We start from the raw sequence: 104,900 nt of genomic DNA on the forward strand, positions 1-104,900 counted from the left end.
CCGGAGGGGGCCGTGCTGCCCAGAGTCAGTTCTGGCGGCTTCCCGGGGGGGAAGACGAGCTTTGCGAGCTCTGGCAGCGCTCGGCCGCCATCGCTGTGAGGCGGCTGCCCGCGACAGCTCCTCCTCCGCCCGCCAAGTCTCGCGATAGCAGCTGCCCGGCGGCGGGCCGGCGGCCTGAATGCTGCCAGATCTCGCGAAGCTCGTCTTCCCTCCCGGGAAGCCGCCAGAACTGACTCTGGGCAGCACGGCCCCCTCCGGCTGCCCCAAGTCCTTGCGGAAAACTTTATTGACACAGCTGCCGGAGAATGGACAGCGGCGCCGTGAGGGGCTGGAGCTGGGCTGGGTCCGGCAGACGGGCCCCCAGCTTGCAGCGAGGCCTTGCTTTGTAAAGCAGTGGCCCTTGGGTGCATCCTTCCGACACTTCACCCCGACCCCCCCTTTGAGCCGCCCCTCTTTCAGATCACTGCCGATTCCTCTTCTCATTTTATCCCGTCACTTGAACAAACAAAAGCGTACGTGAAAGTTTCCTTCGGGAAGGTGGAGCGCAAGAGTAAGCCCTCCGAGACCTGAGCCTTGAACGGGCGCTCGGCCCTCGGCTCCCATTGCAAAGACTAACACCTGCAGCCCCGCAAACATGCATAGAACACCTGCTGTCTTCCAGCCCCACGCCTGGACTCGGGAGATGCCGGGACGAGCAATCCAGACACTGCCCCGCCCTCACAAAGCTTAGATGGCTTCTGGGGTAAGGTCCCACAGGGACGAGCGGCCATTCTCTCACGTTTCTGCCTTGGAAAGGTCACCTTGGATCTGATTGCTTTCTTAACCTTAAACCTAGGCCAAAAAGCACAGTGTCTGGGGGTCTGTGTAAATTGTAGTAGGAACATAAACTCCCTTCCACCTCCATCTCCTGGTTCCAGCCACCAACGTTTTTTCTGTTCCTGAAATCACCTAAGCTGGTCTTTCTCCTGCTGTCCCCTCCTTGGGACACTCCTTATTTCCCATGAGGTCACAGCTCAAATGTCATCTTGGCAAACAGGTTTCTCTCCTCAAACTGACTTATTGATTAGGCTCTTTATTATCTGTTACCCCGATAGAACAAGCTCCTCGAGAGCAGAGACCTTGCCTGTCACCTTGTCTTCTATGTCTGTCTGTGCCTAGAATAGTGCTTGGCTAAAAACAGGTGCTCAACAAATATTGAATGGATAAATGTAGAAATTCCATTTCTTTTCTGGGTATCCCAACCTAGTCCAAGCACCCTTTGATGTACAGACCCACTCTTTACCCTCTGCTTTCCCTAGCTTCAAGCTCCTACACATCCCATGTGCCTGGACCACACGCTTACCTTTATGCTCAGCTGCACCCCCACCTTCAGAAAGGATGATGACGTCCTCCGCCAGTGCTTTTTCTGTCGGCAGATTCAGCAGGGCGGGGCCTGCCCCTTTAATCTGGGCCCCACCTGCTCTGGTCAGACAGGTTTGGAGACACAGGTAAAGGGAGAGAGACTGAGTGGAATACTTGCAGAGCCAGCAGGGAGCCGGGCAGCTCCTTCCCAGACGTTGGGGACCCTCCGCCTCTCCAGATGGAAAGTAAGAGGGTGTCATGGGTCCACATGGCAAGGGGCAGAAGATCCTTGAGGAGGTGGAGGGAAGGGACTCAGCCCCATCCAGCAGCAGGGAGATGGAGGAAACAGGGAGGGGAGAAAGGCAGGAGAGGAGGCATGGGGAACAGCCATGACCAGATCTAGAAGTCAGAAGAGACAGCCCCAGGCCCCCTGGAGCTGGAGGATAGAGGACAGGTGCTGGTGACGAGTGTGGAGGCTGCCCAGGTGCCCACCTTGGAGACAAATGAGCAGGGCGCGCTATAACCGCCAGATCCTTGGGACAGATTTGTTGGCAGATCGTTGGTGTCAGTTACCGGGAGAGCTCCAAGCAGGGAGCTACAAGGAGAAGGGGTGGTTTGAAAATGAAGAGGCAGCTTCTCTGCACGCAAGGAGGCCCCTGGTGGGAAGGGAGCTCCTGGCAAAGCTCTAGACACCCCCTCTTCCTCCTATTTCTGCATTAAGGTGGCCATGACCCCAGGGGTTTTGGTGGAGGGGGTAGAAGGCATGGGTGGGAGCTGGCCAAGGCCACAGCTGCCCGCGCCTGCGCCCCCTGACTCACCCTCTCCTACTGGATGACATTTGACGTCGAAAGGGTGTCTCCATTTCAGCTGCTCACTTCCCTCCCACCTCCTTCTGGTTCAACACCTTCCTGGGTACCTTGTTCTCCCTAAGGTCCCAGAAGGGGCTAAAGCCCATGAGACCAGCTGCCCCAGACAGTTCCAATCCTATAAACCTGTCCTGAGGGCCAGAAGCCAGGAACTTCTGACAGAGCTTTCTTTTCTCTCCAGGGTGATAGGACCTCATGGTAGACCCCAGAACTGAGGCCCCAGGATGACAGAACCCGAGACTCTGGCCCTGCTGGAAGTGAAGGGGTCTGAGGCCCTGGAAAAGAGCCCACCCCAGGCCTTGGTCCCCAGTGGCCAGCAGCCAGAAGGGGAAGGTGAGGCTGAGTCCCATGGCGCTGAGTCCTCCAAGGTGGGGTCTTCAGCTGGGTCTACCACTGCCGGAGAGGGGGCTGAGGATGGTCTCGACAGCACAGTGAGTGAGGCTGCCACCTTGCCCTGGGGGACTGGCCCCCAGCCCAGTGCCCCATTCCCAGACCCCCCCGGGTGGCGGGACATTGAGCCCGAACCCCTCCAGTCAGAGCCACCCACCAAGCTAGAGGAGTTGTCCGAAGATGATGCCAACCTGCTGCCCGAGAAGGCGGCCCGAGCCTTCGTGCCCATCGACCTCCAGTGCATTGAGCGGCGGCCCCAGGAGGACCCGGCTGTGCGCTGTGAGGCGGGCGAGGGCGAGCGCCGCCGGGACTGCCTGCCGGCCCGGGCCACCCACCCCGAGCCCTGTGAGCGCAAGTGGGCCGAGGCCGTGGTGAGGCCACCTGGCCACTCCTGCGGGGGCTGTGGGAGCTGCGGAGGCCGTGAGGGGCTGAAGGCCGTGGCCTCGGTGGGAGCCGCCCTCATTCTCTTCCCCTGCCTGCTATATGGGGCCTACGCCTTCCTGCCCTTCGACGCCCCACGGCTGCCTACCATGAGCTCCCGCCTCATCTACACGCTGCGCTGCGGGGTCTTTGCCACCTTCCCCATCATACTGGGTGAGCCGGGCCGGGAGAAGGGAGCAGGGCTGGGGGCGGGAGCTCCCCTCCCCTGGGCCCCGTGCGCCCGGCCCTCGCCGGGGTGGGAGCCCCACCGCGAGCCCTCCCTGGCTTCCCGCCTGCTGCTCCCAGGCTGACCCTGCGTGCTCTCCAACCCCGCCAGGGCTGCTGGTGTATGGGCTGAGCCTCTTGTGCTTCTCGGCCCTGCGGCCCTTTGGGGAGCCACGGCGGGAGGTGGAGATCCACCGGCGCTACGTGGCCCAGTCGGTCCAGCTCTTCATCCTGTACTTCTTCAACCTGGCTGTGCTCTCCACCTACCTGCCCCAAGAGACCCTGAAACTGCTCCCTCTGCTCACTGGTCTCTTTGCCATCTCCCGGTGAGTTGGCTGGGGGTGGGGCTCAGGGGCGGGGACGGTGCTGGAGGGACCCCGGCATCTTGTCTGGGGAGACAGGGATAGAGAGCCTTCTGGATTCTGCATTAGCCCAGATTGCACCCTGGATCCATGAGTCCACTTTCTCCCTTGCACCATACCTCACCTGGTAGCAGGTGATCAGCTCTATGTCTTCCCAAAGGAAGTTGATTTCAGGGAGCCATAGACCAACCCAAAACTGGAAGGGCTGCCGGGGGTCACCTAGATCAACCTCCCACCCATTGCTGGCACTCCCCTGTGACACTCTGGTCAGGTGGCCATTGGCCTCTAGTTGGACACCCCCTGTGACCAATGTTCAGTTCTGTGTAAGACGGTGTGTTTCATTTTTCAAAGGTCCCAGTTACTAGAGAGTCTTTCTTTGTGTTGTGCTGTAAACTGCTGTCCTGACTTTGACTCTGGAATTGCCCAGGACAGTTCAGATATTTGACAACAGCCCTGGATGTCCCTACTCCAACACCCTGCTCCTCCACGGTTTACTTTGCCAAATGGTCCTAGTCTCTCAGTGTCCTGTGACCTTCCCTCCGGGCAGGAGAGCCTCCTGATTGTCGGTGGTCACTGGCATTGGCCTCCTGCTCATACAAATGGAGCCACATTGGCTCTCACGCAGCCTCCTTCCTCTGCTTTCATTTGGAAGTCACCTGAAACTCTTTGGGGTGTTTCCACGTGAACTGCTGTTAACCCAGAAAGCACTTTTGAATTTCTGAAGGCGCATGCAGATCTTTCCATTTTTTCCCTAACGTATTTCCTTTTGTTACTTTTGATGCAGGATTCCAGGTCCCTTTAACTGCTAGAACATTCTTGCTCTTTTTTTTTTTTTTTTAAGATTTTATTTATTTGACAGAGAGAGACACAGTGAGAGAGGGAACACAAGCAGGGGGAGTGGGAGGGAGAAGCAGGCTTCCTGCGGAGCAGGGAGCCCGATGCGGGGCTCGATCCCAGAACCCTGGGACCATGACCTGAGCCGAAGGCAGATGCTTGGCGACTGAGCCACCAAGGTGCCCCAAACATTCTTGCTCTTGAGCCAGAATCTCTGTGCTGTCACTTCTGACTAGTCTAGTGACCGTCTGTCCCACCAGCCTCCTGGCCGTGGTGCGGCCTGTTTTTTCCCAGATGTTCCCCCAGATGAACACGTTCCTGTTCCTACTTGGGTAACTTACCCTCCCATGTCCGTCTTGGGGAGCACCGGCCTCAGACAGAAGTTGGCTTAAGCAGACCCCATGCTTGTCTGCCCTTCTCAGCCCGTTCACAGCGAGGAAAGAGCCAACAGACCGGGGAGAGGAGCTGCTGAGGCCCGCCAGCAGCAGTAGGGCCTGGAATGCAGCCCCTCCAGTGTCCCCAGGGCCCTTCCTTCCCTACGGCAGGCAAGGTGCTCAAGCGCTTGTGCCCGGCTTCATCCTCTGCGGAGCGTGGGGGTTAAATGAGTGACTTCATGCAGAGAGCTTGCAGGAGTCTGGTGCCTGGGAAGGGCTAGTGTCCCGCTGTGCCTGCCGGTGCAGTGCCCAGGCTCTCCCCCTCGTCCCAGGGGTGAGAGTGGAGGCACGGCCGTTTTGTACTAAGTGGTCCTTCACCCGTTAAGAGGAAGCTGCTGCCCTCCTGGCATTGGGGGTGTGTATTTGGAGTGGATATTCCGAGAGGGGAAAGACCCATCCCTCTGGGCTCCAGGCCCCCTTGAAGCTGGCTTCCTTCCTTTCTTTTTTCCCTCTGCCCCTCCAGAGTGGCAGGAGAGAGGGTGACGATCGGGCTTGGGTTCAAATCACAGTTTTACCGTTTCCCTGATGGGCCACCTTGGACCAGTTTTACTTACCCCCTTTGGAGTCTTAGTTTCTTCATCTGCAAAAGGAGAAACCAATACAGTGGGATGTCATCAGGATGTGAAAGATGAGGAAGCTGGTTATGTACTGCTGTAACCCGGATCTCCAAGATACAGTTAATGGGGGAAAACAGCGTGTGGACCAGCCTGTGTGGTTTGCTACCAAACTTCACAACAGGGGAAAGGAAAACATGCCCCCATTGCTTGCTCATCTATACGCAAAGTGCTTGACGCAAAGCCGCCGTGATGCTGGACATCCAAGTCGGGGCGGAGGGGAGGCGGGGGGCTGAGGGGTGAGGATCGGGGCAGGGAGACATTTTACTATACTCCCTGGTGCCTTTGCATTTGGAACCACGTGAACGGATACTGCCTACGCAAAAGCTTCAAAGTTAAATTTGGGAAGTCAGCAGAGAGGGAAGGGAGTGATATATTCGCCTCATGGGGACCCAGGGGCGTCTACATTAGTGGCCCCGACGTCGTGCGGTGTCCAGCCCGGTAAGTGCGTAAGCTCGGGCTGTTCAGATGAGTCTGCTGTACCCGTGCCCCCCCCCCCCCAGGCTGATGTACCTGCCAGCTAGCTGACGCGCTCCCCTCTTCCGGCCCCCCCAGGCTGGTGTACTGGCTGACCTTCGCCGTGGGCCGCTCCTTCCGAGGCTTCGGCTACGGCCTCACGTTCCTGCCGCTGCTGTCCATGCTGGTGTGGAACCTCTACTACATGTTCGTGGTGGAGCCCGAGCGCATGCTCACTGCAGCCGAGAGCCGCCTGGACTACCCCGACCACGCCCGCTCCGCCTTGGACGGCAGGCCTCGGCCCTGGGGCTGAGTACCCACCCCGGCCCTGGTGCCTCGGGGGATGAGCCCCAGCAGTGCCCAACCGTCCCCTGCTCTCCCCCGAGTCCGAGTGGGCCTTTTACCTCGGGAGCCTGGGGCCGTCAGGAGGGAGGGTTTCTTGCAGGGAAAGAGGTGGATGGCCATGTCCCTTACGCGTGCTGAGGACGGGGAGCCAGGACAGGGAGCAGCGGTGAGGTTCCTTCCCCAGCAGCGCCCGCGGGACCCACTGCGGCTGGCCTCTGCCCCACCCTCCAGCCTCCTGTGAGCCACAGCCAGACTGACCACTTCCGTCCCCGGTCTGAGCAGAGGGCCACAGGGAGACTGGAAATACTGCCCATGCCGAAGATAAAGGCTGGGCATCCGATCGTGCAGGACTTGCACGTTTGGTGGAAACCTTCCTGGGGGCCTGGGTTCAGGACCCTCCACCGCTGGCCCTCGCTGGCCCTTCAGCTTCAGTCCAGATGATTAAAGCTGCCGTAGCCCAGAGCTGATACCTCCTCCCTTCCAACCCAGTCAGGCCCGGTAACCTCCCACCTCCAAACTGCTCAGAACACGCCTCTCCCAGGGGAGGAGGTGCGGAGGGGAGGGGAAGCCTGCCTCTGGAGAGGGGTAGGGGTGTGTGTGTGCATGCCCACACACATGGTGGCTGGGGGTGGCTGCAGGGCACGGTGGCTGATGTGAACCCCGTGTGAACGTGTGTGTGACAATAAATGACCACCACGGTCTTCCTTGGTTCTTCCTTCACGTTGGAGCCCTACTCTCAGGCGTCCCTTCCTTGTCTGACGCAGACTGGTCCAGAACCCCCTGCCCCACAGGACAGAGAGGGGCGGGCGGGAGAGGAGAGGGGGCTGCACACGGAGACGTGCCTCCAACGCTCACGTCTCAGCCTCTGGTTCCTGGAACCAGCCCCACACCCGCCCCCAACACCCACACACTGAGAGACGAGCCCTGGGGAGAAAATGAGTCTATTTCGTGCCTTCCAGGGCAGCCAACAAGTCAGAAGGCCTCTCATTTAGGCCTGGGAGTCCCATTCCAGGAAATAGGGCTGGTGGGGCAGGGAGGCATCGCCAAGGGACTCCTCCACCTCTAGCATTCACCCTGTTGCTGGTCCCTCTCCAGAGTATGAGGGAAGCCCCATCTGGGGGGCCTCCAGGAAGCCGAGGGTAGTCTCTGAGATTCTGCAGGGAAGCCAGATGGAAGAAGGGAGCAGCTGACCCTTCATCCGGCAGACCAGCGAGGCAGGCCCGGAAATTCATGTCCTGCCCTCCAGTGAGCGGGCCTCAATTTATAGGCTGGTATTCCGAGCACTGCTTTTGGCCCAGCAGCAGAACCACGCCTCCTGCCAGCAGCATGAGCCCTGGGGCACCCAGGGCCACTGCCATGATGCCCAGGATGAGCGGGGACAAGCTGTCCACTGGAGGGGTGCCCACACCCAGGAGCATCGACCTAGGGCAAGCAGAGTGAGAAAGACAGGTAAGCAGGTTAGGCAGGAAGACCGGGACGCTGGGCTGCCCCACATCCACTCCCAAAGCCCTGGTCCTGCCCTGGCCCTCACCAGCTGAGGTAGTGTTCGTCCCAGTAGCCAGGGCCCGTGGGAACCCCAAATGTCAGATTGAAGGCACAGAAGTTGGTCTGGGACCCAAAGAAGCCTCGGACAATGGGTGACTGGGGGAGAGGGTATTCCAAGGTGAGGTAAAGGGGGGAAGCTTGGCAGGGCAGGGCTGAGTCCCGGCCCCTCTGCCTCTGGGAGAAAGCCACCGGCCGCCACTGCATGAAACCCGATGGGAGGGAGCCCCACAGCAGCTGGTCCAACTGGGGAGAAAAACAACAGGATGAGGAGGACTGACCTGTGCCGACCCTTCTGTTCCTCACCCTTCCCAGCCTCCCATTGTCACTAGCTGTCCTGGGGCCTGGGCCTGCCTCCAGGACCGAAGGCTGCTTGCACAAAGCCTGAGGCTCTCTTCCATAGAAGGGGGAGTTGGATCGGGAGCACCGGGTCCTCTCCCAGCCCTGCCCCTCTGCAAGCCTGCACTCAGCTCCCGCCCCAGGCCCCCAGGCCCCCAGGCCCGCCTTGTCTTCTGCACTGAAGGCAGAGGCCTGGCCACATTCATCAGCACAGTGACCAGCACTTAAAGGAGCTGAACTACGTTGCTAGTTAGTAAATGGTTATACGAGTCTCTGAGGTCCCACAGGGCTCCTCCTACGTTCCCCCACCCCCCCACCTCTCCGCTGGAAGCCTGACCTGGAAGACAGCAGGTGCATATTCATCATCAATGGAGTGCTGCTTTTGCACAGAAGGGCAGTCAGGGCCCTGGCCCAAGGTGACTACCTCCAGCCCGAACAGGGAGCGGTTTCCCCGGGGACAGGCCCCAACCAGGGCTACCTCTAGCTGGCAGGTGTCCGCCGAATGCAGGAGGCGCGGGGCTTGGGCCGGTCGGCCAGAGCTGGGGTAAGCCTGCACCTGGAGTGGGGGAGGCGGGGGAGGCATGGGAAGCGGGGGCCTGTCTGTGTTGGAAGGCCACCCCCACCCTCATAAGCCACCTTCTGAGTTCCTCTGATTCCCCACACCTTACCCTGAAGGCCAGGCTGCCGTTGGCAAAAGCCCCGGCGGGGTCGTGAACGGGGTGGCCTCGGAATGTGGCGCTCAGGGTGGCAGGATCCAAGGAGTCCGTGATGTTGTTCCAGGAGAACTCGGCCAGGGAATACGGGGGATACGGTTTTCCTGGAGGCTTGGCTGACGCCTCGGATGTGTTAGTGCTGTCAAATTCAAACAGCTGGGGGGTGGGGTGAGGTGGGACGGGGCTTGCTGAGTCCCGCTGTCCCGGAACCACCCCCCACCCCCTCGCAGGCCCCACCCCCACTCGCGGGCCCCCACCGCCAGCCTCCCATTCTTGCTCCGCCCCCAGCCAGCCTCCCATTCTTGACAGTCTTCCGTCCCTCCCTGGGATCCGGATGACCCCTCTGCCTCTCCCCCTGCTTCTCCCCCAGCCTCCTCACCCTGGTAAAGACAAGGGCGGAAGAGAACTGGACGCTGCCCCTGGGGAGCACGCTGAGGCCCCCGTACGGCTCCGGGGAGAGCAGGAGGCTCCAGTTGACAGCCAGGGTGCTGTGGGGCGTGTTGGTGGCCACCATCAGCGCCGCTGGAGGCCCCGTACTGCCCCACACGTAGTGCAGGGTGGAGTTGGTGCCCACTGCCCGGATGTGAAGCAGGTTCTGGCGGGCGCCCAGCAAGTCAGGGATGACCTCCAGAGACACCTGCAACACGGGGCCGTGGAGGGTCAAGGGCACGGAGTCGGGAAAGAGACACAGGGCCAAGCCGCTTGGGTAGGATGCAGAGAGGCGAGAAGCGCGGTGTGGGAACTCAGGAATCTGGAAGGCGCGGAGGTGGGCAGAGCCACAACCCCCCGGCCCTGGCGGCAGATGAGGGCGCAGGGCTGGGGGAGGGGTAAGGAAAAGCCCCACCTGGGTCACGCCGGGCCAGCAGGGTCCGGCAGGTGTCCCCCGAAGACAGGGAGCCTCCGCCCTCCACGATCCTGTCCCGTGGGCCCCGGCGGCCCCCCGCCCCCCGGGCGCTCGGGTGCCCTCCCCGGGCGGCATTTCCTGAAGCACCCACTCTTCCAGCCCCTCACCTGGCGGGTCTCCTCCCCCAGCAGGCCAAGCGGGGCCGCAGACACGAGAAGACCCAGGAGGAGGGTGGGGCTGGGGGCACAGCGCCCCCGGCCCCAGCGGGGCCCCTCGCGGCCGCCCATGGGGCCCCAACTTCAGAGGGCGGAAGAGACTCCAGAGTCATGTGACTCGCACCCTCAGCTGATCTCGGTGCAGGGCGGGGCCTCACGCCACTTCTTAAAGAGACCGCCGCCCCCTTGATGCCAGATCCCGGCTGAAGAGAATACAGTCAGAAAGGTTAGCTCTTCGTCCCCAGTGGCGCTGCAAGCAAGACACCCGGACTAGACAGGTGTGCAGCCAGACCCCAGCCCTCTCCTACCCGACGGGCCACGCTGGCAGCCCGTGAGGGGCCACGATGTCAGGATTCGAGATCCCAGCGGGTCCCGGTGCGCTGTGTTGTAGGGAAGACAGAGAGGAATTTGACAATTCGGGGGCGGGGGGGGGAGACAGTGTACCCCAGATGGTTGCCAGTTATTATTGGGCCCCCAGGCATGCAGGTTCCTGTCCTAGAAGAGCTCACAGTTTTATTGCAGAGAAAAGGTAGTTCAGTAAGTAAGAGGTGAGAGTTCATGTCTGGATGAATAAATCCCCTTTTTGTTGTTTTTGGGTGTTTTTGCTTAAAATTATTTTGACTAATAATAATGCGTATGACACAAACTTCACAAGGTCCGGAAGGGGATCATCTTTATTCCCCAGCAACCCGGGTCCTTCCCGAGACCACCACTATTGCGTTTGTTAAGTTTGTCCTTCCAGAGATGTTCTATGCAGGGGTGCCCGGCTGGCTCAGGCAGGGGAGCGGGCGACTCTTGGTCTCGGGGTGGTGAGTTCAAGCCCCACACTGGGTGTAGAGCTTAATAAAGCAAAACAAAACCAAAGCTCTTCTGTGCATAACGCACACGCATGCATGCTGCCTGCACACATGTACTACCACGCAATGGCATCCAAACGCCGTTCCGCAGCTTGCTCTTACACGTCTGCGTGGAGGACGGTCTCTGCACCCGGAGCTCATTCTCCACTCAAGTATTTCAGCACAGGAGGACGTCCCATGGATACATTTACCCAGAACCTTGGCAGTTTACAACAATTTGCTATGGTGGCCATTGAAATGAATATCCCTGTATGTACAGCATGTCATACACATTTGAATCCAAATATGGGAGATAAACAGCCAGATCAAACTGACCTGTGAGGTTTATCGACAGGCCACGTGGCAGAGGGCCTGCTTCTCCACACCCTCACTAAGAGTTTACCATGCTTACTTGCTTGTCCCCGCAAATAAGGTTAGCCAGCTCCTTGTGTTTTGTCATTTATCGTGACTCCTTGAGCTATTTACACCCTTGGCCTATTTTTCTGTAGCCTCTCTCTTCCTGCTAATTTCTAGAAGTTCTTTAAAGAATTAACTTTTGTATGGGGACAACTATCCCCACATCCCCCAATGCCCCCACTGCTTGTCTTTTTCACGATGCCAGTGTTTTATGTATACATCATTTTCTCCCACTCTGATTTTTTTTAAGATTTTTATTTATTTGAGAGAGAGAGAATTAGAGAGAGAGAGCACATGAGGGGGGGGAGGGTCAGAGGGAGAAGCAGACTCCCTGCCAAGCAGGAAGCCCGATGCGGGACTCGATCCAGGGACTCCAGGATCATGGCCTGAGCCGAAGGCAGTCGCTTAACCAACTGAGCCACCCAGGCGCCCCCCCCACTCTGATACTTTCTAAAATGTCATGTTTTCTTCTAGTTTCACTTTCTTATATTGAAACCTTTCAGCTGCCTGGAATTAATTTTGCAAACAGTGAATGAAGTAGGGATCCAACTTCATTTTTCCCCAAATGGCTACTCTGGGATGAACTCAAGTTTTCTCAAAAAAACTCATTTTTGAGGCGCCTGGGTGGCTCAATTAAGCGGCTGCCTTCGGCTCAGGTCATGAGCCCAGGGTCCTGGGGTCCAGACCTGCATCAGGCTCCCTGCTCTGCGGGAAGCCTGCTTCTCCCTCTCCCACTCCCCCTGCTTGTGTTCCCTCTCTCGTTGTGTCTCTGTTAAATAAATAAAATATTAAAAAAACAAAACAAAAAACTCATTTCTGAGACAAGTACTTGTATCGTCTATCAACTCTGGAACCTGACGGGAAAGTAGGAGCAAGAGTCTTGCCTGAGTAGTCGGGAATTCAAGCCTCCCCACCACCCACAAAGATGCTGCTTTACAGGAGGAAAACGGGATCTGGTGGAATCTGGGAGTCTGACAGCAGGGAGGGCCATGCCCAAAGTCAAGGAGGTGGCAAACTGTTCACGGGCCCACGGACCTTAGCGACTGAGGCAGCTGGCACAGCACGGAGCACAGTACGGACCGGTGGAGCTCGCCAGGACTCCCGCTCACAGAGGTGCTCAGAGAAGGGGCTTGACGACAGCAGGCAGGCCACCACACGCTCCCCTGGCATTCAGCCCCGTGCCCGATGGGGACAACCGCAGCCAGAGTGGACGTCGGGGGAAATCGAACGGGAGACCCTGTGGGTCTTTGCGAACACCACTTCAAGACCTAGTCACTTACCTCTTGTCTAAGGTCCTAGAACTCTGAATGACTGATTCAATAGAGGCAGGGATCTCAGCACAGGACAGGCAGGCTTACTCCAGAGCCCCTTGGACCGGAGGAGGAGCAAGGACCTCCGAGGGGGCTGAGCCAACGCCGCACCTCGGGTGCAAATGGACCAGAGGCCTCCAGAGCCCCCTCGCACCTCCTGCAGTGAGCGCAGCCTGCTGGGAGCCAAACCACCCACAGGAAGCCCGTCTGCCACTCGCCAGCCTTGTGGCCCTTGACATGACCTATCTGTGCCAGACGCCCCAACGTAAAACGGGGGATGTTACCGATCCTAGAGTCCTTGTGGAGACAAGTCACTGTGTGCACAATGACCAGTGTGTTTATCACGCAGCAGGCACTGTGCTATTATTCTTCCACCTGATATTCAGCCCATCATGACTAAGGCCTGCAGTCGGGAGGAGATAAAGGCTAACTACGTGAGTCATAAGAACCAAGGGGACGTGAAGGGCCCAGGAGCCAAGAGGAAGGATACTGAAGAAATCACAGGCCAGCCCCACCTGGCCTCCAGCATCCCACCGCCATTATTTTCCTCCCTTGATAAGAACAAAGTGCGAACTGCAATTAACCCTTCCATGTCTGCCAGCAGGAAAGGCCCTCCCAAGACACGAGCCCACCAGGACCAGCCAGCAGGCCAGAGCACAGTCTGCAGTCAGGAAGAAAAGCGCTCCAGGTAAGACAGGAGGGATTCTGAAAGTGACAGGAGACAACAGAAAAAAACCCATGCTTATGTTCTTTAGGACAAACGCCCGAGCCCTAGCGCGTGCTGGGTGTTGCTCTCCACACAACCACTGATGGGACACCCAGGGTCTGGGACACTTGGGGTCTGGGACACCTGGTGTCTGGACAGGCTCCTCCTCTTCTCTGGGTCGTGAGTACAAAGCCGCGCTTCTTTGACCTTTCAAGTATGACCCTTTCAATTCCAAGAGTCTTCCCAACCAGCATCTACTGGGAAGTCTGAAAAATACCTTTAGGGAGATAGATACTTACACCTCGTTCCCATCGCCCTTCCTCCCCAGCAAGGTCTTCTGCCTCCTCCCTCTTTGCGAGGGAGCAGAGACATGACCCAAGGTTGCAAAACACATAACCACCGTCTCAAATGACTTAGATTTAATCATCGGAAGCAAACTAAATTAAATGGAAAGCTTACAATAGAGAAGAGTTACATGTCAGCGCCTTTTGCAAACTGAGCTGGGACAGAAAGGGGCTGAGGCTACCCCTCAACCCGGTCCCTTCCAAACAAAGACATCCACAGTGCCCCTGGCAGTCTGGCTCAGGGAAGAGGGAGCCTCTGCCGGCTTGGTGCCTTGAGCTGGCGTTGCCCTCCACTCACTCCTGGCCGGCATCGGGAGCCCCGCCTTGCCGGCTCTGGTCATCACCCTTCTTTTTGTGGCCCGAGACGATGTCATCAATCCGCAATAGAAGAACTGCCGTCTAGGGAAAAACCACAGCCCCAAAGAGGCCAGCAGACAATGGAGGGATACTTGTTTTCTTTAAAACAGAACACCTAGCTCCTCCCACACGATTAGCATTTTATCTGAGATCTGCCTTTTCAGAGCCTGGCAGGGAAAATTCAGCTCTCCCTCAGCAAGGGACACATCTTATGCAGTCACCTTGCTTTCTATACGAGCTAAAGGTTAAGTAGAGGGATGGATTCCTTGGGAGACCTTCCAAGAACACTCTGCCTTCTACACCCCTCCCTTCAAGACTGAGCCCAACATGCTGGTTTCTGGTTCTGTGCAAATCAGCAGCACAGCGTAGGTCCCAGGAGCCTCACCTCCACTGCCGTCTTGTATGTCTGCAGCTTTACGGCCAGTGGTTCCCAGATGCCCAGTTCCTTCATGTCCACCAAGGTGCCTGTCTCACCATTTACACCCCACGTCTCACAGTTCTCCTGGGTGTGCTTGGCCTATAGTCGGAAGAAGCGTCAACAGTTCAAGGAAAAAAACACCAAGAACAAGGAAGTGGGCAGGAATGTTAGGTAATAAACCAAGAACAGTGAAGTGAGAAAAGGCGATGACAATGACAGTGAACAGGTGAGTGTTCAGAGGGAGGACACCTGCAGGCACAAGGTGTCAGGAGAGCCAGATACACAGACGTGAACCATCCTCCTAGGCCAAGCAGCTCTCCCCACCCCGCCAGCAGCAAAGCTCGGGAAGGAACTCACCCGAAGGGAGGTAAGCAGACGAATGGTGCTGGCCCCACAGTTCTGGATAAGGGTACGAGGGATGACCTCTAAGGCCTGGGCAACAGCCCTGTATGGCCACTGCTCCACACCCGTCATGGCCTTGGACTTTTCTGTCAAGGCGTGGGCCACCGCCATTTCAGAGGCCCCGCCTCCCGGAACCAGCTGGGGGTCGAGGAGGACATTGCGGCAGACCTGCATGGCGTCCTGGAGGTTGCGTTCCACCTCCTTGGGAAAGCAAACGGACAATATGAAGTCGAAACCTGATGACTCAGGAACACATCAGAGGCACTCAAGGGCTCCCTAACTGCCAAGTGTGGGAAACCATCAGGGAGGGCAATCGGAAAGGTCCCTGGATCCCCTGCGGGGCAGAGCAGATGCCCTGCACTTTGGAGAAACACATGAAACACAGGTGCATGACAGGGCCGGGGGTGCGATGTCAGACTACACAGAGCACTACCCCATTCTGTCCCATCCCAACTGTGGCGCTTCAGGGGCTGCGTGTTATAGGTACTTGCTGGCACCTTCGGGTAAGTTACTTAACCTGAGAAATAGGTGGTATTTGTAACATCAACTTAAAAAATAAGGAAGCGGTGGTTGCCGGGGAAATGGTGAGTCACTGTTCAATGGGTATGTCTGTTTTGCAAGATGACAAGGTTCTGAAGATCTACTGCCCAAGAATGTGAATGTGTACAGAACTATACACTTAAAAAACGGTTAAGATGGTAAATTTTACATTTTTTTTAATGACTTTTTTTTTTACATTATGTATGCATGTATATAATCTCTATACCCAAGGTGGGGCTCGAACTCATGACCTCAAGATCAAGAGCTGCATGCTTTACCGACTGAGCCAACCAGATGCCCCTAAAAAATGGTTTTTAACCTTAAAAAAAAAAAAAGATATTTGTGGCCACATATCAAAAATTAAATAGCTATGAACGGGCAACAGGATGATTTTAGGTCTCTGGGCCTCTCTCAAGAAATGGAACGACCAGGTGCCTGGGTGGCTCAGTCGTTAAGCGTCTGCCTTTGGCTCAGATCATGATCCCAGGGTCCTGGGATCGAGTCCCGCATCGGGCTCGCTGCTTGGCGGGAAGCCTGCTTCTCCCTCTCCCACTCCCCCTGCTTGTGTTCCTGCTCTCGCTCTCTGTCAAATAATAAATAAAATCTTTAAAAAAAAAAAGAAATGGAACGACCTGTGCACACAGTCATCCTTCTGAGGCAGACTCACCGAGAGAACCTCTTTGCTGGCCCCGCGGAGGAGAATGGTACAGGCCTTGGGGTCTTTGCAATCAGTGATGAATGTGAAGTACTCATCTCCAATTTTCTTGATTTCCAACACCCCTGCTCCTGTCCCAACATCATCTTCTCTCAGCTCTTCCGGCCGGCTGGCTATCCGGGCCCCACAGGCTCTGTTGATTAGATTAGGGGGCAGGTGATTTAGGGTAGTTTTACTCATCTTCCTAGTCCCTAGGGTCTGTGGCTGGGGATAAGGCCAAAAGTGGATTGCTGGAAAACACTGCTACATAACTCGGGAAGTCTTGGCTGCCTGGAGAATTAGATTCTCAAATATATATAGGTGAAGCTTCCTTAGACTAACAGAGCTTTATAAATGCCAGTGTCTATACCTACAGCAACTACTATAACCAAGTACAGTTTAATTCAAGTATATTTTGTGGATACTAAACGCTGGACAAATGCGTTCTCAGGCATATCTAATGTGTATGTACCACATAATGGTCCTTTCCAGATAGAATTTGTCCCGTACTGCCCAATTAGAGCCCAAGGCCAGTAAAAGAACTGTACTAAAGACAATGCAAAAGTCAAGCAAGAAGGAAAGTAAGTACATTAGTGTATGTCTGACTCAATTTCATTGAACACAAAACTAACCTGTCACTTTTTCCCCACTCATGGGTGTGCAGTCAACTATTTGTACCCATGTATGCTCAGAGCCATTTCAGAGCTAGCAGAAGTATAAAACTCGACTTGGATCTGATATGTGATACTGGGATAGACTTAACTTTTTAAAATAAAAATTAGTATTAAAAATGAATGGTATGTGAACACAGAATCAGTGCAGAAAAGATGAGTGCAATCTTTTTTTTTCAAGATAAAAAGCTTTTTTTTAAATTATGTTAATCACCAGACATCGCATCATTAGTTTTCGATGTAGCGTTCCATGATTCATTGTTCGTGTAACACCCAGTGCTCCATGCAGAACGTGCCCTCTTTAATACCCATCACCAGGCTAACCCATCCTCCCACCCCTCTCCCCTCTAAAACCCTGTTTGTTTCTCAGAGTCCATTGTCTCTCATGGTTCATCTAAGGTGAGTGCAATCTTAAGTTGCATTAATAGCAGCTGAAGATCCAATCAGGGAAACCGTTTGTGCTCTGAGATAGTTTAAACAGGCTATAAGAGACCCTGAGATAGGGACCACAGATGTCTAAGCATAAGCTGAGCACTACTCATTAGCAGCAGTATAAAATGACTCCTGCAGCAGATAATTGTTGGACTGGAGAATTTCTGAAGAGGGCACACAGCTAAACCCAAGTTATTCCCACCTGTACCTGACTTGATGGACTGGGTCCTGTATTAAACCTTTTCAGGAAATGGTAACTGCATTATAAAGCTCCAAAAGGGAAACACATGGGAAGGAACAATCTTATTTTTACGTGGCCTACTCACCTAGCAATGCGATTATTGTCTGTCTTCCGGACTCTGCGGATTGCTGTGATATTGGCCCGCATGAGGTAGTGCTGAGCTAAATCTGTAAACCCAAGAGCAGAAGTGTCAAACTGGAAGCCAGAACTCCTGGGTTCTGAACTGGTTCCATCCTCAATGTACCCTAAACCATCACACGTTTACTATGCTGTCTATGCCAGTGGGGGAGGGGAGGTCAACCCACCCTCTTCTACCTCAACAGGAGGATGGAAAGCGAAGAGTCCTACCTGAGATGCCCTTTTCTGTGATGACCACATCGGGCTTCAGTTGGATAATGTCCTCACAGAGCTGCTGGATGTACTCTTCTTCCATTTGGAGGATTCGCGTGAAGTCTTCCTCTCTTGTGATCTCAATGTCAGTCTGTGTGGTGGAGAAGAAAGTCATGGACTTAACAAAAATCTTGGACAAGTGAAGCTCTTCAGGATCATCCTGAGTATCAGGCTCCTCTACCCAGTCCTCTCATGACCCCAGAAGGTGTCCATTAGAGGCCTGAAGCCAGGAGCCCGCCCCTCTGTAAGCTAGTTTAGCTCCAGCACTCCAGCTTAAGGCCTTCATTTAATTACACATTAAGTGGAATTCAAAGTCAAAGGCAATCAGTAGATACTGTGGCCTAAGGTCCCTGACCCTCAGTGCAATGTTACCTCCGGCCTGTCAGTGTGCATAGTAATTCTGGGTCTTAATTCTTCCCACCAATAAACTACATCTTGTTCCCAATCTCTGTGTTAACAAGCTTCAGTTATTCTATGCACAGGTAACAGCCTGGTGAACCTCCTTCCTCTGGGAATTCTTTGGCATTTCCCAGCTCAATTACTTCCTACTAATGCGTTAGGAGAGGTGGCGTGGTAGTGTGGAACTGAAGCCAACAGTGCTGGGTTCAAATCCTGATTTGGTCAATATGGTTGTGTTCCTCAATTTACCTAACTTCTCTGAGTTTTAGATCCCTCATCTGTAAACTCAAGTCAATACTAGCTACGTTAAAGAGTTCCTTTAAGAAGCAGGAAATATATATGGAGATCACTGAATGACACAAAAGTAGACAATGTAATAAACATACCTTATTTCCCTTGTCCCTATTAGCAGTCAGATCCTTACACCAACTTCAAGGAAGAGGGCAGGAACCTTACCTGGCTTTCTCCTTTCTTGTATTCCAGAGAGGAATCCAGCAGCACAATGCGAGGGTTTTTGATATAACGCCGCATTCGTGGATGGGTCACATCTTTGTTAATCATGACTCCCCGTAGGACACACGAGTCTTCGATGATGCCCCCAGGTATCTGAGCAAAAGACCCACTTTCATCCACAACCAAGAGGAGCCAGTTTCTCAACTCCCTTCCTAGACACTCAGCTTTCCCAAATGAGCACTATTTCAGGTTTCTAACATAGCTTTCTTCTTTGAACGTCAAAAACAAACATGGTGGGGGCGCCTGGGTGGTTCAGCTGGTTAAGCGACTGCCTTCGGCTCGGGTCATGATCCTGGAGTCCCGGGATCGAGTCCTGCATCGGGTTCCCTGCTCGGCAGGGAGTCTGCCTCTCCCTCTGACCCTCCCCCCTCACATGCACGCGCGCGCTCTCTCTCTCATTCTCGCTCTCAAATAAGTAAAATCTTAAAAAAAAAAAAAAAAAGGAAGGTTGCAATCACATTTTTTTCCCTCTAGGAGGAACACCAATCATGGACCAGAACCCCAATCTGAAAGTCAGCTGAGACTCTAAGAAATTCAGTGACAAAGATTCTCTCTTCCTGGAAAAGATTCCCACAGAATTTTTAGGCTTGGGGCTCCACCTATAGGCCAGAAGCTACTAATGCTACTTGTCGACCTTAAATGAGTAGAGACAGAGAGTGCTTTCTGGGGCCTATTAGCGAGACAGCCTGGAGCCCTTGTTCATATCTTCACCCAAGTGGCAGATACGTATGCAAACGCACAAACATGGAAACACCAATAAGCCTTTCTCTAGCTTCTGTAAACCTTGGGTAGGAAGAGCAGTGGAAGTAACAGAACTATTTCGGGAATACGCCCTTGGTACCCTTTTTTTTTCAGGTTTTTGTTTTCTAAGCAGCAAATATTGTTCTAATTATAAAGACATAAACCTATGTCCTCCACAAGTAAGCTGATTCATACTAGGAAATAAGCTGTCTTCCAAACACACATTGAAAGAGCTTACCTTTTCCACCCTTGCGTATTTCTTGATGTCGATCTCCTTGCGACCATTCTCCTCAAACTGCACAGTTCTGACAGCATCTAGGGCAATATTGCAAGCCAACGAGGACCACCGACCGATTGCTTTCGTAGTAATAGAGCTGTTGATGATGTTCAGCATCATATCTCGGTTACTGGTATCAACAGGGGTACTGGAGAAAGGTGAAACAGGTAGTATGCTCAGCAGAGACCTTGGATATTCAAGGAAGTCCCTCATCCACAGCTTGGGGACCAGAGTGGGCCAACAGGCAGAACTGTCCATCCCCCTCAGCCTTTCAACAAGATTACAACTAACCCATCCCTGGAAAGTGTCTCGAATCCCTGAGTAATCTGTTTTCGTGCCTGACAACCCTCCAAACTTAAGAGTTTACAGAAAAATAATGTGTTCTTTACCTTCTGCTTCAACCAAATTAACTTTTTTTTTTAAGATTTATTTGAGAGAGAGAGAGAGAGAGAGAGAGCACAAGCAGGGGGAGCAGCAGGCAGAGGGAGAAGCAGGTTCCCCACTGAGCAGGGAGCCTGATGCAGGACTCGATCCCAGGACCCTGGGATCAGGACCTGAGCTGAAGGCAGACACTTCACCGACTGAGCCACCCAGGCGTCCAAATAAACTCAACTTTTATAACTTGGGTCAAAACACATTTTGTCTTTGATACCTTATCCCATAGCTAGCAAATTCTGAGAGCTCATCCTGATAATCAGTCTGTACTATCCTTGAACACCTGATTCTATTCTATCCAGCACCTTATTACATGGTGTACCACATGGTGCTGTTATATGTTTAGTCTTTCCTAACAACAGCATACATTTGTATGTGATAAGACTTCAATCATAAAAATGAAGCTGTACAAGACCTTGGACACTTATCTTGTCCAAATTTTCATGTAACAGTGTAAGGCACATAATATGCTATCATTACATAATTGTTGAATTATGGATTTTAGAAAAGAAGCAACAGTTCTAGGAGTATCATCTGAGATATTTAGACAATTATTGTTTGGTAAGAAAAACTTCCTATCAATTCAGCTCCACAAACTCAAGAAATCCTTTGGTCAGCTCTACATTCTTACACAGCTTATTTCATAAAAATAATTTCAGGCAAACACCACATTCCCTAAGAGTGCTGGACAGATTTTATCATTTGCTGTTTCTTAACAGGCACACAATACAGAGCTCACCAAGTTACTTGAGACTTATGTACCCAAAGACCCAACCACATCAGAGTAGAACATTATAGGTTTTAATTTTTAAACATTTTTAAATCAAAGACATTCTGTATTCTGTCATGACCTAACATCCTCTGATGTCAGAAGTCCTGCCTTTCCACACTCCTATCACTACCCTATTAATACTCAGCAAACAGCAAGTTCTCTGGTTCCTAGATGGGATTCAAACAGCATTTTCAGTCCCACTCCTCTTGACTTTTTTTTTTTTTTAAGATTTTATTTATATATTTGACAGAGAGATACACAGTGAGAGAGGGAATGCAAGCAGGGGGAGTGGGAGAGGGAGAAGCAGGCTGCCCACCGAGCAGGGAGTCCGATGCGGGGCTCGATCCCAGGGCCCCAGGATCATGACCTGAGCTGAAGGCAGACGCTTAACGACTGAGCCACCCAGGCGCCCCTCCTCTTGACTTTAATGGAAAACTGCCGGCTACCACCCTCCACAGCATTTTATTAGAGAATTGACTGCATCAGTCATAATCATACTTGATGGTAGGACACTTTAGTATTAAGTCCTGAATAATTAGTTAGCTAACTCTTCAACTAACTCCCCCCACTGGAATCTAAACTTTTGAGAAGCTAGGTCTATTTTGCTACACATTTTCCATGGCAGCACCTAACAGGGAAACAAGCAAATAGCATGTAACCAAAAGATTTTCTGAAGAACTGAACCCAGCTCCTTTTGTCTACTTTGTATCCTTTGTCATTATCCTCTGTTCCTTCTGCTCTCCTCCTCTATTCCTCACATACAGGACTTCAGAGTATAAACTCCTGGTGATGTGCTTGGTCTTCCTGCACCAGCTCAGAACACACGAGTCTTCCAGGCCCCCCTTAGCTGATGGTACGTTTCTGATCTCCTCAATACCTGATTTTCTTAAGGGTGCTAATCATATCATCCAAAGCCTTGCGGTAAGCACTGATCACCACTGTTGGGTGCATCTGCTGCTCCAGGAAGTGCTCAGCCACGGACAGCATCTCCCCCGCTGAAAAAAGATACACATGCCATAATGTTTTTTTTTTTTTAAGTGCCTGGATTTCAAGGCAACTTCATGAAGCTTCTAAAAATACCTTAACTTTTTTCCTAAAATAGATTGTCCCAAAAACTATGCCAATTATCTGTTAATCCAATTTTTGTAATCCAAATTTTACACTTCATACAAGGCAATTCATAAAGAAAATATCCTTATCAGATATATCTTAAGTGATCAAAGACTGAACATACAGTTTTCATCTCTGATCTTTCAAGATCAGTATTTGTCACCAGTTTTCTAAACAAAAAGAGACATTTTTATTTTTCAAAGGCTCTAAAAGGAAAAACGCATATAGGAAAACGGACTTGTTTATGATTATCTCAACACCTAGGATGCAGTGAAACAAAACAAAACACACATAAAACCTTATACCTGAAAGCATACCCACAAAAATTTACAAAATTTACTCTCTGAGAGATTATTTGTGAAATGTCCCTGTACTAAAAAATTTGTCTTTACTTTCTAATACACACACAAATTTGTACATACATAGATACACACATACACACAAGCCTGTTTCTTTAAAAAAAAAAAAAAAAAAAAAGTTTTTTTTTAAAAATTTTATTTATTTATTTGAGAGAGAGGATGAGAGGAGAGAGAGAGCACATGAGAGGGGGAGGGTCAGAGGGAGAAGCAGACTCCCTGCCGAGCAGGGAGCCCGATGCGGGACTCGATCCTGGGACTCCAGGATCATGACCCGAGCCGAAGGCAGTCGCCTAACCAACTGAGCCACCCAGGCGCCCAAAAAAAGTTTTAAGAGACAAAAGTACTTTTGGTTTAAAAAAAAGCCTTTGCACAAATTGCTTGTACTACCTGTCCACTAACACTGATTTTCAAAACGTACACAAATGTGTCAAGGTTCACAAGTGTATTCTTTGGCATGTGCTCAAATGTTTGAATTCAAAACTTCACACCAATTCCTAAGTGACCATCATGCATTTTAAAAGATAATCAGGCATTTATTTATTTTTCAAAGATTTTGTTTATTCATTTTTAGAGAGCGAGAGAGTGCGTGGATGCACGGCAGGAGAGGCAGAAGGGAGGAGGGGACAAGCAGACTCTGCACTGAGTGTGGAGCCTGACGTGGGGCTCAATCCCACAACCCTGAGATCATAACCTGAGTCATAACCAAGAGTCAGACGATGAACTGACTGAGCCACCCAGGTGCCTCCAAAGATAATCAAGCATTTTAAAAGATGCTGGAATAAGTTCACTTAGAAAAGAATACGTATGCCCTGCTAAAGAACAGTCAGGATAACTTAGAAGAAAAATGGCTCTAGGAATGGCAGTGTTTTCTTTTTCAGAGCTACCTAGACTCATGGATACTTAACCCACCTAATCTCTCCAGGAGATTTAACTAAGATTATTAGCTAGAAAATTCTGATGACTACTGCTCATCTTCAACCAAAAAATGGTAAGAAAGCATATAAAGTCTGTCCTCCCTTTCATCCCCCAAGTTTTTCTTCAAGGCACAGAACTAGCCATACCCAATTTTCACTCCTCAAAAGAACTGGGTCTGAAGAAGTGCTTAGTGGGCACCTGGGTAACTCAGTTAAGCGTCCGACTCTTGGTTTCAACTCAGGTCATGATCTCAGGGCCATAGGATGGAGCCCTGAGTCCTGCTCCGAGCTCAGTGGGGAGTCTGCTTGAAATTCTCCCTCTCCCTTGGCTCCATCCCCCCACCCCCGGCTCTCTCCAAAAATAAAATAACTAAGTGCTTAGTTGGTGGTGACTCCAGTACCTATCTGACACAACTCATTCTAAAAATAACTGAATATGTCACTTTAAAAGTTCATATAATAATTTTGTTGTATGGACTCTACTTTTAGGCATGTGGACCAACATTGTAAATTGGCATCCCTTAAAATAGTTCATTTCTGATCCCAGGGTCCTGGGATCGAGTCCCACATCGGGCTCCCTGCTCTGCGGGGAGCCTGCTTCTCCCTCTGCCTCTCTCTCTATCTCTCATTAATAAATAAATAAAATCTTTAAAAAAAAAACAAAAACAAAAATAGTTCATTTCCTTAACAATGTGTTACTGCAATCAGATTTTAAAAAACAAATGCCTTGATTATAAACATTTCTCCATCAACTTAAAACATATAGAGAAATAAAGGCAATGTCAAATTTTCAAAAGTGATCCTTTATGATCCTATAGAAAATGGGAAGATCAGTTATTAAAACTTATATGGTCAAGACTCATTGTCAAGATTCATCTGTCAAGGGGCGCCTGGGTGGCTCAGTCGTTAAGCGTCTGCCTTTGGCTCAGGTCATGATCTCAGAATCCTGGGATCGAGCCCCGCATCGGGCTCCTCACTCTGCAGGAGGCCTGCTTCTCCCTCTCCCACTCCCCCTGCTTGTGTTCCCTCTCTCGCTGTGTCTATCTCTGTCAAATGAATAAATAAAAATCTTAAAAAAAAAAAAAAAAAGAATAATGATTAAAAAAAAAAAAAAAAGATTCATCTGTCAACTTAACTACTGGCTAAAATGTTATTTGTGAACCCCAAATCAGCATTTGGGGCATCTTCATGGTCATTCACACAAAGGTGCAGAGATGAAAAACTTGAGTCACCCAATGCAATGTTCTGCCTTGTTTCAGCTCTCATACTTTGTGGTATAGTTTCACATTTTTGTGCATTTTGTTGATTTCACTGTTTAAACTGGCCCCCAAGTGTAGCACTAAAGTACAGGCCAGCTTTCCTAAGTGCAAGAAGGCTGTGATGTGCCTTACGGAGAAAACAAGACATTATACAACCTTCTTTCAGGCATGAGTTACAGTGCTACTGGCCGTTGAGTTCAATATCAATGAGTCAGCAGCATACATTACATGCTGTGTCTTTATTTTTATTTAAAAATTTATTTATTTGAGAGAAAGAGAGCGTGTGCATGCACGTGTGCAAGTGGGGGGGGAGGGGCAGAGGGAGAAGGAGAGAATCTCAAGCAGACTCCCTACTCAGCATGGAGCTTGACCAGGGCTTGATCTCAAGACCCATGAGATCATGACCTGAGCCGAAACCAAGAGTCTGATGCTTAAATGACTGAGCCAGCCAGGAGCTCCCATAAGGTGTCTTTAAAACAAACAGAAGGGGGGGCGCCTGGGTGGCTCAGTCGCTGCCTTCGGCTCAGGTCATGATCCCAGGGTCCTGGGATCGAGCCCCACGTCCGGCTCCCTGCTCAGTGGAGAGCCTGCTTCTCCCTCTCTCTCTGCCTGCCTCTCTGCGTCAAATAAATAAATAAATAAATCTTTAAAAAAACAGAAACAAACAAACAGAAAGGGCGCCTGGGTGGCTCAGATGGTTGAGCGTCTGCCTTTGGCTCAGGTCATGATCCCAGGGTCCTGGGATCAAGCCCCGCATCGGGCTTCCTTGTCTGGAGGGGATCCTGCTTCCCCCTCTGCCTGCCACCCTCCCTGCTTGTGCTCTCTCACTCTAATAAATAAATAACAACTTAAAAAAACAAATACACACACACAAAAACAAAAAAACAAACAAACAGAAAAGGGGCGCCTGGCTGGCTCAGTCGGAAGAGCATGTAACTCCTGATCTTAGGGTTGTGAATTTGAGCCCCATGATGGGAATATTTTATTTTTATTTATTTATTTTTTTAAAAAGATTCTATTTATTTGTCAGAGACAGAAAGAGAGAGTGCACGCGAGAGCACAGAGTGGCAGGCAGAGGGAGAAGCAGGCTCCCCGCTGAGCAAGGAGCCTCACTTGGAACTCGATCCCAGGACCCTGAGATCATAACCTGAGTCGAAGGCAGACGCTTAACCAACTGAGCCACCCAGGTGTCCTGGGAGTAGAGATTACTTAAAAATAAATAAATAGGGGCACCTGGTTGGCTCAGGCGGTTAAGCATCTGCCTTCAGCTCAAGTCATGATTCCAGGGTCCTTGGATCGAGCCCCACACCAGGTTCCCTGCTCAGCGGGGAGCCTGCTTCTCCCTCTCCTCCCTGCTAGTGCGCTCTCTCTCTCAAATAAATAAAATCTTAAAAATAAATAAATAAATAAATAAAACAAAACTCACATAAAGTAAGGTATAGGGGCGCCTGATTCTTGATTTCAGCTCTGTCATGATCTCAGGGTCGTAGGATGGAGCCCTGTATCAGGCTCCAGGCTCCACAGGGAACTCCGCTTGGGTTTCTCTCCCTCTGCCCCCGCTCCCCCACCTCCCGTAAATAAATAAAACAAGGTACATATTTATCAGTTAAAGAGTATGTGAAGAAACTCATTGGAGCCTAACCCCTATTTCCCCCAGTAGAAATGGTTTAGTGTATGCTAATTCAGTGTTTGTGGTGACTTTCTAGAATATAACTTACTGTGAATGACAAGAACCCACTGTATTTTGTTCAACCAGATTTTTAGTTCTTCCTACACTATGACGAATGTTTTATGCTCACTTGGAAAAAATACACAGAAAATTAGCAATAAATTATTCTAAATATTTGTAATTAGTGCATTGGTAACAATTCCCTTAAAATAGGACAGAGATGTTATTTCTGACAAAAATCTTCATGTTTCAATCCACTTTCCCTTATTAGCACTGCTGTCCTCCTCTTACCAAGAATAATTACTGATGTGGTCCCGTCTCCAACCTCTTCATCCTGCGTCCGGCTAATTTCAATCATGGATTTGGCTGCTGGATGCTGGACTTGAATCTGAAAAGGAAAATGCAGATTGCCACAGAATCAGCACTACTCAAAGCCTTTGGAACCCACTCTCCTCAGTCCTGACTCTCGAGCTTCTTACTTCCATATTCCCTCCCTTATCCGTTGTTTTACCACAGCTTGAAAGATTTTCAGTGGTCCTCAAAATATCTAAGTGAATCCTCTTTCCAAGTCCCCCTCTTTTTAGAGGAAAATGCAGATGCCAACTTAACTATTAAAGTTTCTTGAAGACAGAACAGTACTCTTTTATAGCTTATATACTGGGAGACCCACCCACTGGTTGAATTATATTTTCCAAAAGGACAGCTGAAGTCCTGCCCTCTGGAAACTGTGAATGTGAATGTTTTTGAAACAGGGTCTTTGCAGATGTAATCAAGATCTGCAAATTAGATCATACAAGATATTATGATAGGCCCTACATCCAACCACTGCTGGCCCTATACTAAGAGACACAACAGGAGAATGGCATATAACAACTGAGAAGGAGACTGAGTCCACAAGCCAAGGAATGTCAAGGATTGTGGTCAACCACCGGATGCTAGAAGCAACAAAGATTCTTTCCAAGAGCCTTCAGAAGGAGTAGGACCCTGCTGACACCTTGATTTTGGACTTCTAGCCTCCACGCTATGGGTGAATAAATTTCTATTGTTTAAAGCCACAGCAGTCATAAGGAACTAACAATCATGTATGTAACTTTATGGGTCCTTTATAAAATTATTAGAAAGCAAAATGAAAAGTCATACCTCTCGAAGAATGGCATTGCCATCATTGGTCATCACAATGCCTCCCATTGGGTCCAAAAGCATCTAGGACAAAAGTAAAAGTTATACCTAAGTTACACATGTTCCAGATAACAGAAAGGGAAAATCTTTAAACAGTTCAGTAAGAGATCGGCCTACCTTCATCATGGACTTGGGTCCCAAACATGTGCGGATGATATCTGCAATGGTCTATCAAAAATGAGATATAAGACATGTAACCACCAATCAGAAGACTGTGTCAATGTGTGCGTTAGAACACATGTTAGGTACAGGACACCACGTGTCCAGATGCTGCTGTAATGATTTCAGGGTGGACGTATAAACAGTTTTTCACAGGAAAAGAGGGAACATGGCTTCCAGAGCTTCAGGTCCCCATAACTCAGATAACGGCAAGTCCGTGTATTAGTATTTCTTTCCATGATAGTGGCCTCCACACCGTGCTAAATCAGCTCCAGGGCTGTTTCATTCTTTCATCCAAAAGACATTTACTGAATACCCAGCCAGGACCTACAATGGGCACTAGGAATACAAACGGGAATATAGTCCTTCCCCTCAAATAATTCAGTGTAGTATGGGAGGCAAACACACATAGACTACAAAACAATATACATTAATAGAATTATGCACAAGTAAATACGAGAAAACTATTAGGCCTAACTCATTGTGGGAGGGCATCCTTCTACCTACCACCATCAGAGAAATGTTCTCAAAGAAGGGAAGTCAAACTTTTCTTCTGCCTAATAGCAAACGAATACAAAAATACTAGAGAAGGCAGGTGGAGGCAAACTAATAAACTTTAAACTACTTAAAAGATACACTACCTTGGCGGCATTGATGTTTCCAGACTGAACTTTTCTTCCAGATTCACGCTTCATGTTCTGGCCTAAAATAGATAAAATAAAATGCAATAGATCAGGATTCGCCCATTGTATAGAAACTATTTATACCCTGACCTTTGAAAGTAAAAACATACTCAGGTTTCACGGATGTTAACAAAGATCAAACTTCATCGAACTGTACACTCTAAATATGTGTAGGTTATTGCATGTCAACATACCTTAAGAAACTGTTAAAAAAATAAACATATGTACTTATGGCTACTCCTTTACGTCAACCCCTGGCATACAAACAATCCCTAACACTTCAACTTTGGAACCCTGGTCATCGCTTTCCCACTAACCAAACATTCACATATTTACAGTAAGGATTCATAACCTGAGGTCCATGAATGAGCCTTAGTGGAATGGTGAACTCCTGCAGATTATGAGAAAATGGGGAGCTACTGCGTTCTTGTCTGGGAAGAGGATCTACAGCTATCAGATTCTCAAGGGGCTGGTGACCTAAAAAAAGCATCAATCACTGCTTTATGTGAAAAAGGAAGGAGTTTGGAGGTTCCTATTTTCATACCTGGGTAGGGGGAATCATACTGACAGTCCCAGCATAATTACTGACAGAGCCCCTCCAGGGTGCTGTGCAATGAGAATACCCTCTCAGAGTGCCTCAATTTGCAAGATACACTCACTCCACACTTGGATGTAATAAGAATGCCTCAATAACCCCTCCACCATCAGAGCTGAGTACGTATGTTAACAGGGAGTCTACTGGGTTCTAGCCACCAGTGCCAGGGATGAATGCAGAGCGGAAAAAGGCTTCACAATGTACCACTCATCCCCGGGGCCCTCCCAGTGGAGACAAGTCAGTAGCTGTAACCAAACCAACATAATGCCGATCTCCCTCCTCTCTCCAAATTACACATTCCCTACAATTTAAATCAGTAAAATTTTCAACCAGTTGCATCAAATCTACAGGCTCACAACCCTCAGAATTTAGACTATTTCAGGCAGCGGTAACTAAAATCCTGCATGGACTGTTCTGGTAGACTCATCAGAACAAACAGGGCTTTTCCCCAGTTAAGTGAAGTTTTTTTTTCTGAGAACAGTTATTTCCTAGATACAGGGAAAATAGAGGAAAATCGCGTTACTGCATTTTGTATACGGAAAAGGGTAAGGGAGGGACAAGGGCTTGCAGATGGGGTACAGAAGTTACTCGAAAAAGGGGGAACACCCCAGGGGAAGACAATGGAGGTGGTCCTCCTTAGAGAGAAATTTAGGAAAACTCAGTGGGAAAGATCTCAGCGCAGAGGACACCGCGGGATGAGTTACATCCAAGCCGGACTCGTCGCACGGCGGTCGCTGAAGGGAGACCCCGGGGGGCTGTCACGGAGAAGTGACCACGGCTACCACTCGCTGTGCGCAGACCCCCTTTTCGGCAGCTTACCCACTTGTCACTCAATCTCCCCGATCGCACGAGAAAAGACTTTAAGCCCCCCCAAAAAGGACGGGACGCTCGAGCCAGGCGATCCGGCGGGGCCACACGGCCACGGCGGTGAGGCCAGGCCAGACCACTTCCCATTCTCCAGCCCCGCACCGAAAACCACGCGAGCAGGGGTGCGGCGGCGGGGGAGTGCCGAGCGCCCGCGGACCAGCGGCTCGGCCAGGGGCAGGGAGACAAGGGTCCGGGCTCAGGGCACAGAGAGGAGCAGGAAAGGGGGTTTTCCGACACGAACGACGACGGGAAGCCTGCGCGGCCGGACCAGGGCGGGACCCGGCTGGGGCCACACGGCAAACCGGGGACGGAAGGAGCGAAAAGGGGGTCACTGCCTCTGCTTCCCCCAACTCACTGAGCACGAGCACCGGACGATGGCCCATCATGGCGGCGCGATGCAGAGCCGGGCACCCAGAGCTGGGGCAACCGGCAGAACCTTCTGGAGGCAGAGAACCAGAAAGAAGCCCAGAAAACGCTGCCTCCTCAGGGCTTACACCTAAACCCGCTAGCCTCCGCGTCGCTGCCAATCACCGCAGCCAGCTCATTGACCGGCACGAAGACCGGCCAATCGACTTCGTTAGCCCCGCCCTCTACGCAAGAACGGCAGGGCAAGCTAGATAGAGAGCGCGCGATGATGGAACGGGGAGGGCGCGGGCGCTTGCGCAGTAGGGCGGCCGCTCCCGGCCGCGTGCGGCGCGCAGGTCGGCGCAAGCGCGGAGGCTGGGGCAGTTGGCCGGCGCGCCACCGCGCATGTGTATCAACTACGAGGGTGGGGGCCGGGCGGGAGGCTTTTCGAGTCACACAGCGCAGCTGAGGTCACTGAGCTGGCCGGCGTGTCGGGTCCTCCGGGGCCGCGATGGTCCCTTCCCAGCCTTAGCTGCGGGAGGAATAGCGGCGCGGGCCGCCTTGGGAGCTTGGTCTCTGGGGCCGGCTGGGTGGCAGAGCCCTTCTCTCCCCGAGCGCGCCCCTCGCCCTCCTTACGCAGGTGCGACTCGCAGTCGCTGGCAGCGGTGGCCGCGCCCGGTCTCCTGCCCGGGGCACGCCCCCGCGGCTTCCACGCCGGCTCCCCAGCGCCCTCCTCCTGCGCTCCACTGCCAGCCCATTGGAGATGATGGGGAGCCAGGATGTGGAAGTCACCTCGCAGCGCAGGAAAAGGGCTGGTGGGGTAGGAGGGAGAAGTGGAGGGAACCCCCGTTAGTGCGAGATTCTTAAGGTTTGGGCTTAAATGACTACTTTGTCCGGAAAAGAGGAAGCAATAGTAACAGACGTCTGTTTTCCAAACTAGTGAAGGGACCATGAGAGCACGAACAACTCAACAGTCGCTTATATCTGGTCATGAAACAGAACAGTACCTTCTTTCACACTTCTTCCTCCCCAAATTGGTGCAGCCCCGCATGTGCTGGAGAAAAGTTGTCAGTAGTAAAGTAATAGAACGGGTTTTTGGTCGTGTAACGCTGTGATTCTTCCCCAGGCACCGCACCTGTTGGTGTCCCGATGGAGCAGCACGCTAGCCCTCCCAGCGGAAAAGGTGTGTGTCTGAGGCCCTGCTCCCTCTCCCCTGAAAGCCAGACCTTAAGTGCTCAGAATTTGGGAAAGTCATTCTAGCCTGTATGTATTTTTTTTTCCCGTTTTCTCCGTTGATTGGAAAGTATTTGTAGCTGTTCTAGGATTCGGGGCGCTCCGCAGGCTCAGTCCGTAGAGCATGCGACTCTTGATCTCAGGGTCATGGAGTTCAAGCTCCCTGTTGGGCGTAGACCTTACTTTAAAAATAAATAAATAGATGGGGAACATTGCTGTATTCCCAATGTCTATAACTGGATCTGTTACATAATAGTTGCTCAATGATATGTTGAGTGAATACATTATTCTTCCTTTGTTTCCCCTCTTACTACTTAGAACAAGACTTCATGTGCAGGGGTTCCAGGATACATAGTGTTGACCAGAGTAAACAGATACTCTGCTTGAGGGGGGGCGGTCCCACTCAGCGGGCAGGGAAATGCCTGGGGCGGGACTGACTCCAGAGCCCAGCCACGTGGAGTAGGTGACTCCATCCATCTGAGAGGCTGACTATGTCACAGCTTAGACATAATCGACCACCTGTTTTCACAGAATGTTGTGACTGGTAAAGAACGTGACCGTGGAGTCCTCCAGCCCGGATTTAACCCCAGCACTGCCACGTGGCTAGTTGTGGAATCTTAAGCAAATTTCCTAACTAAAGTTTTCTCAAAATGTGGAGAAAGCTACCTACTTCTTAGGGTCATTGTGAGAAATAGATAATGTGCGTAAAGCACCTTTTACTGTTATTTTCTACGTTCTGCTTCCCGTTGCTGCTCCCCAACCTCCTCCTCTGTTGTGTTGTCAGAGGTGTGGTTCCTTTATGCATTGTGTGTAAGTATTCTTCACACCTTCACACCTTACAACCTGGTAGAAAATGTATCCTCCTGTACCTAGGATGGGCCTGAATTGTTGAGAAGTGCATCTGTATGGAAATTAAAGTTAAATTTTTCCAGTGGTGAAAATAATCTCGAGACCCCAGTTTCAGCTTCTGTCTCCTTACCATTCTGCATGAGCCATCAAATGACAGATGAGATGAAGGGAAAAGAAGATGGAGGGCCTATAGCAGGGCTTGGAAAATCCGCAAACCCAGCCTAAAAAACCCTACAAGACAGATTTCCTTCACCAGGAGTAATAGGGAATAAAACAAATTTCCATTTTCGTAGGCCCAGTGAGTTTCCAAGTAGAAAGCACCTCAGCCTGGCACCTGTGTGTGAGGACTTCCCCCCCGCCCAGGCCACACCTCTGTTGCACTTGGAATTAAGGACAAGAATACGACGTCTTCCTTTATACAACCTACCTGTCCCACTTCTGCCCCCAGGCTTGTTTTCCATGAAGACAGCCTTCCTGTACCTTCATCCTCCAAATCCCAGCAGAGACAGGATCGCTTCCGGGGAGCACAGTCCCCAGCTGCACAGATGTGTTCTAGATTGGGTGCTCTCTCGCACTTCTGGAGTGGAGTAACGTGCATGCTCGATCACTTAGTGATGATCTGCACCTCAGGACTCTCAGTTCCGTGAGAGCCGCCACCACGTGTGTTGGCTTGCTGTGGCATCGTCACGGGTGGATGCTCACGGGCACTTAGCTGTCTCCTAGAATGAGTGGATTCAGTTCTTCTGTCCTTGACCTTGGCCTGGCAGTGACTTGCAGGCTCCTTCAGAGGCCCAGCCATTTTGCCTCTCCGTCCATTGCTTCTCTACGCTTTGCCGCTTCCTTCTCATCTTCCAAACTCCTGAGGACGAGCTCCCCAAGATCCCATTTTCTCTCTCAGTTTTTTACTTTGGAGAGCTGATTTGTTTTTGCAGTTTCTTTATCCCCTCTTTGTGGCTGGCCTGGCAGTTTGACCTTTCACCTGAGCTCAGTGCCACCTCTGCCTGTTTTTGTAGGTATTTCTACCTGGACTGCCTAGTCTCCACTCATTAGTATGTCCAAAATACGATTTATGTTAATCTAATGGGGCCCCAACTCAGACTCCCCTGAGTAAACAAGGAAATTCAGAGGCTTGTGCAGTGGGAGGGAGGCTGAGATGGTCACAGGCCAGGAAGAAGGCCTGCAAGAGCTGGGGCCTCAGGGACTGTACTGGGGGACACAGTGCCTAAAGCTGTCAGTCAGTCCATCTCTCTCCTGTGCTCTTGTTTGTACCCTCTTGCTTGTATCTGCTCCTTACAGCATTCTGGCCAAATTCAGTAGCTTTCATCTGCCCCAACTTTACATTTTCCCAGCATAGCAGATCAGAAGAAAGCAAGCTGCTTTGACAACAGAATCCATATATGGATTCCCAGCTTGCCCATTGTGCTTACTCCTTGGATCATTCACAGTTGCCAAGGAGGATGAGATACCGTGGTTGGCCTGTGTTGTCTCACACGCCCCTTCCTCCTGGGGAGGAGGTCCCAGTATGGCCTGGGACCTGGGGAGAGTGGTTGTCCAGAGGAAGTGTTGCTCACTAGACAAAAGTAGCATATGTCTTCTGTAGAACTCATGCCCTTCCTACAAATCCATTTTTCCTTCTAACTTAATTCTTTTTGCCAAAGGTTATTTATTTTCCCATCAAGAACTTCTTTCACATCCAGCCTATTTTAATAACTGTAGATTAACAAAATACAGTTTTTATCACATTTTTTCTAATCCTAAAAGGCTCAATGGCTTTCCATTGTATTCAAGAGAAAGCCTGAAGTCTCAGATTCACTGTTGTGAAGGGTCTTCCGTGGCTCATCCTGCTCTCCTGCGTTCCTCTTTTCTCCCACTTGAAATATCTTTCCACTCATCAAAAGCACCCTGTGTTCAAGGTCCAATAAATATCCTCTACCTGCCTGGACTCTTCTCTATCGTACTCATGTTGAGCTCTTGCACCTTTTCAAAAGTATCCATTTCTATGTTCAAATAACATTGAACTTTGGATAACTCAGATAAAAGACCTCATTTTCAGGGTGCCTGGGTGGCCCAGTCGGTTAAGCATCTGGCTTAATTTTGGCTCAGCTCATGATCTCAGGGTCATGAGATCGAGCCCTGCATCCGGCTCCGCACTCAGCATGGAGTCTGCTTGAGATTCTTTCTCTCAAATAATTAAATCTTAGTAATAATAAAGGTCTCATTTTCACCCAGACTGTCAGACGCATCGTTTAGGTCCTTAGGTGGATACATATCACATTTCGTCAGTGCCCTGTTTGTCTCCCAAAGAGATAGTACCTGAGAAACCATGAGTTCGAGGTCTTGTGACGCCCGAGTGTCTAGCACAGGAATAAGCATGTGGCACACGCCCGTGAGCACTTGTCAGGTGTGAGCTGAACCCATCCCTGCTTGGTTTCCCTTACTCCCACTATGGTTTCTTTTTTGTCTTATGTAACTTCAGTTGGAGCTACTAAGGGCAGGGCCTTGGCACCTGTGTTCATAGGCCAAATGCAGAGATCTAGTTAGAAAGGCTAGAAATTGTTAGAAATAACTCTGAATAGTTGCCTCTGGTTTTGTTCCAGGCAAAGAGGAAAGTAATGTTGTGCCTCTTTGTCGAGCCAAACCCTCCCCTAGCTTTATTAATCTTCAAGCAAGTTCCCCACCGGCCACTTTCCTGAACATCCAGAACACAAAGCTGCCCTCAGGTAAGGATGCAGGGCAGGTTCCCCAAATGGACCCCATGCAGGATGGGGAGGGGTTGCATGGAGGAAGTGGCCTGAGCTTTCTCCCGTTGATCTGGTGCCAACTCTGGGTCATTGGCAGCTTGTTGATTATTCAGGTCTACTGATTTCATTTTCTTCCCGATTCTACCAATTTGTGTTGGTTTCCTTATTAGCACTTTTACTAGGCTAGGTGACTGAAAGGAAAATTTTATTGCTTGCTAGTGGCTAGGGAAGGGAATGGTAGGCATTAGCTCAGTTTGTCGCATTTCAGTTATTCACATTCCTGCAGGGAAATCAGTGGGCGTTTAGGATACTGGCGGGGAGCCTAACCAGGTGCTAGACAGCCATGACAACAGTGTTTGCTGACCTCAGAGTTTAACAAAGAAGTCAAGGCCGATAAATACACAAAAAAGTAGGCAAATGACTCCCAAAGTTACCTAGGAACTGGCTGCATGTAATGTCGTTGAAAACATTAGGAAAAATTGGGCTAATGCAGCAAGACTGGTTGAAATGAGGCAATAGGAGGGGCTGCAGGTCACTGCTGATCCGACACTGTGTCAGGTAAGAAGGAGGCTAAGACATCCCTGGGGCCTCAGTCGGATCTTTGCACTCACTCATCAAGTATGTTTTGAATACTTAGGCACCAGGGCATGCTTTTAGGTGCTGGGAATACAACAGTGAGCAATCAGACAAAACTCCCTGCCTTCCTGGAGCTTACGTTCTAGAGAGGGGACTTCAACAACAAATAAGTAATCACAGAACATGCTGTATGATCATAAATTCTATGGGAAAAAAATTTAGCAAGGGACGAAGGTATCAAATCCCAGTGATGGTTTTCCAGTTAAAATAGGGTGGCCGGGTAGGCGACAGGCGAGCAAAGGTACATGTGCGCCGAGTTGTGCAGGAAACATTAGAGCCCTCCCCACCCCAGTACAGTTACAGAGTCTCCTGTCCCCTTTGCACCTCCTTTGCTCTCCCTTCAGGAGTTGACCACAAGCCCAAGGAATGCCTGGGACTCCTAGAATGTATGTATGCCAATCTCCAGCTCCAGACCCGGCTCACCCAACAACAGATGGCTATTTTGGAAAATTTACAAGCATCCATGACACAGCTGGCTCCTGGGAAGGGAAGCAAGAACTCTTCTCTCCCAGCCTTATCCCGCAATCTGTTGTTAAATCACCTGCCCCAGTTCAGTAAATGAATTGTGGAACAAAGTTACTGTGTATGTTTTCTCCGTTCTCCCCAGCAAACTCTTGGTGGAACCTGGGCATAGATATTCTGCACATGGTTGGTTGGTTCGCAAGTTCACAGTAAGTGCTCGTTGGATGCAAAGCACTGGACAAGGCACTTGGGGATATGTATCACGGTAAAGACCATCTTAGGGATTTACTGTCTAACAACGCAGCTAAGACCGATAATTCATTGCAAAATGTAGTGGTCCTTGGAGGGGCCTTGAGGGGGAGGGGAGTTGCGAGGGGGAGGCAGCTGGACCCATCTTGGACTCTGGCCGCAGGAAGTGGTCTTATGGTGCCACGTGATGGAGTGGCGGGGCATAGATAGATGGAATAAGGTGGCTTCATGTCAGTTGAGAGGCTTGGACAAAGACCTTGAGGTAGGAGAATAAATCATCAGAAATTAGGAGAAGAGGGCGCCTGGGTGGCTCAGTCGGTTAGGCGGCTGCCTTTGGCTCAGGTCATGATCCCGGGATCCTGGGATCGAGCCCTGCATCGGGCTCCCTGCTCAGCGGGAGGCCTGCTTCTCCCTCTCCCACTCCCCCTGCTTGTGTTCCCTCTCTCACTGTCTCTCTCTCTCTCTCTGTCAAATAAATAAATAAAATCTTAAAAAAAAAAAAAGAAATTAGGAGAAGAGGCTTCCCCCCGCCGCCCCCCCGAATATAGGGTGTGAGGTAGAATGGAGAGCAGCTGAGAACTGACCAGGTAGCTTTCCCGGGGCAATTGTACTAATGGCGGCCACTAGAAGCTCTGATTTTATTTGAGGCACTGGAGAGCCATTGGAAGCTTTCCAATAGCAGCAGGGCACGGGTAAGGTCATAGAAACAACATGGGCAGGCATTTTGGGGTGGAGGGAGAATGGCACTTGAGAGACCTGCATAAATTGATAATCGGATGTGAAACTACCATGGGCTGGATAAAGGGCTTAGAAATGAAGACAGGTAATGTCCTCAGGACAGAGTGGGTGAATCTGAGCTCTACTGCAGAGAACGACTGACTACCAGCTTCGAACTTGAAACACCAAGACACAGCATCTGTAAATTTCTCCACTGGGAAGTCAGTTTAGCTTTAGTGAGGGGTCAAGTCCAGCCATAAATTTCCAGTCATTGAGAAGAGGACACATGAGGTTAGCTTAGCCACGTGAGCCACACTGGGTCGTCACTTTCTTACAGATGTGTTGGCAACTTACTCTTGAGACTGGGTCCTCTTTCCACAGAGGCCTTCTTTTCCTATGGAATGCGGGGAAAGAGCTGGGTTGGGATGCAGAGGTGAGGAGGAGAGAAAGCAATAATTAAGAAGAGGACTTCACTCTCAATCTGGAGGTGTTTTTAGGTCTAAAATGAGTCTCTTGTAGACAGCATATGGATGGGTCCTGCTTTTTTATCCAATCTGATACCCTGTGTCTTTTGATTGGAGCATTTAGCCCATTTACATTCAGAGTAACTATTGAAAGATAAGGAATTGGGGCGCCTGGGTGGCTCAGTTGGTTAGGCGACTGCCTTCGGCTCAAGTCATGATCCCAGGGTCCTGGGATCTAGCCGCATCAGGCTCCCTGCTCCACGGGGAGACTGCTTTTCCCTCTTCCTCTGCCCCTCCCTCCCATTCGTGCTCTCTCAAATAAGTAAGTAAAATCTTAAAAAAAAGATTTTGCTGGGGCACCTGGGTGGCTCAGTCAGTTAAGCATCTGTCTTAGGCTCAGGACATGATCTCAGGGTCCTGGGATCGAACCCCGTATCCAGCTCCCTGCTCAGTGGGGAGCCTGCTTCTTCCTCTGTGCTCTCCCTCTCTCTCTCTCTCAAATAAATAAAATCTTGGGGCACCTGGGTGGCTCAGTTGTTAAGCGTCTGCCTTCGGCTCAGGTCATGATCCCGGATCCTGGGATCGAGCCCCGCATCGGGCTCCTTGCTCTGCGGGGAGCCTGCTTCTCCCTCTCCCACTCCCCCTGCTTGTGTTCCCTCTCTCGCTGTCTCTCTCTCTCTCAAATAAATAAATAAAATCTTTTAAATAAATAAATAAATAAAATCTTTAAAAAAATAAAAAGATTTTGCTCATTTATTTGAGAGAGGGAGCCTGAGTGGGGGGAGGGGCAGAGGAAGAGGGAGAAGCAGACTCCTTGCTAAGGGAGAAGCCTGACACGGGCCTCAATCCTAGGACCATGAGATCACGTCCTAAGCTGAAGTCAGACACTTAACTGACTGAGCCATCCAGGTGCCCTTTATTTTTATTTTTGAGAGAGAGAGAGAGAGAGAGCCAGTGGGGGGGGCGGTGGTAGGCAGAGGGAAAGAATCTCAAGCAGACTCTGCACTGAGCTCGGAGCTTGATTCAGGGCTTGATCTCACAACCCTGAGATTATTACCTGAGCTAAAATCAAGAGTTGGTCACCTAACCAACTGAGCCACCCAGGTGCCCCTCAATTAAAAAAAAAAAAAAAGTTTAAGTCATGCTAAATGGAAAGATAGTCTATGTTCATGGATAGGAAGACTCAATGTTGATAAAACATCAGTTCTTCCCGGGGCGCCTGGGTGGCTCAGTTGGTTAAGCGACTGCCTTCGGCTCAGGTCATGATCCTGGAGTCCCTGGATCGAGTCCTGCATCAGGCTCCCTGCTTGGCAGGGAGTCTGCTTCTCCCTCTGACCCTCCCCCCTCTCATGTGCTCTCTCTCATTCTCTCTCTCTCAAATAAATAAATAAAATCTTTAAAAAAAAAAAATCAGTTCTTCCCAACTTGATCTTTTTTTTTTTTTTTTTTAAGTAGGCTCCACGCTGGGTGTGGAGCCCAATGCGGGGCTTGAACTCACAACACTGAGATCAAGACCTGAGCCAAGATCAAGAGTCAGGACACTTAACCTACTGAGCCACCCAGGCACCCCATTCCCAACTTGATCTATAGATTAAATGTAATCTTAATCAAAATCCCAGCAAATTATTTTGTTGATATTGAAAAACTTATTGTAAGGTATGTATGGAGAGGTAAAAGACCCAGAATAGCCAACACAATGTTGAAGAAGAACAAAGTTGGAGCACCTTGGAGATGGTCCCTGATTCCAAGACTTCATATAAAGCTGCACTAGTCAAGAGAGTGTGGTATTGGTGAAAGGCTAGACAAATAGACCAATGGAACACAATGGAGAGCCCAGACATAGACCCACATAAATATAGACAACTCCTCTTTGACAAAGGAGGAAAGGTAATCCAATGGAGAAAGGATAGTCTTTTCAGTAGTGTTGGAACAACTGGACATCCACAAACAAAACGTGAATCTGGACTCCTTTCTCTCTCACCGATGTCCAGTCCTTCAGTAAGCCCTGTCAGTTCTAGCTTCCAAATCTACCCAGAGCCCAACTGCTTCTGTCTTCTCCATGTTACCATGACTACTGGCTCTTGCCTGGATTGTGGTGCTGGCCTCTCGACTGGCTGCCTGCTTCCACTATTCCCTACACTCCTGCCCCCTGGGCAACCAGAAGGTCCTTTAAAATAGTAAATCAGGGGCGCCTGGGTGGCTCAGTCATTAAGTGTCTGTCTTTGGCTCAGGTCATGATCCCAGGGTCCTGGGATGGAGCCCCGCATCAGGCTCCCTGCTCGGCCGGAAGCCTGCTTCTCCCTCTCCCACTCCCCCTGCTTGTGTTCCCTCTCTCGCTGTCTCTCTCTCTCTGTCAAATAAATAAATAAAATCTTTTAAAAAAATGAAGTAGTAAATCAGATCATATTATTCCTCTGCTCTTAACTCCTCTGTTGCTCCCCATTATCCTTACAGGAAGGTCACGCTCCTTACCAGGGCCTTGAGTGATACGTGTCTGGCCCATGCCTCCCTGCACTGCCTCCTTGCTCACCACACCAGCCGCCTTGCCCTCCATGCTGTTCCACCTCAGGGGCAGTGCGTTTGCTGTTCCCTCTGCCCAGGGGTCTGTGGGAGCCCCTTTCTGGCTTCCTGCTTGCATCTCCTGTGTCTCCCGAGGCCTTTCCCAGCAATCTGGCCTCACACGCCCTTCCCTTCCATCACTCCATCCTCTCGCTCAGCCTTGTCTACATCAAACCTCTTAGGGCATCTTAAATAGCTATTTGTGTGTGTTTCCTGAATCTCCCCCACTAGGAAAGCGTCTCCTTGAGGGCAAAGTCAGTGTCTTTATTTGTTCACTGCTGTATCCCCAGGGGCAAAGCCAGGCCTGCTTGACCTTGCAAAGTGTGGCTCAATAAACAGCTATGAACGAAAGGCTGAGCAGCTATGACTTTGCTTACCAGCATCAAGAGCTCCAGATTTCACATCCCGCCTGTGTCTCAGGGGCCTGGTGTGCTGGCAGGCCTGCAGGACGGAGACCCGGAGCAGGCAGCCCACGTCCTAAGGGTGCACTAGATGAGGCGAAATTTTCCGGTGTTCACGGCCCAGTCCAGTCCCTCTTCTGCAGCCAGGAGCTTCCTAGAGCCAGCAGCCCCTGTCAGAGATGGAAGGGACCCACCTCACCACCTCCATCCCGGCTGTTCCCGCCCTGCAGTGGACGTCCCCCACCAGGCCCTGGGCAGAAATCTGCTCTACAGTTGTTCTGTCCTGGGTCATATGTGAAGAACATTTCTGCTCAGTTGCTCCCTTTCCAGACAAGAGAGGTGTTCATCAAAACTCATGTTTGGGGAAGACTGGCAGGGAGCATGGGGCTGGCCTAGGAGAGGGAGTCCCTGGACTCCCTGCAGGGGGAAGCAGTAGGACGTGAGCCAGCTTTCCCGGCTGGTCCGGGATGGACTGTGGTTCTGGTTGGTTCCGTGGTGGTGGTGGAGTCCTTGGGAGCACTTGGGAGGAAGAGAAGCCGGGGGGACACGTGGTGTTCTGTCCCCTGCTCCTTTAACTGTGGTCACACCCACATGACCCATTCCCCTGAGCAAGCTCCCTGCCCCCGCACCCTACATTCCCTCCTGGCTTTTCTCTTAAGGGGCCCCAGTCAGGCACTTGAGGATTAGATGAACACCCTTCGTTTTGTGCTCAAAACTAAGGACTGAGGGCCAGTCTCCAGACCTCCCTAGCAGTGCACACATTTCCCCTAAGGCAGGAAGCAGGAGGAACAGAAGGCAAAGAAATGGCCATACCGTTTACTTGCGTGTTTCCTTATTAACAGCAGTAATTACCATGAGCTCTGCTGCTGAGGACACCCTGCAGGTCACGTGCTTCATGGACATTCATCCTCACAACAGCCCTTGGGAGGTGGGTTCTCTCCCTGTAACAGGCGAGGTTCAAGGCTTGGTAAACAACTTGTGCAAAATCTCTCTGGGACAAAGCTGAGCCTCTGACCTATGTCCCCACGTTCCAATATGCCCTTACCTTCTGCACTTTGCTGTCTCCCAAAACTTTTACTGTCGGGAATTCACCCCAGACCCCCAGCAGGAAAGGCTAGGATTGTACTTTGGAAACAGGGCTACTGTCAAGCCCTAGCAACTGAGAGATCGTCTCCTCCGTCTTGGCGTCCTGAGAGCAGAGTGCGGTTCTGTCCCGTGCGGGGGCGGTGGAGTGTCGGGGAAATCCCCCAGAACCCCAGAATCCAGCACAGCACCTGGCCTGTCACAGGAATGCAGGTAGAGTGTTAAATGCATGAAAAAAACTGGGGACTTGAGATCACTGCCTCCTGACAAACTTTTTTCAAGGTACTGTCATTTTGATTTTACAGATGAAGGAAGCTTAAGCAAAAACGATCTGACAGTCTTTTATGTGCACACTAAGATGGTGAGGCCCTGGGCAGAGAAAGCCATGTCTAAGTTTCACCATGCTGTGTATGTAAATACGGCAATGTTTTACATGGCTTTGCAGTGGCTGTTGTCTTCAGGAGGGTCTGAGGTCTGCAGTTCGTCCAGCCCCAGAAAATGGGCATTGAGGAGCTCTCTAATATAGCCTCTTTTCTCTTCATACCAGAGCGCTGCACAAAAAGGAACCCCTTCCTCCACCCCAGCTGTGAAATTAGGCTAGATCTCAAAGTAAGCATCACCTCCTCTTGGAAGCCTTCCCCCTGACCACCCCACCACGGGTTAGTGCCCCCGGCCTGTCCCCAGGACAGCCCTCCGCAGCCTGATCCTGCCCGTTCACTTACATCCCCTGAGGGCGGGGGCTCGGTCTCTCTCCAGCCGCCCCCCAGCCCCAAGCACAGTGCCCGGCGCTCAGCAGGTGCTCAGTGTGTTTGAGGAATGAAGGCGGGCTCTGCCCTTCCCCGGATCTCCTCTGTCCACGAGTTGTCCTGTCACTGGGGATGCTGGTCGGATGGCCCTTCTGGAATGTGCTTGTCCCAGGCCCCTGGCCCCCACTGCTCACCCCCTCCAGTTCCGACAGGAGCATGCGTGGAGGCTGCCCCTCCGCCTGTTGCTGTCCCGAGTCACCGTGTGCCCCACGGTGTGCTGGAGTCAGTCGTCTGTTCTGTCTGCTCAGCCACTCCAGACAGTACTGATGGCCACACTTGCCGAAGCTTACAAGACGCCGGCACTCGACGTCCACTCGGGGCTCCTCGAAACCGCTCCTACAGATGAGGAACCGGATCCAGAGGACTCAGTACTTGCCCGGGGCCCCGCTGAGGCTCTGGAGGGTGAAGGAACACACCAACACGAGTCTGACAGGCTCTGGTGCTTTGCCACTTGTCTCCCATTGGCTCCCATGATGCTGCAAATAGCTCAGGGAGCTACAGGAGCCAGGTGGCTTTGGGGATTCCTGAGCCGAGAGAACAGGGAGCCAGGAGGAGGTGACCCCCGTGGAGAGCAGCTGCATGCACCCCCGCGTTACTCAGTAACCCAAGCCTCGGTCCCCACAGACCGCCGGGCCATACCAGGCCAGGGCAGGCAGCCCACGGCAGTCCCCTTGGCCACCCTCCAGGCGCCCAGCTGGTCACGGGTGGGAACTGGAGAAGGGAGGTCCGAGATGGGGCAGACCCCCGGCCAGCAGGATGGGAGCTGGTAACAGACTCAGGGGCCCCTCGGGGGAAGTGTGGGTGGAGGGAGGATTGAGAAACAAAGCCCCCCCCTTCCACCAGAGCTTCCAGGCCCAGAGGAGGCAGGGGGAGGGCAGGGGCCCTGACATGTCACTTGGATGGAGCCTCTTCTTTCTGGGTGGTGGGCCAGGGGAGTCCTCACAGGTGGAGGCCTGTCAGGGGGGACCCTCAGAAGGGGAGCACTGTCAGGATCTTGCCCTCTGCTGGACCAGGGGTGGTAGTACCAAGCTGGTACCTCTAGTTATTAAAATATAATGATCTTTCCATACAGGTTGGCAAACAGATGTTGCCCAGGTGTCTACTCTCCACAGGCTGGCCCAGCTATTCTGGCCCTTCTGGGGGTTCCCTCTAGACCTCCTGACATCCAGTAGATCCAGTGGAGGTCCCTCTAGACCTCTAGGACCCACTGGACCCACCTGAGTCATGCATGTTGATTAGAATCTCGGGTCATAGACCCAGGCCCTGGCCCAGGGTTGGTACTAAGCGAATAGTTGTTGGATGCATGAATGAACAACAGAGGAGGGGGAATCTGAGATCCAGAGGCATTCAGAAACTACGAGAGACGACAAGTGAGACAGAGAGGGGAGGCTCCCAGAAGATGCTGGGAGGGCCCAGCCCACTCCTTCTTGCTCTCCCTGGTTCTTCAGCTTATGAGGGCTCTTCCCCTTGTAGGGCCTGTCCAGACCCTGCCTGGACAACCCGGAGTGGCCCCCACTCCCAGACAGTGCCCAGAAAGCAAGCCGCATCCCTGGGGCAGAAGGCTGGGCCTGGGAGGATATCCCAGATAAATTGTCCAAGAATCATTATCTGACCAGACATCTCCCACCCACCCCCAACCCCTGCAGAAGGGCCTAGAAAACAGCCTTCCTGCTGACCAAGTAGTGACAGAGAGCCTCTGGGCCAAGGGCCAGGGGCCACTGAAGGCCAGAGAGCCTGCTTGGCCTGCTGGGAGCCGTACCACAGAGGCTGACCCCTGCCCTTCCAGGCCTGCTTGGCTGGGGACTGACTTAAGTCAGGAAGCTAGACAGCTAGAACCCAGCTGTCCCCCAGAGTCCACGCTAGGCTGGAGGCTAAAGCCCATGGCAGGAAGGGAAGAGGAGATGAACTGCACAAAGGACAGAAGGGGAAGCAAGGAGGAGGGTCAGGGACTGCACTGTCTCCCCTGTCCCTGCGCATTGCTGTCAGGAGCCCCACTTTGCATCTGCTCTGGGGGGTGGCTGGTCGCTGTGAGCCTAGGCAACATCCTCTGGGAATGGTAGCTATTCCTTCAGACAGGGGTCTGGTACTTCTTTGCAAACACCGAGAAGCCCCTCCCACACAACAGGCCCCTCAGACTAGGCTGGGCAGCAGGGTGGACGGAGGGCTTCCCCTCCCACCAGCCCCATTGAGACACCCCTCCGCTTTTCTTCTGTGAAGCCCCTTGTGGCCCAATAGTGCCAGGGTCTTCCGCCCGTGAGAGCCCTCCAGGGGCCCCGCGCCCACAGGGTAGAGGCCACACGCCTCAGCAGCGCTTTCAAGGCCTTTCTAGACTCCCCCCGCCCCAGCTTCAGTCCCTGAACACACTGGGCACTCCCGTGGCAGGCTTCTGTCTTTGCAGGAATGTCCCCTCCTCCTTCTTTGCTTGCCCAATTTCTAGGTTGTCCTTCTAGACTGCCTGCAGACATGACCTCCCAGGAAGCAGCTCATGTCTGTGCCCACCTTGATCCCCACTGCCATGGTGGATTCTGCTGCCTCTCCTCCTGGGCCCCCATGGCCTCTGTGCTTCCTAAGGTCACACATTCACCCCACTGCGAATTCAGTTCCCTCCTAGGTGTTGGTCTGCCAATTGCACAGTGGCTCCTGGAGGGAGGGGTCATGTGGTTCATCTCCAAAGCCTGGCTCTCAGTAGGTGTCAGTCAGTCTGTGTCCTTACGGTCTCTCTCTACCTGGACCCCGGCCGACGTAGACCTTGCTCGTGTTACAAGGGGCTCCTGACTCCGGGCCGAGAAGACCCTTCTCCAACCAGCTTCCTTTCTTTCCAGCTGCTGAGGCAGGCCAGGTCTCCTCATACCCATGCAGGCGTGCAGGGAGCCCAGCTCTCAGCCTGGCCAGCTGCTGGGCGTGGTGGGAGGCCTAGGAGGCTTGGGGCCCAGGGGAGAGACTCTGCTGCTGAGGCCGGGTTAATCATCAATGCCTGGACAGCGCCTCTTTACCTCCGTTCTCCATCTGGCTTTTTCAGTTGGGAAAAGATTGAGTAACCCCTCAACTGTCTCTGGTGTTAACCCTGGAGGGGCCAGGCCCCGGCCTTAAACGGCCTCTTATTCCTTGGGAAACACTCTCTAAACTAACACCACGTTTGAGGGCAGGGTCCTCCCCCATCCCCCCACTCTCCCCAGGTCCCTCAGCCGTGCCCCATCAGGGCAGGTCACAGGCCATCTCCAAGGACCTGTCCGAACCCGAACAGCGCGAGGGGCAGCTGGGCCAAGGGAGACAGGGCCTGGGGGTCCTGACGCCTCCTCCCCGCCCGGCCCTTGCGCCACCTCAGGCCTTGGGCCCAGGCCCTCGCCGCCCTGGTTCCGCACCTGCCGGGGCTGAGTCTGCGCGTGGGCCTCCGCCCGGCTCGGGCGGTGGGGGCCTGGCTCTGGGGGCGGGGCTGAGCCTCGGCGTGGGGCTGGGTTTGGCCCTGGTGGGCGGGGCCTGGCTCCCGGGGAAGCTGCCCGCCCTGCCCCGGAGCGTGTGCGCTGTGCGCCCCGAGCCCGAGCCGGAGCCCGGCCTGGAGGGCCCTGTCCATGGCCGGGCCCCCCGCCGCGCCGCGAGCCGGCGGCTGCAGCTGCCCCTGCTGTGCCTCCTCCTCCAGGGCGCCACCGCCATCCTCTCTGCGGTCTTCGTCCGCTACAACCACGAAACCGACGCCGCCCTCTGGCGCTGGGGCAACCACAGCAACGCGGACAATGAATTTTACTTTCGCTACCCGAGTGAGTGCGGGTGAGGGCGCGGGGAGCAAAGAGCCCGAGGTCCGCGGTGTCTCGGGCGTCTGTATCTACCCCAGGAGGGCACCCCTCTGGCTCCGGGAGGAAGGTGCCCCGGATTTGTAGGAACAGCCTTTCTCGGTGTCTGCGGTGTCCCGGGCATTGTGCTGAGGGCGGCACATGCATTATCTCATTTAGCCCATGAAGTAGACGAAGATGGGCAAACCCAGCCTCGAGGACATTACGAGGCTGGGTAAGGTTCAGGCTGTCGGAGTTGAGGGAGCTGGGATTCAAACCCAGATCTGAGCTTTAAGTGCTCCCCGTCTCGCCTCCCATTTGGCCTAACTGGGCTTTGCAGGGCTGTTCCAGAGACTGCCTTTCGAGGGCCCCCACCCTGATCACAGGAAAGAGAATCCTCCCTGGCAGGGGAGGTAGGGAGTGGTGTGCAGAAAGTGGTAATGGGGGGCGCCTGGGTGGCTCAGTCGTTAAGCGTCCGCCTTCGGCTCAGGTCATGGTCCCAGGGTCCTGGGATCGAGCCCCGCATCGGGATCCCTGCTCAGTGGAGAGCCTGCTTCTCCCTCTCCCACTCCCCCTGCTTGTGTTCCCTCTCTCGCTGTGTCTCTATCAAATAAATAAATAAAATCTTAAAAAAAAAAAAAAAGTGGTAATGGCAGGTACTCGCTATGAAGGCAGCCAAGACTCGTGGAGCTCAGGCATTTCCTCCCCAGCCACTCAAAACGGGCCCTTCCAGAGTCAGAGTCGGAGCACAGCCGCAGAGCTTCAGCCCCCGGTCCTGAGAAGGAAGCATGGCAGGGTCATTAGCCCATTTCCCAGGAGAGGAAACTGAGGCTCAGAGGGCTTGTGACTTGCTCATGATCGCCCACCGCGTGAATGGCAGAACAGGGACTAGGACTCGAGCATCCCAAGCAACATCCCCTGCTGGGGACAGAGCCTCTCCCAAGAGACTGGGGCCCCCCCTTGCAGGTCAGGCCCTGGGCAGCTGGGACCAAAGATACCAGATCTCTAGACTTCATCACCACTGCTGGGCAGGACTTCTCTCAGCCTCAGTGTTCCCCATCAGGGCAATGGGGAGAAGGATGCCTCAGTTTGAGGGATGTACATTCAAACAAGGCCCAGAGTGTGAGTCTCCTATAAAACTCCAGGTTGTCATTACCCTGCTTTCCATATGCTGAGCTGGTGGCAGGCTGTCCCCACCTGACCCTCTCCCAGTCCCAACCCCGACAATGAGGTTCCCGACGCTGAGGACATAGAGGGTGAGAGGCACTGGGCCTGAGCAAGAAGTGCCAGACCGCCAGACCCCCAGGCCCCAGACCCCCAGACCCCCAGCCATCCTCAGCAGAAGGTCTGCAGCTCCTCCCTCCTGTGTTTCACGTCAGCCCTGTCTGCACAAGGTGAGCCACAGAGGCTGGGATGGCAGACTCCTGGGGGGTGCATTTGTCCAGACAAGTAGAGAGTTGGGAGGGAACAGCCCCAGGCTGAGAGAAGTAAGCTCTTGTCCAAGTGTCTGACCTGGCTGCCTGCCAGGACCCCCCATTTGCTCCTTCCCTGGGCCTCATTCAAGGCCTCGGTGCCCTGCTTGTCTCAAGGTTCCCCCGGAAACGCCCCAGGCTGTCGCCCCGCTGCTGCAGCGGGGGGAGGGGGGGCTCTCCTGGGACATGCAGCTCTCCCTGGGCTGCAGTAAAGGGAATGGAGTGGGAATCCTACCTCTTTGCTGCCCTAGGTTTCTATCCTTGTGGACTTGAGACCCTGGTGTGGGGGAAGGTCGGGGCAGAGGGAAGCGTGAGGTCTCTGGAGCCTGGGGCTTTGATGAGCCGGGTCTTCCCCTGCCCCTGAGTCCAGGGGAAGGGGTCAGGGCCAGAGGATGGTATAACCACGGCCCTTTGGTTCGGGAGATGAAAGGGAGTTCTGCAGCTGGTGTGGGGCTGTGGGACTAGCCAGTGCCAAGGACACGGCTGCTCTGAGGCTCTGTCTGGCCTCTCACTGCAGGAAGGGCCCTCAGAGCCCATCTGGTCCACTCCCCTCAGATGTGGAGAGACGGCCAGAGAGGTCATGGGGCTAGCCAGCTAGCCAGGCTAGATCCAGGGCTCTTGGCTGCCCAGCTGCGCAAGCCCCTCCTGTCCCATGACGCAAGTCATGGAAAATAAGAAAGAGGAGAAAAGACAGGTTGACGGGACACAGCAGCAACCACGAGAAAGAGTCTAAGGAAGCAGTATGGACAGGTCCTGCATCACACACCTCTGAGACCTTACCTTCGGGGAGAGGGGTTTAGGATAGATGGAATCGGGATCTTCTTGGAAGACGTGGGGGAAGGGGGATGTGACCTCTAATAGGAGAACAGGGCGGAAGGGAGCAGAGTGTGAGAGGAGGCGGCCTCCCCAGCTCACTATTCCCTTTTCTCTGCTCCTCATGTTTATAGCCCCACTTTACAGATGAGGAAACCAAGGCTCAGGAGGTTAAGTGGCTTGTCCATGGCCACACAATCCAGCTTTAACGGTCCCCTTGTTCCTTGTTTTTTTGTTCAGGAGCCATCCAGTGGGTCGGGGAGAGGCAGTAGGGAAGGAGGGAGGGTAATGGGTATCTCTAGGGGACTTTTACCTTCTCTCCAACCAGAAGTGCATGGGTTTGGAGACCACAGCCGATGGACAGTCTGCGGAATGTTCCCCAGTGAAGGAGATTTCTTAGTGTTTAGACTCCAGTTGAAAGGTCAAGGGACTGAGTTTTGATTGAAAACAAGCCCAGGGTGGGAGATGTAAATATTATTGCCACTTAAGACAAGCTCCGGGGTAGTTTCTGCACGTCAGGGGCACAGAGCCCGGCAACCCAGCCACCTTTGCTGTCCTGCTGTCCTTGGACAAAAGAACTTCACTGTTTGCACAAGAAGAAAAGAAGCCAGACAGCGAGGCCTCAAAGAACTTAGGTTGCAGGCTGACTTATAGGTGATGCTTCTCCTTTTCTGTTGGGTTTTAAGATCTGAGAAGAAGAGAGAGTTGGGTGATTCGGGAGTGCACAGGGCTGGAGAAGTGGCACGGTGTTGGGGACTTTTAGCAAGGCCAGTGGGCCTCCAGACCCTTACCTCCCATGGCAGCTGAGTTGCAGACCTCCGCTTCCAGCACCAACCCAACCCTCTGCCAGGGGCTTGAAAACCCGTTCCCTGTTAGCCCACACCCAGCACAAAAAAGCAAAAAAAAAGTTTGCGTCTCTTGAAGTTACGGGTCACGTTCTACGGTTCAATAATACATTTTTGGCCTGTCAGTGCTTCTTCAGATGAAACAAAACCACAATTTTTTTCCCTTTATGATCTGCCTCTTTCTACAAGAGGTTTGAGGTCATTTACAACAAAAACGTGACGAGTACAAGAAAAGAAAAGCAGGGAAGCAGAACATAAATAATGAAGAACAGTAATGAGTAGTGAGTGCCTCAGTTGTCCCAGCTGCGAGGTCAGTGTGGCTCCGAGCTTCCAGGTAGCCAAGAGAAAAGGGAAATACGATCAATCATGTGTTCTCATCAGAGGCTAGGAAGGCTCGCGTGAGTGGTTCCCTGGGTCCCTGAGGTCTGTGTTGCACGCTCCGTGAGGGCAGGGACAGGGGCTGCGGTGACAGCCGTGTCCCCAGGGCCTGGCACTCCAGGTCCTGGTAAAGCTCTGTCGTGGGAATGCAGGGAAAGCCGCTGGGTTTCCTGGGGCAAGTGACATTTGCCAGCACTAAGTTCCAAGAGAAATTTCTCACGTGGAACTACAAAAGGGGGGGTTAGGGTCAGAGTTGACCCTGTTTCTCGATAGCTTATTTACACTGTGACTTCTGACAGCACTCGTGAGACTCCTTCTCTAGCATTTCTCAGTTAAAGCCAAAGATACAGCACGGAATTACTCTAGGCAGAGAGCACAGGGCCAGGCGGGCTGAGGGTCTCACTAGGTCACGTCTCAAACCCTATTTACAGGCGCCTGGGTGGCTCAGTTGGTTAAGCGACTGCCTCCGGCTCAGGTCATGATCCTGGAGTCCCGGGATCGAGTCCCGCATCGGGCTCCCTGCTCGGCAGGGAGTCTGCTTCTCCCTCTGACCCTCCCCCCTCTCATGCTCTCTGTCTCTCATTCTCTCTCAAATAAATAAATAAAATCTTTAAAAAAAACAAACAAACCCTATTTACACGGAGGCTGGGGGAGGGGTGCAGAACACACGGACACTGAGCGAACTCCCTGTACATATCTCATTTCCAGCATCACTGTAGATGATTTGTATTAGCCTCGTCTATCACGCATACATCATAGAGAGCAAACAGAAAGGCTCCGATCTCCCTGTCCAGGAACCTCACTGACACTTAAAAAAATTCAACTAATTCATCTATAAAATTAACATTTTCAGATTATAGAAAGAAACGCACGAAAAAGCGGAACCCTCCTTCCCAAGCCTGCATATCGCACAAATCCGGGGCTCGCCTATAGCACAGTGTGCAAACAGCACCTCACCCCCACCCCTCCGTTCCGTTCCGTCCCCAAGGAAATCTCTGTTCACAATTAGAGCTATTTCCAAAAAAATAAATAAATAAAGCTATTTCACAAATTATTTTTAAAAAGTTTAAAATCCTCAAAATGGAGAGGCACAGATTCTGAAGTCTGATGGATGTTAGACGTGGAGGAGGACTTTCCAGCAGAAAGGGAAAATTGGACCAAGCCCGAAGGGGGAGACGATTTGGAGCTTGGAGGGGCAGGGACCGTGGCAGGAGAGAGCTCAGGCAGGACTTCCCGCTGGGCAGGTGTAAGAGACCCAAGCACAGGCCAGAGAAGAGAGCAGAAGGCTTGGCTCCTACACGGGGACAGCAGGGAGGGTCTGGGTCCCGCTGCTCCGAACCGGCCGGCTCTGCATGGGTGACCCAGGCGGGGAGGCCCCGCCACAGCTGGGGAGTTTCAGAGGCTCTGCTCCAGCCTCCGGGCAGCCCTGGCTGGTGAGAGTTGCCCGCCCCCCTCGGCAGGGTGGCTGATGGGATGGGTGGAGGCCGGAGCAGCCCTGAATGTCCCCTGCAGGTTTCCAGGACGTGCACGTCATGGTCTTCGTGGGCTTGGCTTCCTCATGGCCTTCCTGCAGCGATACGGCTTCAGCAGCCTGGGCTTCACCTTCCTCCTGGCCGCCTTTGCCCTGCAGTGGTCCACGCTCGTCCAGGGCTTCTTGCACTCCATGCACCGGGGCCACATCCACGTCAGCGTGGAGAGGTGGGCGGCGGTGGCCTCCCCGGCTCCTCCCCGGCCCTGGGCTGGCTGGGAGGCCCCTGCCCGGCAGGGGGAGCCAGCCCCAGCCCCGTCCGGCGGCTCCCTGACCCGCAGGGCATGTGTCCCAGGCGCTGCCCGGTCCCGCGGCCACCCACACACTCAGCCGCACCTACCCGTCCCTTTAAGCCCCTTCTTACCCAAGAGCTGTTGGGCGGATGGAGCTTCCTGGAGAAGGATGGGGTTCGGAGGCGCTGGTGGTTCAGGAGCTCTTTCTTCCGCCCCTTGTGGGCTTCGCTCTCTATGTCACAGAACCTCCCTGAAAATGCTTTCCTCATCCCCGAGCAAGGCAATGTGAGCCCTCCCCGCCTACCAGGGAAGAGCCCGGAGGCCTAGGCTCCCTGCCTCCTGCCCTGACCCAGCCCCGCAGAGTCACCCTCGCCCGCCCCTCACCCTTCCATCCCGCCTCCCCAGCATGATCAACGCAGACTTCTGTGCTGGGGCTGTGCTCATCTCCTTTGGTGCCGTCCTGGGCAAGACTGGGCCGGCTCAGCTGCTGCTCATGGCCCTGCTGGAGACCGTGCTGTTTGGCATCAACGAGTTTGTGCTCCTCAGTCTCCTGGGGGTGAGTTGGGTGGGGCTGGGGTGAGGGTGGGGACGGTTGGGGCCAGGCCCCGAGCAGGGAGAGCATGGGGGCAGGGGGTGGCAGAGGGCTGCCCCTCCACCTCCGCTCCGTCTCCCCAGGTGAAGGACGCAGGAGGTTCCATGACTATCCACACGTTCGGGGCCTACTTCGGGCTGGTCCTCTCGCGGGTCCTCTACCGGCCCCAGCTGGAGAAAAGCAAGCATCTCCAGGGCTCCGTCTACCATTCCGACCTCTTTGCCATGATTGGTGAGGCCTGCCTGGGTGGGGTGGGGGTGGGGGGCAGAGAGGACCTCCTCCAGGCGAGGTCTCGGGGTGCTGCCTGTAATCCTTGGGGTCCCAAGAGCCCCACATCTGTGCTCATCATTGCCAGCAGTTTTTTTGACAGGTTCTTGGAACTCAGCCCTGGAGTATGCACATGCCCCACACCCGTTCCTGGGGGGGCCTTTCTGAACCAAGTCTGACTGCACCAATCCTTGCTTAAAACCCTTCAGCCCCCACCCCAAGTCAGAAGCCAGACTCAGCAGCCCCTGCCATTCTCCCCATCTCCTACCTCCAGGACTCTGCCCCTCTCACTGCCCTCCAGGCGATTTCCCAGAGGCCCCCACAGGTCACTCCTGGGAGCAGTTGGGTCTGACCACCCCCACCAACTCTCTCCTCCAAGCATGTGCCCCTACCTGGGCCTCTGCCCCTCTCTCTGCCTTCACAAACGAGGCAGGAAAGGATATTTAGATTTTATTTTTTCATAGGTGGTCCTGAATAATGACCAAAGTGCCCATTCCCACACTAAAAAGAGAGGCTGGTTTTGTATTTCTTGCTCATCTCCAGGTTTTTGGTGAAATGAGGTGGATGTTTTGGCCAGAAGTCCGGGGGCTCCCCAAAGAAGGCGTGCTTCCCCAGGAGGCTTACACCCCAGCTCTCCTCTGTCCCCTCCTTCCAGGCAGGAAGCCCTGCCTCTTCCTCGCTCCTCCTGCTCGCCCCTCAGAGGACACATGTGTGAGTGTGCTGGATTCCATCGCAGACCGTGGGGCTGCAGGGAGAAGTGACCTTGCACACCCGAGACCACTCAGGACAGAGGGGCAGTCTCTCAAGCCTCCCGACCCTATGGGGTCCCCAGCCTTCCCCTCACCTTGTTCCTTGGTTCCGCCCCGCCCTCCGGGACCGGCCTGGGAACCCCACACGGGTAGGCAGGACATATGGACCTCGGGTTCTTCCCCCGGCATGCACAGGCCTGTCTATCTGGTGCCCCACAGACAGAGGCCCCCTCCTGCACCTTGCAGGGCCCACCTCCCCAGGAGGTGGGTGAGGCTTTAAAGCACGTTATTTCCCTGATATGAATGTCAAGTTCCCAGTTTGGTGCCTGACATGTCGCGCCCTTGGCCTGTTTTTCTTTCCCGTTCTGATGCTTAACAAGAAAATGTCAGCCGTCTGTGGTCCTTGGGGGAGTGGCTCTTGTCTCAGTACCCCTAATTGAGGACTTTGTGGCCACTAGGCCATGGGCTGAACACTTCCTACACGTCACCTCTGTGGCCCCGGCTCTGGGGGATGTTAGCCCCACGTCACGAGTGAGGACACCGAGCATGCTCAGGGCCAACCTGCTGCCTCTCACTCTGCCGGCCTGCCCCTCATTTAGGCACCATCTTCCTGTGGATCTTCTGGCCCAGCTTCAACTCTGCGCCCACCACGCTGGGGGACGGGCAGCACCGAACAGCCCTCAACACATACTACTCCCTGACAGCGAGCACCCTCGGCACTTTTGCCTTGTCGGCCCTGGTTGGGGAGCACGGACGGCTGGACATGGTAGGGGTGGAGGCCAAGGAAAGGCCAAGGGATGGGTGGGGGGAGGAGCGATCTGAGACCCAGGAGGCCCATTTTCCAGGGGAACAGGACAGGGCACAGGCCCGGGGCCCAGATGTGCGGGGTCCTCCCAGGAGGAGACCACGGGACAGCAGGAGAGTTAGAGATCAAATAGCAGCGGGACTTCCAGAAGCAGATGCCGCTGTGGTGGATGGTGTGGGGCCAGACTGGGTGTGCGATCTGGAAGGGCCTCCCATGCCCCCCTCCCCTGTGCTCCCCCAGGTCCACATCCAGAACGCCGCACTGGCCGGAGGGGTTGTGGTGGGGACAGCAGGGGAGATGATGCTGACACCCTTTGGGGCCCTGGCAGCTGGCTTCCTGGCTGGGACAGTCTCCATGCTGGGGTACAAGTTCTTCACGGTATAGACACCTCCCAGGCCCTGGGCAGAGCAGGGGGTCCTCAGCGCCTCTCCTCCCACCTCTCCACCAGCTGGGGGGGAAGGCGGGGGGGCACTCATGACCGTGTCCTGTCCTCCAGCCCATCCTTGAGGCGAAATTCAAAGTCCAAGACACATGTGGTGTCCACAACCTCCATGGGATGCCTGGGGTCCTGGGAGCCCTCCTGGGGGTCCTCATGGCTGGGCTGGCCACCCATGAAGCTTATGGAGAAGGGTGAGTCCTCCCCATCCCTGACCCTCCCCGAGGTCATTATCCCCCCGGGGTGACCTCACTCACTCTCTTCCTCCTTTTGTGGACCAACACAAAAAGCAGTGTCTATTTTCATTCGTTCATCATGAATAAGGACAGGAAGAGATAATGACCCTTAGGATCAGTTTGCACATCGGGGGTCAGAGGAGATGGCAGGCAAAAGTGATCCTCAGACTGAGTCTTGAAAAGCGTTTGGGTGTCTGCGGGCCCATGAGGGTGAAAGGGTGTTCTGGGCTCCCGTGAGTCCTTTGGCCGCTGCATGAGGAGCGCGGTGCGCTGGTGCGCTGACCCGGTTCTCCGGCCCCGGGTCCCCAGCACCCCCTCTCCCTGCAGCCTAGACAGCGTGTTTCCGCTCGTCGCCGCGGGCCAGCGCACCACCACGTCCCAGGCCATGCACCAACTCTTCGGGCTGTTTGTCACACTGACGTTTGCTTCTGTGGGGGGGGGGCCTCGGAGGTGAGTGACCTTGGCTGGTGGTGGGGGGCTGGCAGGAGCGCGGGGGGGCGCAGAAGACAGAGGAGGGTGTGTGTGGGGGGGGAAGGGCCACCGGATCCCACCTCCCTGACATTCATTTGCTCACATAATCATTGAGCACCTGCCTTGTGCCAAGTGTGGGCTGGGGTGGTAGAGTCAGGGATAACCTCGTCCGGAAGTGGGCACCTGTTCCCTCTGGTGCCCAGAGGAGGTGGGGGGCGCGCTAGGGGCCGAGCTGGGTCCCTCTCGGCATCTTGGCTTCCCTGTACTGCCCACTTCACCCACCAGAGGGCAGCCCGACCTTAGGCTGAGGCTCTGAAGGGGCGGCTGAGCTCTTTATCAGGTTAGGTGTTGGGGGGGGCGTTGGGAACACAGATCCGTCCACCCACGCAGACTGCCCAGTGATGCCCGGTCAGACAGTCCTTCCCGGTGTCTGGCCTCGCTGCTCGTGGCCTTCAGAATAAAACCTGTGATTCAGTGTCCCCACCCCTCCCTGCTCTCCCCCCCAGATTCTCATTCCCCAACAAGATTGGATTCGTTCCCTCGTGTCATTCCTTATTTACTCAGTCAACACTGCCTGTCCCCCTCCTGGGGAGGAGGCCACAGAAAGCTCAGGAACTGTGTTGGCGGCAGCATCACAAGTGGGCCCATGACCGTCTGTAGGAACCGGCGAGGCGCTGGACTTCTCCGTCCTTCACGGTGACCTGGGGGTCGGGTCCAGCTTGCGGGGCTGCGGTGGGTGCTCAGGAAGGGCCTTGCTGAGCCCTTGGCACAGGGCCCGTGCACCGTAGGTGCTCCCCAAATCCAGCTGTGATTTGTCCGTGGCAGGTGTCCTGTGGAGACCGCATGCCTCCCAGCCCCTCCCCCCTCCCCTCCCCCCCCCAGGGCTCCTGCTGAGGCTGCCCTTCCTGGGCTCCCCTCCGGACCCCCAGTGCTATGAGGACCAGGTTTACTGGGAGGTGAGCATGCCTGCAGCCCCTCAGACCCGAGCCCTCCCTCCCGGCCTCCCCTCCTAGGATCCCACCTGCCTCTTTCCCCCCGGCTCGCTCAGTCTCCTCTGGGGGGCCCCCTCCCCCCAGCTGTGGTCTTCAGCCCCCGGGAGCTGCCCCTTCACCTGCTCCCCCACCCCTGCCCTCCAGGTGCCCGGGGAGCATGAGGATGAAGCCCAGGGCCCCCTGAGGGCGGAGGAGCCAGACACCCGGGCCTAACTTGCTTCCAGCCCTCGAGAGAGGACGCTCTCCTTTTAGAAGAGGGTGCCGGCTACCATAGGGAAGTTCCTTTCTAGCTGCCGTCCCTCCTGCTGCAAAAAAGGCTGAGTGTCTGCGGCTCTGGGGGCAGGGCGGTGGAAGGTGGGGAGATGGGGGGCCGCACCTGGCAGAGGTCGGGGGAGAACTCACAGCGCCCCCCCCTCACACACCACCACCCCTCAGGGCCTGTTTAGCGAGGCATCTGACGTGGCAGTTACAGCGAAGTGTGTGCCAGGCCCTGCAGTCGGGGTGATAAATACCACCCGCACCAAGGACTCCGACTCCTTTTTGTGCACTGGGAATGTGGGGAGTTCCTCTCTGGCTCTAACGCACAACGTTGGAAAGCCGGGTGGGCTCGGGGGCGGGGGGGACCTCGGTGCCAACAAGCTCCTGCCTCACTGGGCACATGGTGCTCCCTCGAGAATGCCAAGTTCCACCAAGTGGGTGCCCAGTCTGGGCTTGCTTGCCTCCAGGGACAGGGAGCTCATTCTCTCCCAGAAAGTCTGTCCTGGGACAGCCGCACGGCTGGCCAGGTCCTCCTGCCCCAGAACGGCAGCCACTCCCACTCCTGACTTGGGCGGGAGCCTGCAGGGGCTGAGAAGGGGAACAGGGGTTGTTTGCCACTGAGTCCCTGGAAGTAGCCGGCCTCCAGGCATGCCTTCTGCCCCTGTGAGTGTGAGGCAAGGGCAGTGGGAAGCGCCAGGAGCCTGGCTGCCGGAGGGAAGGCAGCCCTGGCCGCCTGACATCTTCTGGCCACCAGAGCGCGCTCCAGCCCCGGCGCAGGGCCCTTGGCCCCGACCCTCCGCCCTCTCCCCAATCCGGCGTCCTTCCCCCTGCTTCCGCTCTGCGGCCCAGCATTCGTGCCCTGGGCCTGGTTGAGTTCCCAGCCCGCCCCCCCCTCCCCCCGATGGCAGGCGGGTTCTAGGGCTTCAGATCTTGTGCAGCACAGAAGCAACCCCCCACCTGACCTGCATCCCTCCAGGCTTCTGGCGGGAGCTGGGCCCACCACAGACCTCTCGCTCAAGACCAACAGCCATTCAGACCTAGGGACCCGAGGGGTTGAGGTTCCTGGGGCCTGGCCCTGGGTCAAGGGCAGAGGGCACCCCCAGTGAGGAAGCTTGGGGGACTGAGTTTGGCTGGGGAAGGAGGCCAAGCACAGAGCTGAGGGGAAGGGGAGAAACAGGGAGCACCCCGAGGGACAGGCGCTGCAGGGGACCCATCCCTGCCCACGAGGCCCATCAGCTTCCTCCTTCCTCCTCAGAGCCCCTCATGGCTGGCCGGGGTGGGTGTGTCGTGGGGAGGCCCCTGAGCTGGGGCAGAAGGGTGACTGCCCAGATGGCAGTAGGGTCTCCTGTCCTGTCAGCCCCTGCGGGGAGGGAGGGGGCTTGGGGGAGAGCCAAGGCCACATACCCCCCTCTGCCCCCTGGGGCCTCAGCAGCTAAAATGGAGCCCCCCCGCCCCGGCCCCAGCAGTCCTCAAAGGGACCTGAAAACCTGTCAGGGAAGGGAGGCTCAGCGAAGGGACGAGCCCCTCGTGCCCTGGTTCAGTCTGGGCAGAATTTCTGCATGCTGCTGCCACATCTCCAGGCTTGAAAACACGGCCTGCTCTATCCCGCCACTGCCCCCGCTTGGTGGAGGAGGGCTTCCCGGAGGAAGGGACAACTGAGCCCTCTCTGGAGGAAGGCAGCTAGCCAGCCAGCTTCCAAGGGAGAAACTGTGGGGTGGCCCACCCAGAGGTCCCTGAGAAAGGAGGGGCAGGGCAGGGACCGCCCCACAACAGCACCCTGGGACAGAGGGTTCCGAGCTCCGTCACCCCCACAGAGCCGCCCATGGTCTGGAGACAGTGCTGAGCTTGGCTCAGGGGACTCAGTCCGGGGCTGAGCTTTCCCGAGCCAGAGGCCTGGTTTGTCATTGCTTCTCCTCCTCTCCCTCCGGTACTGGGTCCTGAGTGCCAGCAAGCTGCTGGGCACCCTACAGACTGCCATGAAGCCAGCCATCACCTGTGGTTTGGGGATGGGGGCAGGAGGGGGATGGGAGATGGGAGTGATGGGGAACAGGGATGATGGTACCATCACAGAGGGCAGGGAATACAGGTGTCTCCGGAGCTCCTCCTCCGTCTTCCCTACAGCCCTGCTCAGCACCTCTGGTCCTCTGCACGGTGGCCCAACCATTCAGGCTGGGTCAACAGGGTGACAATGAGCAGGTCAAGGAGATGGCAGGGACAGGGGCCAAGGGGGCTCTTTCCTCACCCCTTCAGGACAATGAGGCCTCTGCCCCTCAGGAACAGCCCCTCTGATCACCACAATTATTACTCTCAATGCAGGACAATCAGATGCTTGTCCACTCATGAACTCTGTCCAGCCCCAGCGCCTGAGCTCTGGGGACAATGATGGACGAGGACACTGGGCCCTCGCTCTCCTCCAGGGCCCCACCGATGGGGGAGACTGGTGGCACTGAGGTCAGCGTGGAAGCCCGCAGGGAGCTGAGGGAAAGGTTTCTGGAAGTGGCCACTGTTCCGTGTCGGCGGCAAGGGGGTATCTGCTAGGTTCCCGGGTGCCTCCGGGCCTCCGACCTCTGGAGGACCTGGCCTGAACCGCAGCGCCTGGGAAAGGCCTGAGCCGCGCCGTTGGGATTCACATCACGGCGCGCGGCTCCGGCTCGGGGAGGAATTAGACACGGCCTGGGTGTCCAGAGTGGGGGTCGGTGGCTGCGCCGGGGCAGACGGACTCGGCAGGCGCCCCGCCTCACCCCGATATTTCTCTCCCACCGCCAGGACCCCTACCCGCCGCCTCCCGGCTCTGCGCCCCGGCCCCTTTGTCTGGCCCCGCCGCCGCCCCGCGCGCCCCGGCCCGTGCTCGCCGCCGCCGGCACCAGCGGGAACAATGCGGGCCAATGTCTCCGGCGGGCGAGCGGCTATGCAAATGCTAGCAGCCGTGAGAATTCCCCTCGGCCGCCGGCTTCCGCCGCCTGAAAGGGGCCGCAGCCACTGCACGCGGAGCCGCCGTCCCCAGCGCCCTGGGACAGAGCGCCATTGTCTCCAACGTCTGATCGCCAGCCCCGGCCCAAGGCAGGGGAGCCCCAAACCTGTCCCCTCCATATCTACCCTTGCCCCAGAGAGGCTTGACTCGGGGGTCCGACCGAGGCGGGGCCCCAGCTTCCCTCCCCTGCTCACTAGCTTGGCCTGCAGGGGCGCCTTCCCTTGGGGGGCACGCCCGGCCCCATGGCTGGTGTTCTTCCCACTCTCCCGACCTGCCCACCGAGCCGCTCTCCCCTATCTCCATCCATTTTCTCACGCCACAGTGACCCAGTGGACTTATACAGGTGTTTCTGGAGCTGATTCCTGTCCAGAGCCCCGAGGGAAATGCTCATGGTTTCCCCAAAGCAGGTTACTAGACAGGGACACCCCCAGGGGTCCTCTCTGACCCCTGAGCCCCAGGCCTAGTGCAGGCCTCCCTCTGCTGTCGCCACAGTTAGGGGCCCTGTCTGGCCTGGGAGAAAGGCGCACCATGGCAGGACTGGAAAGAAACTTGTCTGATGACGGAGACGCAGTTGTCTCCCACAAGTGAAAGAGGTGCACCCCTCTACCCCCAGTCCAAGGGCCTGCGTCCCACTAACACACGGAACTGGTCAAACCCTGGATTGAAATGCTCGGACAGTGGGGGCGCCTGGCTGGCTCAGACTCTTGATCATGGGGTCCTGAGTTTGAACCCCATGTGGGGTATAGAGTTTACTTAAAAAAATACTCAGACGGTGGGCGAGGGAGCTCTGGGAGCAAAGTCCGTCCCAGTGAGGAGCCTGGAGCCCTGCTCTTGGGACGTGCTGCTGAGCTCCGGTACGCGGGCTTGAGGCCGGACGAGGTGCAGGGCCCAAGTCTATCTTTCCTGAACCTCAACACAGGTTCATGATTGAGAGCGAATGCCACTCGGGTGAGAAGCTCTTTTAGAGCTGGTGCTGGGCCCTTGAAACAGTGATTCGTCTGGGTCTCCTCAGGCTCTCAGGGCAGAATCGGTCAGGCCAACACCAAGAGAGCTGTCCCAGGAAACCCAGGCCTCCTCTGGTCCCAGGAAGGCAGGAGAGGGCTGGATGGGGGAGGAGGGAGAAGACACTGGCGGAGGGTCCTACCGCCCCCTCCTAGGCCTGTTCCTCTCTGGGCTGGCCCAGCCTTCCGTCTCCAATGCAGCTCTTCCCTTCTGTGCCCCTGGCCTCCCTGGGGATGCAGGTGCAATGTGCACAGTAACCTCATCCTGGGGGTGTAGGGGGCACCGTGGCCTCCTCGGCTGGCATTTGGGATGCTATTAGATAAGAGGAGAGTCACGGTCAGGGGACCAGGGCTGGGAGCTGAGGGCTTTCACGGGGCCAGGGAAGCAGCCAGACTTCTGCCCTCCCCCAGGCCCCCACCTTTGGAAGTGGGCCCTCCTGCAGCTCCTTACCCAGCTGCTCTTTTGTCCGGGTCTCTGGTCCGACCCAGAATCCCTCCAGAGCATTCTGACCTGGGCTGCCCAGCCTCTTGGAAACTCCTCTCGCCACCTCGGGAAGAAGGCAAACCCATGTCCTCACACATCTCCACACGTGGCCGGAGCCCCCACCGGCCCGAACCCCAGAGCACACCTTCCCTCCCATGAGGGTATTTGTGGATGGCGCCCTTGCTTTGGGCAGAGCTCCCCGCCCCAAAGGGGCCCCTTCCCCTCAGCTCAGACTTCCGGGGCTCCCCAGGCCTGCTCGGCTGGTCTCTGGGGCCCTGAGCAGGCCCCGCTTGGCTCGGAGGCTGAGAGAGGAAGCGGCTTTGTTGTGCCTGGGCATCGCCTGGGTTCTTAAACTCGCTTTTCCCACCCTGCTCTTCTTGGCAGGAGAGCCGTCAGCTGGAGGGGCTGCCCACCCCCAGCGTCCCCTCCTTCCCTGCTCACACCATCCACCTCCTCCGTCTCCCCAGAGCGAGGAATGTGGCTCCAGGACACTGTGGGGCTTGTTCCCAATCCCCTTCTAGCTCATTTCACTCGGGCTTTTATAGACTCGCCTTCATCCCATGGGCTGTCGTCTGGTTCTGGCTCTGAAGGCACAGAGGTCTCCCCCCTCCCCGCAATTCCTCACGCTTCATTTTGTCCCAACACCATCTGAGGAGGCTGCCCCACGGGGGGTCAAGGAACCCTGGAGTGGGAGCTGGCGGGGGGCAGGGCCCCCATTCTCCCCGGCTCGGCAGCCGCTCTGGCGGGCTTCTGCCGAGCGGGACCCAGCGCTATCACGGCGCCTGCCAGCCGTCCGGCCTGCACCGCCCTTCCGTCCACGCCCCACGAGCCTCGATTATTGGTGGAATTAGCACTGGGCTTCTGGTTGGCAGTTGCTAATTAAGACCATTGATAAACGCGGTTGGTGATGCCGCCAGCGTCCATCTCCTGCACCGCGGCTGGACGCCGGCTGCCTCCATCTTGGGCTGCTCCATTTCACCGCCCATGACCTCACCTCGGGCCCCTCGAGCAGGTGCTGGTGGCCACAGAGGCTTGGAGGGGGTTAGCTGGGCCTTCCAGAGGAATGGAGGGGCAACCTTCACTCCAGGGAGCCCCAGGACTGGAACCAGGGCGGCCACTGTGTGTGTGAGAGAGAGGGGAAAGGTGTGAGTCACGTGACGTCAGCACCTTTCTTCCCCAGAACATTCGGGGGTGGCTTGGGATGGAGGCACGAAGACTCTAACACTTAACGGGCACACGGGCGCCTCTGCGCCCAGCAACCCACAGCCCTCGGTGTCCCCGTTTGCCTTAAACCAGGAGGCATAGTATTTGACTTTCTCCTCCTGTGGCTAGGGGACCATGTCGGGGAGACAGTGAAACCCCGTGAAAGGGGATGATGTGCTTGAGTGCCAGGCCTTCGGGAACGCCCATACTTAAAAGCTGGCCATCTCTTCCAGGGGAGGGTTCCTAACCCCTCCAGACTGCCTGGGGTCTGCCTCCTCTGTAGACCCCCCTCACAGGGTGTTGTAATGAGCTGTTTACAGGTTCACCCCAAATGGACTGTGGGCGGCTCGAGGACAGCGCCTGCCTGGTGCTCTGTAGAGGGACATCCCGGACCCAGTCAGGGGCAGGAGAGCCTGCCGAGCCCTCAGCCAGCACTGGGGGCAGGTGGAAGGTGGCCTGGCAGGCAGGGCTGGGTGCCCCTCTGGCCCGGCCCAGCGTCAGCAACCCCTCCCCGTACACTCATGCCCTAAGAAGTGGCCCAAGGCAGCCCAGGAGAGCTTGGGAAGAGACCCTCCCCCACACACCTGCTTCCTCCCCCATTCTTCTCCACTCGGACTTCAATGTCTTGACTTTTTCCTATAGCTTTTGAAGGAAGGATCCACCAAGACTTTAGTCTGCCCCAACTCAGAAGAAAAGAGGGGGAAAAAGTCCTGAAAACAAAACCCCTACAACAACCTTAAAGTAGGAGAGATTGGCTGCAAGGCTTTTAATCCCTTAATCCCTCTCAGATGGGCCTTGAGACGCTAATGATTTTCCTAATTATTCCCTCCCATTTTCCCATCGCTCTGTAAGGGCTTTCGAGAGGAGTGAAATTCTGAGCGAGGGGGTGGGATGAATGGCGGGCCCACCTCCCCCAAATCAAGCCCCAGTCCAGGCGGCTGGAAAGGTGGGGGAAGGGCCAGGAGGGCTCCAGCTGGGGGCTGGGGCCCCCCTGCCGCTGGGACAATGGGGCGGTGGAGTCGGCTGCCTGAGAGGGCCAGGTGTGGGGCTGGGGTCCCCTCAGTGTGAATGGCCCATTATCCTGCCTAAAGGATGGGAGTTGAGGGTCTCTTTATGTCCCCTAGGAAAGGCCCCTCTGGGTGATAATCACCCTGGGAGGGAGGTGGAGGTGGTGATAAGGGTCTTTAAAGGGGACCAAGCCTCTTCAGAGAACAGTGGCCATTCAAGCTCCGGGCTCCCCTTGTCTCCAGCAGCCTGGGATCCTGTGGCCCATCCATGGGGGTGGGGGTGAGGGGCGGACCACGAGCGTGACCGAGCTTGGGGCTCAGCCTCTTCCCCATCATTGCGGCCTGCTAGCCGGGGGTAGCCTTGTCTTGGGTGCCTGGGGGTGGGGGGGTCTAGTCTCACCTCCACCGAGTCACTGAGTTTCTCTGGGGTCAGACATGCCTGAGAGCTGGCCTTGGCCCTGCCTCGAGGCCGCACTTTTGGTAAACCCTCTCAGGGAAACACACTCCACCCGCTCCTCCAGACTCCCTGTGGGATCAGGAACCAGCCCCCTTTCACAGCCGGCAAAACTGAGGTTCTGAGCAGTTAGGAGACTCGTGAAATGCTACACAGCCCCTGGAATTGGAGCTGCTCTTCCACATCCCAGGCTCACGGCTCCAGGCTTGCTGTCCCTCTGCCTGGAACACCCGCCTCCCCAGTGGCCCGTGGCTGCCTCCCACTGCCCTGATGCTGCAGCTCAAACCACACCGTCTGTGAAGGGAGAGGCGTGTGGTGTCCTTCAAAACCTCGGAAACCTAACCTGGGAGCTGGGGGGGTGTGGGGAGCCTCCCCACACTGGCCTGCACAATTTCGTGTTTATGGACAATTTTTCACAAGACAAAGTTGAACAAAATCTGGCCTGGCCTTCCCTAAGCACCTTATTTCAACTTGCGATTTACCTCCTGACCCTGGCCCTTCTTGTCGCTCCCCTTTTCCTGCTCTATTTTTCTCCAGATCCTTTATGACCAGTGGATGCAGGACGCATCTCACCTATTCGTTTGGGTTCTTGTCAGTCTCCCGCACTGGCCTCAGGAGGCCCGAGGTGCTGGGGGCTGGGTGCACCAATCAGGGCCCCCCCATCACGACCCAGGTTTGCATCTGCAGGCTCTTCGCCCTGCCGAGGCCGAGAAAGGGCGGCCTGCCACTGCGGGGTCCTCAAGCACCTGGGGCCAGAGCCAGAGGGTCCTTCCTGGCGCCCCCCAGCCTGGGTGAAGCCCCCAAGGGTCCCATTATGCACATTCACTTCCCACTTTGTGGGGCCTTTTGTCAGTGGGCCTGGGAGTGTGAGGGGCTATTACCACGGCCTCATTATTCCCAGCCAGAGCAGTAATGAGGGGTCCCCTCCACCGGCTCACGCAGTGCGCAGGGTCCCTCCCACTTAATAACGGCAATGACAGCCGTCGCGGAGCCCCCCGCTCGGGCCGTGCGGTGCCAGGCACTCCACATCCACTACCGCAGTTAACCCCCACCCCAGCCCTGGCGGAGCGCTACCATCTGCAGCCCCATTTTCCAGACGAGAGTGCGAAGGCTCCGGGGCCAGACCCCCTTTCCCCTCAGCGCAGCCGCCCCGGGAGAGGAAGGGCAGGGATGCGCCCAGGCCCCGGAAGGAACACAGACGTGCCGGGAGGGCAAGTGGGCCCACGGCAGGCTGGCAGAGCCCACGCCGGCCAGGCAGCAGCGACGGGGGTGGGGGGCAGGGCCGGGAGCCGCCAGGCCACCACTGTCCCCTCACAGGGCTGGTGCCGGCCCAGGGAGCCCAGGTACCTGGAGCTAGTGAGAGTCCAGGCTCTGCCGTCAACACCAACTGGCTAGGGAGGGGGTGCTGCCACTCCGGGGGCCAGTCCTGAAAGGCCCTGGGGGGACCCAGGCAGAGCACAGGGCACACTGAGCAGGCCCAGGCACCCCGGGGGGAAGCAGGCGGAGGCCGGAGGAAGGGAGAGGCACACAGAAGGAACTGAAATCCCACTCTTGCCTCCCATATGAGGCGTCTCGGGCTTTGCTTATGCTCTGGCCTTTGGGGTGAGACGCTATCCTTCCCCAGCCTTTAAAAAAGATGCAATAATTAATATTTTAAGTTTAATTGTTTCTGAATAATTCCTTCACTACACTTTGGAGGCACAAAAGGGTAAACTATATAGCACAGAGTTTCCCTCGTGCCTCAGGTTCCACCCCAGGTCCTGTCCCAGAAACAACCACATCCCTTGCTCAGGATCCTCCCAGAGCTACTCCGGTCAGGCCCTTCAGTTTCTAGAAGTAAACACCATCCCTGTGTTTCCTGAATGTGTGTAACACCCTCTCAGCCAGAGATAACCCTTAACTGAGGGGAGCCTGGGGATGGAGGGGAGAGGAAGACCTCTCAGAAGGACAGAAAAGGAGTGGAGGGGGCGCCTGGGGGGCTCAGTCGGTTGGGCATCTGCCTTCGGCTCAGGTCGTGATCCCAGGGTCCTGGGATCGAGCCCCGCATCGGGCTCCCTGCTCAGTGGGGAGCCTGCTTCTCCCTCTCCCTCTGCCCCTCTCGCCCCCTTGTGCTCGCTCTCTCTCTCACACTCTCTCAAATAAAGTCTTTAAAAAAATAAAAAAAGGAGCAGAAGGGCTGGCCCTCCAGAAGCGGAGCAGCATGTGCGAGGGCTCAGCTCTGTGGCACCTTCCGTGCCCAGGTTTCTTTTTGCACAAGAGTCAGGGGAGGAGGCTGGGCCCCCACAGCAGGGATTCGGGGGCTGCACCCTGCACGCTTGGACCCTCAGCCTGGTCTCTCTCAGAGTCTGGAGAGGCTTTGTCCCTCTGTCCCTTCCTGGAAAGGACGGGTCTGAAGGGAGCGGCCCCTGGTCGGTGGGACCCCCAGCTCCAGAGTCTCATCCTGAGGGGGACATGGCTTTACTGTGGTTGCGAGGATTATACATGTTTATAAAGTACTTAGTACAATGCTTGACACAGAGTTCACCCTAACCATCCCCTATCTTAAGGGCTCCTTTCTGTCGGGACCTAAGCACCCCCTTTGCTCATTCCTGGCCCCAAAACCCTTCTCGCGCCCCCAAAGCCCTGTGATGCTGCCTCATCTTGGGTCCTTGGGGAGGGCAGCAGGGGGTCTCTGTGGTGTAACCCTGGGGCGGGGGTGTTCAGGGTGAGGCCCCGCCCCTCCTGGCCCCTGCACTCCGCCTCTTCCCGCCCGCCCCTCCAAGAACCCACCCCTGCTCATTAGAGCCCCGCTAAAGTGCTGGTGTAAGGCGGCAATTAGATCGTTAGCACCAGCCCCAACCCACCTGCTCGATCTGCAAACGCCTTTTAATTGTAATCCCTTAATCTCCCTCAGATGGCTAGCGAGGCTGGCTCTAGGGCTTTTGCCCCGACAGCCCCTTCCCCCCTCCAGTTCCCCCAATTAAGGGGTCCTCTAGGCAGAGAGCGCCTTTCCCAGGCCTGGGAGGAGCAACATCCCGCCCTGTCTCCCCGCCGGTGAGAAGTGGCCCCAGATGGCAGCCGGCCCACCTGAAGTTCCCATAGGTGTAGCCCCTTGGGCTGCCTCCTGCCCCCCCCCCTTCACAATGACGTCTCCTTTCCTGTCCACTCAGCCCTGCCCGCCCAGGCCAGCCCGCTCCCCTGCAATCCCGCGCGGGAGCCTCAGGCTCGTGCTGCAGGTGGAACCTGCGTCCCTCCCGGGGGGCAGAGCTGGAGGGACCCCCCGGCTGCCCTCCGCAGAGCATGGCCTTGCCCCCAGCCTCCTGCCCACTCCGGGTTCTGGCACCCTCGGCTGCAGAGGGGCTGGCAGAACACGGGGCCGGCCTCTGTGCCTGAGCTCTGAGCAGGGCAGAGACAGGAGGGACAAGATGACCCAGCATGGGGCCCAGTCTGAAGCTGAGCCTGGATGAGGCTCTTTCCTGGGAAAGTTCTGTCACTAATTGACTTGCAAATGCCTTGTTTGTCCCCAGATTCATAATTAGTGCTAAGGATTTCTAGGGCCCCATCCTGAAGGGGCTTTTTCGGGGCAGCCTGCCTCTCTCCCCTCTCTGAGGTCGGCTGGGCTGGGGGTGGGCAGAGCCGGGCACCAGTGCCCAGCTGCCGCCCAGCGTTCCCACGGCTCTGGTGCCAGTATGTGAAAGGGGAGGTGCGGGAGGTGCTGGGCCTGGGGCTCCCCGCCATCCTCCAGCCGGGACTGGGGCCAAAGCCCTGAGGCTCCAGGAAACGACGAGCTGGGGAGTGGGCAGCGGCGGCGGGTGGGGGCCGACTGGCACCCCCAGGAAGGAGAGCCCAGCCGGTGCCGGGGGCTGGCATTGGTGGAGCCTCCGGCAAGATGAACAGGCCAACAAGGGGCCTCTCTTCCCCGCGGCTTCCCCACAAAGGCCTTGGCTACACCACTGGATGTGGGGGGCCGGGGGCCACCGGAGGAAGAGGAGAGCCTATTCTCAAAAACACCCCCACTCCGGGCCTCTGCACTCCCAGGAAGGGGCTGGGGGCCCGGTGCCCTGGGGTTCAGGCCCAGCTGGGACTTGGATCTGCTGAGGGAGGAGGGCAACCCTCCCAATCTCCTGGCCTCAGTTTCCCCCGCTGCGTTAACCCTGGCATCCTTCCCCACCCTGATGTCCCCCTCCTGGTATCTGTCCTCTCTGCTGCTCCCAGCAGCCCGCCCCACCCTCTGCTGCCAGTTCCCAGTAATTCCCAGCCAGGGCCCCTGCGCCAGGCACAGCTCCGACCCCGAACACCTCTCACCCTCCCTCAGGGTAGGAGGAGCTGTCCCGGGTCGGCCTGCCTGGAAGGAGGGGGAAGGTTCTAAGCTGCCGCGGAGCTGGATAGGCCAGGGCCCTGCCATTTGCAAACAGGGGGTCCTGCACGTTTCCGTCAGCCTGGGGGTCCTCCCTGTCTGTGAAAGGCTCACAGGGCGACGGGCAGGAGCCGAGGGGACCCAGTGGGCCTGGCACAAAGTGGATGCCCAGCCGCCAGTCCAAGCTCTTCCTCTCGCTGTCCCGCTCCCAGCTGTCTGCCGGCCTGCCTGTTCCCCTCTGGCTGTGTTCTGTCATGGTCCGCCCCCATCTTTTTTGGCTGGCTTGCCCCGCCGCCCCTCTACATAACCCATTTCCTCTCCAGCTCCTTTCCCAGAACGGCCCATTTTACTTGGGTAAGTCCTTCCCGAAGTCTAACCTTCTGTGGCAGGTTGCCTCTCCCCAGCCGGGCCACTTCCCAGGCTGCCCTGCAGCTGGGGCCCTGAGGGAGGGGGTGGGCTGGGCTCTATGGTAACCCTGGGAAGAGAATGCCCTTTCTCCTCATCTGCATACAGACGGTCTCATCTGCATACAGACGGCCTCATCTGCATACGCTCAGTGGGACTCTGAGAGCACATTCCGGAGTGTCCCGCCTGGCCCCTCCCAGCCCAGTGCTGGCATCCCGGCGAGGGAGGGCCCCCACCCCTCTGCCCCTGTCTGGGTCTGGGTCTTTCTGCTTCCAAACGGCAGCCCACCCTCCATGGCCCCTCTCACACCCGCTGTGCCGTGCCCTGCCCTTCCTTCCTGTGCAGAGCCTGTCCCAGCGCCTGCACCAGGAGCCTCCTTTCCAGGCTGGGGGGCCACCGGTGCAGGCACAGGGCTGACCCCAGTCACTGGCTGCTTCCCCCACCCAGGCCCCCAAAACCCAGAAGGGAAGGAGGCTGTGAAGACTGATGCTCAGGCCGGCGAGTAGGCAGACCCCCAGCAGCTTCCTTCATGCTGACCGCAGGCACAGACCCTGTCTGCATTCACCCCTCCTCCCCAGAGACCGTCCCGGGGGTGGGGGTGCTGCGGGGGGTCCTTGCAAGGCCAGACAGCAGGAAGGGTCCTGAAAGGAGGGCTGGGAACCTTAGGAGCGCTGGCCAGGCATGGGGAGCCCAGGCTCAGTCTCAGGCTCTTCAATAAGCCACATCACGGTACAAATGGAATGGCTTCTTCTTGGCTGCGTCCTGGGCCTTGGTCAGCCCTCTGAGACCCCGTCCTTGCAGGAGACCCTGGGCTCCTTGGTGCGTGCGGGCGGGGGTGGGGGCGGGGGCGGGGGTGGGGGCTCCACCATGCTGAGGGTCCTGGCCATAGCCCTTCTCCTCTCTGGCGTCCATGTCCTCTGTACAATGAAGAGCGGGACTAGGCCAGGTGGTTTTCACGCGTCCCTTCTTCCTGGAAACAGTGTCCGGGTGCCTACCCAGGGTTCTGTATGCAATTTCCGCAGATGCCAGGGTCCCCTGAGGTTCATCTTGACCTCAGGCTAGGAGCCCTGGTCTAGGAAGCTGAACATGCTGTGGTCAGTGTTGAGATGGAAGGGGGGTTGTAGACATATGTGCATACATGCATATGGAGTATCTCAGGGAGGACACGGGGACCGGTGGTTGCCTTTTGGAGAGGAGGTGGGTGGCTGGGGACGGGGTGGGCAGGAGACATACTTTCCCTTTTGTGCTGTTGGAAGTGTACCATGCTTCCTATCTTAAGCCTTTTTATTTAGAAAGATTCCGGGTTTCAGACTATAATTCCATGGAGGGGCTGTGGTTAGATGGAGGAAGAACTTCCTAGAGGGTGATAGAGATCTCAGAAGGTGCTGATAGTCTGGACTCTAACGCTTTATAGGAGGAGCTCTGTAGAGTGAGAGGGGCCCATCTTTTGGGGGAGCACATTGGATATAGACACATCATGGGGGAAATGGGGTCAAGAGCACAGTCCCAACTCCTTTCTACTGAGGGTCCCCTGCCCTCAGGTTCCCACCAAGGTCTTGTTGGGAAGTCCTACCTGCTGTCTAACCTGAGTCCCTTTTGCTAAGTATATTCCTCCCCTTCTGTGTCTACTGAGGAGGGGCAGAGGAAGCAGAGTGGGTGCTCTTTCTCTGTGATTTGTTCAAACACAGGAGGACGTTTGTGAAGAAGGGCCCCTTTGTGGAGGGACAGAGGGCCACCCAGGGACCCCTGGCACAGACTCTCTGGGCAGCAAGCCCAGCCTCTCCCACTCTCTTGGTCCTTGCGGTGGTAGCTCCTCAGCTGGGAGCATCTGCCCATCGCTCTGAGTTAGGACTGGCCAGAGCCTGGGTGGCATTGCCCGGAGCCTTGGGGCCGCTGGGAGAGGTGGAAGCAGCCAAAGAAGTCTCTAGTCCCCACCCCACCCCCACAGGTGAGATCTGTGTCTTCCCAAGGCTTCCCTCTTCTGCTGCAACGGTGGCCCCCACAGCAAGGATCTCTCGGGGAGCCCTCCCCTCCCAGCCCTGCCCAGGTATATCACGACCACCAGGACTGGTTCAGCATTCAGGAGTCTTTATTAGACATGAGATGGGACCTCCATCTCAGGACTGTCAGCTCAGACGACATAGGAGGGATCGGGATGGGCCAGGTGGAGAGCTGCAGACACGGGAGCATGGTGGAAAGAAGTCTCCCCGCTGGCTCCAGGGGGGACAGGCAGCCCGGGCTGGAGCCAGGGCCTGGCCACTTCCATCCTGCTCAGGGGCCTCCTGGGGCAGCCAGCCAATTGCTAGAGTGTAGCCTCATCTTGGGTCAGTCCAGGAGGGCTTCTCAGAGGGCGCCACACCAACTGGGTGAAATAGGTCCTTCTTTTGGTCTGAAAAGAAGTGTCAAGAGTGAAGAAGGTTCTCTTTGGATGGAGACCTTGGCAGGAGGCAGAGGTCAGAATTCCGGGGAGTTTGTCCAGCGGCCCTCGGGGCTCCCCTCCACCAGAAAGGCAAGGGCTGGAAGGCTCCATGATAAAGGGCTGAGTCTAGGCATCTCTTCCAGGAGCTCTACCCAGGGCCACGACAGGACGGGGAACTGAGATCCCCAGCAGGTGAGAGATGAGGCGGTGGCCCAGGGGACTTGGCCAAAGGTGGGGAACATGCTTCCCTTGGCCGGGGACCAACCTGGGAGGATTCCAGTGGCTTCTGCAGCAACTGTAGCCTCTTCCCCGGTCCTGTCTTCACCCACAAGGACGGTGTTAGCATCCCTCCAGCTTCGTACCTGAACATGGGCTGCTAGGCCCCTGCCCATCTGCTCCTGCCCCTCAGTCGCTCCCAGTGTGTTAGGAACTTGTTCTGCGGGAGCCACAGGGGAGGGAGGCAGCGTGTGCAGAGGACCCACCAGGCCTCATCTGAAGCCCCAGGCCCAGCTTACTAACCCCTGACTCTGGGCAAGTCACATGTCCTTTGTCAGGCCTTGACTGCCCCTTTGCAAAGTGCAGGACAGTACAAGCCAGTTTCCAGGCCTGTTGGAAGACTGATGGAGAACATGGCTGAGAGAGGGGGCTCGCATGAGCAAGCGGGTGCCGAATCCAGGTGGGCTCTGGTATCAGGAGCACCTCTGTGGGCACGCGTCCCTCTCCTTCCCCGCAGGACTTGGGAGCCAGCAGCTTTAGGAGTCCCTAAAGTTCACCCATCTGACTTCTCCAAGGGCTTTGAAATCTGAAGAGAAAATCTCCGGAAGAGGAAGGGATCTGAGCCATGCCCCGACACAGCGTACCTCTGCTCAGATCAGATGGTCCAGCCTTATTCTCCCCTGCCCTCAGTTCTCCACCCCATGACCCCAAACCTGGCCTTTACAGGCCGCTAACCTTGACTTGGGCTGTACTGTGGAGGGGTGTGATTGGGGTCTGCCTCACCCATCACACTGGACTCAGTCTACCTCAAACCTGGGTTCCTCGAGGCCCCGACTTCCCTTGGCCCTCATCCTGCCCTGGCTCCCAGAGGCCCTGAGGTGAGCCGGCCACTCCTCAGCACCCCAGCTGAGTCTGCTGGCCTCTCCCTCCAGGGCTCCCGGTTGGCTTCCTGGTCCCAGATCTTCAGCCGGCCTGGGAGCCCCATGAGCCCCAGGCTGGCTGGATTTGGGGGCCAACAGAAGGGAAGGTGTGTCGGGGTCTGGGGAGGGGTAATGGGTGAAGCTCAGAGGAGGGGAGGAGGGGTCCAGATGGAGCAGCCTCACCCTCCCGCCCAGACACAGATAGCCAGCATCTCCTAGCAACCGTCCAGTAGTGGGGGGCGGGGAAACAATGATGTCGTAAATCATCCCCAGCCCCTCCCTGCCAGCCCACCCTGCCTCAGTGGAGAATGGCCTCCTTTCTCTCTCTCCACCTGCCCTTCATTCAGGATTCCCCCGGCAAAGCTAGACCCTGCTCAGTGCCCCTTCGGGATGCCCCTCTGGGTCAAGGTGACCATCCTCTGCCTTCTGCTTGAGCTCCAGAGGGAGGGAGTCCTCACCATCTCAGGATCTCTCAGGGACCCTGTCAGAACCTCCCGAATGCTGGGAGCAGGGAGACTGCCTTCCTAGGGGACCCCCCCACCAACCCTGAGGGCCTGGGACACTATCACTTTCCAGTGGCCTCTGGTTCGGGCTTCTCTCTTTGGGTGGGGATGGGGGCAAGGGGAATTTCAAAGCATTTTGTGACACAGACTCCCCTTGTCTAAGCAAGATTTTATTTATTATTATTATTATTATTATTATTATTATTATTGTAAGTAGGCTCCACGCCCAACGTGGGGCTTGAACTCATGACCCTGAGATTGAGAGCCACACGTTCTACGGACTGAGCCGGCCGGGCGCCCCTCTAAACAACAGATCTTAGACTTGGGTCCCCAAGTCTCGAAGGGGCTCCAGGACCTCACCAAGCTGGCCAAGTGCCAACAGCTGGAGTCCAGGAAGCCCAATGAAGTGACTGCATCTGTGTGGCAGTGTGTTCCTCACTTCTCAAAGTAGCCATGTCAAGCCAAGGGTCGAAGAACAGGTGCTTGGGCACACATCAGGGCCAGACACTGGCAAGGACTTCCCAAGACAGGAATGGGCAGGATCATGGAATCTCCTGGCTGGAGAGAGGAAAAGCCCATCACAGAAATAAGAAACTGGGTGGGAACCGTTTCCATTGATCACGTGAGTGCTTCCTCGGCCATATTACATAACACACGGGGAGCATTCGGCACAGAGCCTGACATACCGCTGGCCTCCATCTTGGCTATTTTTAAAAAATCATATGTTAACATTAATTTTTATGGGACGGCTAGCAGGAGGAAGGGATCCATCCCTGGAGACCTATCTCCCATCCTCCGGGAACCCCATGGGAAGATCCAGACAGGAGGCACTGCCCTGAGTACAAGATGGCAGCCAATTGCTATGGCAACGGCAGCGGAGGAGTACGGTGGGTTGTGGGGGCCGCGCTGGAAAGCCAGCTGGTGCCAGATGGACAAAGCCGGCAGAAGGTAGCCCTGGCCGGGTGAGGCTCATGCCCCTGTGCCCAGGGCTGTCCCTCCATATGCCAGCCTCAGCCTGGCCCTTCCCCGCAGGCCTCCAGGCCCCACGGATATCTGTGGGGATGATACCACACCACCCCCCTCCTAGCTCCTGCTTGTACCACAAGGAGTGATCGCTTAGAGACAAAAGACCCTGCTGCTCAGAGTCTTGCGGGCCCATGGGCTAAGGGATCTAGAGAAGTCTGGACTGAGCTCACTCCTGGCAATGCTGAGTAGCATCGGGGACCGGAGAGGGTCTGGTGCAGCAGGCTTGGAGGCGGCTCTTGGACACACTCACTGAGGGGCACGGTGTCTGGCGAACGTGCCCTCTGGAGAACCCCAACGTGAGGGCCGCAGGGCTAGGGCAATGTGGGGGAACTTCAGCCCTGCTCCCCCCAGGCCTGCGGGTCAGTGTTTACACAGGGCCAGAGGGAAGGGTAAAAGAAGCTGCCGTCACGGGGTCCACCGTCTAGGTGTTAAAGATGCTCGGCGGTCGGAGGCCACGAGAGCTGCCGCCACGCTCCTCAGACAGGCCTCCACCACGGACTGCACCCGGTCCCTCACCCTCCGCCCCAGCGATCGCACCCTCACTTCCAAGCCATGGAAGCCTTCCCTGACTGTTCCCACCTACCTGCAACGGCGCTTCTAACTCTGCGTCCCTTTTAGAATTAGCGCTGGACATCTGCATATAACCTTACAAAACACCCTCATTCACACGGACCCATCTGATCCCTCAGGACAGCTGTGGAAGTTAGGATCCAAAGACCTTAAGTGACTTGCCTAAGGTCACCTAGCTTGTAAGGGAGGGAAGCCAGGGTTTGCATCCTGACCAGCCTGTCCAATTTCAGGGTCAACAACCAAAACCTCCTTCTGTTGTCCATCCAGTGGATGGAGCCCTTCTACCGAATGTGTGAGCAAGCTGCGAGCTGACATCCTGCCTGCTGTTGGCACCCCAAACCCAAACATTTATGAGAAGGAACGGTGTGCACAATGAGGCGGGGGCGGTAGGGACGGTCTATCCATGCTGCTGGTCAGCAATAAGTGACACGGAGACCAGGCAAGGAGAGAAACCTCCCCCAGGGACGGCAAGACTGGGTGGAGTCTCAGGCAGCCTCGGGACTCTCTTCTTTCCACCCTCCCCACACAACCCTCCCTGGGGGGGGGGGTCCCTGTGCAGGAGCTGGGGAGCACCACGGAAGGGAAGCTATGGCTTGGGGAAGGGAGGCTGGGGGGGCTGGCAGGATGGGGAGCTGCAGCGGGGAAGAAGGCCAGCAGCAAGGCCTCCATGCGGGGACCCTGGAGAGGAGCCTGTCCTGAGCCTGTCACTGTGAGAGCCTGGCCAGATCTCAGCTTCTCCATTTCCTTCCCGGGTCTGGTTAAAGCTTGAGCTACCCCTCAGTCCTCCCCTCCTCCAACACCCTTGCACCCTCCCCCACCCGTGGGCTCTGGGAGCTAAGCCCCCTCACCTGACAGGGCCCCTTCCATGGCCACTCACAGAGAAGCCTTTGTGCAGAGGCTGGGCCTGGGGGAAGGGTGGGGCCGCACCCCTACTTCCCTTCCCCCCGCAGTGGCCAGCAGCAGTGCCTCACCTCCACAGCTGCCTCCCCAGCCTCCCACAGCCTTTCTCCAGGAGGGATCCCCTCAGAGCCCTGGCCCACCCCCTACAACCCACCCTGTCCCTCACCCCCTCTGCCAGGGATTTCCCAGGACCCAGTGTCTTCTCTGCTCTTCACTCCAGTCCCCAGCTGCCCGTCTTCTTTGCTGACCTTGGGGCACCGCTGCTGGGCACCAACCCTGGCTTCTCCACCTCTCTTCCCAGAGAGCTCCCACAAGCCTACCCATGTGCATGTGGATGGTGGGGCGAGGCCGGGGGTAGAGGAAGAGACCCTTCCTCGGGTGGCTCCCAGGCCTTAAACATGTTCCTTCATTCGCAGACCTAACCAGGAGCTTGTGAAACATCCAGCTGGGCACTGGGCTGAGTAGGCAGCTGGATGCATGTCCTGCTCCCTTCTGGGAGTGGTCATGTGCTGCCCCTCAGCTGTACCCCCGCTCCCAGCATCTCTGAGGCTGTCAGCTAACTCCCCAGCACCCCGTCACATCCAGCCTCCCTGGTGGGGTCCATGTCCCATCTCCTCCTGGCCCAGAGTCCCCCTAACGGACAGCCCCGACCCTGCCTGTCTACTCTCCACCACCCACTTCCTCAGACTTTGGACTTGATGACACTCTGTCTACCTTTTATCACCTTCACCCCCCCATGTCACCACCTCGCCTCTGGCCCCTCCAGGAGGCCCTCCCTAACTGCAGCACCAGCCCAGTCTTCCCCGTCCTGTGAATCCTGTGTGTCTGCCCTCCCTGCCGGACCATTAGCTCCTCAGACCAGCCCTGGGTCCCACCTTCGTCTTTGGCACGACCCCGGCACATAACAAGCACGCAGTAAATGCCTGTTGATGGAATGAGCGGACGTGGAGGCAGAGTGAAGGGAGAGGAAGGTGTGGGTGTGAGGGGCACTACAAAGGGGGAGATGGGTCCTGGTGTGGGTGGTGTGGAGGGGGAGGGCCTGCTCCCGATGGGACCTGAGGGCCTAGGAGTTTGGTGGGGGCAGGAGCCCGGCCAGACCGTAAGCAGGGCTGAACCTGTGAGCATCTGGACTCTGGACCACGTCTGGGGAGCGGCAAGCAGGGGAGCCCTCCCGGCCCTCCTTGCAGCTCGGGCCTGGGCATCCATGATGCAGGTGCACCCCTCCAACCTCTGCCCCGGGAGCTAAGGGCGGGAGCACAGAGAGCAAGTAGGGGAATGGATCTGGAGTTCAGAGAGGCCAGAATGAGCGAAGTGGGAGAGCATCTGGAACCCCACGATGGCTGATGGGATACACTAGCAGGGCTGCAGAACCCTGGGGAGCACTCATGATGGAGACCTGGCCAACCCGGACGGAGGACCGAATGAGCAGAAGCCAGAACGCATAAGCAAGGATGTAACAGGAGAGCCAGAGGCCACGGGAGCAGACAGGATGATGCCAGCAGGAAATGCTCTGTAGGGGTCGCCCAGCCTGAGCGGGGACGGTGGGCAGAGAAGACTCAAAGCTTCACCTCAGGTACACAGCAGCCTGGCAGGTGGTCCTGCCTACCCACCACTTGCCCTCTCCTTCCTCCTGCTGAGATGCCCAGTTTGACCCCTCCAGGGTTTTTACATTACCCACAGTCCATCAGATCCTCGGCCAGGTCCTCTGACTGCCGGGCTCACCAGGGGTCTGGAAGGAAACGGGAGGCCTCTCTACCAGCCCTGCGCCTATGCCAAGCTCATGCCCCTCTGGGGTTGCCATGCCTCATCTCTCCTGCCTTCCCTCTCTCCCATCCTCTCTTCCCAATTCCAGGAGCAGGAACACTCAACCACGTTCTGGTCAGCCAGCCAAGTGCTTCCTGTGGCCTCACCCCCGTCCCCCCCACCATGTCCATCCACCTGTCAAAGGTGGACATCTTAGGGGCTCTAGCTGCCTAAGATGGCGGCCTCCCTCTCCCTCTGCTTCCGTTCCCACAGCATTGCCTCCTACCCCTGTCTCTCTCTTTCTGAAGCCTGAGCCCAACAAGGTGGGGGGCCAGGCTGGGGAGCCAAACCCGGAGGAAGCAAGACAAAAAAGGACAGAAAAGCCGGCCCCTTGGCATCTCTCTTTGGCATCTGAGTCCAGCTCAGGGAGGGACGGCAGAAGGGAAGAAAGAAAGTAGTGTGAGTTTTTATTTCTGTCCTCTTCCTGCCACCTCCCCCCCCCACACACTTTGATGAAAACAAAATCTCTCCCCTTTTCTCTCTTCCCCAACCCCTCCCCTTTTTTCCTGGCTCCTACCATGAGCCTCCTGGAATGCAAATGAGTTGTATTATGCAAATATATGCAAATCAGGCTTAACGAGCGGAAGGAGGGGGCAGAATGCCTAATGAGTAATGGCGGAGGGTGCAGATGGAGGGTGGCAGAAATGACCCCCTCCTCTTCTCCTGTTCCCACAGCCTGGAGGCTTGCTGGGGGTAGCAGGGTGTCCCTCACTTCTGGGAAATACTAGAAGGTCAAGGCCTCTGTCACCTGAGCTGAGAAGGCCCAGGATAGCCTGGGCTGTAGGTGAGGGACAGGAGAGCTTGAGGGGAGAGGGTTAAGTACAAGGGAGTCCTGCTCACTCGCACAACCTTCCCAGAGTCTCTGGATGCACCAGCCTCTCTGCCTGTACAGCTCGGCTCCAGGGCTGAAAAGAGCGTGATGCTCATGCATGCCAAGGCGTGTGCATCAGAAAGGAGGATTCCCAAGGGAAGATTCCCAACCAGACCCAGGTTCTTCCTGGGGGTGGGGGTGAAAGCTGTCTCTCTTTGTGCTTAGGAAGGTGGGGGTTGGGGCGGTTGCCATGGCAACATAGCATGGAACACCCACCTCTCCAACATCCAGCCCCAGAGGACCTAAGAGTTGGGGGGGGAGATAATAGGTTGACACCCCCTGATGCCCCACCACCTGGCACTGCCAGCCGGAGATGGCGGCATCACATCCTAGAGAGAATGGCCCCTTTGTTTCTGGGCTCCCGGTGTTGGAGAAGCAGGCCTGGGCACACAGAAGGGCCTTTCCCAGGCCCTGTTCCAGTTTGCGTGACTCTTGCTGGCCTCTGGAGACTCCTTGTGGCCATCCGCTGGCCTCTGTGCCCTGGCAGATGGTTGCCCCCTTGCCTTTTCTCCCATGGGCTTACCAGCTACTGCTTGGTATGCCTTCCCCTGTGCTCTGTCCGAGGCCTCCCCCCCAACCTCCACGGACAGAGAGAGAAGTTGGTCCCACCTCTTCCTGGCTTGTGTGGACACCTCACATGTCCACACGTGCCTCCTGTCTTTTTTTGTGCAAGGACAACCTGTGAACGTTCTTTACCAGCATCAGCATCCCAACAAAGGCAGGGAGGCCCCCACAGGATATATCAGACACGGTGGGCAGGGCCAGGCTGGAGTTCAGGAGGCTTCATCTTGGCATTTCCACTACCTCGCTGAGTGACCTTGGTCATAACTCCTCCACTCTCTTAGGAATCTGTAAAATGAGGGATATAGGGCGGAGGCTTATTCTAGCTCTACCTGATCTCACAAGAGCTTCAGTTAAATCCTTCCTGAAATCTAACTCTCATCCTTCCTGCTGCAGCAGCGGCCCCTCACTCAGACTCGCCAAAGAGGACAAACGCGGTTTCCTGAAGATGCAATGCCAACTGCCCTCAGCCTTTTCCTCTTCCCAAGACTCCACAGCTGCCCACAAACAAATCCCACAGATTACACAATCTAGAGACAGATAGAAGGACCCCCTCCTCACCCTCCCAGAGGGGGCCTGCACGGCCGGCTTACTCACCACCCGGGAGCTGTCCGTGGTGCTGGATGCGGCTCTGGCTCACGCGTGGAGGAAAGAGGGCGGGAGGGTGGTGGCGCACCCACCCGCCCCAGGTGAGAAGCTAAAGGGAAGAGAAGAAGCAGAAACATTTTGGAAACTTGTAAGCAAAGGGGCAGATAACGCAGAAGAAAGTTTCTCCTCTCTGAAGATATCCCAATTGCCAAAAGGACTTGGGGGGGAGGAAGAGCCCAAGAGTCAGTGCAACTCTGAACCTCACACCCCTCCATCTCTAAGGATGTAAGAGCCCTAGATTAGCTCAGTCTTCATCTGGATCCTGTTTGGAAATCCACAGGGAGATAGAGTCATAGTTCCTGCCCTTGGGGAAGAGCTCAGGTTGAGGTAGTTGATGGGGTGCACACCTCTACATTCCACCCTAAATTCTACGGTTCCCACAAGGAATTTAGTAATAAAGATGAGACAGATACTCAGGTGTCCAACAGTATTACAGATACGGGGAGCTGGAGAGGAAAAGTAGGGAAGGTAAGAAAGGGCACAGGTCTGCCTGGGTGCCTCTCTGTGTGTGTGTGTGTGTGTGTGTGTCCCAGGCAGAAGGGTAAGCCAGCCTCAGTGGTTTTTAACCCTAGCTGCACATTAGAAATACCCAGAGAACTTTCCTAGATACTCTGATTTCATCAGTCTGGAACTAGACCCAAACATCAGTATTTTTTTTAAAGCTCCCCAGGTGATTTCAGTGCATAACCAAGTCAAGAATCACTGGCCTGGAAGAAAGCACCTAAGAAAAAGTACAGGGGTTAAGCCTGATCAGCCAGAGGAAGAGACAAAGCTAGGGCCCCTGAAGAAGTAGGGAATGAATAGGGAAGAGAAGGACAAGCATCTAACTTCCCTCTCCTGGGAACTCTTGGTGGCCCCAGACCCCATCTGGATGGGAGACTGACTCAGGTGTTGGGCTTGTCTCTTCTGTGCTGTGGAAGCTCAAACCATCCCAATGACATCAGGCAATGAGATGAACTGTCTCCCCAGCGCAGTCCCTTGTGCAGAGACAGGGCATGGGTGCAGTAACCCTGAGGGCATGCTGCTCCCCTTCACCCAGAAGGTCCCCAGGGAGGCAGTTGTAGAAGGTAAACAGCAACAATGGTCTCTTTCAGTGTCCAGATTCCAACCCTTCAGTCCAATTAGCAGACACGGCAAACAGCAATTCAGCTGCCTTCAGCCGCTGTCATAACAAACTGAGAGCAGCCTTAATGGGGGGATTAGGGCAGGAGGAGGGGGGTGTCACTCTGAGCCTTGGGAGAGCCTGGGTGGCAAGGAAGGGTTCCCCTTTTCTCTCACCTCTCTCCTATCTAAATATGCACCTACGCACCTTTACCTTCCATAACCCTGCTTCTCATTTTCCTCAAAGCTCTGAGAATGTTTTCATAGTTTTGTCTACTTCCTTTCAATGATTTTAAAGCATTAACCTAAATGCATTTTTCTCCTAGGGAAGTTGGCACACCCTGCCTCTGGATGAGATCGTGCCATAACCCCCCAAGATCTCTGAGGTCTCGATAGCAAAGGAAGGAAAGAAGGTGAAAAGGTCAATCTGTACCCAGAGCATTAAGGTGGGAATGAGGTGAAGAAATAAGTATCAGAATATTCCAGTTCCCAAACCCTGGGAAGGGCAGACTTCAAGTAGGACTTCTAGACCCAGAAGAACACAGAGGGGCCTGTGTTTCTCTGGCGGGTTACTAACCTGGGGAATTGATTTGGCAGTCAGGGAGGTGGGAGGTTGGGAGGCAAGAGGAGAGAAAACACCCCTTCTTAAAGTTGCTCCGTGCTGAAGAAAAGTCTGCACGCTGATAGGCAGGTCTCCATTTGGTCTGTTTATTATACCCACTGCCTACCGGGTCCTTTACCTAAATAAACTGTGTTTTTAGTAATTCTAGAAACTTAATGGAATAAGCTTGGAATTATCATCTACTCATGCCGTATTTCTCTATCTACATAAGTCAGTTTACCAATCGTAAGTACTCTACCAATAGGTGATAAGATCTTTTCAGAAGAGAAAATACGATGGCCCTTCTGCCCCAAGGACTCTAGGCTCTTCCCTGAATGGGCTGTTCGTCCTCTCACCAGCCTTCAGACACTGCCTACCCAGGTCCCCAGCAGTCCCTCCTCTACTCCAAAGCTGGAAAAGAAGGAAGGAACTTCCTCAAGTTGAAATGTGTTGAGATCCTCAGTCAAGAACATACCAAAGAGCTGTCCTTTTCTGCATTCTGAGATCGATCATATGCTTTCAGATCATTGTTCTGAACTGTAGCAAAAAAATGACTCTTTGCCCATGGATATGATAACATATTACAAGATCTTTTACATAGAAGTCTTTGTTTGCTCCATGTAACAAACCTGGGGGCATACATTCGTCTCTTCTTTATATAAACATCCTGCTGAGGCTCAGAGATGTTGCAGCTGGTAAGTGATACACCCAAGTACAAACCTTGGTCCAGTCACATATGCTCTTTGCATTTCTGTCCCTCCCCAGGCTTGCTGACGGTGACGATGTTTATGACTGGGGAAACCTTTCAATGCCCTGAATTGGGGAAAATCTGACCCAGGGTGAGGGTGTGAGTGATAATCAAAACTTGAGTCAGATATTTTGGAGAAAATTGCCTTTGAACCCCTAGACTCAGAATCCAATAGGAAGGCACTGGAATGAGGGCGAGGGAGGAAAATGGGTGAAGAAACCAGCTTAGAAACCATCCGAGTAGAAATAGGTGGATGTCGCAAGATCAGAAGAATAAAACTAAAAACTCGTGAACACAGAGGTGTGATGATACCAAGCCAGAAATTCACTAACTGGTAATGGGTGAAGCCCTTGCGAGCCCCTTCAAGCCAGCCTCCCTGCACCCCTACCCTATCAGTTTGCCTAGTGGGCTCAGCTGGAGGAGGTGTCATCCGGAATAAAAGTTGGGGGAGGCGGGTGGCAGGACTCAATGGTATCACTGTGATGTCTGCATTTGGTAAACCCTCCCCAACCCCAGAGTGTCTGTTCCTCTACTGGATTTACAGTTATGCCTAGTCAGGCATCCCTGATCAGACAGCCAGGCCTCCTGCCCACCGTGGATCCATCACACACACACGTCCAGCGTCACGTCGGGTCACTCAGTTTCTCACCCTCGCGAGCAGACACAGACAGCTCCCAGCACAGGCTTCCATCGTTCTCCTGACAGCCCTGCCCACACGCCCACGCTCACCGGCCGCGTACACAGAAGGCAGCACCACCCCCCCCCCCCCCACCCCCCCCCGGCCCCCCCCCCCCCCCCCCGGAGGTATTTGTTCTGTGTAGGGTGTAAGCCCTCCACCCAGCGCTTCCTCAGGCCCTCTAGTCTCCTTGGGAGACCCAGCGGTCAGATGTGCTCATGGGGCCCCACAATAACAATATAAACCCACTGTGGTTAAAATATAAGTTCTAAGTCTTATGTGGATGAGTCTCAGCAGATCCCAAACATGCATTTCCAACAAGCTGCATGAAGAGTTAAAACAAACAAACAAAAAAATGGGAGGGCACCTGTGTGGTTCAGTCGGTTAAGCATCTGCCTTGGCTCAGGTCATGATCCCGGGGCCCGGAATGGAGCCCACCCTGCATCATCAGGCTCCCTGCTCAGCCTCTCCAGCCACCCCCCTGCTTGTGTTCCTTTTCACTGTCAAATAAATAAATAAAATCTTTTAAAAAAAGCCTGTCTTTCTTGGTGCTTCTCCTCCTCCTCCTCCCCCTCCTCCTCCTCCTCGGATCACAACCAGGCCTAAGGCTCTCATCTCTCCTGGACCTTACCTTTCCCCGATGCCCCATCCCCTCCCTTCTCACTCATCCTTCATCCACATCTTAGTCTCCCCACCTTACCCTCTAGTCCTTCCCCCGAGGTTTGAAACTAGTCAGGGGCATTAGCTTCCCACTGGGGTCTGTGGTTCCTCATCTGTAAAATGGGGTTAATAGCAGCCACTTCCCAGTGTCAGAGGATCAAAGAGAAGCACGTAGACAGAGGCTGTTACCAGGGGGTACGGTGTTAGGGATTCTTAGTCCCTGCCCAAACCTGCTCCCTTTCTTCCTAATCCTGTCTCCACTGCCCCCCTCCAAAAATACCAAATTCCGAACAGCTGAAAAAAGTGAGAGGCAGCTAATCTCTCCTTCCTTCAAACCTCCGAAGGGAGGAAACGTGTATGCTCTAGGCTCTCTGAAGCCTGACTGTTTTAGTTTGGATTCCCCAATATTTCTCCCACATAATATATAATTGAATCATAATCTCCTCGCTGTAAAAATCAGTTCCTGGAGGAAACTGTAAATTTACACAGGGAACTGGAGTCTGTACAAGGTCATTTTGTCCAGCTGTCCCGTCCTTTTTTTCTCCCTGCACTCTGGACTGCCAGCCAGGTGGTGGGGGAGGGAACAGGGAGAGGGAGTAAATGCAGCGGGGCTACCTCTAGCTTTGTTACATTTACTTTTATTTTACCAAGTGACTCTGGACCATCCTTCTCCCAACTGCACTGAAACACTTTTGCTTAAAATATTTAGGTCAGGCCAGATAAACGGATTCTTTTAGGAAAGGCCCTGATTAATCTCTCTAATTCTTTGCTTTCTCTGGGCAGCATAAGTACTAAGCTACAAATTCCTTTGTGTTTGAGCTCCTTGAGGCCATTTGCTCTTGGAGATGATTTCTAAGAGAGTGAGGATGGGATAGTAGGTAAGGTGTCTTGAAAGACCCCAACTCAGCCCATCTGGTCAGTGAAGACAGAGCTTCCATGAGTAGCTTTTCAAGACATCAGACTGAGGTCTTGAGCAGAAAGAGGAAAGAATATGGAACAAGGGAGCTGAGAAACACTCTGCACGCCCCTGCCCCAGAACCCAGCCTGTGTCTCCAGGTCTACCCCCACTTGTCTCCACTCTCATTCTCAGCTCCAGCTCAGCTGGGCAGACCTACAGGGCTTCAGGGAGCGGATGAAAGCAAAAACCCCAGGTGGGGTCTTTGCTCTTTCCTTTTCTCCTTGAGAGGAGGTCTGGGGGCGGGGAGGTACTCCCCCAAAGCCTCACCCCAGCAAGAACTGTGCAGAGCCTGCGGGAAGCTGTTCACCAGCGCCCACGGGAGACGCCTGGGCCGGGAGCCCTAGGCACTGTCCCAAATAACCCTGCAACTAGATTTCAACGGATCTCTGCCTCGGAGCAGCTTCCCCCGCAGTGGCCCACTCCGCATTCTGCCCGGAAAGGCCCCATCCTGAGGGGGAACCACCACCCTTCCCCTTTCTCGCCTCCTCCCAGCTCATGGGGAGCACCTGGCTACCGTGAGCCCGGGCGGCGCCTCCTACCTGCCTGGACCCGGGTTGGGGTTCGGTCTTGAGGCCCGCGGGCCACCGGCATCTCTTCTCGCCCGCGCGGCCCTGGGGTCCGCGCGCCCCCAGCCCCTCGTGTATGCCTCCCCCGCCCGCCCATGCGGCCGGCTTTCCCGGGGCCCTCTGCGCAGTGTATGGGGTTATTTTTACTTTCGGTTATCTAGCTTTATGAAGACTCCACACCACTCATACAGCTAGATAACCAAAGATAACAACCAACCCCGCCTCCTGGCTGCCGCCGCCGCCTCTTCCACGCAGCCTCCCGGCCGCCGCCGCCGCTGCCGCCGCCGCCCCCGGCCGCCCGCCGGTGGAGGTGGGAGAGGGCACAGGGGTGGAGGTGGGGGCGGAGAGAGAAACGGGGTCCAAGACGGAAAGGGACCCGAGTACAGGACACAGACACCACAGAGACCGAAAAGGGCGTGGGAAGGACGCGAAGGCCGGCGGCGTCGAGGTCCGGGGATCGCTCCCGGGCCCCAGGAGCTTCGAGCGCCTCGATTCCCGCTCCCATCTGAGCCAGAAGCGGGAGCTCCGCGGGTCCTTCCGCAGGAAGAGGGACTCGCGGGCTTTTCGCGCCACCCGGGACGACCGCAGGGACGGCGGCGGAGGCCTCGACAGCCCCACGGGGTCCCCACCGCCCTCCTCTGGAAGCTGCAGGGCGCGCCCGACAGCCCAAGCCTCTGCGTGGGAGCCGCGGGGACCCCCGGCTCGCGAAGGGCTGGAACAAGGGCGCTCACTAAAGCCGGGGGCGAGCAGCGAATCGTGGGGGGAAAACCCCGGCGGCGTCCTGGCAGGGAACAGGAAATCCTGGCAACCCGGAGGGAGGCAAGCCGGTGCGGGTGGGCGCCCCAGGGCCTCCCCGGCGCGTCTCGGGGAGAGAAGGAGAGGGCGAAGACCCCACCCGGGAGGGGTTCCGGGAGACCCCCCACGAGATGGGGCGGGCGGTGCAGGTGAGGCGAGTCCCAGGCCCCGCGGGACCCCCAGAGAAACGGCTTTGTACAAAGAGGTCCACAAAGCACCCAAGGCTGTGAAAATGGTCGGGGGTCCGAAGCGAGAGGGGCCCTAGGGCTCGGCGGGGATTCCGATCGGAAACGGGAGTCGACACGGAGGTCCCGGCAGCCCGGAGGAGGGTCTCGGTCGGCCCCTCCGGGCGGACGCGCAGGCACGCTGGACGCCGAGGCGCTCGCCCACCTGCTGCCCCGAGCCGGCCAGGCCACTTACATCGAGCCCAGGGCGCCCATCGTGCTCTCCAGCGCGGTCCTCCCGGCGCGCTCCCGCTACGGAGAGCCGTGGCCCGGGGTCTGCGGTGCCAGGGCTCAGCGCGGATCTCAGCCTCCGCCGAGCCGCGGTGAGCGGGGCCGAGCGGGCCTCGCCTCCCCAGCTCCCTCCTCCGCCGCGGCCGCCGCTCTGGCCCGGGCGCGCTCCGGCTCCGGACTTTTCATTCATCCTTTCACGCTCCCTCCCCAGGCCAGCCTCCGATTGGCTCCGCCAAGTCTGACGTCACCGCCTCCTCTCCCCGCCGGCCCGCCCCTCCCCTTCCAGGGCAGAGCTGGAGCGCGCAATTGGGGCGCCCCTCCCCCCCAGGAGCGGGGTTGGGGAGGAACTACCACGTCTGTGTGCTGACCCCCAGCCTCCTGCTGCCTCGCCCACCCCGAGGCTCGCCTGCCGTCTCCCGCCATTGCCATTTGTGGTTTTAATCTCCATCCTCACTCTTTGTAGGCCCTACATTTTCCATTTGGGCCCTAGGTATGTTGCGCCAGGGTACGGGGGGCGGGGGGGGACTCAGAGAAATCAAAAAGAATCAGATAACGAGATTCTGCCCCTACCTGCCTCCTCTCCTCAGGATATTCTTTGTGCTTGTCGTGTTCTGATCCCTTCCAGACTGGGATCCTAACCTTTTAGGATGGGCGGGAATCTCGCTCTTGTTGGTTTCCAACCCAAAACAGTGAGGGAAAGATTCTGGAAGTTAGGGACTCCTACTGGGAGACGCGGGGTCCGATCGAGGCTGGGCCTCCCTAGTCGCGGAGCAGGGACGGGAGTATCTCTTGACCCTGCTCCCTACACCAAGGTTGGGGGTGGGGAGGCTGATGGATCTCAGCTGGAATTAACCTGGGCGGTATCCGCACATTCCACTCAGCCCCGGAGGCCAGCCCCGCGCGCCTCCACCCCGGCTCCATCTCCAGTGACGCTGGAGAGCTGGGCTCAGAGGGAGAAGGATCGCTCTCAGCAAGGTTTTCAGTTCCGGGCTTTCCTGACCTGGCTCCCCAACTGCCCGGAGAATCAAGAGTCCAGTAATGCCGCTTCCCAACCCCGGCAGCTCGCGCCGCCCCGCAAGCGGGATTCGGATTCTCGCTGCCTGGCGGCGCTCTCCCAGAGAGAGCTGTGGGCCCCTGGCTGAGCCTCAGTGTCTGCCAGGGAGCAGTCCCCAGTCCCCAGGTACCCCGTCCCTCCAACCGCCCTACTCTCAGCCCCTTTTCTGAAAAATCCTACAACCTAGATACCTAGAGCCTGGGTGCCTGCTTAATACCGGCCGATTCCTATCACCTGGGATCCTCGAACACTGTGCCAACAGAGGTGCGCCCCTCAGTTGCCAGCAGGCCCAGCCAGACTGTTTTATCCACTTGGGGGGGGGGTCGCCTCTCTGCACCTTCTAGGACAAAGCCGAACCTGGATGCTCTTTCCCCTGGTTAGATGCAAGCCCATGGCCAATGGGTTTCATTTTATGCACCCCCTTAAAGACTGGAGAATGTCTGAATAGTTGCTACACTATTGTGAGGTGGGGGACACTTTGAAATAGGACAAAGTCCTGGGGCCTGCATTTCCCCAGGAGAATAGCAGTATGGAGCCTGGCTCCCCCAGTCTCAGGGTCTTCTCAGGGCTGTGCTAGGCACAGCTCCCGCCCCCCTCTGTCAGCTTCCAGAGGGTCTCAGGACCTTTACCCAAGGGAAAGGCTTTCTAGAAGCTTCCACAGCATCCATTCTTTACCCTCTCAGAGCTGGGAGCACACCAGCCGAGGCTGTAGGGAAGGAAGGAAAGAGACAAAGTGTCCGCTGCCTACTTTGTTCCTGCACCTCCCGCCCCTACAGCTCAGAACGGAGCACTGGGGGAGCACTGGGGTCTCTGTTGCCCCAGTTCAGATGCAGAAAAGTGGAATCCTCCCCAAACACTCTCACAGACAGGCTTACCCTACCGACACGCTGCTAAATGCATTATCTAAAGGCACCCTCCATACCAGGCCCGGGAGAAATGATAGGCCCCTCCAGCCTTTCAGCTTCCTGCCTACAAACCTCCTCAAATAATTCCAGGTACTCGATTTTGTCCCTCTTTATAAGAAACCCAACACCCTGCAGACATTCCAGCAACCCTAGATAGGGCCTATACTTCTCCACACACACCACCAACTTCCCCTACAAATATTCCCCCATTTGCCCCCCACACGATCCCTTTAAAGCACCTGAAGGGCACTTTTGCCCCCTCCTTCCTCCCCCTCACCCAGCGCCTGGGAGGCTGGGGCCAGCAGGTGGGGAAGAGCTGGCCCGTCCTGCTAGCCAATACCCTCCGCTTTCTTCCGTCACCAATCCCAGCCAAGTCCCCTACTCTCAGTGGGCCCAAGCTCGTCTCCACAACCCCTGACCCTGGAGCCACCCAGTGAGCACAGGGAGAGGCAGTGGGGACCAGCGTGAACCTTCCTCCCCTTTCAGCCCCTGCTGTATTTTTGCTGGGGAGGGTTAGACACAGAAAGGCTTCTTTGCCCAGTGGAGACACTCCCACCCCTATGGGCCAAAATCAGACTCAGCTGGACCTTCTCAAAAACTGGGGTCTGGAAAGAAATGGGTACATTTCCAAAATCCACCCCCCCCCCCGCCCCCGCAAATAGCTAGAAAAGGAGCTGGGTCCCCTGCTTCTTGTTGCAGCTTTGGGCGCTACAGAGCTTCCTGAGCCTAAGCAGTGTCCAGTGTCCAAAGGTAAGGAGGCCCCTGCAGCAGAAACTGGAGGTGAGTTTACTTTGCAATCACCCTCTCTAGCCAGATTCCGGATGAAGCCATTTTTTGTTGGTTTTGTCTGGGCAGACTTGACAACCTGACCTCCCAGGGCTCCTGCTCAGGGATGGAGGTGAGTGGGGCCTCTGTCTCCATTCCTATGGGCGTGGAGGATTAAGTCAGGAAAGAAGCAGAAAACTCCCCACCAGCACCTTAACTGGGCTTGCTTTGTAGATGAGGCCATGCTACTTTGGTTTCCAGAAGGAGAGCGCGTGGAGGGGAGCAAATGAGACAGCTCTCCAGGGCAGAGGCAGCATCACATACTGGGGCCTAGGGGATCTAATACTACACTGAAAACAAGGTGGGTGCCCAGGAAAGAGTGGGTTAACAAGGGTATGTGCGTGCCCCGCTGAGTTTGCCCTCATGTGCGCTGAGCGCGAATGGGTGGAGAGGGAGGGTGTTGACCAAGTGTGGGTCCTGCATGGGAGGGGAGGGGAGAGGCGTAGCGACTGCGCTGCGTGTTAGTGACTATTCGGCAGTTCCTTTGACCACAAGAGACCCTTCCACTATCTAGAATTGGAAACAGCAGGCCAGAGAGAGGCTGCCAGCTGGAGCAAAATGGGTGCATTAGGTCCCCCCTGTGCTTGGCCTGCCAGCCTCAGTCTCCCCAGGAAGGCCTCCGCTGGAGCCCCCAGTACTCTGGGCTGAGGTCGGTGTTCTATAGAGCCATGGCCTGCAGACCCCACCCCGAGTCCTTCCAGGGAAATTCTGGGGTACCTTGGGGAGAGCCCCCCAAGTCCCCAGTATAGATCTGAGTCTGCAAGTGTCTTCATTAGCTCAGAGCCTGCCTTCTTTGCCCGTGCCTGTCCCCACCCGCATCCCTCCGGTCCTGATGCCCACCATTGTCTGTGCCTGAAGAGGCCCATGTATAGAAAAACATGGCCTGAATGAGGCTCTCTGGATGCAGCTTTTGGACAGATTTTTATAATTTGGGTCCAAAATACATTTTGGCATTAGGCCACTCTCTTGAAACATTCAGGTAATTAAATAAGGCGTATTTTTTCTTTGTTTCAATTATCGGATTAATTTGCCTTGAAGATAATACAGATGAAAGCTGCATTTGGAAGAAGGTGGGTTCAGGTATTTATTTCTGCCTTCTAAGTGCATCATTATTATGAACATTATCACACATTATTCTTTTGCTATAGAATATTTGCATTGTCTGTGGGATAGTGACACATAAAAGCAAGAATTGGCAAAAAAAAAAAAATGCAGCGGTGACAAAACAAATCTATCTCCATAGGGGCAGAGGAGGTTAGAGGGCATGGGGACAACATGGAAGATTTTGTCCCCGGGGATGCCACCCTTCCCTCCCCATGAGGGTGGTTTTCTCCTGTCGAGAGGCCAGCCTGAGAATTCCTTGGGCCTCGCCGATCACTGCCTCCCTGGCCGCTCCCAGTTCTTAGATCCGTAGCTGAGCTGAGCGCCTGCCTCAGAGCCCTGTGGAGTCGGGGAGGTGAGGACAAGGTGACGACGGAGACGGGAGAGGGCCCGCCCTCAGCAAGTGGCCTCCTTGGGGGCAAACGCACGGGTGGGCAAGGGTGCTGAGCATGCACACCCGCGTGCAGACATGACCCTACGCAGCAAGACAAATGTCACCATCTGTGTCCACGGCACTCCCGGCCAGAGCCTCCGACGCTCCCAGGGGCTCGGCCCGCATACACCCTCAGGGCGTGCGTGCCTCCCACACCCCTGCTCCCCACGCCCCACACTGCTCTCCTTTCTCACCTCTGTGGCCCAGGTACCGCCATCCCCGCCCCGCTCTGCAGCCACCCGCCTGTCTCCCGGGGTCAGCCGCTGCCGCCCAGCCCTCGGGAACGTCTGAGAGAAGAGGAAGAGTCCCCTGACGCCCCAGTGCCTCTCCTCCCTCTCACAGAGCTGGGTGCGGGGGCTCTCTCGTTCCCACCACCAATGGCTCCACAGGTCTTCCTACCATCAGAGGGGAGCACAGTCAGGGCCCCAGAGCTAGAAGAGGCAGGGTGGGGAGAACAGGAGAACACGGAGGGGATGCGGGATGCAGGGCCAGCTCCGCCCCCCCCCCCGCCCCCGCCATCAAAGCAAACGAATAAGAAAATAAATACCCTAAAAGCCAAGGTGGCCCCCCACGATGACACCAGAAACGGGGGCTGCTGCTTCTTGGATGCCCGGCCCTGTCAAGGAGGAGAATGTGAAGGTTAAAGTGGTTCCAGTTCTCTCCCTCGCATCCCCCTCTCCCTGCCGCCCGCCCTCCTCGGTCCATCCCTCCTCCACAGGCCAGGCTGCCCTCTTCCCTCGCAGGGCTCCAGGCAGCACCAGCAGCCGTGGGGAGAGAGCAGCCCGGATGCCTGGACGTGCAGGCGGGCAGGGCCCCCGCCAGCCCCACGCTGCCCGGACGCCGCCGCCAACTCAGCCCCTGCTCACAGCCTGCGCTGCCTCTGGCCTCCAGCCGAAGCTAAGGGCCCCTGGCTTGAACCTGGAGGAGCAGTCCCTCGCCCAGTGGACACCCTCTCCTCACGGCTCCCGGCTGCTCAGGGCAGAGTGAGGGATCTGGGGGCAAGGAGACATGTTTGTCTGTCTAGATCTAACTGCAGCGTATCTGTAAAGTCCTCGGCACTGAAGATACGGCCAACCCTGCTAGGTCTCTAGCTTTCTCACCCTTCTATCCAGGAGCGCAGATCCTGGAGCTGCCCAACGTTCCCCTGGTCCTCGCCTTCTCTGTCTCACAGACACAAAAGGTGAGAATACAAAGCAGTTTTTTAAATGTTAATGTTGGGTGTGGAACCTAGTCTCAATATTTTATAGTCTCACCTTCCCAGTATTTTGCTTTCAGGCTAATTTTGATTTAGGGGAATGACGTGGGTGACCCAGCTCCTGATATACCAGGAGAAGTGTATTCACGCGTGTGTATGCGGGCGTACTCGTGTGCGTGCGCGCATGTGTGTGTTGGGGCAAGGTGGTGGGTGAATCCTTCTACCTCAAACTCAATCCACAACTACTCCACCTTCTTTCTTTAATCAGGAAGATAATCTGCCTTAACGTAGAGGAAATCATAAACAGGCAGGGCTGGGGAGCAGGGATGAGCCTCCCATCCCAGCCCGATTTCTAGGAGGGGTGCTTGGAACGCCCCTGCCCCACTTCTCAGGGCCACAAATGCCCACTCGCCTCCCAGCCTTGGCTCTGCCAGCCCACCCGTTCATAAAGGGCTGTCTCGGTCTGAAATGGTCCTCACACCAAAGAGGGGCCAACCCCCACAACTTGCAGACTGGCTAGAAAATGGACACAAACACAGCTGGGGGACCTCTGGCTCCTGCTTTCCCCCCATCGCAAAGGGGCGTGGGGTCCCTGGAGAAGCAATGGCTCTCCCTGCGGAGCCCTGCCCTGCACCCCCCCACATCGTGCGGGGAGGGGGGAGCATGGTGACAAGGACCACGCCCCAGGAGGCACGGAGCATGTTTGGTGACTGGCAGCCTCAGCCTCTCCCAGAAATCTGGCCTCTGGGGGACCAGAAATAGTCTGCGGGGCCTCCAGCCCCCACTGCCCCACGGGGGTCCCAGCCTGTCGCCCAGGGTGGGGACAGGAGTGAGAATTGTGCCTTCTCTCTATTCCCCCCGGCCCTTCTTGAAAAGCAAGAAATAAAAACGAGCATCAGATGGGGCTGGTGAGAGCTGCAGTGGGGCTCCTGCCCCTTCTGGAACCTAAGCATCTGACCCCAACACCTCACTGGCCTTTCAGCTCCCCTGAACCCCGTTCCCACCTGCCAGCTCATGGGAAAAGCAGGGAAGAAGAGGAATTAGATTAATCTAAAGTCTATAAAATGCTTTTGGGTTTTTTCCTAATTCTGGTCCCCACCTGTTTGGGAATATGGTTCCTCCCATGCCTCCAGCCCCAGGCCCCCAGCTCCTCAGACCTTGTCCTCCCCTAAGAGCTGAAGTCCCCGGGGCAGAGAGGAAAGAGGTCAGGAGTCCAAATACAGAACCATCTTTCTCTTCCCTCCCATCCCCGCTCGTCTTCCTCCCTGCCCCTCCTCTGGTACCAGCATTAAGATGTTGGCCGTCTGCTGGAGCAAGGGAGGGGCGGATTAACAGGATCAGTAGTACCGTGACCCTAAAGCCCCCGAATCCCATTGACAAACTTGGTGAGCTGTCTCCCGTGGGCCAGGCTGGGGAAGGAGGGGACCAGGAGGCGCTCCGGGCTCTGGTGGTGGGGCAGGGCCACCGCCTCAGCTCCCTGCTGCTGCCCTGGGCGCCCCGGAAGCAGGAGGGGCGACCCCGCTCTGCCGACTCCCCCTCCACACTCACCCCCACCCCTGTGGGTCACCCCTACAGCTTTCATCAGCCCTTCCTTTCTGGGATTGTTGCGTCCGCCTCCTAATATTAGCCCGTGGGCAAAGTAGGGTGCCCCGACTGGTTTTAGGGGATCCCATCCCACCCCGGCCCAGGTGCCTGAGGGAGGGAGGCCCTTCCGGAATGGCCACTCACCCGGCTTCTGTGAGGAGCAGAGCCGCTCGGCGGCCCCAGCGCTGGGCTGCCTCCCTCCAGCTCCTTCTCGGGGCGGCTCCAGTGACGTAGCATCTGTCTGTCCATTCAGGAATTCCGCTCGCCTCTCTCTCTCTCTCTCTCTCTCTCTGGCTGCTCTCCCTGGAAGGCAGCAAAGAGGGGGTGCTGCCCCTGTCTGGAGACACCGCGACCACCAAAATGACAGCCCGCCTGGAGGAAGCCCCCTCCCCTCCCGCTCTGAGGCCGGTGTGGGAAGGGGTCTTTGTCATCTCCTCTGTTCCCCACCTCCTTCTCTGGCCTTCTCCAACCTGAGGCAGGAAGAGGGGGCTCAGGAAAGCTATTGTTCCCCCAGGCCACCCGTATCCCCCAAGGAAGCTCGAGAAAGGGTGTGACAGACACGCACTGTCCCCAGGCTCCTGCCCGGTCCAGCTGACCTTCGGACTTGAGAGCGCGGCTAGACGACGCGCGTCCAGGGTGGGGAGCGGAGTGGAGAAGGAGGCACAGAAAGAGGACACTTCGCCTTTTCGGGGTGTCCCCGAGCCCCCTTCCCAAGCCTCCCCCAGCCCCGGGCCCTGTCAGCTCCACAAATCACAAATCCACATCCTAGCTGTGCAGGAGAAAGTGACCCTTGGGAGACACTGCACCCACGGTGGGGGCGGAAGGCCAGCGCTTGGAAGGCTAGACGGGAGACGGGAGGGGTGGGACCACGGGTTCAAAGTGGGCGATAAATTATCTCCTTCTCAGAGAAGGGAGAGCCATTTGGGGGCTGGTTTCCAGGGCTGGGGTCCCGAGATTTGCTGGACGCTGGGGCCCAGAATGGCACAATGGCCGGTCCTCTCCGTCACCCCCACCCCGCCCCTCCCTCCCCTCCCTCCCGCTCTTCCTGGCCGGCCTGGGAACTCAGTCTGAGCTCGACGTGACAGACAGCAGGCCTGCATGCTAATGAAGTTTGTCCCAAGTTCATTGTCAAAGCCCCCCCTTCCCCAAGGCCCCCTCCCCTCCTCTCTCATACACAAATCTCCCTCCAACTTTTGTCCCACAGACCTGGAGGCCACTTGAGTCCCTGCCGGCTCCCTCTCTCCCCCTCCCCCACTGCTTTCAGTGTCCCCCTGCCCATTACCTCCCTCAGCTAGGGTGGGGGCTCTCTCCTGTCCCCGGTGCCTTCCCAGCCACCTTCTGGGCCCGCATCCCCGAGCTCTGAAAGGGGGATTCTGAGGGCTTGGGTCAGAGTCCATGGGCCTGGTGCTTCCTTCTGTACCCCAGAGTAGGGGGACCAGGGGGAGGTGGGGAAGGCCAGACTGCCCCCCACTCCAGCCTCGGCTCCCCTCCCCTCATCCCTCCCATTATGATTATTTTGCTCTCCCCTTGATTACATCTGCTTCACTAGCTCAGAAATAAAGATCCTTTGAGACTAATTTTGCGCCCCCAGCTCCCCACCCCTTCCCTCCTCCTTCCCTCTAGGCCTGGGCTCCCTTTAGCTCCTTTCTCACCGGCTGGAAGACATTGAGCTCCTTGTCTGGGGGCTGGGGGGCTGATGGGAGGGGTGCCAGGGGGATGGAGGGGGTCTCTCCAACTCTGGGACGTGTCCAGCAATCCAAACCTGTCCTCCCTTTGTTCCTGCAAAGCTCTTCACACTGTCCCCACCCTCTGGAGTCTGCCTTTCTCCCAGTAACCAGGGGCTAGGGGAGGCAGGGGAGGAGGACCCTGAACTCACTCCACCCCTCAATTCCAGGGGAAGGGGGGGGAGAAAAGGGAGAAAAAAAATCGAATCCCCCCCTCATTAGCCAGAAAGGAAGCGAAAGGGGATAATTATAATTAAAAGCAGACAGCTGTGGATCTCATCTTTTATGTTGCTCCAGGCCTCCTCCCACCTCTGCCACCATCCCCCAAACATCTGCAGGGCTCCCAGAGCCCAGAGCAGGCGAGGAGGCTGAGGTGTGGGGGCAGCTTTGGGGAAGGGGGCCCCATAGCCAGCACTTTCTTAAACATCTCAACAGGCCCAGCGTAGGGAGGTGGCCTCTTCCCGTGCCTCAACCTGCCCCCCAAAGTCCGGGCCCATCCGAGGTGAGGACATTCAGGCAATAACTAATTGAATGATTTGGGGGAAATCTTTGATTTTCCTAAAACCAGTAATAATTTATTCATAATAATATCAATACAAAAAATTACATATAACCCAGAATATTTTCTCATTCAGGCCAGTCTTTCCTCCTCCCCTGTCTCCGAACACTGCGGGGGCAGCCGAGCCGAGAGCCAGAAGAGCTTAGGGCTCCCAGGGCCGTGTTATAACAAAGAGAAGCTTGTGGATTTAGGGGACACATAGATGCACACAGACACATACTTTATAATTTGGGGTGGTGTTGCTAGGCCTCGCTCTGCTATCCATGTATTTATAGAACTTGATCATAGGCCAGAACAGCAGGGTAATTATAGCATTATTAGCATATATGCAAATCAAGTAACCTATATACACTGAATGGAAGCAAATTATTATTTATTTCTCCCCCCTTCTCCTTCCCTCGTATCAGCTCGGGCTCCTCAGAGCCGCACGCCAGCAATTATCTGACGCTGGCGGAGGGGGCCGCAGCCCTAGAGGAGGGGGCCGAGGGAGTGGGACACTTTGCTCCGTGTCATTCTGGGAAGAGTGGGGAGGGGCTCCAGGAGAAGTCTCTTAATTCACAAAGGGGGGGTGGGGTGAGCGTGGAGAGACAGAGACCTGAGGACAGAGGCAGCAAAGCTGTGAAGAGTGACAGAGACAGGGAGCCGGACCCCCAGGGCCCAGGAGCCGAGAAGCAGCAGGGCCAGGGCGCGGGGGGGGGGGGGGGGGGGGGGGCGCGGGGCTTGAAGGAATCCAGGCTGAGAGAGAACACCCAGGCAGGCTTCTCTGGAGGGAGGGGGCAGCATGGGCTCTGCAGGTGCGTTCCCTCGCGGGCATGGGGCCGGCCGCTGTCCCTGCTGCCACCCTGGCCGGAGCGCACCCCGCCCCCAAGCCCTCCGCCCTGCTTGCACCACCTAGTAAATAGTCACGGGATCCACGCAGAGGCGTTTGGCCCTGGTGTCATATTCCCGCCGCTGCCTGGTGAGCGCACAGGGTGGTGGTGGGGCGGGCAGGGGAGGGGGGGACAGAGGCGGACTCCAGCCCCTTCCCCTCTCCCCGGGTGTCTGTCACTGTCTTCACTGTTGGGCTCTCCACCTAGATGTCGCCAGGTGCCTGGGGCTCCCTTCTCACACCCTGCCTTCTCTTACCCAGATGTTATTTCTGCCACATCTGGGGGTGGGAAGTGGGACCTGACAGGACTGATTGCTTTTCCTTCATATTCTTCCCAGGACTTGCCCTGCTGACTCGGGTCCCTCTTCCCCTGCCTGGCCTGGTGGGATTGCCCTGGCCCTTGGCCGTGGGTTTTAGAGCCTCACCCATGCCCTTCCCTCTGTTCCACTCAGAAGAGGCCTCCACCCCCTCCCCTGTTCTGTTCGAGGGGCCCCACAGGCCTTGTCATGTCCTTAGAGATACTTGCCTCCCCACCGAGTTGCCAACACGTCTCCCTCCAGGCACTGCTCCCAGGGGGGCCCTCCAGCCATCTTAGCCTCAGTAAAGCGTGGCCCACCTGGGGCAAACTTCACCGAAGGTCATACTGGGGGGCAGGAGGGTTACCGACCGAAACTGCGGCCAAGTCCAAGGGCCCAGACTGCTCTTGAGTGGTATAATGAAGAAGGGGAAGGGTCCTTGAGAGAGAGAGAGAGAGAGAGACCCTCCTGAGAGACAGTAGCCGAAGGACTGAAAGAAAACAAACTTTCAAGGCTGTACTTGGATTTTTGCACAAACATGAAAATGCGCTATCACATAAATACACAGACACCAGCAAGAGGATGGGCTTTATCACCAGTGACCTCCACATCCCCAGAAAACGTTCGTGCTTCTATCTGCTCCTGGGTCCGGCAGTGTTTCTCTGTGGCCCTATAATACAGAAGAGTAACGCACTGAAAGGCAGACAGAGAGAGGGACCGAGAGAGGCCGAGACCCGAGATCTACAAGAAAGGGCCTGGGAACCCAGTCAAGGACAAGAGAGTGACAGCCAGCCAACCCCAGGCGCCAAGCCTGCCCTTCTCTATCCCACCCAAGAGACCTTCCTCCTCCCTGTTTCTCCTCCAGGCTCAGTCCAGAAATCAGTGAACGGTGGACGGATCTGCAGCTGCATCAGGCACATCCCCCTGCATGCATCTGATGATGTTTGGACAATGGATTCCGCACCCCCCCCCCATATCCCAGGGCTGCCCCGGGGAGACCTGGCTTCAGGCAGGGACTCCCTGGGATTTCTCTTTCTCTATGCACTTCCCCACTTCTGTGGCTCTCACGTACAATAACTGAGCTCCAAACCTAGGGAGTCCTGTGTGTGCACATAAACATCTCCTAGCCCATCTTCTCTCTTACAAAATCAATGTCCCTGGCAATCCAGATGGACATCTGTAGCCACACACTGCCTGCCTCGTGCCCGGTATGGCTGTCGGCAGCTGCGCGTGGAGCAGGTCCGGGTGTGACTTGATCTCATCGGGTTTGTGTTTCCATCCTGCACGGTCTGCGTGGACCGACACGTGCCTGTGGTCAGGCTCCGCCGTCCGCCACATGCTGCTGCAACTGGGAGCCCCTTCCAGACCCAGGACTTCTGGTGCACAGCCCCGCCGGTCTTTTACCCTAGAGCTCATCCCCAACGCTGCCAAAATATCCCTTTTGCGTGTGCGATTTGATAATAGATCTGATACATATGGTTTCCCCACAAACCAGCCTTTCCCCTCAGAGCTCCCATGGCACCATCCCATCTGCCCTGGAAAGAGCCCCAGCCCTGGCCACAGAGGTTCGGGCTAGCGTGCCTGCCGTGAGCTGGAGACAGTTTCTACTTTCCATCCCCCTAGGTGTGTACCCATACCTATATTGGTATACATATGTTACTTTTATTCCTAGAACCACACACATCTTTTCTGCTCCTTTTCACACAAATAATGGCCTCTAAGTGGGCAGCCGGCCCGACACCAGCCCTGTGCGTGGTACATGCGGCTGGGAATCCTCCCTGGCACTCGGATCGCGAGCCTGATACCCTAACGCGGTGCCATTTTCTTGGTGCCGCGCTGGCTTCAGTCCTCCGGGCTGATGCTCATTTCTGGGGCTCCCGCTCTCCGGTTTGGGCTGGATCCCTCAGCTACACAAGCAGCCAGGATTCCCACCTTGGGAGCCCCTAGAGCCTCAGTGGAGGCAGAGGTGCTGAACTCCGATGGCTGCGCCCGCGGGGGAGACCAGGCAGGCCCCCTTCCCGCTGCGATGTGGCTGCGGAGGGTCACACTGTGATGCGCTGAGTGAGCGCTGAAATCCCCCTGCGCTGCCGAGAGTGTGCAAGTAGGTTCCTGCGTCTGAGTCATGTCTATTTGCAGTGTGCAGCGATGTGTGCGCTCGCTGGTGCGCGCCTACCGATCCCTCCTGCGTCCATTCTGTCCCCGCTCGGCGAGGGTGGTGTGTTCTGGTGGCTTGAGGCTGCGCGTGTGACACTGGTTGATCTCGGTGTTTGCCCGCGCGCGTCTAGGGGCCCCTGAGTGCCGGCGTGAACCGTGGGCCTGTCCTCCCCGCCTGCCCGGGGCCAGGCCGGGCCAGCCCAGGCGGGAGCACGCCGCGCGCCCCCGCTCCAGTCGCGCTCCCCGGGCGCCGGCGGCTCGGCTCCCGCTTCCCACCGAGTCCCGGCCCGGGGGCTCGGCGCGGGGCGGGGCGCGCGGTGGGGCGCCGCTCTTTCTGGGGCGCACGGCCGCGGGCGCCCGCGGGGGACGGGACAGCCGAGGCGACCCGGGAGCGGAGAAAGAAAAAGGGAACCGGAAACAGAGAAGGAGGAGAACAGAATCCATTTGAAAAGGAAGCAAACGTTAAAACAAAAGGGATAAAATAACACTAAATGAAATAAAAGGGAAACATAACAAAGATCTTTAAACCGTTAAATTAAATGATAGGAAGGGCAAGGTAACAAAATGGAAAAGAAAAGGCTTCAAGGCGCCCGAGGGGAGGGGCCGAGACGCGGCGAGGTGGCGTTGGAGTTGGGGGGCTGGGGGAAGAGGGGGGAGGGTGGTGGCACGGGATCCGCGGGGCTGCAGGAAGCGGGGGGCACGGGATCCGGGGGGGCTGTAGGAAACCGAGGGGCGCGGGAAGCGGGGCCTGCAGGGTCGGGGGGTTGCAGGACCCGGGGGCTGCGGGAATCTGGGGACGCGGGAGTTTGGGGGCTGCAAGAAGCCAGGGGTCGCGGGAAGCGGGGCGGGGGCGGGGCACAGGATCCAGGGCCGCGGAATCTGGGAGACTGCAGGAAGGGGGTGCTCGGGAAGAGGGGGCCGCGGGCAGCCGGGGTAGGGGGGATTCAGGGACGGGGGCGCCTACGGATTCGTGGGGAGCGGGAACTGCTGCGGGAAGCGGGGGGGGCACGGGATGGGGAGCCGCGGGAAGTGGGGTGGATGCAGGATGGGAGTGCTGCGGGATTCGGGGCGCTGCGGGAAGGAGGAGGCACGGGATCCGACGGGCTGCAGGAACCGAGGGTCCCGGGGTCCCCGGAGCCGTGGGAAGTGGGGGCCGCGGGGTCTCCTCCGCTGGCCGCCCGCTCCCCGGACCCGGCTCGGGCGAACAGCCCGGCTGGAGGCCGTGCCAGTGCCTCCTCCCCTCCCCCCATCTCCGCCGCCGAGCCCATCCCCGGGGGGAATAAAGCCAAGCACGACCTCCCTCCTCCACTGCCAACCCCCAGGCTCAGTCCTCCCCCGAATTCGAGTTTTTGGCCGCCAGGCCCTTGTAGACGCTGTCTCCGGATTCACGGCGCCAAGCGGAGGCTCGCGAAGCCGGGTCCCGTGGGGCGCTTGGGGGCCGGGGGCCGTGGCCGCCCCACTCCCCACCCGGCCCCGCTGGCCGTCAGCCCCAGGCGGGAAGGCCCGGCCGCGGTGCGGGGTCGGGAGGCTGAGGAATCGGTCACCGGAGAAGCTGGGACAACGCGGGAGCCTGGCAAGCCGAGGCGGAGGAAGACCAGCCGGACAGAGCCAGGGGAGAAGGGGGCCCAAGAACCAGCGGCCAGGGGAGGAAGAGAGGCGGAGAGAAGGAGATCCAGGGAAATACGACGGAGGAGAGAGGGACCCGACCAAGGCGGTGGAAGGGCGCTGGGCCCCTCCCGGAGTCTGGCCAGAGGCCTTGCCACCCTCCCCCTTCTCCAGCGGCTCTGGGGGCCCCTTCCCTTTTCTTCCAAAGCTGCCCAGTTCTGCCCCTAGACCCAGGTTTCCAGGGGCGGAGGGAGCCAGGCGTAGACCACGTGGACCCTGTCTGTGGTTCTCCGGGGCAGGGAAGGGGATAGAGAGCCGGTGCTTTGCAGAAGCTCTAACATTCCAGGGCACAGAGCAGGGACCTAAGCGGGGACAGCTAGCCCAAGCCTCCAGACTGACGTGCAGGGCGTTCTTGGCAACTGAGAGGCTGGCTCAGTCCAGAGCTTCCCAACCTAACTAAGCCCCAGCTGACCTCAGTGTCAGGTGGCCACCTGGCTCTCGGAACACCTGAATAAATGCTTCCCAGCAGTCTCCTCCGCCCCCACCTCTGTGGGCTGCGGAGGGAGGGAGAGGGGCCGGGAGGGGTGGTGATGACCAGCCCAGCAGCCTTGGCCACACCATTGCGTCCACCCCTTTCCTCCCTGATGAAGGAAGGATTCTTCCAGTGCAAAGGTGACCAGAGCCAGGAGGGAATGAGCCCAACTCAGATCTGGTGGGTCAATCCTACTCCAGAATATTTTGGACTTCATCAGTAAATGGATTGTGTCTTAATTTGGGGCAGAGGATGAGCTAACCCGAGAGAAAACCCTTACCCCTTACCCGTGGGGGTGGGAGGTGAGGAGTGGGGTGCTCCCATGGGAGAAACCCGGGAGAACAGGGAGCGGGAGGGCCTCCCTGGAGAGTCCCTGCCGCGAGGTGAACATGCAAGCATTCTGGGGGAGGATCGACGTGAAGGCCATGGGGCTCGGTGGAGGGGTGCAGGCTGTTAGGGGGAGCATAGTCTGCAATGGCAGCCCCACCACTTAACTGGCCGTGTGACGCTAAGCCGGTTCCCTAAACTCTCGGAGCCTCTCTTCCGAACAGGTAACGTGGAGAACAGGAAGCCTATTTCCCTGGGCTGTGAACTCAGTGAATGAATGTGCCCGCTGTGTGCCTGCTTGGCCCTTCGCAGACAGTCAGGGAATTGTAGCTTTTCTCCAATTCGGGATTGTCCCGTCCACTTTGCGATTTTTGTACCGGGGGCAGAGGACAGTGGAGAGGGGGATGGGTGGTGGCAGCTTGCTACCTCTCCACTCTGCCTTCCTGGTTTAAGCAGTCTGCAAATCCCGGTGTCAGCTCAAGCTATCTCAAAAAATAAATAAATACATACATACGTTAGGGGCGCCTGGCTGGCTCAGTGGGTAGAGCAGGGGACTCTTGATCTCAGGTTCAAGCCCCACGATGGGCGTAGAGATAACTTTAAAAACAAAGTTGAAAAAATACACACATTACAAAGTGTCCATTTGTAAAAAATGCTAAAATAAAGTAAAATATATCTTAATACATTGGAATAGTCTGAAATAAAATATTGTACAAGTCGAATTCCTCCCGGAACCGCCCCCCCCAAGTCACCTGCTTCATCTCTTACAGTTGAAGTTAATATGCTCAGAGGTGTTGGAATTTGTATTTGGAGTTGAGTGACTACCCTTCTGCCTGTCCACCCTCCGGCTCCCCTCATGTAGGTGCTTATTTTCAAAGAATTGTAGCTTCTGTGTATGGAAAAATGCATGTTTTGATGGTTTGTGTTTGAGCTTTGGATTCCCCCAAGTTAAGTCTATGAATCTGATACAGTTGCAATCAGACAGCTGTTCAAGAACTACTGAAAGTTCTGGACACGACTGAAGTGTTGAAATGAATGAACAAGGTGTGCGGCAGTTAAACACTTCACGCATTTACCAACGTGCACCGACCCCCGGTACACTGAGCTTGAGTTTCAGTCCGGGCTCTGTCCGCACTGACCTGGGGCCCTCAGCAAGTCACCGACCCTGTCTACACCTGCTTTCCAAGTTTTCTGATGCTCGCCTCATTCGGTTGTTTGGAGATCCAAACGACCATTCTGAACATCCAAGTTTCTTTAGAAACTGCGGCTTACCATGGGGACGAAGATGTTGCACACAGGGCAGACAGCTTCTACGACCTGAGCTGCTGCATTACCCCTCGCACGGATGAGGGCTCCCATATGCCCCCACCTCCGCAGCCCAGATTCTCCAGATGGAGGGGCTCCTAGGCCTGGAGGCACTTGGGCTCTGGGGGACCGAGGTGAGTGAAGAGGGTGGAGGGCTGGGCGGAGTGGTTCATTATCACCCTATCTCCCCTTTCACATTTCTCCTCCTCCCCAGCCCCTACTCCCCGCAGCGGCCTCCCATCCCCCTCTCTGGCCCAGGCAATGCCCGGCTTCCCAGGGTGTGGAGCGGAGGGGTCCTCCTGGGCTGTGGGGCTGGGAGTGGGCAACAGACTGGAAATCCAGTGGGAGGGATACAGTTTGGATTCTAAGAAGAATTTCCTGCCCTTCCAAGGTGGGAGAGTTCATATCTTTCTCTTCACAAGGAAGAGTCGCCTTGAGCACCCTGGGAGTGGAAAGGGTCGGGGGAGGGGGGCAGGGAGTGGTAGCCAGGACCCCTCAGCCATCTCCTGAGGAGGGAGGAGGGAGACCGAGAGTAAGGAGCTCTGAGAGAGCACAGGGAGAGTTCTGATTTCTGCGCTTTCTCAAGAGGAGAGGGGCTGGCGCCGTGCAGCTAACGAACTCCTTCCCAAATTCTCTGCGCGGGGTTGGGCTGCTCCCAGAGGGGGGTCCTTTCTAACAAGGTGCCCCTGGGCCCTGCTCCTCCCTCCCCAGGAGCTGAAGCCGCCAAAGGTTCTTGGAATATAATGGATCATTTTCCAATTTACCAGGGTCTTAGAGATTACGCCGCTAATCCCATCAAAGACCATCTGCTTACATTGTCCTTCCTGAGCCAAAATAAATAGATCCTTTACTCCCTGCACTTCAACTCCTCTGGGGTATTGTCGCGGGAGAAAGTTCGACAAGGCCCATCCCATTTCCCCCTCCCTCCCGCTGCGGGATGGACAGAAAAGGAGAAAACAAACTTAGCTTGTCTGAAGGGTGAAAGGTCACGTATGCTCCTGAGCCGCATTCTTCTCGGGAGCCTGCGACGCTGGGAATCCGGGCGAGGGGCGGATGGCCCGGGCCTCCGGGGATCAGCCCCCCGCCGGGTGTGGGACGAGTCGCTCAGTGTCCCCCCCCAACTCGGCCCCGACCCATTTTTGGTCTCTTTGAGTCTCTCCCACCTGGGACTGCTGGGGAGTTGTTACTGCAACGTGGCCTTCACCCCTCCCTGCAGAAGTGTGGGGACAGGACGTGAAGATGCACGTAAACACCAGTCGGAATCCAGCGAAAAGTCATTTATTCTATAGGCTTTTCACATTTGATGTCTTGTTGGTTATTACTCTGTCGCTGAAGGGGGCTTCACAAATGGGGGAGAGAGGCTCCAGGGGAGCCTGGCGGGGAGCTGTCGGCTGGAACTGGGGGGACGTGCACGGCACATCCGGCTTGAGGCTTCAGACACCCAGGGAGACGCTGCCCCAGACTGTAAATGAGACGCGGAACAGGGTGAGGGAGCCAGGGCGGGGCTTCCCGAAAAGGTGGCATCTGAGCAAAGACTTACAGGTGAGAGGGTTCTTCAGGAGGGGTTGGGGAGAATGAATCCCGCACGCAAGGAACAGCAGTGTCCGCCCACGGGTTCCCCTGCCTTAGCCACTGCCACCCCATCCTGTCCCTCAACCACCACTTTTAGCTGGTTTGTAACCCGCTCAAGAACCTCAAGGGGCTACTACTTAAAAAAAAAAAAAAGTCTTCTCTCCTATTTGGGGGCACCTGACTGCCTCCGACTCTTGATCTTGGGGTCTTGAGTTCAAGCCCCACGTTGGGCGTAGAGCTTACTTTAAAAGGGGTGGGGGGTAAAAGAACCTACAGCAGCCACCAGCAGCCCTGTCCTAAACTCCTAAGCTCCGCAGGGCCGTCTGCAGGTCTCCCCAGCTCTGCCAAACAGCTACCTGATTGGGACCGCTGCCCCGACACACTTGGTCTCCAGAAGGGCACGTGCTTTGCTGTTGAAAAGCAGCAGGGTGACAGAAACAACAGTCAGAGCCAGGCCCGGCTCTGCTGCTCGCGAGCAGGGTGGCCCTGGGTCTGGAGCCTCCAGTTCCTCATCTGGGAAACAGACGTGATGCCCACCTCACAGGACTGCCGCAAGCATTCAGCGGACAGCACACTGCTCCTGGCAGGTGCTCTGCTCGAAACACAGAGCAGGACTGAGCCCAGCGCCACAGAAAGCCTTTGCTCAAGAAATTCTGCAGTGGTGTATAAAGTATTTACACGCGTAGGGACAAAATACTCATTTCCTAGTTATAAGATTTGCTCACTTGGCAAGTGTTTGCTGGATAGCTCCACATACAAAGCACTAAGGGACCCAAGGGGAAATGAGGAACAGGCCCTGATTAAAGAGTGCAGACAAGGTCACAAATTGCTAGCATGCGTAGCAGGACGTGATAGGTGCTCGGAAAATAAAACAGAAATCTATGGAGAGAGAAAGAGATAACGTTCAATTGGGGTGGTGTGGAATCAGGACAGGTTTCATGAAGGAGGTGGCACGAGGTGGTGGTCCTTGAAGGATGAGTAGGCCCCCAGGGTGCAGAACATGTAGAACGTAGGGGAAAGCAGAGGACAGGAGCAAGCGCTCCTGACGAGAATGTGGACCAGTAAGACTTGAACTTTGCGTAAACACAAGCGCATCATGAACCAGTGGCATCTTGGAACTGCTAAAAGCTAATGTTATATCCTTGGCTCTAGTAGGGGAGAATCACATCCAAATCCAGAAAGACGAAGAGTGTCACCATACTTCGGACTGAGCTCACCTTAAACGAGCTACCAGCATGCAAGAGCCTGGAAAACAGACAGGGCGCTCTGCCATGTGTGAGGGGGCGACCTGGGGAGGTTTCCCCCTCCTCAGTAAAGTGCAGGGGATAATGACTGCACAGCAAGTGAGGCTTACCTGAGCTGCCCGAGTGGGAGATACCCTAAAATCATTCTTTTAAAAAAGGAACTAACTCTCAAAAGCAAAACTTTGTGAAGAAACTGCTGGAGACAGATGGTGGTCTCTCTCTGTTGGTGGGGTGTGACACCAAAGAGGGGTGACTCAGTTAAAGGTGCAGGAGAATCAGGGAATGCAGAGAAGGAGAGAATAAGCACATTAGGTTCGGCATGAGGAAGAATGTTCAAATGGCTGGTCGAGAATGACCACCCAGGGAAGATGTAGAAGGAATTTCTGGTCTTGGTAAGTGATTGTATTAGCTGGTTTCTAACATTCCTTCCAACGCCAAGATCCTAACACAAAGCAGCGCACAGGCATCAGCTGGCATTGAAAACCACAAGCTTCCTTGAAAGCGCCATGAAGGCAGGGCCTTTGTCCATGTGGGTCATTTCTCTATCAAGTGCCCGGAAGAGCGACAGGCATGTAACAGGTGTTTGATGAATATTTGTTGAATGAATGAATGAATGAATGAGTGGATGGATGAATTAGACAATGCAGGTGAAAGTTCTTGCGGTGCCTGGGTGGCTCAGTTGTTAAGCGTCTGCCTTCGGCTCAGGTCATGATCCAGGGGGTCCTGGGATCGAGCCCCGCATC

General features: G+C 55.8%; 5 protein-coding genes and 1 long non-coding RNA gene across 10 annotated transcripts; 3 read left to right on the forward strand and 3 right to left on the reverse strand.

Moving 5' to 3' along the window:
• Nucleotides 1–190: 190 nt before the first annotated feature.
• Nucleotides 191–6,307, forward strand: TMEM79 (transmembrane protein 79). 2 transcript variants are annotated; one of them, XM_035009825.1, is made up of 5 exons: nucleotides 191–742; nucleotides 1,299–1,586; nucleotides 2,389–3,191; nucleotides 3,355–3,568; nucleotides 6,042–6,307. In XM_035009825.1, exons 3-5 carry the CDS (start codon nucleotides 2,432–2,434, stop codon nucleotides 6,253–6,255), a joined length of 1,188 nt encoding a protein of 395 aa, XP_034865716.1. In that variant the 5' UTR covers nucleotides 191–742; nucleotides 1,299–1,586; nucleotides 2,389–2,431; the 3' UTR covers nucleotides 6,256–6,307. The 2 variants fall into 2 exon arrangements, with proteins under 2 accessions (XP_034865716.1, XP_034865715.1); XM_035009824.1 differs by lacking the exon at nucleotides 1,299–1,586.
• Nucleotides 6,308–7,210: 903 nt separating this feature from the next.
• On the reverse strand, nucleotides 7,211–10,050 carry GLMP (glycosylated lysosomal membrane protein). 4 transcript variants are annotated; one of them, XM_035009821.1, is made up of 6 exons: nucleotides 9,893–10,050; nucleotides 9,261–9,518; nucleotides 8,837–9,037; nucleotides 8,647–8,724; nucleotides 7,819–8,075; nucleotides 7,211–7,709 (listed from the first exon to the last, which is right to left on the reverse strand). In XM_035009821.1, the coding sequence occupies exons 1-6, from the start codon at nucleotides 10,010–10,012 to the stop codon at nucleotides 7,544–7,546; spliced, it is 1,080 nt and encodes a 359-aa protein (XP_034865712.1). In that variant the 5' UTR covers nucleotides 10,013–10,050; the 3' UTR covers nucleotides 7,211–7,543. The 4 variants fall into 4 exon arrangements, with proteins under 4 accessions (XP_034865712.1, XP_034865711.1, XP_034865713.1 ...); XM_035009820.1 differs by having other exon boundaries at nucleotides 8,506–8,724; XM_035009822.1 differs by lacking the exon at nucleotides 8,647–8,724.
• A 3,563-nt stretch (nucleotides 10,051–13,613) lies between these two features.
• On the reverse strand, nucleotides 13,614–30,138 carry CCT3 (chaperonin containing TCP1 subunit 3). Its single transcript, XM_035009827.1, has 14 exons — nucleotides 29,985–30,138; nucleotides 28,126–28,187; nucleotides 27,443–27,493; nucleotides 27,287–27,349; nucleotides 26,438–26,534; nucleotides 21,713–21,830; nucleotides 19,590–19,776; nucleotides 18,554–18,703; nucleotides 17,657–17,789; nucleotides 17,394–17,475; nucleotides 15,938–16,118; nucleotides 14,686–14,931; nucleotides 14,296–14,427; nucleotides 13,614–13,952 (listed from the first exon to the last, which is right to left on the reverse strand). Exons 1-14 carry the CDS (start codon nucleotides 30,013–30,015, stop codon nucleotides 13,848–13,850), a joined length of 1,638 nt encoding a protein of 545 aa, XP_034865718.1. The 5' UTR covers nucleotides 30,016–30,138; the 3' UTR covers nucleotides 13,614–13,847.
• Nucleotides 30,139–30,623: 485 nt separating this feature from the next.
• On the forward strand, nucleotides 30,624–36,008 carry TSACC (TSSK6 activating cochaperone). The gene is made up of 3 exons (XM_035009828.1): nucleotides 30,624–30,794; nucleotides 31,101–31,157; nucleotides 35,778–36,008. Exons 2-3 carry the CDS (start codon nucleotides 31,124–31,126, stop codon nucleotides 35,993–35,995), a joined length of 252 nt encoding a protein of 83 aa, XP_034865719.1. The 5' UTR covers nucleotides 30,624–30,794; nucleotides 31,101–31,123; the 3' UTR covers nucleotides 35,996–36,008.
• Nucleotides 36,009–36,909: 901 nt separating this feature from the next.
• On the reverse strand, nucleotides 36,910–42,947 carry LOC118013913. The gene is made up of 5 exons (XR_004680149.1): nucleotides 42,309–42,947; nucleotides 41,331–41,564; nucleotides 41,099–41,226; nucleotides 40,262–40,455; nucleotides 36,910–37,276 (listed from the first exon to the last, which is right to left on the reverse strand). It is a non-coding gene; the product is annotated as an uncharacterized LOC118013913 (long non-coding RNA).
• A 1,882-nt stretch (nucleotides 42,948–44,829) lies between these two features.
• On the forward strand, nucleotides 44,830–56,014 carry RHBG (Rh family B glycoprotein). The gene is given in 12 exon segments (XM_035009573.1): nucleotides 44,830–44,869; nucleotides 45,351–45,929; nucleotides 50,962–50,994; nucleotides 50,997–51,147; nucleotides 51,616–51,766; nucleotides 51,886–52,033; nucleotides 53,418–53,584; nucleotides 53,864–54,001; nucleotides 54,120–54,253; nucleotides 54,623–54,745; nucleotides 55,649–55,722; nucleotides 55,903–56,014. Coding segments are annotated over 11 exon segments (1,719 nt in total). The 3' UTR covers nucleotides 55,704–55,722; nucleotides 55,903–56,014.
• Nucleotides 56,015–104,900: the final 48,886 nt, after the last annotated feature.

Source organism: Mirounga leonina, unplaced genomic scaffold (genome assembly GCF_011800145.1).
Source record: "Mirounga leonina isolate KUSES-001 unplaced genomic scaffold, KU_Mleo_1.0 Mir_154, whole genome shotgun sequence".
In the NCBI taxonomy this organism is placed as follows: Eukaryota; Metazoa; Chordata; class Mammalia; order Carnivora; family Phocidae; genus Mirounga; species Mirounga leonina.

What these genes read in the sequence shown, in the direction of transcription:
- TMEM79 (XM_035009825.1), top strand. Translation starts at nt 2,432, where the DNA reads ATGACAGAACCCGAGACTCTGGCCCTGCTGGAAGTGAAGGGGTCTGAG. An exon ending in CACCTTCCCCATCATACTGG is followed by an intron (nt 3,192 to 3,354) that starts GTGAGCCGGGCC and finishes CAACCCCGCCAG; the next exon opens with GGCTGCTGGTGTATGGGCTG. An exon ending in GGTCTCTTTGCCATCTCCCG is followed by an intron (nt 3,569 to 6,041) that starts GTGAGTTGGCTG and finishes CGGCCCCCCCAG; the next exon opens with GCTGGTGTACTGGCTGACCT.
- GLMP (XM_035009820.1), bottom strand. Translation starts at nt 10,012, where the DNA reads ATGGGCGGCCGCGAGGGGCCCCGCTGGGGCCGGGGGCGCTGTGCCCCC. An exon ending in TGGGGGAGGAGACCCGCCAG is followed by an intron (nt 9,519 to 9,892) that starts GTGAGGGGCTGG and finishes CCCGTGTTGCAG; the next exon opens with GTGTCTCTGGAGGTCATCCC. An exon ending in GACGAACACTACCTCAGCTG is followed by an intron (nt 7,710 to 7,818) that starts GTGAGGGCCAGG and finishes TGCTTGCCCTAG; the next exon opens with GTCGATGCTCCTGGGTGTGG.
- CCT3 (XM_035009827.1), bottom strand. Translation starts at nt 30,015, where the DNA reads ATGATGGGCCATCGTCCGGTGCTCGTGCTCA. An exon ending in TCGTCCGGTGCTCGTGCTCA is followed by an intron (nt 28,188 to 29,984) that starts GTGAGTTGGGGG and finishes TATCTATTTTAG; the next exon opens with GCCAGAACATGAAGCGTGAA. An exon ending in CCAGCAAAGAGGTTCTCTCG is followed by an intron (nt 14,932 to 15,937) that starts GTGAGTCTGCCT and finishes TGCTTTCCCAAG; the next exon opens with GAGGTGGAACGCAACCTCCA.
- TSACC (XM_035009828.1), top strand. Translation starts at nt 31,124, where the DNA reads ATGGAGCAGCACGCTAGCCCTCCCAGCGGAAAAG. An exon ending in TAGCCCTCCCAGCGGAAAAG is followed by an intron (nt 31,158 to 35,777) that starts GTGTGTGTCTGA and finishes CTCTCCCTTCAG; the next exon opens with GAGTTGACCACAAGCCCAAG.